Consider the following 123,094-nt stretch of genomic DNA (forward strand, 5'->3'; position numbering starts at 1 on the left):
GATCTGCCACTGCTGCCTCTGAAGCTGCTGCTGCTGCTGGGTCTGACGCTGTTGGCGCTACTGGATCTGTTGCTGTTGTGGCCACTGTTACTGGTGCCAGAGCAACTGATGTTGCTGCAGGACTCTGCTCCTGCTTGGGTCCCTCTGTCGGCCCAAATTGGCGTGGCCGGGTCCCAGGGCCATTGGTCTGTTCGCTGGACCTGGCCTCAGGTGGTGGGGGAGGGGAGGGAGCCGCAGCTGCTCTGGTTCTCTCACTGTTCCACGTGTTCTTCTACCTCATGGTCTGCTCCTCCGTTACTCACTGCCACTATCCCTTCATGTTTCCTTAGGTACGGAGAGCGCTGGTGTGAGTGGAAAATCCCCGCCCCTGGCCCTTCCTGCGGATCCCGCCGAGCCTGGCCACTTTCTGTTGCGCTGCCAACGCCATGGTTGCCAGAGCTGCTGGGGCTGCTTTGGCCAGCCTGTGGGGGCTCTGGATCTCTTCTACTTCCCGCTGCCGCTTCAATTTCCTATACAACTCACTTTTCAGTAAAAGTGTGTATTTGCTGAGTTTTTTTTGGGTCTTCCCCCCCCCCCCTGGCTGCTTTGGCGTGGTACCTATACTGCCATCTTAACGGGAAGTTCAGAATGTATATTTTTTTAAAGGGCATAAAAATGGGAGGAGGACTGTGGTTAGCTTGAATAGCTCATAATTTATAAAGTATTTTATTACTTTTATACTTTGGTTTCTCTTCAGATCATATAAATCTTTTGCCTTTTACTAAAGTATTTTATTAGTTTGTAGTTTGGATCTGTAGCCACATGGCTGGAGATGTCATTGGGCAGATCTTAGGGTCCAGCCCTAAAGTGTGGTGGTGGATTTGCAATTCCAGTCTAAAGACATCCAGAATGCCTGGAGTTTCTGAAGTGTGTTTGATTGTGGTGTAACTTTTTCTCTCTGCTTGGTCCTTTGAAAATGGGAGCAACTTCTTTTGCTAGTATAGAACTTGCCCTGGATCTGTAAGCTTCAATAAAAGTCCCTTCTTTCATAACTGTGTCTGGTTTAGGAGGTTCATCTCAGTGACCTGAAGCTGTGTAGTCCACTGTGTAGATGACAGTTACTGTCTCATGCCACCAAAATATGCTTCAGAAATAATAGGGTGAAGTCTATTTGTGGCTCAACCATATGGATTTCCACTTACCAAGGCTGGTACAGCTGATACTTTCATGTACCCAGATTGGTAAACGCAGACATCAAAATGTGAAAATGGCACCAACCTACTTGACTTGGGTAGGCATTTGTTACATTGGCCTCCTTCCATAATGATTCTTTATGGTCTACCACACTATTTTCTTAGTCATGCTTATTCTGGTACCTGTGCATTCAAACTGCTTTACCTGTTGGCTTCCAAAAGAGAATTGTTATTTTTTAGAGCTTATTTTCTAATGAGGAATACCTCCTCTAGAGGGTGTTATTGTGGTCTCATACATTAGAAAATGAAATGGCTCCTTAATATAATCTGGGACCTTATATATGACCAGGAAAACAAAGAAACAAAGGAAAGGGGCAAAGTTAATCTATCAGTATAGTGAGCCCAATTACCAAAGGGAAATGGAGAAAATACTACTATATAATACTCTCCACAACTCATTTGCCATATATATACAATGCATATATAGAAAAAGATGAAGGGGGGCCAGTTAAAGGCATTTGCTTATAAAGCTTACTGGGCTAGGTTCAAGACCCCAGTACCTACATGAAGCCAGATGCACAAAGTAGCACATGCATCTGCAGTTCTACAGTGGCAGGAGGCCCTTGTGTGCCCATTCTCTCTCTTTGCAAATAAATAAATCAATGTTTTAAATAAAGATGAGTGGGGAATTACTACTGAAATCGAGAGTATAGGCCCTTTAGGTTAGAGTGCCCATAAGATTTGTGACTAAAGGAAAGGAAAAGATGATCACTGAAGTAAACCATGGGCCTGGAATGTTAGTTAAGTAGTGTGCTTGCTTTGATGAGTGGTATAATCTACCAGTACTATAAACTTCAATCTAATTACAGAAGGAAGAGAGTTGTAAGGGTTAGGAAGATAACTCAGCTGATAAGATCGCTTGCCACACAGTGTAAGGGCCTTGGAGAGTCTTATTCATTCTGAGTTTGATTCCTCAGCACCAACATAAACAGCTGAGCATGGCCACATGCCCATAATCCCAGTCCAGAGATAGAAAAATTGCTAAAAGCTGACTGGTGTGCTAGTCTGACCAAAAATGCCAGCTCCAGGTTCAATGAGACTACATCTCAAGGAAACAAGCAGATAACTACTATAAAAATGAATACACAACACTTACCTGTGGTCTCACACATACATACATATATCATAAAAACTACACATACAAAGTTGTATTATTGCATGTTTGCTCTGTGCTTGTTTATGTGTGTGTGTTTGCCTATATAAACTGACCTTTAACTTGTCTTTATTTTCTTTTATTTATCTATTTATTTGATAAAGAGGCACAGAATGGGTGAGCCAGGGCCTCCAGCCACTGCAAATGAACTCCAGATGCAATTGCCACCTTGTGTAACTGGCTTTATGTGGGTACTGGGGAATTAAACCTGGGTCTCTTGGCTTTGTTGGCAAGTGCCTTAACCATTAAGCCATTTCTACAGCCCTAATGTATTATTATTTGGAAGCAGAGAGAGAGAAAAAAAACAGACAGGGAGGGAAATAATAGGTACACAAAGTTCTCTTGCCACTGCAAATGAACTCAACACATGTCACTTTGTGTATCTGGCTTTATGTGGGTACAGGGAAAATAAGCCCTGAATGTGAGGCTTTGCAAGCAAGTGCTTTTACCTGCTGAACCATCCTACAGCCACATCTTTTTGAGAGAGGCACATAGAAAATGGGCATGCCAGGGTCTATAGCCACTATAAACAAACTCCAGACACATGTGCTACCTTGTGTATCTAGCTTTATGTGGGTTCTGGGATATCAAACCCAGGTCCTTAGGCTTTGCAGGCAAGTGCCTTTAACTGCTGAGTCATTTCTCTAGGTGCCCCATACTGACATGGATTTTTCTAAGTAGTCTCAGGGTGACCTCAAACCCATGGTGATTTTCTAACTCTACCTCTACCTCCTGAGTGCTGGGATTAAAGATATGCAGTACCACACCAGGTTCATTTTCTTTTTTATACAATTTAAGTGTGGCTTAATAGATTTAATCTCTAGGTAAAGAATGTTCAGTGAGAATGTGACTTTTTATTCTTACTTGGTGTATGTATAAGTGTATGCAGATATATATAGGTGTATAATATGTTTGAGTACTGGCATGTACATGTGAAGGTCAGAGGACAACTTTGAGTGTCAAGTCCTCACCTTCTACTACTGGAGGAGTGGATTTCTGAAGCATTTCTTTTACACTGAACATGTTCAGCTTTCTCAGTATACTGGCTTATCTGTGGGACAACACACAGGAGGGGATCTTGTTGATGCATCCAAGAATTGCAGGGTGAATCACAGATACTCTTGTGTGCTTGGCACACCCATATTTTGGACAGAGCACATAACCCATAAGCAATTTTGAAGTCCCAGGTCTATTATTTACACATTTTTTTAATGCATGTTTACCCTGGGGTCTCTGACACTGTAGGCTGTACACACACTTCAAATTAATGCATCTGGCTTTACACAGGTGTTGGAAAATTGAACCTGAACCTTCAACTGCTGAGCCATCCCCACAACTCCCTTATACACCTTAACTTTCCTAATATGGACAATGAAAGTTCAACAGTCACATTTGTCAAAATGCATTCCAAATATTTTATAGTAATAGATTAGTGCTGCTGACTTCCATGATCAGAAGTTTCTTTTTACAGTGGGTAATGCAGACCCCTAACTGGCCAAAACTGCTGAAATAGTGACTTGTTAGAGTGCTAAGTCCTAAATAGGATATCTATATGACCCCGGCCAAAGCTCTGGGAACATCTCAGAAGAGGGGTTTGAATAATGTAGGAACCAGATGGGAGGAGGGCTGTGAAAACATTGTTTTCTGGACATGACATGGCTGTTGTACATGTTATCGCAGAAGCTCTTACCTGCACAAGATTGGGCCCTTCAATGTTCCATCATAAATTGATGAAATCCCTCCCAAAGGCGCTATTGCCAATTAATGGGTGCTTGGATAAAGGAACCCTTTATTTAATTTTAACATCTTATTGACCATATTCCCATTGGGTTATACTTATGTTCTGTCTCCTCCACCCCCAACCCACTGTGGACTCTCCTCATGGTGGTGTGTTTAAGGGGATGAGACAAAGCCTCAGAGTTCCTACCCTATGGCTCTTAAATTTTTTCCATCTCCTATTGCACAGCATCACTGAGTGGGTCCAATGTCCAATCAGGGGGAAGGTGATTACACCCATAATGTGACACTATTTCACTGCCATGTACATCCTGCCTAGCTGGTTGATAATTGTAGCTTGCGGGATAATCTGCTTGTTCACATGGTTGGTGCCCATTATCCACCAGCAGCTCACATAGCACTTTCCAGCACCGTAAGGGCTAGGCAGCAGGAAGGTGGCTTCCTTCTCAGATGCACCATGATCTTCTTGATCTGTGACTGCAGCCTATGGGGGAGCAATTTTTTTGAACCATGGTTTCACACACACAGATGCTGACCATGAACTTTCAGGGGTCCTCCTACCACAGCCTCTTAAATGCTGGGATTAAAGACATGAATCACTACACCCAGCTTAAAGTAGTTTTTGAAAAGATAACAAAAATTATTACCAAGAATGACATCACTGAGCTGGATGTAGTGATGCACGCCTTTAATCCCAGCACTTGGGAGGCAGAGGTAGGAGGATCGCCATGAGTTTGAGGCCATCCTAAGAATACTGAGTGAATTCCAGGTCAGCCTAGACTACAGTGAAACCTACCTCGAAAAAAAAACAATGACATCACTGAGATGCAAGGATGGTTTAATAAATGCAAATTAATAAAGGTGATGTCATGTTAACAAATGAAAGAAAAAAATGCCATTTCATTGTAAAAATGGACAAAAATCACATAATATATAACATCATATGATGGTAAAACGGTCAATAAATTAGCTATAAAAGAAATCTACTTAATAATGGTCATATGTGAATAACAAACTCAGTGTCAAGCTCAAGCCAAACTCCCCTTTTAAGATAAAAAATAATAGTACCTATTTTTCCCACTTCTATTCAACAGATACTGAAAATAACCTACCTAGAGCCAGCAAGCTTAAAAAAGAAAGAAAAAGAACATAAAGTAATTAAGTAAAGGGAAGTCACATAAGTCAGAAAGGTAAAACTGTTTGCAACTGGCAAGGCATTCAAGTAGAAAATTACTCCATTAAAAAAATCAGAAAGTTGCATAACATCAACACATAGAAATTAAGTGTAATCTTTACACCATGCCAGTGGAAATGGGGAAAAAATCCCATTTACAACTGCATCAGCATGATAAATAGAATAAATTTAAAATATGAACACAGACAACTAAGAAAAAAATCAAAACATACCTAAGTTAATGGGAAGTATCCAATGCATATGTATTGGGAAAATTAACCTTGAAAACGTCCACAATACTCAAAAGTTATCTGCAGTTACCACTATCCCTTTAAAAATTCCAAAGACATTTCATAGGACTAAGAAAGTATTCCTGGCCTGGGAAGATGACTTAGTGGTTAAAAGTGCTTGTTTGAAAATATTTCTAAAATTCCTAGGTAACCAAGAATTAAAAAAAAAAAAAAAAAAAAAGAGAGTGTAAAGGACTTGAGTAAAAACAAATATTTGAGAGTTAAATATACATATTGTTTTTTTGTTTGTTTTTGTTTCCCGAGGCAGGGTTTCACTCTAGCCCAGGCTGACCTGGAATTCACTATGGAGTCTCAGGGTGGCCTTGAACTCACGGCAATCCTCCTACCTCTGCCTCCCGAGTGCTGGGATTAAAGGCATGCACCACCACGCCCGGCTTAAATATATGTATTGGTAAAGGGACTGGAGAGATGACTTAGCAGTTAAGGCACTTGCCTGTGAAGCCAGATACATAAGGTGGCATATACATCTGGAGTTTGTTTGCAGTGGCTGGAGGCCCTGGCACACACATTCTCTTTCAAATAAATAAATATTTTTTAAAAATATATTGGAATAAAAAAATGTCAGACCAACAGAAGAAAATAGGTCAGAAATATACTTACACAATGAGTTAGATTACACCACAATTGCCATGGAAACACAATATAGAACACTTTTAAGTAAGTGAAGCTAACAAAAGTGGAGGTACACATGCAAAAGAACATAAGTGAACCACTGAGAATTACCACCACCCCCATACTTCTGTCAAAATTATGCTTTTCTTTTCTTTTTAAATAAGGCTGAGGAGATTGCTCAGTAGGTGAAGTGCTTGCCTTGAAGGTGTGAAGACCTGCATCTGGATCCCCAGAACCCAGGTAAAGCTGGATATGGGAACATTCGTGTAACCTAGCTCTTGCATATGGCAAGATGGCAAGTGGAGTCAGAATCCCTGGAAGATTTCAGACCAGGTAGCCAGGCATCTGTAACAGCAACACAAAAAAGATCCTGTCTTATACTAGGTGGAAGATGAGCACAGACAAAGTTGTTTTTACCTTCCACGTGTGCCTCACTCACAAGCATATACAAAAATCACACACATACAAAAATCTGAAAGAAGGTAGATCTGAGCTACAAGACTGCCCTACAAAAACAGGTGGGGTGACAGGTAACATAAATTAAAAAATAAATGAATTAACAAATATAACAGGCTGGACATGGGGGCCCAAGACTAATATCCTAGCAACTCAGACAGGCTGAGGCAGGAGGGCTGCTGCAAGTTCAAGGTCAGCTTAGTCTTCATAATAATCTCAGACCAGCCTGTGCTAGAGTGATATATCATCTCAAAAAATAGAACTAAAGCAAATATGATCCGTGACTGTGAAATCATAAAATTAAAAATATACAAGTTTTCTGACACTCTAGCAATATTTATGAGTTGACACGAAAAGCAAAGGTATTAAAATCAAAATGTAGGGCTGCACACCTTTAATCCCAGCGCTTGGGAAGCAAGGGTAGGAGGATCACTATGAGTTCAAGGAGACCTTGAGACTATATAGTGAATTCCAGGTCAGCTTGGGCTACAGCAAGACCCTACCTTGAACCCCACCCCCATAGTACAAAAAGAGAATAACTAGCACCATAATCAAACTAAGCTATTCACAAAATAAAGCAAAACTAACCAACTGAATGGAAAACATTGCACACAGATAGAAAAAGTCAGAAAACATTTATATAATAGGGTGTTGACACATGAGCAATACCTAGAACTTGAAAAAAAACACAATTTTAAAGCTAAGAAATAACTAAAACAGTATCTTCCCAAATATACAATGACTCATTTCTCCAGCCCGCCACTGTACTTTTTAAAGGGATGGCATTAACTGCACAGCCTGCTGTTGATGAGAATATGAATTGGTAGCCATTACCAAAAAATATTTTTTAAAAATCAAATTATAAGTAGAACTTCATTTACTGTAACAAATCTACTTCAGGGACTGCATCCAAGGATGTAAAATCACTCACTCAAGGAGACAGCTACACTTCACATTTTCCCATGTCATGGAAGAAATCTAAGTATTCATGGGCAAAACAATGGATAGGGACTGCTGAGTAAAACAACAGACCATACAAAAGGAAATTCTGTCAATTGAAGTAACAGTTTGATCTTGAGGGCATCAGAACTCAAGCCAGAAGAAGCAGGTCATGGCAGCACATGTCTGTAATTACAGCAGAGTCTGAGGGGGAAGGATCATGAGTTTGAGGTCAGTCTGAGTACCAATACTCTAGAACCCAAAACTTAGAAACAATAAAGGTAAATATTCTATGATCTTACAAGAACCTAAGAAAAGATTAATGTAAATCAAAGGAAAAACAATGGCTATGAACTGGGAAAGAGAATAAGAACTGGTAAATGATAAGAACTCACTTATGTAAAATATGGTGATTTTAATGATAACCAATGCAGTATAGGCCTTCTCTCCAGTGTTGAACTTTTGGAATAATCCTGTGAAAAATATCACTAGAATTTGTTTAAAAAATGGCAATCTGCTAGGCATGGTGCTTCATGAGAGGCAGAGGTAGGAGGATCACCAAGTGTGCAAGGCCACCTTGAGACTACATAGTGAATTTCAGGTGAGCCTAAGTTAGAGTCACACCCTACCTTTAATAAACAAAAACAATAAAAGATAGCAATTTGACTCTGCATATCCCATTGTTCGTGAGAATACAAACTGAAAATTTAAGATATTAGAAAAGGACAGGCATGGTGGGTGACACCTATAATCTCAGCCATCAAGAAGGCTAAGCAATAGAATTACCATGAGCTCAAGGCTAGCCTGGGGTAGAGTTACACTCCATTACTAATGACAAAAAAGGAGGGGTTCAAGACACTAGTAAACATGTGAAATATGGGGGCTGAGTTTGTGGTTGTTATTTCACAATCCAAGGATGTGTGACATTATGCAGTAGATCTTAGTACAAACAATACTTTTCACTTATATCAAACAGGAATATTTTTAAAAGGAATATAGTGGAAGTCGTAAAAATACACAAATATAGAAATACTCAAAATATTCAGTTTATCCACAGAAGCATCCAGGCATGCATCAGTTACCAACCAAGACTTGAAGACTCCACAAAGCAAATTCCTTGTAAGAAACATAGTTTCGGTGCAGTGTGTAAATACCATTTAGTCAAGATTAGATATAAAAGCTGACTTTCCAAATTACATTTTTTTTTCTCCATTTCTAGATCACAAGTGAACACCAAAACTACCAGATCCAAGATGCATCCCATGTCTTGCATCAAGGACATTCTTGCACCAGCTCACATATTTAGTAAGACTCAGGGAAATACTAGAGTTTGAAAATTTCTTATGTTGCATAGGTCCAGTGAGTTCTTACATGGTCTATTGTGAGTCGATGATCTCTCCTACAACCCTTAAATTCCTGGAGTATCCTTAGAATGAGCTTTCTTGTTTTTGAAGTACACAATAACTGAATGCTTTTATATAATGCTTATGTACTCATAAGATTTGCAATGAATTCAATCCTTATTACAAAGAAAAAATCAGAAGCCTCAAAAGCTTTTCTGAATTCATAGGGTTTCTCTCCAGTGGGAGTTTTCATGTTCATTAGTATCAGAAGAACTAGTGAAGGCTTCTGTATGTTCCTTATATTCATATGGTTTCTCTTCGGTGTGTTTCCGTAAATGCTTATTAAGGCCTGAGTGCTCCGTAAAGGCTTTTCCACAGTACTGACATACATAAGGTTTCTCTCCAGTGTGAATTCGCATGTGAACACGAAGGTAAGAAGACCACAAAAATGACTTTCCACATATTATACACTGAAAAGGCTTTTCACCAGTGTGAGTTCGCATGTGAACAGGAAGGTAAGAAGAACATGTAAATGTTTTCCCACACACTGTGCACTGAAAGGGCTTCTCTCCAGTGTGAATTTTCAAATGTACATTGAGATATGAGGAAGAAGCAAAGGCTTTCCCACAGTGGTCACATTCAAAGGGCTTCTCTCCTTTATGACTTCTTATATGTGCAATAAGGCCTGATGAAGTACTAAAGGCTTTCCCACATTCCTGACATGCATAAGACTTCTCCCCAGTGTGATTTCGTAAATGTATAGTAAGGCCTGAACGAGCAGTGAAGTCTTTCCCACAGTAATTGCATTTGTAAGGTTTTACTCCAGTGTGAATTCGAAAGTGGGTCTCTAAGGATGAGGAATTTCTAAAGGCTTTTGTGCATACCTTACACTGAAAAGGCTTTTCAGAACTGTGAGTTTTTGTGTGTACAGTAAGTTGAGCAAAACTAATAAAGCCTTTCCCACATTCCTTACATTCATAGGGCCTTTCACCAGTATGTGTTCTGATGTGTTTAGTAAGGCATGAGCGCTCAGGGAAGGTCTTCCCACACTCCTTACATTCATAGGGTTTCTCCCCTGTGTGAGTTCGCATGTGAATGCGAAGATAAGAAGAGCGTGTAAATGTTTTATCACACATGTTGCATTCAAAGGGTTTTTCTCCAGTGTGAGTTCTCAAGTGTCCAACAAGAGATGAAGAATGAGCCAAGGCTTTCCCACACTGGTAACATTCAAAGGGCTTCTCCCCTGTATGAATTCTTATATGTTCAACAAGGCCAGAGGATGTACTGAAGGCTTTCCCACATTCCTTACAATCATAGGGTTTCTCACCATTGTGAATGAGTACATGCTTAGTGAGACCTGACCGTGCTGTGAAATCTTTCCCACAGTAATTACATTTGTATGGTTTTATTCCAGTGTGAATTCGAAAGTGGGTTTTAAGGCATGAGGAATTTCTAAAGGTTCTTGCACACACCTTACACCGAAAGGGCTTTTCACCAGTGTGAGTTTTTATATGTTCAGTTAGTTGCGCAAAGCTGGTGAAGGCTTTCTCACATTCTGTACATGGGTAGGGCCTCTCTCCAGTATGCTTTCGTAAGTGTATAGTAAGCCAAGAACGCCCACTGAAGGCTTTCCCACATACTTTACATTCGTAGGGTTTCTCCCCAGTGTGAGTTCGTATGTGACCTAAAAGGTAGGAGGAGCGTGTAAATGCTTTCCCACATACATTACACTCAAAGGGCTTTTCTCCAGTGTGAGTTCTCAAATGTGTAGTAAGATAAGAGGATGATGCAAATGCATTCCCACACTGGTCACATTGATAGGGCTTCTCTCCTGTGTGACTTCTCATATGTTCAGTAAGGCGTGAAGGCTGAATGAAGGTTTTCCCACATTCCTTGCACTCATAGGACTTCTCCCGAGTGTGTTGTCGTAGATGTACAATTAAGCTTGAACGCTCAGTGAAAGCTTTACCACACTCCTTACAGTCAAATGGTTTCTCTACAGGGTGACTTTGCATATGAAGATTAAGGTATATAGGATGTGTGAAGAATTTTTCACATTTTTTACATTCATAATATTTTTTTGCAGTGGACATTTCGCCACACCCATCATGGCTTGTGGAGGGAGTAAAAACTTGCCCACATTGTTCTGACTTGTAGACATTTCCCTCAGTATGTGAACAATTATGAGTCTGGAGGTCTAACTGATTAACAAAGGTTTTCCCACATTTACTGCATTCACTGGACTTATCCTGAGTGCTCATTCTCTGGGGAGTATCTGGAGACAAGGTAATAGGCTTTACACACTGGTTCAACAGAAAGGTGTCCTCTTCAGTAAAAGTTTCCTTGAGTAGTGGAAGCACGTCTTTTCTACACAGACTACACTCTGGAGTATTCTCTGTACTTGGATTACTCGTGTGAGTCTGAAGGCATGAGTGTTCACTGAAAACATTCCCAACTTGCTTAGAGTTGCACAGCAGCCCTCCACTGTGTTTTCCGGTCTATTGATTTAAAAAAAAAAAATAGAGGGTTATATAATATTTCAAAATTATACAGGAATGTGTACTAATGAAAATTCTGATGCACCAACATCAGAATAGTTCATGGCATCACTTTATACTGGGCATGTTGGTGTAAGTATAGCACTCTTAACAGGCTGGGGAATGACTATAAATTCAAAGCCAGCCTAGCTGACATAGTAAGACCCTATCTGAACAAAAGGGACGAGGAAAGGGAAAGAGAAATGGGAACAGAAAAGGAAATAGAAATTGGAAAGAGAAAAGAAAAATAAGGCATGAGAGATTATTCTCATTTGTCAATGATAGACACTTCTCTCAAATCTTTCATTAGCACCGAAGGAAATCCATTATCTTCCCACTGTGTGGGCTAGAGAGATGGCTCAGTAGTTAAGGTGTTTGCCCACAAAGCCAAAGGACTCAGGTTTGATTCTCCAGGACCCACATTAGCCAGATGCACAAGGTGGCACATGTATCTAAAATTCATTTGCAGTGGCTAGAGGCCCTGGGCATATCCATTCTATTTTTTTTTCTCTGTCTCTCTTACAAATAAATGAATAACACACATATATACACACACACACAAATGGCATCTTACCAGGTGCATTCCACTTGATGCATCTGACCAAAGTGTATCCTGCTGAATTACTGTCCTTTTAGTCTTAAGGTGCATTTCCCATTCTGAAGTGAAACAGAAAAACATGTGACAGGATTTGCACAACAAACTGAAGGTCAATTTAAATTAAGTGATAAAACTCTTTTTTTTTTTTTTTTTGGAGGTAGGGTTTCACTTCAGCCCACCCTGACCTGGATTTCACTATGTACTCTCAGGATGGCCTCAAACTTGTAGCGATCCTCCTACATCTACCTCCCAAGGATTAAAGGCATGTGCTACTATGCCTAGGGATATTTGTTTTCATAAACAACTCAAAAGAATAAGACAGGACTTGTAGTTAGCAGATAAGGTGCTTGCCTGAAAAGCCCAAGGACCCAGTTTTAACTCCCAGAACTGACATAAGCTAGACACACAAGGTGATGCATGCAAAAGTCACACATGTACACAAGGTGGAACACACCGCTGGAATTAGACTGCAGTGGCTGGAGGCTCTAGAATGCCAATTTTCTCTCATTCTCATAAAAATAAAAATGAAAAAGAGTATGGCAAAGATTCATTTAATCACTTTGTGTCTATATCTTAAATTTGACAGTTGTAGGGATGTTTAGGGTCAAAGAGAAAACTACAAAATTTAATATGATGGTGAAGAGAAATTAAATAACCAGAGAAACCAACAGCTATACAAACAGGGCCATAAAGACAAAGTGGAAAAGAGAATGTCACTAAGACCACAAGAAAGTCTGGATAAACTAATGTAGTACACAAAGTTGAAGGAATCCCAGATTTTGCATTCCAAGGACCTCAATTGTCAGACTCAAGTTGAATTTCTTTCTAATTTTTTTTTCTGATTTATTTTTATTGATTTATTTGATACAGAGAGAGGGAAGGACAGAGAGAGAATGGGTGCACTAGGGCCTCCAGCCACTGCAAACAAACTCCAAATGCATGTGCTACCATGTGCATCTGGCTTATGTGGAACCTGGAGAATTGAACCTGGGTCCTTAGGCTTTGCAGGCAAGCACCTTAACCATTAAGCCATCTCTTCAGCCCTCAAGTTGAATTTCTAAAAGGTAATTATCTTTCAAAACATAATGAATTTGTCAAGGACATGAAAATGTTTTAGCAAGTAACTTACCTTGAAGAATTCCTTGTTCTGCTATTGTCAATTCAACTTTTTGCTCCAACCAAGAGATCAGGCTAGGTTTGAAAAGCTGACCTCCTTATACACAAGAAAGACACATTAATGTAAGAAGCTCCTTAAACATTATGAGAAAACCACATTTTTCATGAAAATCTTAAAATTACTACTTTATTTTTGAAGTATTTATCACCTACAAAATCCACATACAAGCCAAAATACACATTCAAAATCCACTAGTGAGGACCAAATAGATGGTGCATGTCTGTAAGTATAGCACTCAGGAAGTTGAGGAAAGAGGAACAAAATTTCCAGCCTATCCTGGAAGGGAGACTGTCTCAAGAAACCAAAAGAGAGCTGGATGTATATACCTCAGTGGGAGAGCACTTACATAGAATGTGCAAAGCTCTAGTAGGAATAAACTAATGTGGTATGCAAAGTTGGAAATCCCAGAACTTGCATTCCAAGGACCTCAGCTGTCAGATTCAAGTAAGGCCAAAATCCTAGTTTGGCAAAAAAAAAAACAACAAAAAAAAAAAAACCTATGACTAATGACATGTAATCCTGCCAAGTCTTCATCATTTTAAAATAATTCTGTATTAGCAAGAAAAACAACACAAAACATGAAATTAGGATGGGATTATTTGCAAAGAAGAAAGTGTTTAGCAGAAATAGGATGGGGCCAGGAGAGGAAAAGGGGTGCACTTGACCAAAATACATTCCATTCATATATGAAATTGTCAAATAGAAAACAAAATAAAATAACAGAGTTATAGTTAGAAGTGATAGCACATGCCTTTAATCTCAGCAAGCATTTAAATGGCAAAGGTAGGAGGATCTCTATGGGTTCGAGGCCAGCCTGGGCTACAGTGAGGCCCTACTCCCAGCCAAAAGAAAACAATCCTTACAAAAAGAGAGCAAAATTTAAAATAAATTTCTAAAACCATCAATGTTTCATCCATATACTAAAATGAAAGTGCTGTAAAGTCCTCATTCTTTTTTTAAGTTTTACTTATTTATTTATTTGAGAGAATCAGAGACAGAGAAAGAGAGACAGACAGAAAGAATGGGTGTACCAGGGCCTCCAGCCACTGTAAACAAATTCCAGATATGTGTGCCTCCTGTGCATCTGGTTTATATGGATCCCAGGGAATTGAACCTAGGTCCTGTGGCTTTGCAGGCAAGCACCTTAACTGCTAAGCCATCTCTCCAGCCCTTCATTCTTTTAAAAAAAGATTTTATTTTTATTTAGTTGTTTATTTGACAGACAGGGAGAGAGACAGTGAGGGAGAGAGATGGGGAGAGAGAGAGAGAGGGAGAATGGGCGTGTCAGGGCTTCCAGCCACTGCAAACGAACTCCAGACACTTGCGCCCCCTTGTGCATCTGACTAACCTGGGTCATGGGGAAACAAACCTGGGTCCTTTGGTTTGAAGGCAAACACCTTAACTGCTAAGCCATCCTTCCAGCCCACCTTCATTCCTTTTTTATGTGGTGCTAGGGAATCAAACCAAAAGCCCAACATGGGTCTTCAAACTACAGGTCTAGTGCAGGAAAGGATGGTTCAATCATTCAAGATATTTGCTTGCAAAACCTGATAGCACAGGTTCAATTACTCAATACCCACATGAAGCCAGATATATAAAGTAGCACATGCATCTGAAGTTTCCAGTGGCATGAGGCCCACTCATGCCTATTTTACCAAATAAATTAATTTAAAAAAATACAGGTCTACTAGAAAAAGTTCAGTGCCTGGGAGGGAATACCCTCCAACAAGTTGTTGGCCAGGGAGGGTCCTGCTTTCCCACCAGGAATAGGTGATAAGACCCTACTGGTGAAGATATGGGCTTGGGCTGCAAGATCACTGAGAAATCAAGCTAGAGCTGAGCTGAAAAACTCCTCCCTGTAGACCAGCTGACAGAAAGCTGGAAAAACCTATGCTACATGCAACTCTAAAGGAGAGGTAAGTCATCAGTGAAAATAAACAACAGTGGCAGTGTCTAGCCTTAAACTTCGGCCAGCAAGGCCAAATGAGCTAATAGGCACAAAAAAGGATACCAATCACTCTCTAATTGGGCTGGAGGTCTGCTCCACAGGAGGGAATACATGCCTGATAAAGAAAACCTATGATGGGGGAGGGCATGAGCCCTAGGGGTGTAATGCCTGCTGGTTTCTGGCTAAACCCATATATTATGCTCACCAAACTGCCAAGTAAGCACTTCTCTTAATATTAATGCTCATAAATTAATGCTACTCTCATTTTTGGCCAGACAAGCTCCTCTTTTCGGATGGTGGTGATCTTTGGAATAACTCAAAAAAGCACTATGGTGTTGAGAAGTGAACAGAAGAGTGTTCAGCAATGAAGCATCACTATCACACCTTTCAAGGGTCAGGGTCCATTGCGGAAGACGTGGCAGAAAGAATATAAAAGCCCAAGGAAGTGTAGGACTGCTTTACAATGCAGTCTTCCAGACACAAAATGGCCTGGCTATCCAAGACCTCACAATGCCTGGTACTATCTACACAAGATCTTCATAATAAGAGGAAAAGGCAATGACATCAAAATAAAAGAGAGACCATTGGAGATGGGGTGGGGATATGATGTAGTGGACTTGTGAAGGAAAAGTGTGGGAGGAAAGGATTGATTGTCTATAATTATGGAAGCTGTCAATAAAAAATAAAATAAATAAAAATACAGAGTGAATTCCAGGTCAGCCTGGGCTAGAGTGAGACCCTATCTTGAAAAACCAATATATATATTTATATATATTATATATATATATATATAATTTGTATATTATATATATAAAATAATAATAATAATAAATAAGGGCCTAGGTCTGGTGTGGTGGCTCACACCTTTAATCCCAACACTCGGGAGGCAGTGGTAGGAAGATCACCATGAGTTTTGAGGACAGCCTGAGACTACATATTGAATTCCAGGTCAGCCTGGGCTAGAGTGAAATCCTACCTTGAAAAACAACAACAACAACAAAAAATCCCAGGTCTAAAAGCCAGGGCAGGTGTTACATACCTTTAATCCCAGCACTTGGGAGGCAGAAGTAGGAGGCTCACTGTGTGTTCAAGGCCACTTTGAGACTACATAATAAATTCCAGGTCAGCCTGGCATAGTGACCCTACCTTGAAAAACCAAAAACCAAAAAAGAAAAATACAGGTGTTGAAGCCAGGCATGGTAATCCCAGCACTCAGGAGGAAGAGGTAGGGAAATTGCCATGAGTTCAAGGCCATCCTGAGACTTTGAATTCCAGGTAAGCCTGGGCTAGAGCAAGACCCTACACAGAAAAACAAAAACAATACAATACATGCCATCTTAATTCTTATAAGAAAAAACTAGCACCATTCATATTCATCATTATAGTGAAACACATTCATGAGGAAAGACTGTTCAAATAAGAACGATAAGGGGAATTATGATCATGGTATATTGTCTATATAAATGGAGTTTGCTAAATAAAAAAGAAAATTACAAGAATGATAGCCAAGAATGATGCCACACACCTGAAATCCCAAACTCAAGAGGCTGAAGTAGAAATCTTGGCAGTGAGTCCAAGGCCAACCTGAGCTATAGAGTAAGACTCTATCTCAAAAAAACAAAACAAGAACTGGGGAGATGGCTCAGTGGTTAAAGGTGCTTGCTTGCAAAGTCTGCAGGCCTTGGTTCAAATTCCCAGTACTCACATAAAGCCAGATGCACAAATTGCTGAATGTATTTGGAGTTCATTGGCAGTAGCAGGAAGCCCTGAAATGCCCAAATTTATTTACTTATTCTCTCTCTCTCTCTCAAATAAATAAAATACATTTTTAAAAAAGCAACAAGACAAATCAAACTTCCAAACACACACAACAAAGAAAAAATATTGAAATCAGTTAGAGAGAAAAATCAAGTTACCTACAAAAGCAAGCCCATCGGGATTACAGCAGATTATTCAACACAAACTTTAAAAGCCAGAAGGGCGTGGAGTGATATATTTCAAGTTCTGGAAGATAACAACTGTTAACCAAAGTTACTTTATCCTGCAAAGCTATCCATTCAAATAGACGGAGAAATAAAGACATTCCATGACAAAAGCAGGTTAAAGAAGTATTTGAAGACAAAACCATCACTACAGAAAATACTTGAAAGAATCCTCCATGCTGAAGAAAAGGAAAAGCACACATAAGGAACCTAGAAAAAACAAGTAATGCTCAAATACTAGTTAACACAAGAGAGCAAAGGTAGAACCGGAACCACAATAAATAAATAAATAAATGGCAAACATAAATACACACCTTTCAATAATATCTCTTAATATCAACGGCCTCAATGCTCCAATGAAAAGACATAGGTTTGCAGACTGGGTTAAAAAGCAGGATCCTATAATTTGTTGTCTCCAAGAAACTCACCTTTCTACAAAGGATAGACATTATCTTAGGGTGAAAGGTTGGAAAACGGTGTTTCAAGCAAATGGGCCTAGAAAGCAAGCAGGGGTTGCTATCCTAATATCTGACAAGGTAGACTTCAGTCCAACATTAGTCAAGAAAGATAAGGAAGGTCACTTTATATTGATTAAGGGCACACTCCAACAGGAGGACATTACAATCCTAAACATATATACACCTAACATGGGGGCTCCCAAATTTGTCAAACACACTATTAGAACTAAGGTCACAGATAACACCAAACACAGTGGTGATGGGTGACTTTAACACCCCACTCTCATCAATTGACAGGTCATCCCAGGGGGAAAAAAAAAGGAGGCATGTGTACTAAATGAGGTCATAGAAGGAATGGACCTAACAGATATATACAGGACATTTCATCCAAAGGCTGCAGAATGTACATTCTTTTCAGCAGCACATGGAACATTCTCTAAAATAGACCATATATTAGGACACAAAGCAAATACTAACAAATTCAGGAAAATTAAAATAATTCCTTGCATTCTATCTCACCACAATGGAATTAAACTACAAATCAGTAGCAAGAAAGGCTATAGAGCATAAACAAAATCATGGAAACTAAACAATACACTACTAAATGATGAATGGGTCAATGAAGAAATCAAAAAAGAAATCAAAAAATTTATAGAGTCAAATGATAATGAGAACACAACATACCAAAATATCTGGGACACAATGAAGGCAGTTCTAAGAGGTAAATTTATAGCCTTAAGTGCCTATATTAAGAAATCAGAAAGGTCGCAAGTAAACGACCGAATGCTTCGCCTTAAAGCCTTGGAAAAAGAAGAACAAGGCAAACCAAAAATCAGTAGACGGGAAGAAATAATAAAGATTAGGGCAGAAATTAATGAAATAGAAACAAAAAGAACAATCCAAATAATTAATGAAACAAAGAGTTGGTTCTTTGAAAGGATAAACAAGATTGACAAACCCTTAGCAAATCTGACCAAAAGAAAGAGAGAAGAGACACAAATTAATAAAATCAGAGATGAAAAAGTTAACATCACAACAGATTCCAGAGAAATTCAAAAAATCATAGGGACATATTATAAAAGCACATACTCCACAAAGTATGAAAATCTGAAAGAAATGAATGATTTCCTTGATTTATATGACCTACCTAAATTAAATCAAGATGAGGTTAATCACTTAAATAGATCTATAACACGCATGGAGATCCAAACAGTTATCAATAATCTCTCAAGGAAAAAACGCCCAGGCCCAGATGGATGCACTACTGAATTTTACCAGATCTTCAAGGAAGAGCTAACACCCTTGCTTCTTACGCTTTTCCAGGAAATAGAAAAAGAAGGAATTCTACCAAATTCCTTCTATGAAGCCAGCATCACCCTGATACCAAAACCAGGCAAAGACAGAACAAAAAAAGAAAACTACAGACCAATCTCCCTCATGAACATAGATGCAAAAATTCTCAACAAAATATTGGCAAACAGAATACAAGAATATATCAAAGAGATCATTCACCCTAACCAAGTAGGCTTTATCCCAGAGATGCAGGGATGGTTCCATATACGCAAATCTATAAATGTAATACATTATATAAATGGGTTGAAGGACAAAAATCACATGATCATCTCATTAGACGCAGAGAAAGCGTTCAACAAAATCCAACATTGCTTCATGATAAAAGTCCTACAGAGACTGGGAATAGAAGGAACATATCTCAATACAATAAAGGCTATTTATGACAAACCTACAGCCATCATAATACTAAATGGAAAACAACTTGAAGCTTTTCACAATTGCATCAAAAAAAAATAAAGTACCTTGGAATAAACCTAACCAAGGAAGTAAAGACTCTATACAATGAGAACTTTAAAACACTCAAGCGAGAAATTGCAGAAGACACTAGAAAGTGGAGAAACATCCCTTGTTCCTGGATTGGAAGAATCAATATTGTGAAAATGGCAATCTTACCTAAAGCAATCTACACATTTAATGCAATCCCTATCAAAATTCCAAAGGCTTTCTTCATGGAAATAGAAAAAACAATCCAAAAATTCATTTGGAATCACAAAAAACCTCGAATATCTAAAATAATACTGAGCAACAAATATAAGGCTGGTGGTATCACCATACCTGATTTTAACCTATACTACAGAGCCATAGTAACAAAAACAGCATGGTACTGGCACAAAAACAGACATGTAGATCAGTGGAACAGAATAGAGGACCCAGATGTAAGCCCAAGTAGCTATAGCCACCTGATATTTGATAAAAATTCCAAAAATACTCATTGGAGAAGACAGCCTCTTCAGCAAATGGTGTTTTGAAAACTGGACATATATCTGCAGAAAGATGAAAATAGATTCTTCTCTCTTGCCATTCAGAAGAATTAAGTCCAAATGGATTAAAGACCTTAACATCAGACCGGAAACTCTGAAACTGCTAAAGGAAAAAGTAGGCGAAACCCTTCAACATATTGGTCTTGGCAAAGACTTTCTCAATACAACCCCAATTGCTCAGGCAATAAAACCACAGATTAACCACTGGGACCTAATGAAATTACAAAGATTTTGCACCGCAAAGGACACAGTGAAAAAAGCAAAGAGGCAACCTACAGAATGGGAAAAAATCTTCGCCAGCTATATATCTGATAGAGGATTAATATCTAGGATATACAAAGAACTCAAAAAGTTAAATAATAAGGAATCAAACAAGCCAATCAAAAAATGGGCTATGGAGCTAAATAGAGAGTTCTCAAAGGAAGAAATACGAATGGCATATAAGCACCTAAAAAAATGTTCTACGTCACTAGTCATCAGGGAAATGCAGATTAAAACTACATTGAGATTCCATCTCACTCCTGTCAGATTGGCCACCATCATGAAAACAAATGATCATAAATGTTGGCAGGGATGTGGAAAAAAAGGAACCCTTCTGCACTGCTGGTGGGAATGCAATCTGGTCCAGCCATTGTGGAAATCAGTGTGGAGGTTCCTAAAACAGCTAGAGATTGATCTACCATATGACCCAGCTATAGCACTCCTAGGCATATATCCACAGGACTCATCTCATTTCCTTAGAAGTACGTGCTCAACCATGTTTATTGCTGCTCAATTTATAATAGCGGGGAAATGGAACCAGCCTAGATGTCCCTCAACAGATGAGTGGATAATGAAGATGTGGCACATTTATACAATGGCATTCTACTCAGCAGCACAGAAAAATGAAGTTATGAAATTTGCAGAAAAATGGATGGACCTGGAAAGTATTATACTAAGTGAGGTAACCCAGGCCCAGAAAGCCAAGCGCCACATGTTCTCTCTCATATGTGGATCCTAGCTACAGATGACTGGGCTTCTGCGTGAGAATGCAAATACTTAGTAGCAGAGGCCAGTAAGTTAAAAAGGAGACATAAAGGGTAGAGAAAGGAAGGGAGGAGGATACTTAATAGGTTGATATTGTATATATGTAATTACAATGATTGTAATGGGGAGGTAATATGATGGAGAATGGAATTTCAAATGGGAAAGTGTGGGGGTGGGGAGGGAGGGAATTACCATGGGATATATTTTATAATCATGGAAAATGTTAATAAAAATTTAAAAAAAAAAAGGAAAAAAAAAAAAAAGCAACAAGACAGGGCTGGAGACATGGCTTGGTGGTTAAGGCACTTGCTTGAGAAGCCTAAGGATCCAGGTTCAAACTCCCCAGAACTCAGGTAAGCCATCTCAAGCCCATTTGCAATGGCGCATACATCTTCTCTCCCTCTCTCTCATAAATAAAAATAATAATAATAAGTAAAAAAAGCAACAAGATAGAATCTCCAAATAATGCTACTGATCACCACTTAGTTGAGAACCATCATAAACATTTCAATTATATAAGGGATTATATTTTGGCCATTTCCCATTTTTCTGTGACCTAACATTACTAAATCTAAACACACTGAATACATAAAGATATTTTTGTTCTTTATACAGCTGCAAGGAATAATGGTAGTCTTACCTACTGTAGCCAGGTTCTGGTAGTTCTCCAGCATTACATCCCTGTATAGGTTTCTCTGACCCAGATCCAGTGAGGTCCACTCTTCCTGAGTAAAGTCTACAGCTACATCCTCAAAGGTCAGTGAGTCCTAAAAACACGCCATTCTGAGTAAAGCGATATATTTCCACTTACATTCACTGGAAGTAACACCAATGCCAATATAAAGGACTGTAAAATAGGACTCAATGGTTCTAGGACATCTATTTACCTATCCATGCTCAAACACTAAATCTTTTCCAATCATATTACTTTTGGCACCTGTTACACATGAATTTATGTCACCCAAATTACACAAGGAGCTCTATTTACCCACTTCCCTACACTGCAGCATATCCACTCATATAAGCAAGCACGCACACACACACATCATACATAACACAAATTAAAAAATAAAAAAGAGGGTTTGGAGAGAGAGCTCAGCAGTTTAGATGCTTGCATGCAAAGCCTAACGACCTGAGTCCTATTCCCCACTGCCCACATGAAGCCAGATGTACAAGATGGTGCAAAATACAGTGGCTGGAGGCCCCAGTGCACCCATTTTCTATCTCTCTCTGTCTCTCTCCCTCTGTCTCCATCTTTCTCTGCTTCCATGTGAATAAATAAATAATAGAAAAAAATGAAATCAGAAATATACTTTATTGAACTTGCCTGCTGTTTCTCAGTGAAGGTATGTCTTGTCAACAAATCCTGCTGAAATGCTGAATCTTTGGTGTGTAGTTGCAGTTCCAATTCTGAAATTAAATCCCAAAATAAGAAAATTTAGACTGTAACTGTATAGCAGATTAAAGGAGCTAAGAAATGTCTCCATTGTTTTCAAAATAAACATAGCAAATTACAGATTTATATTTTAAAGGCCATAATTTTGGACAATTTGTTAAATACTAATTCTGTCAAAACTAATACAAGGTGAATAAAAATATATTGTAGGCTGGAGAGATTGCTCAGTGGTTAAGGTGCTTGTGAGTAAAGACTAAGGACTTGGTTTCAAGGCCCCAGTACCTACGTAAAGAGGTGCATGGATCTGAAGTTCATTTGCAGAGCAGGATGTCCTGGCACACCCATATATTCACTTTCTCTCTCTCTCTTTCTGCTTGCAAATAAATATGCGTGTTTTTAATAGTTTTTAAATTGTTAAATTATTATATTTATTGGGAAAAGGAAAGATACCCAAATGGCTAGAGATCCCATGTGGAGGGCCTGGGAAAACCATGGAAAAAAAAGAGAGAACAGAAAGTTCAAAGGAGCTCCTGCCACGTGGGGAACTGGACAGGGTAAAGGAGTCCAAGTGGAAAGTAAGGGCTAGGGGTTCTCCAGGGAGACACTCACCTATAGCTGGAAGTTCCCAAGTAGTCAGAGAACTTCTGTTGCTAATTTTTTTTTTTTTTTTAAAGGGGGGCTGAGGAAATGGCTCCACAGTTAAAGGCACTTGCTGGCAAAGCCTGACATACGGGAACATTCCCCAGTACCCACATAGAGCCAGATACACAATGTGGCACATGCATCTGGAGTTCATTTATAGTAGCAGGAGGCCCTGGTGTGACCACTCTCATTTTCTCTCTCTCTCTCTCTCTACACACACACTATACACACACCATATGCACACACGCACATGTGTGTTTGTAAATAAATATGTAAAATATTTTTACAAAAAATAATAGATAGTAAGAAAACAAAAACATACAGCCAGGCATGGTGATGTATACCTTTAATCCTAGCACTGGAGAGGCTGAAGTAGGAGGATCAACATAGTTCGAAGTACGAGGCCAACCTGAGACTACATAGTGAATGCTAGGTCAGCCTGAGCTAGACCAAGACCCTCCCTCAAAAAACAAAAACGAAGAAAGAGAACACAACTGGGCTGGTTAAAGGCACTTGCTTGCAAAACATGTTGGCACAGGTTCAATTCTCCAGTACCCACATAAGATACACAAAGTAGTGCATGCATCTGGCACTCATTTGCAAGAGCAAGAGGCCCTGGTGTAACCCACTCATATTCTCACTTATTTATAAATGAATGAAGGAATGAATGAATGAAATGCTAACAAAAAGAAAAGAAAATGACCACAGTGGGCTAGGAATATAACCCAGAAATAGAGCATGTGCACAGTATATGAGGCTCTTAGGTTTGATTGATGGATGGAACTGGGGAGGAGGGGGATGAGAGAGAACAACATATTCAGTATATAAAGGAGAGACTGATATTATCATTTCTCATTTTCAACAGAGTTGACATCAAACATCCTAGAATATATAAAATAAGTAATATACACCTGTTTTATATAAAGCCTCATATGAGAATGACAGTTTTACCTCCAGTAGTCAAGTTCTTAGAGTTCTTCACTGTCACATCACTATTTTTGTCTGTCTGAGTTGAGTCCTTTGAAGTCCACTGCTCCTGGGTGAAGTCCACAGTCACATCCTCAAAGGTCACTGAATCCTAAGCCATCCCACACATACTAGATTGAGCCAATCTCTTCACAGAACAAGGACAAGCATTCCAATCTCTATATAGAATTGGGAGTTCTCCCATTATTTTCCCCAGAGTTCAACACACGTAGAGACTCTCCTCTATATCCACACTCACTGTTCTTGTACTCTCGTCACATGGTTTTAATGGTACAGGTCAAACATATTCACCTCACCACGAACAGTAACCTCTTTCTTATCTCCCTCTTTTAAATTATACTTTTGGGCATACGATGTATATGGGATAGTGAAAAACAAGTGTAATTTAATGACACTTTCATCGCCTTTGTTATTTTTTCAGAACTCTGTAAAAAACATGAAACATGCATTTTGCATTATGTGGCTCAAAATTAATTAGTAATTATCAAAATGCTGAAATAACACAGCACTTAACCACTGTAAAGGGCTCAACTCTCTGGAGAATTCAACTGGGGGTTCAGCCCTTGTCTGGAAGTGTATTTCCTTAAAGAAACATCTGGAGATAAATCTGCCTAAATGGTAAATGGGATGATGTCAATCTATAAAAGAAAACATGTTCTTCATACCTTGTAATAGTTTTTTAGGCAATCAACCCCTGTGCTTTCTAGCTTTGTCTCTTCTTCATTGCAGCCTGGGTCCCCAGAAAGCAGACATCCTGGATAAAAACAAGAAGACACAACAATCTAGAGCTGTCCAGGAACCTATATTCACAACATGGATGTGAATCCATCCCTGTTAAAAAATGACAGATAATTCAACTAACTCAGAATAACTCAAATATATTAACTCTAGAAACATACAAGGCCACAACAATCCTGTGTTGTGCACAACTTTAACCCCAGCACTCTGGAAGCAGAGGTAGGAGGATCGCAATGAGTTCAAGGCCAGCCTGGGACTACATAGTGAATTCTAGGTCAGCCTGGGCTAGAGTGAAACCCTACCTTGAGGGTAGGGAGGCCAAGCATGGTGATGGATTTCTTTAATACCAGCACTTTGGAGGCAGAGTAGCAGGATCACTGAGAGTTCAAGGCCAGCCTGGGACTAAAGAGTGAGTTCCAGGTCAGTCTGAGTTAGAATAAGACCCTACCTCAAAATAATATACAAACAAAAATAAAGACTCATGGGCTGGAGAGATTGCCCAATGGTTAAGGCACATGCCTGCAAAGCCAAAGGGCCTGGGTTTGATTCCCCTACACCCTCATTAGTCAGATGCACAAAGTGGCACATGCATCTGGAGTTTGTTTCCAGTGGCTGGAGGTCCTGGTTTTCTCTCTGTATCTCTTCTCTCTCTGCTTGCAAATAAGTAAATAAAACTTTAAAAAAAATATAGGCTCTTTTGCATATAGAAAGGCTATTGATTTTTATGCACTGATTTTGTATCCTACTTTAGTGAAGGAGTTAATCACTTCTAAAAGTTTTAAGATGGAGGTTCTTGGGTCACTTATGTATAAAATCATCTGCAAATAGGGCTAACTTAACTTCTTCCTTTCCACCTTGTATCCCTTTTATTTTATTTTATTTCTTTCTCCTGTCTTATTGCTTGAGCTAAGACTTCCAGTACTATGTTGAAGAGCAGAGGTGTGTGTGGACACCTCTGTCTTATTCCTGATCTCAATGGGAATTCCTTCAGTCTCCTCCCATTAAGTATTATTTGGGCTTCAGGGCTTTATATATAGCCTTTATTATGTTGAGACAGTCCATGCCTATTCTCTCCAATGTTTTGATCATGAAGTGATGTTGTATTTGTCAAAGGCCTTTTCTGCATCTATCGAGATGATCATGTGGTTTTTGTGTTTAAACTTATTTATGTGGTATATTACACTGACAGATTTCCATATGTTGAACCATCCCTGCATTGCTGGGATGAAGCCTACTTGATCCAGGTGGATAATGCTTTTGATGTGCTGTTGAATTCGAAGACACCATATGCTGTTGGGACGGAACATGGAGCAACCTGGTAGGAAACTGGTAGAGAGTCAATCCCCAGACAGTTAAGTTTGTTTAATGCCAGAAGGTGTTACATGAGCAACTGGGGGAAAATGACATCTCTCTAAGCAACTCATGGTCTAAGCTATTCAGCAGCAATCAACCTGACTTGATGCTCACACAAGTGCAACAATGGCACACAGCCATGGTGGGTTACCAACTGTTCTTGATTTGGTTAACAGATCTATTCAGTGGAACAGAACCCAAAGCTGGAATGGGGAAACAAGTCAGAACAATATCCAAAAACAAGCCCGCTCTCCAATATCAAGCTCCCACCAATAGTGGGCTACAAGAGGGCTTACACCTATTAAATTCTCTCTAAAATAATAATGGGTATCAATGTATCTTGCACTGACCTCGCTCTCTGTTGGAGAATTTGCTTCTCTTTTTCAGATGGACGCAGAACCTGAGGACAGAATCAGCTTATCGCACCCCATCAGGGCACCAGCTGAAGCCATAGAGTTAGTAGAGTAATGAACAAGAGATGCTTTCTCGGTGAATGTGGTATCAGCACAAGGGTGGAGATACACAGAGAACACTCAACTCCTGCCAAATCAGATATCCAGAGACACAGAGATTCCCAAGACCTCCTGTCACTGAAACAGACCTAAAATGAACCCAACATGGCTCAGGGAAATTCACGGAAGAGGGGGCAAAAAGACTATTAGAGTCATAAGTTGGGTCATTATGCACAGAGCCATTGCCTCTTCTCATAATCCATTGATGGCCACCCCACAATCCTCATGGGAGGACAACAAGGAGAAGGCTAATGATGGTACCATCATGACTATATATATACTATATACATAATTAATAAAAACAATGGGGAAAAATATATAGAGACTCGTGTACCCTCTTAAAAAAAGAAAGGAAGGAAGGAAGGAAGGGAGGGAGGGAGGGAGGGAGGGAGGGAGGAAGGAAGGGGGGGAGTGAGTCACTGTAAAGCCAAGGAAACTTCAGCTTTAAAGAATTAGGAGTCCTTATTTGCCTGTGGTGATTAAATTCAGGATGGGATTATACAATGCTTTCTCCTAAAGCACACACACCAGGAATGGGGAAAAGCAAACAGAAAACAGTCCTACCTGGCCCACTTCAACATCTGGATTTTACATTGTATAAAAGGAACTTAAAAGGGATTTTCCAAAACCAGGGCTGGAGAGATGGCTTAGTGATTAAGGCACTTACCTGTGAAGCCTAAGAACTCATGTTCAAATCTTCAGGTCCCATGCAAGCACACAATATTGCACATGTGCACAAGAGGGTACACACATCTGGAGTTTGTTCACAGTGGCTGAAAGCCCCGGTGTGCCCAGTTTTTCTCTCTCAAAATAAATAAATTAAAAACAAACAAGCAAACAACAACAACAACAAAGTAGCCACAGCACTTACCATGAGGCAAATCCATCCTTTAAGTCTGATGATGAAATAGGTGTGATCACACTCTTCTGTGATGCCAACGACACGTCAGGGCAGCTTAAGAATCTGAATGGACAGGGACAATACTCAATCCTCTTTAACCATGATTATTTAGATTCCTGTTGACATCAATCATTATTAATCAAAATACAATACTTAGCAGCAATCAAACATTAAATATCAATTTGCTAGTGATCCTGTAAGAAATCCACCAAATGGTATACTTTATGAGATCATTAACACCAGCTGCCATTTTCTGAATAATCTCATATACTAATTTACACTAGAAACTAAATACATATATGTACGTGCATGTATTTATGAATATATATTATCAATCATGTGTAATTATTATTGATTTACTTATTCCATCAGTAGTTACTGTGACATCCCTTTCATGACAGGCATCATAACCACTATATAACATAACAACCTAGATTCTAAAAACAAGTGATGAGTGAGAAAGTGATAAATTGAGATTTCAATTCAGGTTTGTCCCTAAAATATCATTTTATAGGGCTGGAGAGATAGCTTAATGGTTAAGGCGCTTGCCTGCAAAGCCAAAAGACCTAGGTTTGATTCTTAAGGACCCACATAAGCCAGATGCACAAGGTGGTGTATACATCTGGAGTAAGTATGCAGTGGCTGGAGGTCCTGGCGCACCCATTCTCCCTCTTTCTCTAGCTGCTTCTCTCTCTCTCTCTCAAATAAATAAATAAATAAAACAATTAAAAACATCATCTTATATACTTGTCATTACACTCCAAAATAACCACCATATACAGGAATCAGAAAATTAAGAGCATAATTACAAAGTGTAGCTTCTATTTTGGTCATTATGACCAAAATAGCAAAGCTTTATCAACATCTTAAAATACATTCAACAAGCTTCACATGATGGTATGAGCCTGGTATATGGGAGCATCCCTTCAAGTCCCAGCACATGGCTGAGTAGGACTGCTAGGAGTTTGAGGTCTGGGGCTACAGGGTAAGTTCCATATCAACCTGGGCTAGAGTGAGACATTGCCTTGAAAAAAAACAAATACTTATCAACAACTATTTAGCCTCATATCAATCTCAGAGTAGAAATAATGAGTGTTATCAGTTCAGCCTGGGGCTCATACAGAGAAAAGAAAACATCGACAAAAGCAACACAAAATCAGTGTGTGACAAACACTTAAATATTTGGTAGGTGTGGTGGTTTGATTCAGGTGTCCCCCATAAACTTAGGTGTTGTGAATGCTAGCTCCCCAGATGATGGAGTTTTGGGAATTAATGCCTACTGGAGGGAGTGTATTGTTGGGGGCGGGCTTATGGGCTTTATAGCCAGTTTCCCCTTGCCAGTGTTTGGCACACCCTCCTGTTGCTGCTCATGCCATCCCTTTCCCCCGCCATCGTGGAGCTTCCCCTTGAGCCTGTGAGCCAAAATAAATCTCTTTTTCCCAGAAGCTGCTCTTTGTTGGGTGATTTCTACAAGCAATGCGAACCGGACTTCAACAGTAGGTATTCATAAAGAACTATTTTACATCTCACCAATGAATTCTCTTATTCTACTGAGTTCTACCGCTTTTATTCATTCCATCCTTTAATTTTCACATAGGAAATAAAAAATGCAATCACAAGAGCCTTAACAGCAGAACTGAACAAGAAAGAATCTGTGATCTCTGAGACAAGACAAAGAGAAAGTCCTAAAACCAACTAGGGAGAAACAACGTATTACACATAAAGGTAACCCCATCAGAAGTACATCAGACTTCCAATGGAAACCCTGAAAATTCTAGAGAAGGGCTTGGAATGGAACACTGCAAAGTCTAAGAACCTTTGGCTTCCAACCAAAACTACTCTACCCAGCAAAAAAGTATCCCTCATAAAGATGGTGAAAGAAAAACTTTCCATAATAAAACTGAGCTTTACAACTACATGAACACAAAACCAAACCTGCAGAGAGTATTTCAGGGAATTCTCCATATAGAAGAGTCAAATAACCAACCTCAAGTGCCTACAAGAAGCAGATCACAATAACCAAACTCAGAGAAGGCACAAAAAAACAAGAAAACACCAAACCACATAAACCACCACAATATGGCAGGGATTAAATCAAACCTCACAGTCACTACCCTAAATATTAATGGCCTTAATTCAACCATCAAGAGACATAACAGGGTGGATAAAAAAATTATACCCCTCATTCTGCTCAGCACTAAAAACAAACACCTCCTCAAGGTAAAAGGGTGGAAAATAATATTCCAAGCAAATGCAAATAAGAAACAAGCAGGCATGGCTATACTAATATGAAATAAAATAGACTAAAAACCAAAAATAATCAAATACACAGATTACACATTCGTCCTAGCAGCCCATGGAACATTCTCTAAAATAGATTGCCTCCATATGTTAAGGAAGATGGACATAATTTCTTGCATGATATCAGATCACAATCCTGTATTTCTGGAAATTAGCAACAAAAGATGCACCAGAAATCCCATCAGATTCTGAAAACTGAACAACACAACCTTTTTTTTTTTTTTTTTGGTTTATTTTTTATTTATTTATTTTAGAGTGACAGAAAGAGAGAAAGAATGGGCGCGCCAGGGCATCCAGCCACTACAAAATCCAGATGCATGTGCCACCTTGTGAATCTGGCTTATGTGGGTCCTAGGGAATTGAGCCTTGAATCAGGTCCTTAGGCTTCACAGGCAAGAACAGCTAAGCCATCTCCCCAGCCCTGAACAACACACTTTTAAACAATAATGGGTAATGGATGAAATAATAAATGAAACTGTGAAATTTCTAGTAATAAATGACAAGGAGCACACAACATACAAAAACTTATGTGACACAATGAAGGCAGTCCTCTCAGGGGAAAATTTATAATGCTAAATGCCTTCATAACAAAGACAGAAAGATCACAAATTAATAACTTAACCATCTACCTAGAGGCATTGGAAAAACAAGAATCCAACCCCAAAACCTCCATATGGAAAGAAATAATTAAGATCAGAGCAGAAATTAATGAATTGGAAACTAAGAAAACAATTAACAAAATTCATGAAACAAAGAACTGGTTCTTAGAAAATTAAACAAGATTGATAAACCCCTGGCCAATTTGATCAAGTGACAAAAAGAGACATTTCAAACTAACATAATTGAAAATGAAAAAGGAGAGATCACAACAGACATAAGTGAAATTGGGAGAATCATCGGGACTTACTTCAAAACTTCTACTCCACAAAACTGGATAATATGGAGGAAATGGATGAATGCCTGGACATATACCAACTACTCAAGATAATTCAGAGCAAATTAATCTCCTAAACAAACCTATCATACCCATCAAGAGTGAAAGATAATCAAAAACCTCCCCCCAAAGATTGCTTCTTCTCAGCTGAATTCTATCAACCCTTCCTGGAAGAATGAAACCAATTTTTCTCATACTGTGCCACATAATCAGAGTCCAGGGAAAGCTCCCCAACTTATACTATGAAAATAGTATCACCTCAATACCAAAACAAGGCACAGATGGGCCTATTTCCCTGATGAACTTAGATGTAAAAATCCTGAACAAAATCCTCGCAAACCAAATTCAACAACACATCAAAAGCATTATCCACCTTGATGAAGTAGGCTTCATTCCAGGAACGCAGGGATGGTTCAACATATGGAAATCTGTCAATGTAATACATCACATAAATAAGCTTAAAAAACCACATGATCATTTCAATAGATGCAGAAAAGGCCTTTGACAAATACAACATCACTTCATGATCAAAACATTGGAGAGAATAGGCATGGATGGTTTATATCTCAACATAATAAGGCTATATATAAAGCTCTAAAGCCCAAATAATACTTAATGGGGAGAGACTGAAGGAATTCCCATTGAGATCAGGAACAAGACAGTGATGTCCACTCCTACCTCTGTTCTTCAACATAGTACTGGAAGTCCTGGCTCAAGCAATAACACAGGAGAAAAAATAAAGGGGATACATACTGGAAAGGAAGAAGTTAAGTTAGCCCTATTTGCAGACAACATGATTCTATACATAAGAGACCTTAGAACCTCCATATATCAAACTCTTAAAGGTGATTAGCTCCTTCAGCAAAGTAGCAGAAAACAAAATCAATGCAGTAAAATCAGTAGCCTTTCTATGTGCAAAAGACAGAGACAGAGAAAGAAATAAGCAACATTGCTCCATTTTCAATAGCATAATATAAATAAACAAATAAAATACCTTGGAATAACATTAACCAAGGATGTAAAAGCATCCTTGAGGACCCTTGAGGAGTACTTCAGAAGATGGAAAGACCTCCCATGCTCCTGGATAGGCAGAATTAACAGAGTGAAAATGGCACTATTACCAAAAGCAATATACAAACCTATTGCAATACCAATAAAAATTCCATTTTTCTTCACAGAGTGTGGTGGTTTGATTCAAAGTCCCCCATAAACTTATGTGTTCTGAAGCTGGGTTCCCAGCTGATGGAGATTTGGGAATTAATGCCTCCTAGAGGGAGTGTATTGTTGGGGGTGGGCTTATGTTTGTTATAGCCAGTTTCCTTGTGCCAGTGTTTGGCATACTGTCCTGTTGCTATTGTCCACTTTATGTGGGCCAGGGGGTGATGTCCACCCTCTGCTCATGCTGTTGTTTTCCCTGCCATTGTGGAGCTTCCCCTCAAGCCAACAAGCCAAAATAAACCCCTTTTTCCCAGAAGCTGCTCTTGGTTGGGTGAATTCTACCAGCAATGTGAACCTGACTGCAACAGAAAAGTGGTACCAAGAGTGGGGTTATTGTTAAGACACCTGACTGTGTGGCTTTGGCCTTTTGGAGCTGATTTTCAAAAAGAATGTGGATGGACCTGAAACCTTGGCCTAAGTAAGAGATGCCTTGCAGTAAGTATAGCTTGATGGACTATTCTGGTCAGAGTTAAAAGACCTGAATGCAGTAAGAACTTGGACTGTGAGGTTTGGCTTATGAGGGTGAGAAACAGCTTTGCCTGAACTGGGCTAGCAGTTTGTATGGGAAGCTTGCTATTATGCCTATGTCCTGAGAAATACAGGGTTGCTTTGTGTAGAAATGAACTGGTTGTGAGCAGAGGAATATGGCACGGAAAGAAAAAAAAAAAAAAAAAAAAACAACTTTGGGTGAACTGTTGCCCATTTAACTGCAATTGAGAGATTACAACCTTTAAGACTGGCCAGCTGACCTGCACTTGGGGCAACAGGAAGAATGTAGACTCTTTTGAAGGTATGTCTGAGTGCTCAAGGACTGTCCTATTCTTCAACATCTGCTATATTCCCCCCTGGATTAACAAATTGGCACCCTATCTGGTACTGTGGAGTACAAATAAATGCAGGAAAGAGAGGGTCATTGAGTTTGCAACATTGTCTTGTATTTTGGAAATGGCCATGGACAGTGTGAAGCAGGTTTGCTGGATGCCTGCATGGAGACCCTATGGGGCCATGAGGATGAATTGTGGATTGCAGTGGAGATGCCAGGACCATGAGATGGCTGCTAAGGAAAGTTGCTGGCCCTGGTGACATTTTCCAAGACTGTGAATAGTCTTGCTGGAAGGGCAGAATTGGAATGCCAGAGACTTGATGTTGGTTAGAATTATCGAACTTGGAGATTTTCACTGGCTAGAGTTTTGGACGTGAAGCTACAGAATTTGATGTTTGCCTTGTTTTAAATTTTCTATTGGCTGAATGTTTCTTTGTTATGCTGAATGCCATCTTTTACAGTGTGACTGTTTATTCTGCACCATTATGGTTTTTTTAAGGTTACCTTTTGGTATTATGGCTCAGTTAAAAGATCTTGGATTATGGGGATGCATGAACATCATTGTAATTAGTAAAAACTATGGAGACTTTTGAAGTAGACTGAATACATTGCATTTTACATCATAGATGGTTATCAGTTTATGGGGGCCAGGGATGGAATGTGGTGGTTTGATTCAGGTGTCCCCCATAAACTTAGGTGTTCTGAAGCTAGGTTCCCAGCTGATGGAGATTTGGGAATTAATGCCTCCTAAAGGGAATGTACTGTTGGGAGCAGGTTTATGGGTGCTATAGCCTTGCTGGAGGAAATGTGTCACTGGGATTAAGCCCTGAGGTGTTATAATCCAGCCCAGCTTGCTGTTCTCTTTGTCACGATCTCCTCCATGCTGATGTGAAGATGTGATGCTGGTTTCCTACTCCTATGATGCTTTTGCTCACCATGATGAACTAACTCTACTCCAAGAAATTATAAATTGAAATAAATGCCTTTCCTAAGCTGCTTCTGGTTCAGGATTCTGTCCCAGCAATGATAAAGTAAGTCATATGTACCCCTTCACCAAGGAGGTAAAGGCACCTTTGGGTCTGTTATCCCTATATTGCTACTTTCACTTACATATATTGCTGTTTATGTTCATCCCAATGAGTTCAACCACTGGGCTATGGTAGACTGGGAGATGAGAACTTACAAATGAGGTAACAGACACCAATAGAGGCAACCTGGGGGTGAAATGGGACAGCATTTTTCAAGGACATTCTTCATGGCACTGGAGATGTAACCTGGAACTTTGTATAGGTTAGGCTCAACCAGTGAATTACAAGCCAAGCCCCTAAAAGAGCCATGTAAACCAAACAAAAAGGAAAGGATACCTTAGTCACTCAATGATTCAAGACATTTAAAAAATTTTGTCAAAAGAAAAGAAAAAAATTTAAGAGGAGTAAAAGAACTAATTTTTCTTGAGATCAGGTGTCCCAGAAAGGAACAATGACCTAAAAGCACTCTCCCTTTTCTTGACTCCTCCCTCTTTTCCTCTTGTTAGCAAAAGTAGGAACCAATACCACCATTTCTGGCAGCTCAAAATAAAAGAGTAAACTCAGCAACAACAACAACAAAAAGTGGGCTGGAGAGATGGCTTAGCAGTTAAGCACTTGCCTGTGAAGCCTAAGGACCACAGTTTGAGGCTCGATTCTCCAGGACCCACATTAGCCAGATGCAAAAGGGGGCGCACATGTCTGGAGTTCGTTTGCAGTGGCTAGAAGCCCTGGCGCGCCCATCCTCTCTCTCTATCTGTCTCCTTCTCTCTCAAATAAATAAATAAAAATGAGCAAAAAAAAATTTTTTTAAAGCCTTACACAAAAATAAATAAAAGAGAAACTTTAAAAATTAAGTATTAATCACATGGCAGGCTTCAATAACAAAATCAGCTAGCTTCAGATTAGTTAGTGATGTAAACTGAAACCACAAGACACCATAAAAAAAGTAAATAAAACTAGTTAACTTGCTTGGCAGAGAGCTCTACGGAGGGCCTCACTCACAGCTGCAAGAATTCTGACCAGAAAGTTCATCACCAATGTCTCCAAGATGTCTCAGTTCTAAGCACAGGGTGAAAAACTATAGACATAAGACACTGAAGCTGGAATGCTGTGTTGATAGTATTTCAACTAATGCATACCAATCCTTATTCTACAGTTTCACTAAGAAAAGGTCTATACTGAAGCAAAATATTCTTACAAAGTAGTAGCCATGTGCTTATGATCTGTCACAGAAATTAGAGCAGTTAAGATGTTGGTATAGGGCAATGTGTCATATTAATCCTCGACATTAAATTCTCACAATCTGAGGTACTATTCTATTTTACAAATAAAGAGACAGGTGAGCTAAGAACGTTAAGTTCTCACCACATAAGCAACTGTGATCAACAGTTCTCACAGATGCAATCTATGTAACAAATGGATTCCTTGAGATTTGGTGTCCTAGTAAAATAATTTAAAGAAAACAAACAGAATAGGCTACTTTGGGGGAAGAAGGACCACACACAGTACAGCTATTAAGAAAACAGGCTCTTGGGCTGGAGAGATGGCTTAGTGGTTAAGGTGCCAGCCTGAGAAGCCTAAGGATCCAGGTTCCATTCCCCAGGACCCACATAAGCCGCATGCACAATGTGGCACATGTGTCTGGAGTTTATTTTCAGTGGCTGGAGGCCCTGGTGCACCCATTCATTCTCATTCTCTCTCTCTCTCTGCCTTTCTAGCTCTCTCCCAAATAAACAAAAATAAACACATGTGAGTTGGAATAAAAGATTGGTAGCAGAGGCCAGTAAACTAGAAAATGGATGTAAAGGAGGGAGGAAAGGGGAGAACTTAGAGAATGGTATTGTATATACGTAAACAGAAGATCAGATTACTAGAGATGGAATGGCCTAAGTGAGGTCAAAGGAAGGGACTGAGTAAAATGATGGGGGGAGTGTTAATCAAAATTCAAGATACTGTGAATAAGCCACATGGAAACTTACTTTTGGAGAATGGCTCATCCAGAAGCCATAGACTTACTAGAAAAATTTCAGTGTGAGGGTTGGGATACCTTACAATGAGTTACTGGCCAGGGTGGTCCTTGATGCTCCAAAAACATTATAGACCATTGCCAAGGCTATTGGATTCCCACCAGGAATAGATGGTAAGACCGTACTGCTGAAGACTCCACTTGCCTGGGCTGCAAGGTCACTGAGAAATCAAGCTGGGGCTGAGCTAAAAACCTCCTACCTATAGACCAGCTGACAGAAAGCCAGAAAAAGCTGCACTACATTGCAGTCCTATGGGAGAAAGAAAATACTTTACCTAATGTTCACACCCATATATTAACACTACTCTCACCTTTGGTTAAAGAAGCTTCTCTTTTCAGTTGGCAGTGACCACTGTGACCCAAAAGGGCACTAGAGTGCTAAGAAACAAGAGAGGAGTGTACAGCACTGAAATATCTCTATCACACCCTCCAAGGTTCAGGGTACATTGTAAAATAGGTGACAGAAAGAATGTAAGAGCCAAAGGAAGGGTAAGACTGCTTACAATGCAAATGTCCAGACAGTAACTGGCCTCGACATTCATGACCTCACAGTGCCTAGTACTACCTTCACAAGACAATCATAATAGGAGAAAAAGATGATGACATCAAAATAAAAGAGAAGCTAATGGAGAGAAAGGGGGGGATATGACGCAGAGTGGATTTGTGAAGAGGAAAGTTGGGGAGGAGAAGGGGTATTCATGGTTTATTGCCTGTAAGTATGGAAGTTGTCAATAAAAAATGCCAAAAATATAAATAAATGAAAATGAAAATAATATAGGCTCTTCAGCTGTAGAGATGTCTCAGCATTTAAGACACTTGCCTGCAAAGCCTAATGGACTGGGTTCAATTTCCCAGTATCCACCTAAAGCCAGATGGAGTTTGGTTTGCAGTAGTTGGAGGCCCTAGCTCATTCTCATTCTTGCTCTATCCTTGCAAACAAATACATACTCTTTGTAGTATTAAATTGCATTGTCCCCATATTTGAGACAAAAGGAGCACTTGTCAGCTTGCTAGGATTAAAGATGAGTGGCATATGAGCCGGGCATGGTGGCACACACCTTTAATCCCAGTACTTGGGAGACAGAGGTAGGAGGATCTCCATGAGTTTGAGGCCACCCTGAGAAACTCCAGGTCAGTCTGGGCTAGACTGAAATCTTACCTTGAAAAGCCAAAAAAAAAAAAAAAAAAAAAGTTGAGTGACATAATGAGGGGCATTGCAAGCATTTAAAGAACAGTGAGGGGCTGGAGAAATGGCTTAGTAGTTAAGGCACTTGCCTGCAAAGCCTGGTGACCCAGGTTTGGATCCCTAGTACCCACCTAAAGCTAGATACACAAAATGGCATGTGCATCTAATGTTTGTTTGCAGCAGGTAGAGGCCCTGGTACATACATTCTTTTTTTCTCTCTCTCTCTGTTCTCTCTCATTTGCAAATAAATACTAAGAACTCTTTAAAATAAACAAATAAAGGAGATAGTGAGGTCAGCTGACTAAAATATGTATGTTTCAGAGGTGCTGGGGAAAGTCTTCACTCAGGAAGAAATATGACATCCTGGCAATATGCAGAGTCCACTTTATGCCAGAATATGGTCATTCTAGTACCAAGTTAGTATGTACAGCAATAAATAGCAACACTTATTAGCTTGTATGCCCATTACAAATAACTTTTCAAAAAAAATCAAATAAAAGCACTTCATATTAAAAAAATAAAAATCTTTAAGATAAACTTAATATGTGCAAAATTAACATTAACTCATTATTTAAGATAACTACATGGGCATATTCAAAGTATATCCGTACCTAAGAAATCCACTAAATTTAAACACTATCTCTTAAACTCTTTTTTCAATTTATTTATTTATTTACTTGAAAGAGAGAGGCAGAGAGAGGAAGGAGGAGAGAATGGGCGCTCCAGCTGCTGCAAACAAACTCCGGATGCATGTGCTACCTTCTACATCTGGCTTACATGGGTCCTAAGGAATCAGACCAAAGTCCTTTGGTTTTGCAGGCAAATGCCTTAACTGTTAAGCCATCTCTCCAGCCCTATCCCCTAAATTCTTAAGACAAAGTAAATTCAGAAGAAATTATAGGCATGTCTTGCTTTAAATGAATCCCTGCTTAAATTTCCCAGTCACTGTGGAAAATATTCCATAAAGAGGCTAACATTTTGACATGATAAATAAAATACAAACTCAGTAGCAGAGGCCAATAAGCTAGAAAGGGGCTGTAAGGGAGGGAGGAGAGGGGAGGACTTAAGGAGATGATATTGCATGCATGTAAGTAGAAGAACAGATTACTAGGGGTGGAAAGGCCTAAGTGAGGTCAAGGAAAGTGATTGTATAAAGGAAAGGTGGGGGAGAGGGTTAATAAAAATCTAAGCGGGTATGAATAAATCACATAGAAGCCTACTTTTTTGAACTATAGCACACTCAGGAGCCATAGGTTGCTAGTAGAAAATTTCCAGTGCCAGGAATGGGATACCTTCCATTGAGTTGTTGACCAGGGAGGTTCCCAATGCCCCCAAAACATTCAGGCCATTGCCAAGGCTCTTGGTTTCCTACCAGGAACAGATAGTAAGATCCTATTGCTGAAGAATCTACCTGTTTGGGCTGCAAGATCACTGAGATATCCTGCTAGAGCTGAGCTGAAAACCTCCTCTGTGTAGACCAGCTGACAGAAAAGTAGAAAAGTTACACTGAATGCAGTTCAATGGGAGAGAGAGAAATCAACAGTGAGCACTGTAAGCCTGAATATGGGCCAGCCAGGCCAAATGAGCCAATGGGTACAATAGTGGCATCTGTTCTGGGGGAAACCAACAACTGTCTAACTGATTTGCAGGCCCACTCCTCAGGAAGGAATACATGCCTGATACTGAAAATCCATTACAGGGGAAGTCATGAGCCCTAGGGGTGTAACACCTGCTGGTATCTGGCTAAATGCATTTTTTATGCTCATCAAAGTGCCCATAAGCACTTCTCTTAACATTCATACCCATATATTAATACTATCTCACTTTTGGTTAGGAAAGCTTTTCTTTTCAGATGGTGGTGACCTTGAGATGACTCAGAAAGCACCATAGTGCTGAGAAGTGACAGAGGAGTGCTCAGCACTAAAACATCTCTATCACACCTTCCAAGGCTCAGGGTCCATTGTGGAAGAGGTGGCAGAAAGAATGTAAGAGCCAAAGGAAGGATAGGGCTCCTTACAATACATTCTTCCAAACACAAAATGGCCTAGATATCCATGGCCTCACAGTGACTGGCACTACCTACACAAGACCATTGTAACAGGAGGAAAAGATCATGACATCAAAATAGAGACTGACTGAGAGAGGGAGGAGATACTATGGAGAGTGGAGTTGTAAAGGGGAAAGTGAGGCGGGAGGAAATTATTATGGTTTATTATCTATAATTATGAAAGTTGTCAATAATAAAAAAAGAAAAAGCTGGTCATGGTGGCATACACTTTTAATCCCAGCACTCGGGAAGCAGAGGTAGGACGATCGCTGTGAGTTCGAGGCCACCCTGAGACTACATAGTGAATTCCAGGTCAGCCTGGGCCAGAGTGAGACCCTGCCTCAAAAAACAAACAAACAAACAAAAAAATATATAAATAAAGACCGATTTAAATACTAGTTTAATAAAATGGAACCTATGAGTCTTGGAGTACAGCTCAGTGCTAATATGCTTCCTTAGCACAACCATGAAGTACCAAATAATTTAAAATAAAATGAGGAAAAATAGATAAATTTGGGGCTGGAGAGATGGCTTAGCAGTTAAGGCACTCACCTGCAAAGCCAAAGGACCCAGGTTCAACTCCCCAGGACCTACGTAAGCCAGATACACTAGGTGGCGCAAGCATCTGGAGTTAATTTGCAGAAGCTGGAGGCCCTGGTGTGTCCATTCTCTCTTTCTGACTCCTTCTCTTTCCCTCTCTCTCTTCAAATAAATAAATAGAAATAAAATATTTTTTAAAAATTCTGCCTGGGAATATAGTTCAGTGATAGAGCACTTACCTAGCTTCTGTGAGGCCCTGAATTCATTCCCCAACATTATAAAAGTAATATTAACAGGCAGAAGAGATGGCTCAGTGGTTAAGAGCACTTCCTGTGTAAGCATGAGGGCCTGAGGAGTCCTAAAAAACCTCAAGTTCAGTCTCTAGGACCCACAAAGACAGCTAAGCATGGCAACATAAATCTGTAACTCCACTCCCATAGGTAAGCAGAGACCCACAAATCACAAGGATCAGGAGCTTGTGAAAAAATAGCAAGCTCAGTGGGATCAGTAAGAGACGCCAGCTCAAATAAGAACAGGACCAGAGCAGAACAGTTAAAAGCACTTGCTTGCAAAGCCTGATAGCCTGGTTTCAATTCCTAGTACTCACATAAAGCCAGATGCACACAGTGATGCATGTGTCTGGAGTTCATTTGTAGTGGCAACAGGCCCTAGCTTGCCCACCCCCCCTTTTCTCTGCTTGCAAATAAATACATAAAATATTTTCAAAAGAAAATATTTGTTAAGAAAAAAAGAAAGAACAGGCCAGAATGCAGAGTGATGAAGTAGAACACCAACATGGAGCACTACATACACATGCATATACCACACATACACAAAAACTAAATTTATATATATATATATGCATACATATATATATTTATGTGTGTATACACACAGAGATATGTAGGCAAAAGAGTTAATATGGCTCAATATAAGTTAAAATAAAGCCTCAACTGAATATGGTAGCACAAGACATTAATCCCAGTAAAAGGGAGGAGGCAAGAAGATTCAAAGTCTAAGGCCAACCTGGGCTACATAGCAAAACCCTATCAAAAAACAAAATAGGAGCTGGGTGTGGTGGTATTAATTCCAGCGCTTGGGAAGTAGTGGGTGCCAGGTCAGCCTGGGCTGGGGAAATGGCTTAGTGGATAAAGGCCCTTTCTTGCAAAATCTGCCCACCCAGCCACACACATAAAGCAAGACAGACAAGCATTCACTTGCAACAGCAAGAAACCTTGGTGTACCCATGCCCATACACAAACACACAAATAAATAAATCTTTAAGAATAAATAAGTAATAGCTGGGCATGGTGGCACATGCCTTTAATCCCACCACTCAGGGAGGTAGAGGTGGGAGGATCTCTGTGAGTTCCAGGTCAGTCTGGAATGAAACCCTACCTTGAAAAAAAACCAACAAACATAGTAACAGTAACAAAATGACCAAAAAAAAAAAAAAAAGCCTCAGCATTAAAAGCAGTGGCAGGAGCAAGAGGCCCTAGTGTGCCCATTCTTTTTTTTCTCTCTCCCCGTCTCTCTTCTCTGTTAGCAAATAAATAAATTAAAAACATTTATAAGGCCAAGTGTGGTGGCACACACCTTCAATCCCACTTGGGCAGCAGAGGTAACAGGATCACCATGAGTTGGGAGGCCAGCCCGGAGCTGCAGAATGAGCTCCAGGTCAGCCTAGGCTACATTGAGACTCTGCCTCAAAAAAAAGAAACAAACAAACAAACAAACAAACAAACAGGATTAAAGCACTTATCAAGCCCAGTTCCTGGGTGACAACCACCTATAACTCCAGCACTGGGGAGGGTGAAGCAGGAAGACCATTACAAGTTTTAGGTCAGCCTGGTCTACATAATTTCAAGGTTATACTAGGCCACCTTGCAAGACCCTATCTCAAAAAGCCACAAAATAAATTTCTGAAGGGGAAGATTATCATCTGTCTGTCCAATTTATTTTTACATTCTTATCTATCTATGTGTATGTGTGTGCAAGTGTGTGGAGGACAGAAGACAACCTTGGGTATCATCCAACTATTTTGAGACAGGGTCTGTCATTAGTCTGGAGCTCACCAATTAGGCTAGACTGGCTAGCCAGTGAACCCCAGGTATCTTCCTGTCTCTGCCTCAACAGCAGTGGGATTACAGGCACATTACCATGCCTGACACTTTTACATGGCTACTGGGGAATCAAACTTGGGTCCTTATACAAGCACTTTTATCAACTGAGCTATTTTCTTCCTAGCCCTGTCTGCTCAATCATGTATTTAAAATTTTAAAGGGCATGATTACTACAACCTTAATGTGGTGGTCTTATCCATCAAGAATTCCATAATCAACAATGAAACTACTAACTTTAAGGTATTCAAGAAGCCCATGGCCCTCTATCAGAGGCATCCTCTGCACATATATAAACAGTTTTCCACATGACATGTACCATGCATTCCAGAATGTGTGCTCTCAATCCAATTCATCTTGTAAAGCCACCCACACTAAGCCTATGCACCAGTCTTGTACCCCACAGCCCTCCAGACACCACGTGCTGTGAACTAAGTAGCACCCAACTGCATAATTGAAGTCCCCAGGAAATATGTTTGCACAGACTCTCAAGAACACAGAATGCATTTCAAACCTTATTCTCTCAACTCCTTCTACACACTAGCCAATCTCAACAGCCAATTCTGGCCCAGAGTAGCCCAACAAACTTCCCCACCATTCAGTAACCTACAATTACAATATGGCTAATATACCCTAATATTACCTCAATAATCTCCATCTGTTAGTATGTGTAGGCCTTCCCTGAGGTGATTAATCTCATTAGCTGGTTTAATTGAATGGTAATATGGCATGAACCACAGGGAGCCCCTAGGAGCTAATGTCAGCCTCCAACTGATAGCATAACAACAACTCCTATAATTCTAAGGAAATGAATTTTGCCCATTACCTAGGTACAGAAGTACTCTTCCCTACTTAAGCTTCCCCAGTTAAAGCCACAAGACTGCAATCCAAACAATACTTCCGATAGCAAGCAGCCGGAGACTACATGCTAAATTCCAGATCAGTCTGGGCTAGAGTGAGACCCTACCTCAGAAAAATCCAAATATTAAAAAAAAAAATTGTAGTTACCCAGGCTTTCCAAAACATACGTATCCTGGGAGAAAAAGCAAGTTCAAATGCTATAGTCTGTTTATTTTTTTACACACACACACACACACACAGAGAGAGAGAGAGAGAGAGAGAGAGAGAGAGAGAGAGAGAGAGCGCCAGCCAGCCAGCCAGAGACAGGCAGGCAGGCAGGCAAGAGAATGGGCGCACCAAGGCTTTCAGCCACTGCAAATGAACTCCAGACCCATCCGTGTATCTGGCTAACGTGGGTCCTGGGGGATGGAACCTTGATCCTTTGGTTTTGTGTAAAATGTCAAAACAAATTCGCAAAGACAAAGCTAAATTCAAACTGCTGCATGTTTCCAAAAAGAAGCAGGACGCCGGGACTAGTGGCCGAAATAGGACGATTGCCTTGATTTCGATGCTAGCCTGGGCTACAGGGTCAGCCACTGCCTCAAAATAAGACGGGAGAAAGCTTAGCCCCCTAGACCATTTCACCCACCGCTGAGCGCCGGGGTCGTGGGTCCATAGGGCGGAGGTCGACGGGCCGGATTCGATCGGCGGAAGGTCTTACCCTTCTGGAAAAAGTTGAAAAGGATTCGTGTCCGGTCCCGGGGAGGGCCGCGCAGGAGGCCGAGGGGAGCATCCCGAGTCCCGCCCCAGCGGCCGGGACGACTCGGCCCCCGCCCCGGAAGGACGCGCGGCCGTGGGCGCGAGCAGCCACCGGGCGCTCCACAGGGCGCCTCCGCCGCCCAGACGCCCTCGTGGCCCACCGCCCGCCGCCGCCGCCGCCGCCGCCCGCACCCCAGCCTCACCAGAGCCCCACAGGTCACACGGCCACCAAGGAGAAAGGGAACTCGATGCTCGCAGCCGGCCGGAAAAGACGGAGACGAGCTGCGGCGTCACTTCCGCTTCCCAGCTGGGCCGGAAGTTCCTCAGTTGGTGTCAAACGTAGGCACATTTGATCCCGCTTGAGAAATTTCACTTTTCTCCGAGTGGACGCCGACTAGGCCCGGAATTAGAGGCAGAACCGGACCCACAGGATAAGGTAGACGTCACAACAGAACCTGAGGGCGAGGTACACCTTGTCCTGGGCTGCGCTGCAGGTGGCACGGGACCAGGGCGCAACGTGAACCGCACAGTGAACTTACAATTCCCAGGATGCTCTTTTAAGTGTTTTCCCCAGCTGTGCCTGGTTCTTAGCACCTCAGCTGTGTTTCTGCGCCATCGATAAAATGTTAATCTGTGTCTTATTTTGAAAGTCTTATATTTGATTTCCTTTTATACCCAGGTTACCTTAAATTCATCATATAGCCGAGGGTAACCATGAACCTCCTACCTCCACCTCTCTGAGGCAGAATAGAATGGTAGGGGAAATTGTGGAGACCCAACAAGAGAAAGAAGTCTCTCACCAGTGGAGAAGAACCATTCCAGCACAATTAACACCTGCTTAAGTTCTCCTTCCCATTTGTAAATCCTAGTGGCTTCTTTACCTATCAAATGATACAGTTTCAAAGCTAGCCAATAATCTACTTATCAAAAAGAGAGGGACTGGAGAGATGGCTCACATGCACAAAGGGGCATATGCATCTGGACTTTGCAGTGGTAGAAGGCCTTCCTTGGTATGCCCATACTCTCTCTCCCCCTCTCTCTCACACAAGTTAAAACTATTTTTTATATTTTATTTACTTATTTATGAGAGAGAGAAAGAGGCAGAGAGAAAGAGAGCAAGAAAGACAGAGAGAGAATGGGCACCTCAGGGCCTGTACACACTGTAAATGAACTCCAAATGCTTGAGCTGACTTACATGGATGGGTCCAGGGGAATTGAACCTGGGTCCTTTCAGAGATTAGAAAACCGTCGAGAACGTCTGAGTCCACTTCCGTGGACTGCTCACTTACCCTTGTCACTGGTGATGATGAGGTGTCACCTCTTCGGAAACGTGCAGGGATGCTGGTGCAGGTTTCTTGAGAGAGAGCCTGGCAACTCTGGGACTTGTAAGGAGCGCTGTTTTCTTTCCATCCAATGACAGAGGCGCTAGGACTCTTGCTTGTGTGTTGAATGCCACTCCCGTAAGTTCTTGAATTCCTTCTTGACTTGTCTTGAATAGGAATTGATTTGCTTACCTTCCACCAGAATAAAATTGCCAAGTACACATGACAGGTGCTGGCCAAGGAAGCCCTGTCTCTTCAGAAACCAGTGTTGAGCATGTTTTCAGCACCCTCCCCACCCCCACACAAGGGGGGGGTGGCAAAGTATTTAACTTATTTAACTAGGAGAGAACAAGGGAGAGATCGAGAAGAGTTAAAAGGACACATGCTGGATATGGGCACACCAGGTGCCCTAGCACACACAAGTGCCCAATTGTGTCTCAGGCCTGCTTACGGCCCAGCGGTTCGAACCAGTGTCCTGTGGCTTGAGAGTCACAGGACTAACCTCTGTACCACTTCCTGCTTCCCACGCAACCCACGGCTGGTTCCCTTTCCCCTTTCTATCTCCAGCTGGCCTTGAATTCCACCACTGGGTGTCCTGCAATTCATCATGGAGCCTCAGGGTGGCTGCAATGTCATGCTCATCTTCTTTTTTTTTTTTTTTGTATGTTCATCCTCTTATCTCTGCTGGCACTATAGGGGCCTGCCATGACTTCCAGCTCCCTGTGTTTATGATACTCAACTGCTCTGATCTTTGAAAATCAGAGATTAAATGAAAACTATGCAAGACGTGCCAATGTGTCCAAATGGGCCTAATTGTTTGTCCTTCAACGGGGATATCTTAGAAAGAACTATGAACGTGGCTTCCATTTCACACAAAGACATTGCTATCATTTTCTGGCAAGTGAAGATATCATTCCAGTGCAATACCCAAGAACCTGTTTGGAGCACTGGAGACACTGGTGTGCAGTGTCGTCTACAATGTCACCTTACAGTAGAGTCCTGCCTGCTCTTTTCCTTCCATGTCACCTGGGAATTTCTCATGATGTGAGGAGCATGCAAGGCCACAACAACTCCTAACTGTGTTCACAGAGGACCATGTGTCATGTACTCACCATATTTCCCTTGATATCTGTGGGCGTGAATCAATGAAGGAGCGGCATGTCCTGTGATGATCCAATACGTAGCCTTCTGGTCCTTCATTCCACCTGCATGCATTGTCGGGTCAGGATGGTTGTGCAGAGCCTGATCGTGGGGGTACACAAACCCTCAGAACATGTTTGGACTGCAACCCACCTAATTCTTTCTGGCCTGGCCTCAGCAATTTTGTCCTGGGCCTCTAAGGCATAAAGGATGTCGATTCTTGCGGATAGGTTTGACGTGATTCACATTTTAGGGAGACTCCTGTGTGCCTGATGCCTCAAACAGACGTCGGAGCTCCTGCTAGAAAGTATCCCTTAACTGGTGAGAAGAGGAGGGCGTCCCGAGCGCCAAGCTAGCTCATGGAGCATGAGAGCCTGCCTCACATATCAAACATTCAGAGATTAGGAAACAGTCGAGAACGTCTGAATCCACTTCCGTGGACTGCTCACTTACCCTTGTCACTGGTGATGATGAGGTGTCACCTCTTCTGAAACATGCAGGGATGCTGGTGCAGGTTTCTTGAAAGAGAGCCTGGCAACGCTGGGACTTGTCAGGAGCGCTGTTTTCTTTCCACCCAATGACAGAGGAGCTAGGACTCTTGCTTGTGTGTTGAATGCCCCTCCCATAGGTTCTTGAATTCCTTCTTGACTTGTCTTGAATAGGAATTGATTTCCTTACCTTCTATCAGAATCAAATTGCCAATTACACATGACAAGTGCTGGCCAAGGAGGCGCTGTCTCTTCAAAACCAGTGTTGAGCACGTTTTCATTGCCCCCCCACCACCACACAAGGGGGGTGACAAAGTATTTTACTTATTTAACTAGGAGAGAGAAAGGGAGAGATCGTGAAGACTTCAAAGGACACATGCAGGATATGGGCACACCAGGTGCTTTAGCAAACATGAGCGCCCCCTTGTGTCTCAGGCCTGCTTATGTCCCAAGGGTTCAAACCACTATCCTGTGGCTTGAGAGTCAAAAGAACTAAAGTCTGCACCAACTCCCGCTTGTCACACCGCCCGTAGCTTGTTCCCTTTGCCATTTCTACGTCCAGGTGGGCTTAAATTCCACCACCAGGTGTCCTGTGATTCAGCACATAGCATCAGGGTGGCTGCAATATCACGTTCATCCTCTTTTTTTTGTTTTGTTTTGTATGTTCATCCTCTTATCTCTGCTGGCACTATAGGTGACGGCCATGACTTCCAGCTCCCTGTGTTTATGATACTCAACTGCTCTGACCTTTGAAATTCAGAGATTATATGAAAACTATGCAAGATGTGTCAATGGTGACACACGGGACTAAAGGTTTGTCCTTCAACGGGGATATCTTAGAAAGAACTATGAACGTGATGTCCATTTGACACAAAGACATTGCTACCATTTTCTGGCAAGTAAAGATATTCCAGTGCCAAACCCAAGAACCTGTTTGGAGCATTGGAGACACTGGTGTGCAGTGTCGTGTACAATGTCACCAAACAGTAGAGTCCTGCCCGCTCTTTTCCTTCCATGTCACCTGGGAATTTCTCATGATGTGAGGAGCATGCAGGGCCACAACAAATCCTAACTGTGTTCACAGAGGACCGTGTGTCATGTGCACACCGTATTTCCCTTGATATCAGTGGACGTGACTCAGTGAAAGGGGCACGTCCCTGATGATCCAATCCTTAGCCTTCTGGTACTCATTCCACCTACATGCATTGTCGGGTCTGGATGGTTCTCCAGAGCATGTGCTTGGGGGTACCCAAACCCTCACAATACACGTTTGGACCGTGAAGCTCCTAATTCTTTCTGGCCTGGCTTCAGCAATTTTGCCCTGGGCCTCTAAGGCATAAAGGATATGGATTCTTCCGGATGGGGTTGATGTGACTCACATTTTCGGGAGACTCCTCTGTGCCTGGTGCCTCAAACAGACGTCGGTGCTGCTGCTAGACAGGGACTCATCTCACTGGTAGGTCTCTCTTCACCTGGAAGGTCTACGTGTCCCATGGGGATGTGAGCACTTGAGTCCCATGGGTGTCAGGGGTCCCCTTTCCCTACCACGCAGAGAGTCCCTGCATCTTCGAGGCCTTCCCTTTGACCTAAAAGCTACTGATTCTCTAACCTAGGGTGAGAGCAGCTCTCACCCTAGGTTAGAGAATGGGCTCTCTTCAGAAAAAGGGTCAGATTGACATCATTCACAAAGATGGCTGACGCAATGCCATGGGCCAGCCAGAGTCGCTCTAGTTCAAATTGAGCAATTTCTGTGGGTTCAGCCCCTCACTTACAAGTGGTGAGCCTATTGTCATTGGGCGGTCTGAAATGCAAGGGAGTAGAGCGGGGAGGCTGTGTTTCTCTGGCAATGAGACAGCTCCAGAAAGACTCCGTTACTTGGCTGGAGAAGGAGGGCATCCCCGAGCGCCAAGCAGGCTGATGGAGCATGAGAGCCTGCCTCACATATCACAAATACAGAGATTAGAAAACCGTCGAGAACGTCTGAGTCCACTTCCGTGGACTGCTCACTTACCCTTGTCACTGGTGATGATGAGGTGTCACCTCTTCTGAAACATGCAGGGATGCTGGTGCAGGTTTCTTGAGAGAGAGCCTGGCAACTCAGGGACTTGTCAGGAGTGCTGTTTTCTTTCCACCCAATGACAGAGGCGCTAGGACTCTTGCTTGTGTGTTGAATGCCACTCCCATAGGTTCTTGAATTCCTTCTTGACTTGTCTTGAATAGGAATTGATTTGCTTACCTTCTATCAGAATCAAATTGCCAAGTACACATGACAGGTGCTGGCCAAGGAGGCGCTGTCTCTTCAAAACCAGTGTTGAGCATGTTTTTATCGCCCCCGCACCACAACACAAGGGGGTTGACAAAGTATTTAACTTATTTAACTAGGAGAGAGCAAGGGAGAGATCGAGAAGAGTTAAAAGGACACATGCAGGATATGGACACACCAGGTGCCCTAGCACACACGAGCGCCCCCTTGTGTCTCAGGCCTGCTTACGGCCCAGCACTTCGAACCGGGGTCCTGTGGCTTGAGAGTCAAAAGAACTAACCTCTGCGCCACCTCCCGCTTGTCATGCCGCCTGTGGCTTGTTCCCTTTGCCCTTTCTACCTCCAGGTGGGCTCCAGTTCTACCACCGGGTGTCCTGTGATTCAGCACGTAGCCTCAGGGTGGCTGAAATGTCACGTTCATCCTCTTTTTTTTTATTTTTTGGATGTTCATCCTCTTATCTCTGCTGGCACTATAGGTGACGGCCATGACTTCCAGCTCCCTGTGTTTATGATACTCAACTGCTCTGACCTTTGAAAATCAGAGATTAAATGAAAACTATACAAGATGTGTCAATGGTGAAACACGGGCCTAAAGGTTTGTCCTTCAACGGGCATATCTTAGAAAGAACTATGAACGTGACTTCCATTTGACCCAAAGACATTGCTATCATTTTCTGGCAAGTAAAGATATCATTCCAGTGCCATACCCAAGAACCTGGTTGGAGCACTAGAGACACTGGTGTGCAGTGTCATGTACAATGTCACCATACAGTAGAGTCCTGCCTGCTCCTTTCCTTCCATGTCACCTGGGAATTTCTCATGAGGTGAGGAGCATGCAAGGCCACAGCAAATCCTAACTGTGTTCACAGTGGACCGTGTGTCATGTACTCACCGTATTTCCCTTGATATCTGTGGGCGTGATTCAATGAAGGAGTGGCACGTCCGTGATGATGCAATACTTAGCCTTCCTTCATTCCACCTGCATGCATTGTTGGGTCAGGATGGTTCTCCAGAGCCTGTGTGTGGGGGTACCCAAACCCTCAGAATACACGTTTGGACTGCGACGCTCCTAATTCTTTCTGGGCTGGCTTCAGCAATTTTGCCCTGGGCCTCTAAGGCATAAAGGATATGGATTCTTGCGGATGGGGTTGACGTGACTCACATTTTCGGGAGACTCCTGTGTGCCAGCTGCCTCAAACAGACGTCGGTGCTCCTGCTAGGCAGGGGCTCAGGACTCACTGGAAGGTTCTCTCTTCACCTGGAAGCTCTGCGTGTCCCCTGCGCATGTGACCACTTGAGTCCCATGGGTGTCTGGGGCCCCCTTTCCCTAGCACGCAGAGAGTCCCTGCATCTTCGAGGCCTTCTCTTTGACCAAAAAGCTCCCGATTCTCTAACCTAGGGTGAGAGCATTCGACTCTCTTCAGAAAAAGGGTCAGATTGACATCATTCACAAAGATGGCCGACACAGTGCCATGGGCCATCCCGAGTCGCTCTTGTTCAAATTGAGCAATTTCTGCGGGTTCAGCCCCTCACTTACAAGTGGTGAGCCTACTGTCATGGGGCTGTCTGAAATGCTAAGGAGCAGGGCGGGGAGGCTGTGTTTCTCTGGCAATGAGACTGCTCCAGAAAGGCTACATTAATTGGCTGGAGAAGGAGGGCCTCCCCGAGCGCCAAGCCAGCTGATGGAGCAGGAGAGCCTGCCTCACATATCAAACATACAGAGATTAGAAAACCATCGAGAATGTCTGAGTCCACTTCCGTGGACTGCTCACTTACCCTTGTCACTGGTGATGATGAGGTGTCACCTCTTCTGAAACGTGCAGGGATGCTGGTGCAGGTTTCTTGAGAGAGAGCCTGGCAACTCCGGGACTTGTCAGGAGCGCTGTTTCCTTTCCACCCAATGACAGAGGCGCTGGGACTCTTGCTTGTGTGTTGAATGCCACTCCCATAGGTTCTTGAATTCCTTCATGACCTGTCTTGAATAGGAAGTGATTTGCTTACCTTCTATCAGAATCAAATTGCCAAGTACACATGACAGGTGCTGGCCTAGGAGGCGCTATCTCTTCAGAAACCGGTGTTGAGCACGTTTTCATTGCCCCCCCCCCCACACACAAGGGGGGTGGCAAAGTAGTTTACTTATTTAACTAGGAGAGAGCAAGGGAGAGATCAAGAAGAGTTAAGAGGACACATGCAGGATATGGGCATACCAGGTGCCCTAGCACACACGAGTGCCCTCTTGTGTCTCAGGCCTGCTTATGGCCCAGTGCTTCGAACCTGTGTCCTGTGGCTTGAGAGTCAAAAGGACTAACTTCTGTGCCAATTCCCGCCTGCAGCATCAGTGTGGCTGGTTTCCTTTGCCCTTTGTATCTGCAGCTGGGTTTAAATTCTAGCATAGGGTGACCTGCCATTCAGCATGTAGCCACAGGGTGGCGGCAATGTCACGTTCATCCTTTTTTTTTTTTTTTTAATTTCATCCTCTTATCTCTGGTGGCACTCTCAGTGCCTCCTATGACCTCCATCTCCCTGTGTTTATCATACTCAAATGCTCTGATTATTGAAAATCTGAGATTCAATTAAAACTATGCAGATTTTCAAAGTTTACAAACAGCTCCAAATATTTGTTCTTCAATGGGTATATCCTAGAAAAAAATATGTACGTGACTTATATTTGACCCAAAGACATTGCTATTATTTTCTGGCAAGTAAAGATAGCATTGCAGTGCAATAGCCAAAAAACTGTTCGGAGCACTGGAGATTATGTTGTGCAGTGTCTTATACACTGTCACCATAAAGCATAGTCATGCCTGCTTTTTTTTCTCCCATGTTACATGGGATTCCTCATGATTTCAAGGAGCATGTGAGGTTGCAACAAATTCTAACTGTGTTTACAGTGGACCCTTTGTTATGTACTTACCGTATTTCCCTAGATATATGTGAAGGCTAGTCAATGAACCAGAAGCACGTCCGTGATTATCCAATACTTACCCTTCTTGTGTTACAATCCACCTGCATCCGTTGTCAGGTAGGATTGTTCTAGGGAGCCTGTGAGTTTGTACCCTGCTGGAGCCTGCTAGCTGAAAGATTTTGAGCCTGTTTTAGAGTGAGGATTAAGGAAAGACAGAAGAAAGACTGAAAGGATTCACCCCAGTTCAGGGCTGAAGCAAGGCCTCAAGCGAGTACTGGAAACAGGGTTCATTTCACAGCATTCCATTTTATATCTTTTTACAAACTGTTTTTCCATGGACTATATGAGCTTCACAAGTTTCTATCAAAAAACCCTTCCTGTTACAGAATTTTTGCACTTCAATCACTTCTCAGTACAAAAGACCAGCCAAATGACTGAATATGCATAATCTTGCTTACAAGTAGGTGCTGAAGTCTTGCTGCCTAAGGGCTTCTCCACACTGAATTTACATAATATTGCTTACCTGTAGGCTGCTATAGTTTTGCTAATGTCTTGCTGCCAGAAGCCCAGAGCTATGGATACAAGTCCAGCCGAAATGGCTCTGGACAATTCCCCCTTTTTTATTTATTATTTTTATGAACAGGGCCACACTGGGCCTCGGTGCAGAAAGAATGTGTCTGTCTTCCATTGTTCTCTACAACATTTAGGCCTTATCTGTCATTGGTACATGAATTTCATCATTCATGCCCTGTCTTAGGTTGACCTAACTCGAGAGAATCTTACCCATCTTTGAGTACCAGCCTCTGCAGGGGCTTTAAGATAATATCTCAGGAAACTGAGGTCGGGTCTGTTGCTGTATTCCATGTATTTCTGCACAGATATCCATAGTGGATCTCAAAAGGCATTTAACGAGTATGGGCAGCAGACACAGAATGAGGAGACAGGAAACATCATCAGGAGACAAAAGACAAAACACCTGAAGCAGCAAAGCTTCCTATCCAAGAAGTGAGAGAATTCCATCCAGGCCAGCCGACTTAAAAGCAGATATTAAGTCATCAGCAGCTTTAGCTGCATCAAAAGTAAGATGATTATTTTGCAAAGACAGAATCTCTGAATGTAACTGAATCAGATCCAAGGAAATATTATCATTATGCCAAATACCTCTTGGAGGCATTTTTATGTTTTCCCAACACTGTTGACTATCATTATAATTTTTAGAAGTAACACAGATCCATTGAAAATCTACATGACACTCCAAACGAGTTCTAACTTTCAACCCTAGTATCTCCTCACCCAAATATGTAACCTCATCATACAGAGGATCTATTTTTTCTTCCAGTTTTGTATCTATATCTACTTGAGTTCCTAGAGAAATAGAAACATTTTTGGATAAATCATTAACAAAATGTGCAGTTTGAACTTCTTGTGACAAAGCAACAGCTGCAGTAGTAGCAGTAGCTAACAATGTAACAAAAGCTAGGATGCCTGCAATTACTAATCCTATCATTCTTTTTGGTCTACTTAAAGTATTCTTTACTTCCTGTAACACCTCTATTCCCTTGTCAGAATACCAAGGCCTCGTTACATTAACAGGAATCATGACAAATGCTGGTTGCTTAAAAATCATAACTCTATCAGAGGACAATTCTGAAAACACAATTAGACAAAGTACAATTGTTACATGTAACATTGAACATTTCCTCAGCCCATGTAATATTTATGTCTCCCATTAACATAGCATAGGGTGGAGTAACACAAGCCATGACCCTTCCCTTTGGGAGGAAAGAACTGTCATTCCTGGGGGAGGTGATGCTCACCCCTCCCATGGCTGAAGCAACTTTCCATAAGTCTGTTGGAAGCCCTCATCAGACCTCCAAAGTCCAGCAGAGAGTTCACCAGGCCAGTCATTGTTCCATTTACCACTCCCTTCTGCTCCAGGATTTCCTGACCAGTCCTTCACATGCCTTTTAGTTCCAGAGATGTTACACATGATGTAAGCAGTCCGAAAACACCTTTTCCAATGCAAAGACCTATTATGCCAAGGTGATTGTCCCTCACAGGGGGCAAAAGCATCTGGTGACTTGGCTCCTCTCACTTGATTCCCTGAGGGGAGCCAAATAGAGAATTGTGAAATAGACCCTTGACTTGCCTTTTTCCCTTTATCTGCTGACTGCTTTACAATCACATTCCTTGGTTGAATTTTTAAACATCCAGTTACTTCTGTTTTAGTTAGGCATATAGGAATACCAGTGCCATGACCAGTATAATTGACTCCAAATTTCTGATGAGACTGCATATTCCTACTGGATGGCATGCCTAGTAAACGAGTATTGTTTACCAAGACTATAATTTCTCTATGTTCCCAAGTTACTGGGTGTAAGATGGGTGGGTCAGGAACATAAGCTCACTGTGGATCATTGGGAGTTGAATCCACATCATCAGGAGCAGAGACATCATTCTTCTGATGTTCAGTCCCTGTGAACTGGACCAACCTCTCTGGCAGCCACCTGGCATTGTCAGCCTCCTGTGGGAAAACACAAACATACCCTCTTCCCCATATTAATACTGGGCCGGGGCCATGGCATTGTCCATCAATGGGGTCCTTCCATCTAACCTGAGCATAAGTGTCCAATATTCTAGGATGCCATAATCTGTCTGCAGCAGAATGACCAGATGCATCCACATTTTAAAAATTTTAAATAAAGAGTACATGATTTAAAGCATTGTGGTGACCAAGGATATAACTCCCCCTTTTTTATTTTTTATAATTGATTTTTTAAAGCTCCATGAGCACCTTTAACAATTCCTTGTCCCTGAGGGTTATAAGGTATGCCTGTTTTGTGAACAATTGATCATTGAGCACAAAGCGCTGAAAAGATTGACTAGTGTAACCTGTACCATTATCTGTCTTTATAATTAATGACATACCTGCTACAGCAAAACATTTGATGCAATGTGCTATGACATGTTTAGTAGCTTCCCCAGTCTGTGCTGTAGCCATCAGAAATCCTGAGTAAGTATCAATGGACACATGAACATATTGTAATTTTCCAAATTCAGGAATATAAGTTACATCCATCTGCCACAGATGATTTGGTTTTAATCCTCTAGGGTTTATTCCATACTGAGGAATTGAGTGATATTCAGGACAGGTATTACATTGTCGCACAATTTGCCTAGCAGCTTCTCTAGTAATTTGAAACTGTTTTCTTAAACTTTGACTATTTTGATGATGTAAATTATGAGATCTTTGAGCTAATTCCAATTGAGATATATCTATGATCTGTGTGGCTTTATCTGCCATATCATTTCCCAATGCTAAATGACGTGGTGTTGTGCCACGACCCCTGACCAGGAGCCAAGACCCCCGGTCACCCAGGAGTCACCTAAAGGACCACCACAGAAGCCAAGACACTCGAATGTAAAAGCAACAGGTTTCTTTTAATGTCAAGCTTAAGCAGGGACTCAATCCACACAGACCGACGCAGCGGGAGTGGGAGAGAGCCTCGACCTTCTAAAAGTAGGGGTTTATAAAGGAAAAGAGTGGGAAGGGGGCAAAAGGGTTACATCACATAGCATCTTTTAAAATGATTGGTTCCAAGAAGGCGCACGCGGGAACATTTCTAGTTGCTCATCTCTGGTCAGCAGACTGCTTGCAGATCCTATCTTTTGCAAGGGGCCAGAGGCCCCCAGAGCTAAGTATTTCTGGTGAGAGACCAGAAAGAAATAACACGTAACTAATTAAGCAATGACACTGCCATTATAGGACAAACCATTGTGAACAAAGGAGGATCCCGGGCTCGGCTCAGATAAGGAACTAACTGATTAAAGTGCCGACCTTTGCTTCTGAAACTCATGCTCGCCTGCTCAACAGGACATTCCAGAAATACTTAGCTGTGGGGGCCTCCGGCCCCTTGCAAAAGATAGGATCTGCAAGCAGTCTGCTGACCAGAGATGAGCAACTAGAAATGTTCCCGCGCGCGCCTTCTTGGAACCAATCATTTTAAAAGATGCTATGTGATGTAACCCCTTTTCCCCCTTCCCACTCTTTTCCTTTATAAACCCCTACTTTTAGAAGGTCGAGGCTCTCTCCCACTCCCGCTGCGTCGGTCTGTGTGGATTGAGTCCCTGCTTAAGCTTGACATTAAAAGAAACCTGTTGCTTTTACATTCGAGTGTCTCGGCTTCTGTGGCGGTCCTCTAGGTGATTCCTGGGTGACCGGGGGTCTTGGCTCCTGGTCAGGGGTCGTGGCACAACATCTTGGGGGCTCGTCCGGGATCCCTAGAGACCCCCCAACGAACCCAAGACCCCGAAGGTTTCTTCTCTGACTGGCCGGGTGAGTAACTGAGCGCTCCTTTTCCTTTTCTTTTTTTTCCCTTTTACTTTCAGTTTGCTGGCAAGCCGCATTCATGGCATTTGTAGTCCTGTAATTTTGGACAGGTCTTATGTCCCTGGTGGACGCACCGTAAGGGCAGACCTGGAGGAGGCTTGAGACGTCTTGCCCCCTCATTTGAGTAGGGACCCTGTCCTGGAGGACAGAGCCAACCTACTGAGGAGACCACCTCCCATTTGTACCGTGTTTGGTATTGTTGAGCCGTCCCTTAAGGACACAGACTCATTTGGCCATCACGGATTTGGGGAGACCAGCTCCCATTTGTATCGTGTTTGGTATTGTTGAGCTGTCTCTTAAGGACACAGACTCATTTGGCCATCACGGATTTGAATTTAGCTCTGAAGTGCACATAACTCTCTATTGGGCCCTCTGTGTTTGTGTTGTACTTGTATGTCTGTGTGTTACGTTCACCCTGATCCTACGGACGCTTTTCCCTGGACGTTTATAACATGGGACAGACACCTTCTTCTCCTCTAGGACTCTGTCTGGCACACTGGAAGGATGTCAAAAGTGGCGCCCGAAAGGTGGAATAGCTGTTAAGAAAGGCAAATGGATCACGCTCTGTACCTCTGAGTGGCCCACCTTTAATGTAGGATGGCCACCAGAGGGAACTTTTCACCTGAATACCATATTAGAAGTTGAAAAAATTGTTTTTCGTCCTAGGAGTAGACACCCTGACCAAATTCCTTATATTGCAACCTGGAGAAATTTGATAGAAGAACCTCTTCCTTGGATAAAGCCCTTCCTTCCTCCCCTACCCCTTTCTTCACAGGTGCTGGCCGCCTCCCCTAAAAGAGATACCAAACCCACTGCAAAGGTGACGGCCCCCATCCTCACAGGAGGAAACGAGGAAATCGACATCTTCCCTCCCCCCTATGTACCTCCTCCCAACCCTAATCCTCCCCAACCTCCATTAGAGGCCCCAGCCCCAGCCAGCCTGCCTCCAAATCCACAGGGACCAGCTCAGGCTACACGGAGCCGGAGGGCAGCTACCCCACAAGTCCCTGACCAGACAGTGGCTCTACCGCTCCACCCTGCTGGACCCATTGATGCGGATGGGAATCAGCCCTTTCACTATTGGCCTTTTGCCACCAGTGACCTGTACAACTGGCATTCTCAGAATGCTCCCTTCTCTGAGAATCCTAGGGGACTGACTAATCTGTTAGAAACTGTGCTCTTCACCCACCAGCCCACCTGGGATGATTGTCAGCAGCTCCTACAGGTTTTGTTCACCACTGAGGAGCGAGGCAGGATCATTGAAAGTGCCTGCAAACTCGTTCCAGGGCCTACAGGAGATCCCACCACCGACCCTGCCATAATAAATGGCAGTTTCCCGACTACCCGCCCCACCTGGGACTACAATACGGCACAAGGTAGGGAGAGACTCCTGATCTATCGCCGGACTCTGTTAGCGGGTCTCAGGGCAGCAGCAAGAAAGCCTGCCAATATGTCCAAGGTATATGATGTCAGACAGGGACCAGATGAGAGTCCAGCCGCTTACCTAGAAAGACTCCAAGAAGCCTTCCTCAGATACACTCCATATGAGCCTGAGTCAGGGGAAGCGGCTACTACTGTCATGTTTGCTTTTATTAATCAGGCCGCCCCTGATATTAAGAAAAAGTTACAGTCATTAGAAAGGTTAGGAGAGAAAAATATTAGGGACTTAGTAGCAGTGGCGGAAAAGGTCTTTGATAAAAGAGAAAGCATAGAGGAAAAAGAAATTAAACGAGAAAGGAGACAGGAAAGAAATTTAACTAAGATCTTAGAACTACAACAGACCAAGCATCGTCAAGATCTTAAGGAAATTCTGGCTGCCACTGGAAATCTCACCACCCAGGACACCACTTGCATGAGGAGACCCCATTGGAAGGGAGACAATAAAGGAACAAAATCTAAGGTAAGAAAGAATCAATGTGCATACTGTAAGGAGGAAGGACATTGGGTCCGAGATTGTCCCAAAAATAAACAACGGACTAATATCCTGGCAGCCAGTAAAGAAGACAGTGACTGAGGGGGACAGGGCTCAGTTCCCCTCCCTGAGCCCAGGCTAACCCTTGATGTGGAGGGGAAGAAAATAACTTTTATGGTGGATACTGGGGCAGAAAATTCGGTACTATTACAAGCAGAGGGGCCCATGACAAAGAAAACTACCTGGGTCCAGGGAGCCACAGGCACCAAACCTTACCAATGGACAACTAGGAGGACTGTTAATTTAGGCACCAACCAGGTGACCCACTCCTTCCTGGTCATACCTGAATGTCCATATCCATTGTTGGGACGTGACTTGTTATCTAAAATGAAAGCCCAGATATCCTTTTCAGAACAGGGGGCACAAGTTTCTGCCATGGGTGGATCTTCACCCAAATTAAAGGCTACAATAGCCCAAATTCTTGTAACTACCAATCTAACAGAAGAATACAGGCTTTTCCAAAAACATGCAAAGGAGGGGGAACTTTTAGATTCTTCCTGGTTGATGGCATATCTGCAAGCTTGGGCAGAAACTGGTGGGATGGGATATGCACAACACAGGCCCCCCATACTGGTGGAACTAAAACCCGGAGCCACACCAGTTAGGGTACGACAATACCCAATGCCAATGGAGGCCAAACAGGGGATCACCCCCCACATCAGACGGCTCCTCCAGTTGGGGGTCCTAAAGCCAGTCCAGTCAGCTTGGAACACTCCCCTCCTACCAGTGAAAAAGCCTAACTCAAACGACTACCGCCCAGTCCAGGATCTGAGGGAAGTAAATAAAAGAACAATGGATATCCACCCAACAGTTCCTAATCCTTATACTTTGTTGGGAAGCCTAACACCTCAGCTCATTTGGTATACTGTCCTGGACTTAAAAGATGCGTTCTTTAGCCTACCCTTAGCCCCACAGAGCCAACCATACTTTGATTTTGAATGGCATGATCCGGACATTGGAATCAACGGCCAACTCACCTGGACTCGGCTGCCTCAAGGATTGAAAAACTCTCCTACAATCTTCGATGAGGCTTTACATGAAGATCTCTCAAACTTCCGGGTACGTAACCCAGGACTTACTCTGTTACAATATGTGGATGATCTTTTAATAGGAGCAGTCAGCCAAGAGATATGCCTGGCGGGAACCAGAGACCTCCTACAGACGTTGGGCAATCTGGGATACCGGGCCTCTGCTAAAAAGGCCCAGATCTGCAAGCAGCGGGTGACATACCTAGGATACATCCTCCGGGATGGGCAACGCTGGCTGTCAGATGCCCGGAAAGAGACTGTTCTCCGGATCCCAACACCAACCTCACCCAGGCAAGTTAGAGAATTCCTTGGCACAGCAGGCTTCTGCCGTCTGTGGATCCCTGGATTCGCGGAATTGGCAAAACCTCTATATGAAGCCACCAAGGAAAACCAGCCTTTCCAATGGACAGATCATCACCAACAAGCTTTTGATGACTTAAAGGTATGCCTTCTAGAAGCCCCGGCCCTAAGCCTCCCTGATGTGACTAAGCCATTTATGCTCTTCATAGATGAACATAATGGGATAGCAAAGGGAGTCCTCGCCCAAAGCTTAGGACCCTGGCGGCGCCCTGTTGCCTACTTGTCAAAGAAACTGGACACTGTAGCAGCAGGGTGGCCCCCATGTCTGAGGATTATAGCTGCCACAGCCCTTCTAGTCAAGGATGCAGACAAGCTGACTTTGGGGCAAAACCTTACGGTTGCCACCCCTCACGCCATTGAGGGAGTGCTAAAGCAACCGCTGGACCGCTGGCTCAGCAACGCCCGCATGGTCCACTATCAGACTCTGCTCCTGAATCCAGCCAGAATAACTTTCCAGACCCCCATTACTCTGAACCCCGCCACTCTGTTGCCTGTTCCGGACTTGGAGATGCCTCTCCATGACTGTGTGGAGATACTGGCTCACGTGTACAGCGTAAGGCCAGATCTCAAGGACACCCCCCTCAAAGACGCTGAAGTAACCTGGTTTACAGATGGCAGCAGCTTCATCCAGGATGGACACAGGTACGCGGGGGCCGCAGTCACATCGGGGACAGATGTCATTTGGGCAGAGTCTCTTCCAGCAGGCACATCAGCCCAAAAGGCAGAACTTATAGCCCTCACCAAAGCCTTACAACTAGGGGCTAATAAAAAACTAAACATATATACGGACAGCCGTTACGCATTTGCTACGGCACATGTCCATGGAGCAATATACAGAGAGAGGGGGCTCTTGACAGCTGAAGGAAAAACCATTAAAAACAAGCAAGAGATCCTAGATCTGCTCCAAGCCCTCTGGGGCCCTACACAGGTGGCTATCATTCACTGTTCAGGACACCAAAAAGGGGACGGACTAATTCCCCAAGGAAACAACTTAGCTGACCAGACAGCCAAACGTGTGGCCCTGGCAACTAGGATAGCCCCTGTCCTGGTAGACCCCGGAGGCAGAAAACTTCCAGACGTTCCAAAATACACCTCAGAAGACTTAACATGGATTAAACAATTAAAAGGAGCCCAACAGTCTGATGACTGGTGGAAAACAGAGGATGGCCGCCTGATTCTACCTCAAAGATTGGGACAGAGAATTCTAAAAAAGATCCACCATTCTTCCCATCTAGGAATCAAGCGGATGCAGGAGTTACTGCGTAACTCCCACCTCAAAATAAAAAATGCCAGTCAGATCATTGAGCAAATTGTATCTAATTGCCAGCCTTGCTGTATGACTAATGCTACAGCTCTTCCCTCCAATCCAGGAACCAGACTGAGAGGAACCAGACCAGGAACCTATTGGGAATTAGACTTTACTGAAATTAGGACTGGAAAAACAGCATATAAGTATCTCCTAGTGTTTATAGATACATTTTCAGGCTGGGTAGAAGCCTTCCCTACAAAAACAGAGACTGTGCAGGTGGTTGCTAAGAAGATACTAGAAGAGATATTGCCCAGGTATGGATTCCCAATCTCTCTAGGTTCAGACAACGGACCAGCTTTCATATCTCAGGTAAGTCAGGGAATAGCCACTGCACTGGGGGCCAATTGGAAGTTGCACTGTGCTTATCGCCCTCAGAGTTCAGGACAGGTAGAAAGAATAAATAGAACTCTAAAAGAGACCTTGACTAAATTAGCTTTAGAGACCGGCGCTGACTGGGTGTCTCTCCTTCCCTTTGCTTTGTTCCGAGTTCGGAACTCCCCATATCATATGTGTCTGACCCCTTTTGAGATAATGTTTGGAGTGCCTCCTCCTATTATCCCAAGCCTCCAAATTGACCTTCTAGAACAAATGGATGACCAGGACCTAATTCGCTCTTTAAAGCGTTTACAGCTCACTCACAAAGAGATCTGGCCACATTTAAGGGCTGTATATGAGACTGTTGCTCCCCCAAAACCCCACAGGTTCCAACCAGGAGACAAAGTACTCGTCAGAAGATACCAACGGAGGTCCTTAGAACCCAGATGGAAAGGCCCCTACATCGTGCTGATGACCACTCCCACAGCCATAAAGGTAGATGGCATCACTTCATGGATCCATTGGACCCACGTAAAGCCGCTTCCCTGGCAAGCTGGAGACACATGGATGAGCCATCCCGACCCAGAGGACCCACTGAAGCTCCGCCTCCACCAGAAAGACCCAAATTAAAACAAGTACTGATACTGTTACTTACTGTTTGCTTAATTAATAGCCAGGTTTGCTGGGCTGCTAGAAACCCTCATCTCCCACATAACATTTTCTGGCAGATCATCACCCCTAGTTCCAAACAGGTGGTAATGCAAACTTGGGAAACACATCCCCCTGGAACTTGGTGGCCCAATCTGACTCTAGACTTATGTGCCCTTTTTAAACAGGACCCCCATCACCAAGGCAGGATAGGAATCCCAGGATGTGGAACTTATACTGCCATGCAAACCTTACAGGGCACCTGCTTTTATGTATGTCCAGTCCCCACAGATAGGAGGAAAATCTCAAAATGTGGGGGAGAAGCAGATTTTTATTGTAAAGCATGGGGATGTGAACAGACTGGGACTTGTTCTTGGGTAAAGCCATCCCCCTCGAGCCTCATTAAGATCCGAAGGAGCAAGGCCACTCAATGTACCCCGAGGCAACCTACATGTAATCCCATTGTCGTTTCCTTTACTGAAGCAGGAAAAAAGGAGACAAAATGGGATGCAGAGATTACTTGGGGATTGCGACTCTACCAGTCAGGATATAACAATGGAGTCCTGTTCACCATTCTCTTAAAAATTACACCCCTACAGCCACCCCAGGCTATAGGGCCCAATAAGGCTTTAACTCAAGCCGCACCAGTCAAACCCCTTGCCCCACATAATAACACCAGGACCCTACCTCCTTCAAAGCCCCATCCCCCCCCCATCACAAGCCTATAAAATGACAACACAAAAACCTCCAGGGAGGCCTTCAGAAGACACAGAAAGAAACCCTAGCAGGGATTTAATGCAAGAAGAAGAACACAACCCTCTTTTCTCACTCTTAGACTCTACCTATCATTTCCTTAACTCCTCTAGACCTGATCTCACCGAATCCTGTTGGTTATGCTATAATGCGAGGCCCCCATTTTATGAAGGGGTCGCAGTCTCTGATTCATATAATGTATCATCAGATATAAACAAATGCAGATGGCAACAGCCAAGAAATATAAAACTTACCCTCCAACAGGTATCCGGACAAGGACTATGTGTCACTGGTGCCCAATCTAACTCAATTCCCTCTCCTTTATGTGATCAGACCATTTTTCTCAATGCCTCTTCCTCCTATCTTATTCCCTCTGAAGACTCTTGGTGGGTTTGCAATACAGGGCTCACACCCTGCATTAATGCAGCTGTGCTAACCACTGCTGAGGATTCCTGTGTTCAGGTACGATTAACCCCTAAAATAACCTACTACTCAGCTGAAGAGATGAACCGCTATCTGGGTGTAGACTTAATCAGAACAAAGAGAGAGCCGATTACCGCCCTAACTGTTAGTTTACTACTAGGTTTGGGACTTGCAGGAGCAGGAACGGGAATAGCTTCCATAGTGACTCAGAACCAACAGTACACTGACCTCAGAATAGCAATAGACTCAGACATCCAAGAATTAGAAAAGTCAATCTCCCATTTACAAGAGTCACTTACTTCCCTAGCGGAGGTAGTTCTTCAAAATAGAAGGGGTTTAGATTTACTCCTTCTACAACAAGGGGGACTATGTCAAGCTTTAGGAGAAGAATGTTGCTTCTATGTTGATCATTCTGGAGTAATTAAAAAATCAATGACTAAAATAAGGGAGGGATTAGAGAAGCGGCAACGTGAACGCATACTTCAAGAAGGATGGTTTGAATCATGGTTCAATCGCTCCCCCTGGTTCACTACCTTGATATCCACCCTCCTAGGACCCCTACTCATCCTACTTCTATTGCTTACTTTTGGCCCCTGTATTTTAAATAAGCTGGTACAGTTTATGAAACAACGGCTAGGCACCATCCAATTGATGGTACAAAGAAATTACTCCTACCAACCAGTGACAACCAACATAGATACAGGAAATATTTAAACACTCAAATAGGGACCCTAGATAGGCTCCCCAAGACATATAGAGAGGGGGAAATGAGAGACCAGAAAGAAATAACACGTAACTAATTAAACAATGACACTGCCATTGTAGGACAAACCATTGTGAACAAAGGAGGATCCTGGGCTCGGCTCAGATAAGGAACTAACTGATTAAAGTGTCGACCTTTGCTTCTGAAACTCATGCTCGCTTGCTCAACAGGACATTCCAGAAATACTTAGCTGTGGGGGCCTCCGGCCCCTTGCAAAAGATAGGATCTGCAAGCAGTCTGCTGACCAGAGATGAGCAACTAGAAATGTTCCCGCGCGCGCCTTCTTGGAACCAATCATTTTAAAAGATGCTATGTGATGTAACCCCTTTTCCCCCTTCCCACTCTTTTCCTTTATAAACCCCTACTTTTAGAAGGTCGAGGCTCTCTCCCACTCCCGCTGCATCGGTCTGTGTGGATTGAGTCCCTGCTTAAGCTTGACATTAAAAGAAACCTGTTGCTTTTACATTCAAGTGTCTCGGCTTCTGTGGCGGTCCTCTAGGTGATTCCTGGGTGACCGGGGGTCTTGGCTCCTGGTCAGGGGTCGTGGCACAACACTGGAATGTCCTGTTGAGCAAGCGAGCATGAGTTACAGAAGCAAAGGTTGGCACTTTAATCAGTTAGTTCCTTATCTGAGCCGAGCCCGGGATCCTCCTTGTTCACAATGGTTTGTCCTACAATGGCAGTGTCATTGTTTAATTAGTTACGTGTTATTTCTTTCTGGTCTCTCAGTGGAAGGCCTGAATGAGCTCCTATGTGACCCAGAAAACAAGGATGAAAGCAAGCATGTATGCATCTCTGTATTTGACTAAACAAATCTTGCCCTTGAGTATTTGCAGTTTTAATACAAGACACAGTTTCAAGTACCTGTAAAGCTCTAGCAATATATTGACTATCAGTATACAAATTAAATGGATTTGCAGTTAAACATTAAATACTGTAGCTACAGCTCTAAGTTCCACTATTTGAGCTGATGCTGGGGGAGTAAAAAGTGAGTAAGACTGTTCTTGAATGACATATGCTGCTTTGCCATTAGAGGATCCATCTGTAAACACAACTAAAGCATCTTCAATAGGCACTGCCCTGACTGTGCGGGGGAAAATGAAGGAATGAGAATTTGCACATTGCAACAACTTGTCTTTAGGGAAATGATTATCTATAATACCAGGATAATTTGCAAAAGCAATAGCCCAAGAGTCCACATTTTGAAACAGCCAGTCTACTTGTTGCTTTGTAAAAGGAACCCCTATAATAGCTGGTTCCTTACCAAAATATTTTCTAGAGTTTACTTGAGCCATTTGAATTAAACAAGCCACTGCTTCATAATAAAGGAGTTAACAATCTAGCAGGAGAAACAGGTAAATGTAGCCACAATAGAGGTCCTTCTTGCCATAAAACTGTAGTTGGAGTGTGTTCAGTGGCCAGAACATATGCAGCCCATCCCCGAGAATAATCTATATATTGAATTTGTTGTTTTTCAATAGCTTGTTCTACTAAGGCTAATGCCTTACGTCCCTCATCTGTTAACTGACGTACAGACTTTGGATTTGGATCTCCTTTTAAAATGTCAAAGAGAGGCTTTAATTCTCCAGTACTAATTCTTAAATGAGGTCTAAACCAATTAATATCTCCCAAAAGCTTTTGAAAATCATTTAAGGTTCGTAACCCATCTTTCCTGAGTTGATTTTTTTGTGGGAATATGGTTTTTGGATATAATCTGTGTCCTAAATATGAATATGGTGGCTCAGTTTGAACCTTATTTGGAGCTATAATTAATCCTTGCTCTTTTAAGGCTCCCTGTAAATGCAAGTAAGCTGTTAATAATAATCCCTCTTGTTTGAACGCCAGGAGAATATCATCCATATAATGAATAATATATACCTGAGGATAGGCCTGTGTAGTCTTTGTTACAGCTTGAGCCACAAACTTTTGACACAAGGTGGGGCTGTTAGCCATACCCTGGGGCAATACTTTCCAATGCTATCTTTTCATGGGCTCCTTAAAATTGATAGATGGCACACTAAAGGCAAATCTTTTACAATCTTGAGGAGCAAGAGGAATAGTAGAAAAACAATCTTTTAAATCTAATATAATTTTATAAGTATCTTTAGGAATAGCAGAAGGCATAGGCAATCCCGGTTGCAAAGTTCCCATCAATTCCATTGTTTCATTTACCTTTCTAAGATCCTGTAATAACCTCCATTTTCCAGACTTCTTTTTTATAACAAAAATTGGAGAATCCCAAGGTGAATTTGAAGGGGCAATATGACCGCTTTCAAGCTGTTCATGTACTAACTGCTCTGCCGCCTGAATTTTCTCAGCAGTAAGAGACCATTGATCCACCCACACAGGGTCCCCACTCTTCCAAGTTATGGGATCTGCATGAGGTACAGGTTGTCCAATGACCCCCTCTAAAAATACCCCAAGCCTGCCCCTGGAGGCCTAGGTACTGGTGATACAGGCTCTAGCCACCCTTGTCCATTTTTGCCCAAACCTTGAGTCGGCAAGAGCCCCTGATTTAACATTTGATTGGAAACTGTATCATTAGGACTATAAAGATAAATTCCTATACAACTCATGACATCCCCTCCCCACAGGTTTACAGGTAAACCTGGAACAATATATGGCTGAATAGTTCCTCTAGGCACTTTTTCATCTCTCCATTGTAACAAATCACTGCTTTGTTCTGGGCTTTGAGTCTGTCCTGTTCCCTGCAACTGAGTCACAGAGAATTGTTTAGGCCAATTAGGAGGCCACTGATCAACTCCTGTATCTAATAAACCCTGGAACTTTCTACCATTAATATACAAAGTTAATTCTGGTCTCTGTGATCCAATGGCCTGGATCCAGTAAGCATCTGAAGAACCAAAACCTACATCACCTCTTTTTTCCCTTTTACTAGCATTCTTAGTTTGCAATTGGGGGAGCAATATTAATTTTGCTAATCATTGTCCCTTATTAATTACTGATCTTCCTCTAGGTGAATGGGTCATAACTTTAATTTCCCCTTCATAATCAGAATCAATCACTCCAGGTGTTACTAAAATTTCTTTCATGGTAGAGCTACTTCTCCCTAACAGTAGCCCAACAGATCCTTTAGGCAATGGCCCATAAACACCTATTGGTAAGGAATACATTCCCATCTTTGGTGCTAATACTGTAGAGGTGGCAGAACTGAGGTCCAGTCCTGCGCTGCCTGGGGTTGCTCTGCAGAGGTCCTGAATGGATTGTTTTGCTGGGGATAAAGTTCTGTAGTGCTCCATAACATTGTTGCAGGGCCTGGAGCTGGCCCCTTCTCCTGTTTCCCTGCAGGAGAAGATTCCCCATATAATCATATTTAGATTTACATTCATTGGCCCAGTGTTTGCCCCTTTTACACTTTGGGCACAACTCTGGTTCCTTTCTGGGTGAATCATTCTTTTGCTTCTGAGGACATTGTCTCACCTGATGTCCCATTTTACCACATCCAAAACAACTCCCTGGGGGAGCATTAACTTTTCTCTTATTATCCTTTTGTTGATGAAAAAGAACCTCCTTTACTGACTTCCCTTGAAGGGCAGCAGCCAAAGCTAGCCCTTGTGTATAGGATGGACCTATGTCAGAACATAGACTAATGTAATCAGTTATGTTCCCCTTTCTCCTAAATGGCCTCAAGGCCGCTTGACAAGCAGAGTTAGCATTCTCATAGGCTAATAATTTTACAAGTGCAAGTCCTGCTTCAGAATCTCCAACCAGTCTGTTAGCAGCCTGTAATAATCTATCCACAAAGTTTTGATATAACTCATCAGGTCCTTGTCTAATTTTTGACAAGTCTTCAGTCCCCCTCCCAATAGATGGAAGTTTACGTCAAGCCTTTTTAGCTTGTGCATTAACCTGAGCATAAACGCCTACATCAAACTTCAATGGATTCTCAAATTCCCAATCTGGTCCCTCTCCTGCCAGCACATTAAAAGTAATAGGTACTCCCTGAGCCTTATTCACCTCAGCAATAGCCTGACAGTTCTCCATATATCCTGTTTTCCACAATAAATAGTCTCCTCCTGACAAACATGCCTTTGCTACTTGTTTCCAGTCCCCTGGAGGGAGCGCCTCAAATGCCATCGAGTCTGTAATAGCAAGCGTGAAAGGAGCTGTAGGGCCATATTGCACGCAAGCTGCTTTTAATTCTCTCAACCGCTCAAAAGGTATAGGGTTATGAGATCTTACTTTATTCCCTTGACTATCTTTTTGTTCAAAAATAAAGTATACATCAAATCCCTGCATATCCTCTCCTCTTTGTGCCGCTCCTGCAAGAGTTGCTTGCAGAGGTGAGCCATTTCGGCTCTCTATGTTAGATCCCCAGACCCCACGAACCAAAAAAAAAAAAAAAATAGCCAGGCATTGTGACTCATGTTTATAATCCCAGTGCTGGGGAGGTGGAGACAAGAGGACCCCCAGGACTCTCCCACCAAACAGTTTAAGCCTAATTGTCTAGGCCACAGAAAGAGCTGGCCTCAAAAAAAGGTAGACAGAAGCCAAAGCCAGGTGTGGTGGCGCTCATCTTTAATCCCATCACTTGGGAGGCAGAGGTAGGATGATGCTGTGAGTTCAAGGCCAGCCTGAGAAAACAGAGTGAACTCTGGGTCAGCCTGGGATAGTGTGAGATGCTACCTTGGGGGCTTGGAGGGGATAATAACGCTCTGGCCAGAAGACCCACTGGTTAAGGATGCTTGCCCTGCAAGCCTTCTGATCAGAGTGCAGATCCCCATTACCCACATATAAACCAGCCATGTGGAGGTGTCTTCATCTGCAATCCCAGTGTGCCTGCAGCAATGGGAGGCAAGTCAGGAGAACTCTGATGCTCAGGAGCCAGCTAGTCTGGCCTTCCCAACAGAAAAAAAAAAAAAAAAGATAAAATATACCCTGTCTCAAAACAAGATAGAAGGGAGACCAGCACCCCAAGGTTGTTCCCTGACCTCTCTATGCACACTAGAGCATGTGTGTGTTCATACACACGGTGATAATAATCACAATACAATAATAGAGTTAGGGGCATGCTGGGCTCTGTAGCCATGTGGTACTGAATGAGACAGGGCTCCTGGCTCCCTGGAGTTTTCCCCAGCTCATGGCCCCATGAGCCGAGGTGGCCCTGTGAGACTCCGCCCTCCCTTGTGCATTCGCCCAACAAAACTGGCGTATTCACAGTTGGAATGTTCTCCCCTCATGTGAGCTGAAAAGGGCATCCTGTCCACACTCTTGAAGGTGTAGAAGCTGGGAAGAAAGGAGTGCAGATCCAGGGTTCTCTAGCCCAGGGAGTGCTTAAGGGGCCAGTGAGGACCAGGCACGGAGGACCTGGGGTTCAGGAAGTGATGAGGTTGTTTCCCCGGGGAATGGAAGGGTATCCACTTGCAGTCTGACTTTAAGAACGCAGTAGGTCAGGGAGACCCTGGGAAACTAACCCACTTTGGGAGGATAGTTCAGAGTGTCCCACTGGCCCTGGTATACAGCACAGCTCTGCTGGTGAGGAGACTGGCCAGGCAGCATTGACAGGAAAAGGCTCTGTAGACGGTAGGGGTGTTGGGAGAAACAGTGGCCATTTAATCACAAGTGGGTGTGTACACATGCCGTGTCTGGAGAAACACAAGTTCACTTACACACAACTGGCCATTGCCTGGTGGTCCCAGACACATGCCATTTTGTGTGTCTGGCTTTAGGTGGGTACTGGGGACTTGAACCAGGGATTTTGGGCTTTGCAAGCAAGTGCATTTAGCCACTGAGCAATTTCCCCAGCCTTTCACCTACTCTTGATGGATGGGTTCAAGCCCCTCCAAACAGACAACCTGATCTGTGATGCAACCAGATTCCAAATCAGAAAAGATTTATTGATCTGGGAGCAGTGGCATATGCCTGTAATCACAGCAGTTGGGAGGCTGAGGCAGGAGGACTGCCGACTTGAGGCCGGCCTAGGCTACATAGTGAGATTGTTTCAAAAGAGAAAAAAACAAAAGTTGGGCATGGTGGCGCACACCCTTAATCCCAGCACTTGGGAGGCAGAGGTGAGAGAATTGGCATGAGTTTGAGGCCACCCTGGGACTACACAGTGAATTCGGAAAAACCAAAAAAAAAAAAAAGGTTCTGGAAAGCCAATAACTCCCCATAGGTTTTTCTCACCCACTTCACCCACTGATTTGTCCTGAGGGCACCCAGCCAAGGGTGGGCACCCTCCCATCTCCACCTGACCTTCCTCAATTGGGGCTGGTGTGTCCTGCCCTCCTCTGGCTTAGCCACTGACCCCTGTCTCCCCCCCCACACCTTCCCGCTAGCTGTCCACGGTGGCCCAGAAGTCACGGGTCCTGCAGCTGGAAGAGGAGCTCACCCTGAAACGCCGCGAGATGGAAGAACTTCAGCAGTGCCTGCGGCACCCGGGCCCCCCGCCCCCCGACCACCCCGAGGCCGCCGAGACCCTGCGGCTCCGAGAGCGTCTTCTGTCGGCCAGCAGGGAGCACCAGCGCGACTGCAGCCTGCTCCGGGAGAAGTACGAGGTGGCCCTGAAGTCCTACCAGGCCGAGGCAGACAAGCTCCGCGCCGCCAACGACAGGTACGCGCGAGAGGTGGCCGACCTCAAAGCCAAGGTCCAGCAGGCCACCAGCGAGAAAATGGGGCTGTTGGACAACTGGAAAATGAAACTTGACTCTTTGGCTTCTGACCACCAGAAGTCCCTGGGGGGCGTCAAGGCCACGCTGAACTCGGGCCCTGGGGCCCAGCAGAAGGAGATCGGGGAGCTTAAGGCACTCCTGGATGGCATCAAGATGGAGCACCAGCTGGAGCTGGGCAACCTGCAAGCCAAGCACGACCTGGAGACGGCCATGCGTGGGAAGGAGAAGAAGGGCCTGTGGCAGAAGCTGCAGGAGTCCCAGGACGAACTGGCCGGCCTGCAGCAGCACTGGCGGGTCCGCTGGAGGCGCAGGCCAGCCAGCACCGGCTCGATCTGCAGGAAGCCCAGGACCAGTGCCTCGATGCCCAGCTGCGCGTGCAGGAGCTGGGGGGACTCGACGGCAGATCTCGCTGGCTGAGAAGATGCTGGACTATGAGCTCTTACACCTGGCCGAGGCCCAGAGCAGGCAGGAGGCTGAGCTACTCCGGGAGAAGCTTCTGGTTGCCGAGAACAGACTCCAGGTGGTTGAATCCTTGTGTTCTGCCCAGCATAGCCATGTAGGCACCACTCGTCATCATGTGACCCCAGATGGGGAGGGTCTGGGTGGGCGTGTACTGCTGTGTGCCTGGTAAGGGGAAGTTTACGTATTTATTTATTTGAGAGAGAGAGGGAAAAAAAGAAAGGCAGATAAGAGAGACAGTGGGCATGCCGGCGCTTCCAGCCACTGCAGATGAACTCCAGACGCGTGCACCACCTTGCGCATCTGGCTTACGTGGGTCCTGTGAAATCAAACCTGTGTCCTTTGGCTTTGCAGGCAAACACATTAACTGCTAAGCCATCTCTCCAGCCCCCCCCCCCCTTTTTTTGTTTTGTTTGGTTTTACCTCAAGAGGTGGATACCCAAGGGGCCACAGAGAAGGGGCTGCCAACTTCCTTCCTTCATCAGCAGGGTGACAAGCCACAGTGATAGTAGGGACCGGTGTGGTCTGAGCAGGCCAGTGTGGTCCTGCTGGGTGCTCAACTGAACAGACATACCCTTGGGATTATAAGCATCTTTCTAGCCTCTTCAAACCCTTCTCACATTGGCCCAGGCATGAAGTATTGCATTACTTGGGAGACTGGCAGGAAAAAGAAATGCAAGTTCGAGGATAACCTGTACAACTTGGTGAAACCTTGTCTCGAAATTTTTACATAAAGGATGAGGATGGGCCTCAGCAATAGAGCTCCTGCCTAGAATCCCCCAGTGACGGGTTGGTGTGTGGTTCAGTGGTAGAGCTCCTGCCCGGAATCCCCCAGTGAGGGGCTGGGGTGTGGCTCAGTGGTAGAGCTCCTGCTTAGAATCCCCCAGTGAGGGGCTGGGGGTGTGGCTCAATGGCAGTGTTTGTCTAGCTGGTTCCTGGGTTCCATGCTGAGTACTGGCAGCACCCCCCCCACACACACACACACAGAGTAGATCAAGGCATCCTGCTGGAGCTGCCCAGGCATCCTCAGGGAGTGGGGAGGAGAGCTACTTCTAGCAAAGATCCTGCACTCCCTGCTGGCACACCAGACCCCTGCATCCCTGACCCTCCTTTCTCATGAGCACAGGTTTATTTCCTTACAGGACTGTCCTTTTAGGTGATCGACTCCAATTATATTTCTGAGGAAACAATCCAGATGAAGGAGACCATAGAGGGTGGGTGGCCCCTGTGTTGGGTGGGATCTAATTTTTATTTTACTTTTGGGAATTTAATACATTTTATATATATATATATATATATATATATATATATATATATATATATATATATATATACATACACACACACACACACATACACATACACATACACACACATATAAAATAAGTTTTATCATTTTCACTCTTTATTACCCTTTTTTTTTTTTTAAGATTTTTAAAATTAATTCTTTACTTAAGATGTACTCTATCAGATAATCTAATTATCACATTTTAAAATCACTTGTAATAGCTCCTCTTTAAGTTTTTTTTTTTTTTTTTTTTTTAAATTTTTATTAACATTTTCCATGATTATAAAATATATCCCATGGTAATTCCCTCCCTCCCCACCCCCACACTTTCCCGTTTGAAATTCCATTCTCAATCATATTACCTCCCCATTACAATCATTGTAATTACATATATACAATATCAACCTATTAAGTATCCTCTTCCCTTCCTTTCTCCACCCTTTATGTCTCCTTTTCAACTTACTGGCCTCTGCTACTAAGTATTTTCATTCTCACACAGAAGCCCAGTCATCTGTAGCTAGGATCCCCATATGAGGGAGAACATGTGGCGCTTGGCTTTCTGGGCCTGGGTTACCTGACTTAGTATAATACTTTCCAGGTCCATCCATTTTTCTGCAAATTTCATAACTTCATTTTTCTTTACCGCTGAGTAGAACTCCATTGTATAAATGTACCACATCTTCATTATCCACTCATCTGTTGAGGGACATCTAGGCTGGTTCCATTTCCCAGCTATTATAAATTGAGCAGCAATAAACATGGTTGAGCATGTACTTCTAAGGAAATGAGATGAGTCCTTTGGATATATGCCTAGGAGTGCTATAGCTGGGTCATATGGTAGATCAATCTCTAGCTGCTTTAGGAACCTCCACAATGTTTTCCACAGTGGCTGGACCAGATTGCATTCCCACCAGCAGTGCAGAAGGGTTCCTTTTTTTCCACATCCCCGCCAACATTTATGATCATTTGTTTTCATGATGGTGGCCAATCTGACAGGAGTGAGATGGAATCTCAATGTAGTTTTAATCTGCATTTCTCTGATGACTAGTGACGTAGAACATTTTTTTAGGTGCTTATATGCCATTCGTATTTCTTCCTTTGAGAACTCTCTATTTAGCTCCTTAGCCCATTTTTTGATTGGCCTGTTTGATTCCTTATTAGTTAACTTTTTGAGTTCTTTGTATATCCTAGATATTAATCCTTTATCAGATATATAGCTGGCGAAGATTTTTTCCCATTCTGTAGGTTGCCTCTTTGCTTTTTTCACTGTGTCCTTTGCGGTGCAAAATCTTTGTAATTTCATTAGGTCCCAGTGGTTAATCTGTGGTTTTATTGTCTGAGCCATTGGGGTTATATTTAGAAAGTCTTTGCCAAGACCAATATGTTGGAGGGTTTCCCCTACTTTTTCCTCTAGCAGTTTCAAAGTTTCCGGTCTGATGTTAAGGTCTTTAATTCATTTGGACTTAATTCTTGTGCATGGCGAGAGAGAAGAATCTATTTTCATCCTTCTGCAGATATTTATCCAGTTTTCAAAACACCATTTGCTGAAGAGGCTGTCTCTTCTCCAATGAGTATTTTTGGCATTTTTATCGAATATCAGGTGGCTATAGCTACTTGGGCTTACATCTGGGTCCTCTATTCTGTTCCACTGATCTACATGTCTGTTTTTGTGCCAGTACCATGCTGTTTTTGTTACTATGGCTCTGTAGTATAGGTTAAAATCAGGTATGGTGATACCACCAGCCTCTTTTTTGTTGCTCAGTATTATTTTAGATATTCGAGGTTTTTTATGATTCCAAATGAATTTTTGGATTGTTTTTTCTATTTCCATGAAGAAAGCCTTTGGAATTTTGATAGGGATTGCATTAAATGTGTAGATTGCTTTAGGTAAGATTGCCATTTTCACGATATTGATTCTTCCAAGCCAGGAACAAGGGATGTTTCTCCACTTTCTAGTGTCTTCTGCAATTTCTCGCTTGAGTGTCTTAAAGTTCTCATTGTATAGATTCTTTACTTCCTTAGTTAGGTTTATTCCAAGGTATTTTATTTTTTTTGATGCAATTGTGAATGGGAGTGATTCTCTGATTTCATCCTCTGTGTGTTTGTTGTTAGCATATATGAAGGCTACTGATTTCTGTGTATTTATTTTGTATCCTGCTACATTGCTGTAGGTTTTGATTAGCTCTAACAGCTTGCTAGTAGAGTCTTTAGGGTCCTTTATGTATAGAATCATGTCATCTGCAAATAGTGATTACGTGATTTCTTCCTTTCCAATTTGTATCCCTTTTATGTGTGTCTCTTGCCTTATTGCTATGGCTAAGACTTCCAAAACTATATTAAATAGAAGTGGAGACAGTGGACACCCTTGTCTTGTTCCTGATTTTAGTGGAAAAGCTTCCAGTTTTTCCCCATTTAGTAATATGTTGGCTGTAGGCTTGTCATAAATAGCCTTTATTATATTGAGATATGTTCCTTCTATTCCCAGTCTCTGTAGGACTTTTATCATGAAGGGATGTTGGATTTTGTCAAATGCTTTCTCTGCATCTAATGAGATGATCATGTGGTTTTTGTCCTTCAACCCATTTATGTAATGTATTACATTTATAGATTTGCGTATGTTGAACCATCCCTGCATCTCTGGGATAAAGCCTACTTGGTCAGGGTGAATGATCTTTTTGATATACTCTTGTATTCTGTTTGCCAATATTTTGTTGAGAATTTTTGCATCTATGTTCATGAGGGAGATTGGTCTGTAATTTTCTTTTTTTGTTCTATCTTTGCCTGGTTTTGGTATCAGGGTGATGCTGGCCTCATAGAAGGAGTTTGGTAGGATTCCTTCTTTTTCTATTTCCTGGAAAAGCTTAAGAAGCAATGGTGTTAGCTCTTCCTTAAAAGTCTGGTAAAATTCAGCAGTGAATCCATCCGGGCCTGGGCTTTTTTTAGTTGGGAGATTATTGATAACTGCTCGGATCTCCATGTTTGTTATAGGTCTATTTAAGTGATTAATCTCATTTTGATTTAATTTAGGTAGGTCATATAGATTAAGGAAATCATCCATTTCTTTCAGATTTTCATACTTTGTGGAGTATATGCTTTTATAGTATGTCCCTATAATTTTTTGAATTTCTCTGGAATCTGTTGTGATGTTACCTTGTTCATCTCTGATTTTATTAATTTGTGTCTCTTCTCTCTTTCTTTTGGTCAGATTTGCTAAGGGTTTATCAATCTTGTTTATCCTTTCAAAGAACCAACTCTTTGTTTCATTAATTCTTTGGATTGTTCTTTTTGTTTCTATTTCATTAATTTCTGCCCTAATCTTTATTATTTCTTCCCGTCTACTACTTTTTGGTTTGCCTTGTTCTTCTTTTTCCAAGGCTTTAAGGCGAAGCATTAGGTCGTTTACTTGCGACCTTTCTAATTTCTTAATATAGGCACTTAAGGCTATAAATTTACCTCTTAGAACTGCCTTCATTGTGTCCCAGAGATTTTGGTATGTTGTGTTCTCATTATCATTTGACTCTATAAATTTTTTGATTTCCTTTTTGATTTCTTCATTGACCCACTCATCATTTAGTAGTGTATTGTTTAGCTTCCATGATTTTGTGTATGCTCTGTAGCCTTTCTTGCTACTGATTTGTAGTTTAATTCCATTGTGGTCAGATAGCATGCAAGGAATTATTTCAATTTTCCTGAATTTGTTAAGATTTGCTTTGTGTCCTAATATATGGTCTATTTTAGAGAATGTTCCATGTGCTGCTGAAAAGAATGTATATTCTGCAGCCTTTGGATGAAATGTCCTGTATATATCTGTTAGGTCCATATCTTCTATGACCTCATTTAGTCCAGATGCCTCTCTGTTTATTCTTTCCCTGGATGACCTGTCAATTGATGAGAGTGGGGTGTTAAAGTCACCCACCACCACCGTGTTTGGTGTTATCTGTGACCTTAGTTCTAATAGTGTTTGTTTGACGAATTTGGGAGCCCCCATGTTAGGTGCATATATGTTTAGGATTGTAATGTCCTCCTGTTGGAGTGTGCCCTTAATCAATATAAAGTGACCTTCCTTATCTTTTTTGACTAACTTCGGACTAAAGTCCACCCTGTCTGATATTAGGATAGCAACCCCTGCTTGTTTTCTAGGCCCATTTGCTTGAAACACCGTCTTCCAACCTTTCACCCTAAGATAATGTCTATCCTTTGTAGAAAGGTGAGTTTCTTGAAGACAACAAATTGTAGGATCCTGCTTTTTAACCCAGTCTGCAAATCTATGTCTTTTCGTTGGGGCATTGAGACCGTTGATATTAAGAGATATTATTGAAAGGTGTGTATTTATGTTTGCCATTTGTGTGTGTGTGTGTGTGTTACTTGTTCTACCTGTGCTCTCTTCTGTTAACTGGTATTTGAGTATGGCTGGTTTTTTCTAGGTTCCTTATATGTGTGCTTTTCCTTTTGTTCAGCATGGAGGATTCTATCAAGTATTTTCTGTAGAGCTGGTTTTGTCTTCAGATATTCCTTTAACCTGCTTTTGTCATGGAATGTCTTTATTTCTCCATCTATTTGGATGGATAACTTTGCAGGATAAAGTAACCTTGGTTGACAGTTGTTATCTTTCAGAACTTGGAATATATCACTCCAGGCCCTTCTGCCTTTAAAAGTTTGTGTTGAATAATCTGCTGTAATCCTGATGGGCTTGCTTTTGTAGGTAACTTGATTTTTCTCTCTAACTGCTTTCAATATTTTTTCTTTGGTTTGTGTGTTTGGAAGTTTGAGTATAATGTGGCGAGGAGAGTTTCTTTCTGGGTTTTGTCTGGCTGGGGTTCTAAAGGCTTCCTGTATCTGTATTGGCACCTCTTTCCCAATTTGGGGAAAATTTTCCTCTATGATTTTGTTGAAGATACCTACTATGCCTCTGGAGTGGAATTCTTCTCCTTCTACTATGCCCTGAATTCTTATATTGGATCTTTTCATAGTGTCCCGAATATCTTGAAATTCCCACTCATACTTTTCTATAAGTTTGTTTTTCTCTTTGTTGGACTGCATTAGGTCTGCCACCTGATCTTCTAGCTTAGATATTCTGTCTTCTCCCTCATCCATCCTACTGGTGAGATTTTCTACAGAGTTTTTTATTTCATTAACTGTGTTCTTCATTGCTAGTAATTCTGACTGGTTTTTCTTTATTATTTCTATTTCTCTATTTATGTCTTGTATTGCCTTCTTTATTTCATTAAATTGGTGTCCTGCCTCTTCTTTGATTCCTTTGATTTCCTCTTTGATTTCCTCTTTGATTTCTTCTTTGATTGTTTTCATGTGTTCTTTGACCTCTTTGAACATATTTATAATTATTCTTTTGAACTCTTTCTCAGGCATTTCCTCTAACTCTTTCTCACTGGAGGACATTTCTGATGCATTAATACTTTTAGGTGGATTTATATCGTCTTGCTTTTTAGTGTTTCTTGTGTTATAATGTATATATTTTTGCATCTTGGATTAAGTTAATGCTTGGATTTTCTAGCTAGCTGTGTATTCTTAGCTGTATCAATTGATTTGGTGTAATATATTTTCAGGGTAGGACCTTAAGGTATTAGGTGTGGTTCTTAAGACTTTCAGAGTATCTACAAAGATGTTCTTAGGGGTTGAGTTTCCCTGCTATAGGAGTATTCAAGCAGGCTGAGTGGAATAATATACTGGTAGATTCTAAAATTTAGCTAAACACTGTACCCATTCCATCAAAAACAGCCCCGAGTATGTATGCAAGAGTAGTTATTATAATGACCAGATCCTCTATCAACACAGAGGTTTAGATTTCTGGTCTGTTGAGGTATCCAAGTCAGCTTGTGACCAAGTGAGACCCTTCCCTGGTGCAATCCCAGTTACCTTGGGTGATTGTGGTCTCAGTCAAGTTGCTGCCTGGGTCGTCGGGCTGCTGTTCTGATTTCTGGAGCTGGGCACTTGCTTTTCCTACGGGGCAAACTGAGCCGCTGCCGCCGCCTCTGCAGCTGTTGTAGGCGCCACCCCCGGAGCCCCCACCGCTGCTGAAGCTGCCGTTGCCGTGTCCACCGCTGCTGCTCACCCCGAAGCCACTGCTGCGGGATCTGTCACCGCTGCCGCTCCTGGGTCCGCTGCTGCTGGGGCCACTGGTACCGGTGCTGGAGCCGCTGAAGTTGCTGCCGAATTCTGCTCCTGCTTGGGTCCCGCCGTCAGCCCAAGTTGGCGTGGCCGGGTCCCGGGCCGCTGCTGTGTTCGCTGGAGCTGGGTTCAGGCGGCAGGGGAGGGGAGGGAGCCGCGCTGTTCTGGTTGTATCGTTTCTCCACGTGTGCTTTTACTTCGCGGTCTGCTCCTCCCTCCGTTGCTCGCTGCCGCTCTCCCCTCACGTTTCCCGAGTTGCGGAGAGCGCGGTGTGAGGGGAAAATCCCGCACCTGGCTTGTCCTGCGGCTCGAGCCGAGAGTCCGGCGGTTTTCTGCCGCTCCGCAGTTGCGGCGGGTAGCCGAGCGGCCCGGAGCTGCTGTTCCCGCCTGTGCAGGCTCTGGATGCTCTGGAACTCTTCTACTTCTCCGCTGCCGCCTCAACTTCCTATACACCTCACTTTTTAGTAAAAGTGTGTATTTTGCTGAGTTTTTTTTGGTCTTCCCCCCCCCAGGCTGTTTTGGCGTGGTACCTACGCCGCCATCTTAACCGGAAGTCTATTACCCTTTTTTAAGTTTTTGTTTGTTTTTTGAGGTAGGGTCTAGCTCTGGTCCAGGCTGCCCGAGAATTCACTGTGTAGTCTCAGGGTGGCCTCGAACTCACTGTGATCTTCCTACCTCTGCCTCCCGAGGGCTGGGAAGAAACGCGTGCGCCATCATGCCCGGCTTCTTTAACCCCTCTTACTCCACACCTGCTAAATTCCTTCTCAGCTAGTGTTCTTTCTACTTTCATTCTCTCTCTCTCTCTCTCTCTCTCTCTGTGTGTGTGTGTGTGTGTGTGTCCCACTGAGTTTAACTAGGGTTGCTTGTATGAGCATGGGTGGGGGTTATTTCTTGGAGTGGACAACTTCCTAGTGGTTCCACTGGTGAAGAAAATGCTTCCATTTCCCCCAGCAACCAATAACTCCTCTGGGACAAGTGGAGGAGGTCTCGTGAGCCCCTCCCCTTCCCGGACAGAACGGTGACTGGGCCATCTCTGTGCGGGTCCATGCTCGCAGCCACGGCTGCTGTGGGCGCGCGCAGTTAGCTAGTGGCCACGCTGTGTTCAGAAGACAGGGTCCACCGCACTCATACTTGCCCTCTGCTTCTCATGCCACCACCACTTCTTCGATGTGTCCTGAGCCCTGGTGGTGGTGAGGGGCCATGCAGACGACCCCTTGCGTAGGTCTGAGCACACACTAGTCCTGTATACTCAGTGTTTTGACCAATTACGTGTGCGTGCGCGAACCACCACCCACTGCAATAAAGAAGCTTTTCTGACCAACTCAGAGCAGCTCTAACCTATGCATATAACCATAAATAGTTATTTTAGGCATTTTTATTTAATAAATAATTAAATTGCGTTGTAAGGGCTGGAGACGTGGCTCATCTGTTAAGGTGCATGCCTGTGAAACCTAAGGACCCAGGTTCGATTCCCCAGTATCCACATAAGCCAGATGCACAAGGTGGCACATGTGTCTGGGGTTCCTTTGCAGTGATTGGAGACCCTGGCACAGTCCATTTTCTCTCTTTATTTGCCTCTTCCCCTGTCTCTCACTCTCTCAAATAATTTTTTTTTGGTGGGGGGCAGTAGTCTCACTCTAGCTCAGGATGACTTGGAATTCACTATGTAGTCTCAGGGTGGCCTAGAACTTAATGGCAGTCTTCCTACCTCTGCCTCTGGATTGCTGGGATTAAAGGCGTGCACCAACAGACTCGGCTCTAAGTAAAGTATTTTTTAAAAGTAGCATTGTAGGAGAGCTGGGCATTGTGGCACACACCTTTAATTCCAGCATTTGGGAGGCGAGGTAAGAGGATCGCTGTGAGTTTGAGGCCACCCTGAGACTACATAGTGAATTCCATGTCAGCCTAGACTAGAGTGAGACCCTACCTTAAAAAAAAACCAAACAAATAATAATAATAATAATAGCATTGTAGGGCTGGAGAGATGGCTTAGCGGTTAAGGCACTTGCCTAGGAAGCCTAAGGACCTAGGTTTGACTCCCCAGAACCTACATAAGCCAGATGCACATGCATCTGGAATTCGTTTGCAGTGGTGTACCCATTCTCGCTTTCTCTCTCTGTCTCTCTCCCTCAACTAAATAAAAATAAAATTCTTTTAAAAAATAATTTAAGCAGGGTGTGGTGCCACACGTGAGTTTGAGGCGGCCCTGAGACGACATAGTGAATTCCAGATCAGCTTGGCTCAGAGTAAGACCCTACCTCAAAAAAAAAAAAAATAAATAAATAAATAAAGTTTAAAAAATACCATCGTAGCTGGCCATGGTGGCTGACACCTTTAATCTTAGCTCTTGGGAGGCAGAGATAGGATAATTGCCATGATTTTGAGGCCACCTGAGACTACATAGTGAATTGCTGCCTGACCCTACCTTAAAAAAAAAAAAAAGCATTGTGAAGAATGAACTGTCAAAAATAAAAGGCACTTTAAGACAAAAAGTCAAGCGGTGGGAAAGAGAGTGCAGTGCAGTGGTCTGCACAGCTGGCTGGAAGGAAGCCTGGCCCAGGTGATGCTGTCGTGTGAATCATGGGACAGCGCCCCCTGTCTATGAGCAAGGCAAATGTAGAGACAGCAAAAGACTTCAAAGAAACCCTACAGATAAAAGTTTTTTTTAAAGACCTGTCTTTTGTTTGTTTGTTTAAATTTTTTTATGTATTTTTATTAATTTATTTGAAAGCAACAGACAGAGAGAGAAAGAGAGGGGGAGAGAGAGAGAGAGAGAGAGAGAGAGAATGGGCGCGCCAGGGCATCCAGCCTCTGCAAACGAACTCCAGACGCGTGCGCCCCCTTGTGCATCTGGCTAACATGGGTCATGAGGAAGCGAGCCTTGAACGGGGATCCTTAGGCTTCACAGGCAAGCACTTAACCACTAAGTCATCTCTCCAGCCCTAAAAATAAAGTTGTACATGCAAATAGCAAACAAATAAATTAAAAGATCAGAAGAAGCCAGGCATGGTGGCACATGCCTTTAATCCCAACACTCAGGAGGCAGAAGTAGGACAATAGCTGTGAGTTTGAGGCCACCCATAGTGTATTTCAGGTCAGCCTGGGCTGGAGGGAGGCCCTACCTCAAATAAATAAGTAAATGGTGATAAAAGTACCAGAAATTCAGCAGAAATAAAGTAAAATAGCTGGGCACAGTGGTTCACATCTTCAATACCAGCACTCAGGAGGCAGAGGTAGGAGGATCACCGTGAGTTCGAAGCCACCTTGAGATATACATAGTGATTTCCAGGTCAGCCTGGACTAGAGTGAGACCCTACCTTAAAAAGTAAAAAATAAAAAATAAAGTAGCTGGGTGTGGTGGCACATGCCTTTTAAAAAATATTTTATTTTTATTTATTTATTATACAGAGAAAGGGAGAGAGAGAATGCATGCCAGGGTCTCCAACCACTGCAAACAAACTCCAGATGTGTGTGCCCCCTTGTGCATCTGGCTAACGTGGGTTCTGGAGAATCGAACCTGGGTCTTTTGGCTTTGCTGGCAAATGCCTTAACCGCTAAGTAATTCCTCCAGCCTGGCACATGCCTTTAATCTCAGCACTCGGGAGGCTGAGGTAGGAGGATCGCCGAATTTGAGGCCACCCTGAGACTACATAGTGAATTCCTGGTCAGCCTGGGCCAGAGTGAGACCCTACCTCAAAAAATCAAAATAATAATAATAATAAATAAAACAAAATGGGGGCTAGAGAGTTGGTTTAGCAGTTAAAGTGCATACCTAAGAAACCTAAGGACCCAGGTTCGACTCCCCAGGTCCCACGTAAGCCGGATGCACATGATGGTGCATGTACCTGGTGTTCATCTGCAGTGGTTAGAGACCCTGGTGAGCCCATTCTCCCTCTGTGTCTTTTCCAAGTAAATAAATAAATAAATGAAAGCAAAACAAAAATAAGTAACTAAAGTAAAATAAATAAAGCCCAACTCAAAAAGGTTCCCATTCTGCAGATTCTACAAAAGGGGTAGCCTTTATGTAAATAGTGCCCAATCAAGGGCTGTTTAGCAGAAAAGTTACCAAGATTAAGTAACGCTTGAAACGGCACACTGGCACCAGTGGTAGGTCCTCCCTGCCCCACCAGGACCTATGACCTCCCCGGGCACGGGCCCTTGCCATGACGCCCCATTGGTCCTGGAACTTTCCCTGGCATCTCTCCCTTCTCTCCGAGGCCTGCAGGACAAGCTCAACAAGAGGGACAAAGAGGTGGCAGCCTTGGTGTCCCAGATCGAGATGCTCAGGGCCAAGTAAGTGGTAAGTTTCTCTCCTGTGCAGTAGATGGGACAGTGGGGGAGCGGCGGGTGTGACTTTAGTGACACAATCCAGCCCATGTGTCTGGAGCATGTACCTGGACTACAGCAATGGGTGCACTCAACAATGGGGCTGAGGTCCTGAGTTCTCCCCAGAATTAGTCTCTAGTTCACATCCCACCTACCTTGGGTTTTCCCTGTGGCTTTGAAGACTCAAAGTTTTGTTTTTTTTTTATCCCAAGGTAGGATCTCACTCTAGCTCAGACTGACCTGGAATTCACTATGTAGTCTCAGGGTGGCCTCGAACTCATGGCAATCCATCTACCTCTGCCACCCTGTGCTGGGATTAAAGGCATGTGCTACCACTCCCGGCTCAGGTGGTTTTTTTATTTGAGAGAGACAGACACAGGTTGAAAGAATGGGCTTGCCAGGGCCTCCAGCCTCTGCAAACAAACTCCAGACACATGTGCCACCTTGTGCACCTGGCTCACGTGGGTCTTGGGGAATCAAACCTGGGTCCTGTGGCTTTGCAGGCAGGTGTCTTAACTGCTAAGCCATCTCTCTAGTGCATCCACCTCTTTTTGTGACAGGGTCTCTCATTGGCTTGGAGGTCACTAATTAAGCTAGACTAACTGGAGAGTGAGCTAGGATCCTCCTATCTCTGCCTCCCCAGTACTGGGATTACAAGTATGCACCACCACACTGAGGTGGTGGTGGTGATTCATTCATCCATTCATTTATTTATTTATTTGAGAAAGACAAAGACTGAGAGGCACAGAGAGGCATATACAGAGAGAGAATGGGCTTCCCAGGGCCTCTAGCCACTGCAAACAAGTTCCAGATGGCATGCGCCACCTAGTGCATCTGGCTTACAAGGGTACTGAAATGTCAAACTTGGGTCTTTAGACTTTGTAGGTAAGTGCCTTAACTGATAACCCATCTGTCCTGCCCTTGTTTTTGGTTTGGTTTTGTTGTGGTAAAGTCTCACCCTAGTCCAGGCCAACCTGGTACTCTGTAGTCCTAGGCTGGCCTTGAACCCATCATGTTCCTTCTACCTCTGCCTCCCGAGTGCTGGGATTAAAGTTGTGTGCCACTATGCCCAATTTGAGGTTTGGGGTTTCTTTTGCTTGTTTTTTGTTTTGTTTTTATGTGTCTTGTGGGGATTGAACTCTGGTTCTCTTGCTTTCAAGGCAAGCACTTTACCCTCTGAGCTGTCCCCCCAGCCCTAGGGTCCTCTCTCTGTTTAATACAGGGTCTCACTATGTAGCTCTTGCTGGCCTAGAAATATCAGTGCTCCTCCTGCCTCAGCCTCTCCAGTTCTGGGATGATAGGTGGCGCAGTTGGCACTGCCAGCCTCTTAAGGGTGATGCTACTGTCATCCCCTTGGGCATCCTGATCAAGGTGGGGCCCCTGGGTGGAGTTTCATTCATGTTCGAACCCACCCTCTCCCTCCCCCATGGCTCCCCTCAGCCCTGGAGAACAAGTGTAAGTAGGGAGAGAAGAAGGTGGACTCCCTTCTGAAGGAAAAGAGGTCTGGAGGCGGAGCTGGAGACTGAGTCACCGAAGACCCATGATGCCTCAGGCCAGCTCGTCCACATCAGCCAAGAACTGCTGAGGAAGGAACAGTGAGTGCATCGTGGGCTTGGCATACAGAAGCCCTCACATCCTTTTTTTTAAAAAAAAAAAATATGTTAATTTTGGAGCTGGGTGTGGTGGCACACGCCTTTAATCCCAGCACTTAGGAGGTAGGAGGATCGCCGTGAGTTCGGGGCCAACCTGAGACTATATAGTGAATTCCAGGTCAACATGAGCTAGAATGACACCCTACCTTGAAAAAAAAAAAGTTATTATTTTTTTATTTATTTGAGAGAGAGAAAGAGAAAGGAAGGGAAAGAATGGGTATGCCAGGGCCTCCAGCCACTGCTAACAGACTCCAGATGCATGCACCCCCCTGTGTATCTGGCTTAATTTGGGTCCTAGGAAATCGAACGTAGTTCCTTTGGCTTTGCAGGCAAGGGCCTTAACCGCTAAGCCATCTCTCTAGCCCACACTCTTCTATTTATTATTTATTTATTTGAGAGGCAGATAGCCAGTGGGCACACCAGGACCTCCAGGCACTGCAAACCAACTCCAATACCGACATAAAACCAGAGGCATAAGTTAGCTCATGAGTCTGGCAGTGACTAGAAACCCTGGTGTGTCCATTCTTTTCTTTCTGTCTGCCTCTCTCTCAAATAAATTAGAAATAATAATAATAAAATAGCCGGGCATGGTGGTGCATGCCTTTAGTCCCAGCATTTGGGAGGCAGAGGTAAGAGAGTCATTGTGAGTTCAAAGCCACCCTGAAACTACATAGTGAATTCCAGGTCGGCTTGGGCTAGAGGGAGACACTACCTTGAAAACACCAAGCAAGAAAGTAAAGTAAATAAAATGAAAAGAACATTCCAGAAACAGCCACGCCCTTTTGGTGGTCCTGTGTCCTAATCTTGCTGCTTTGGTTGTGACTGAAGCTTCAAGTCCCCACCCTTCCACCGGGTCCCTGGTGGCACTGAAGTTGTGTGGACGGCGCCCCCTGGTGGTGGATGGTGTCCAGGCAAGTTGCACGACGTGGTGGGGGCCAGGAGGGTTCCTATGACTGCTGCCCTGTGACCTTGTCCCCCAGGAGTCTGAACGAGCCACGGGTGCTGCTGTTAGAGGCCAATCGCCACTCCCCAGGCCTGAGAGGGACCTGAGCCGCGAGGTACACAAGGCCGAATGGCGGATGAAAGAGCAGAAACTCAAGGACGACATCCCGGGCCTGCGTGAAAAGCTGACGGGGCTGGTAGGTGGAAGACAAGAGTGGGAAGTTCACCACGTCACAGTGGGGATTGAAAATCGTGCCAGCATTGGTGGTGCACACCTTTAATCCATCACTCTGGAGGCAGAGGGAGGAGGATCGCGGTGAGTTTGAGGCCACCCTGAGACTACAGAGTGAATTCCAGGTCAGCCTGGGCTAGAGCGAGACCCTACCTCGAAAAACCAAGCCAGTCTTGCCTGTCTGGAAGCCAGAAAGGCCAATTCAGTAGTGAGCTCTCTGTGCAGAAGAAACCAGGGGTTCTCACGAAGAGGACGTTCAAGCCTCCTCCAGCCCCAGGTTTCCAGATGCCGAGGGAGGGTCCTTCTCTACTGGAAATGGGAACCTGGCCTTCAGCTAGGTCTGCACGCGTGGGATGGAGACAGGTGGTCACATTGGTAGCACAAGACAAAGCCATCTGTCTCCTCCGTCTTCCTCCATGGCCAGCCGCAACGTTTGGGTGAGGTGGGACCTGGGACCATTAGGCCTCCTGTCCTCTACCCTGTGGGGGAGATTGAAAGAAATGGGGCTCAGCCTTGGGGATGTCCACAGGCTGGAAAGGAGGGAGTGACCATCAAGAACTCTTAGGGGACCAAGGATGTGGCTCAGTCAGTAAAGTGCTTGCCTAGTGTGGTTGCCAGCTACACGTTGCTGGGATGAACTTCCAAACAAGGCATAATTTACAGGAGGAACAGACTATTTGAAGCTTACATATCCAGGGGAAGTTCCCTAACGGAGGAAGAAGCTGGCCCCCTTTCACAGGTCCGTGCGGAGAGAAATACCACGGCCAGCACCGCAAGCCAGCCCACTCCAGGAAGCCCAGGCAGAGCTCAAGCACTCTGCACACCTTAGATGATAGAATTCCAGACCACCCCAAACATACCTTAGGACTGGACCTTAGGATCTGCCCACAGTGACACCGCCTGCAGCCAAGTTTCAAGCTTTAATAACTCCTCAATCTGTTGGGGGGGGGACATCCATTCAAACTACCACATCTAGCATACATGAATCCCTGGGTCCGATCCCCAGTGCCTCATCAGCTAGGCACAGTGATGACCTCCTGTAATCACAGCACCATGGGGCGCTGCCGTCTGCAGTTCATTGGCAGTGGCTAGGGGCCCTGGCGTGCCCATTCTCTCCCTCTCTCTTTCTCTACCTGCTTATTTCTGTTTCTCTCTCTCTCTCTTTCTCTCTCTCTCTCTCTGTCAAATAAGTAAATAAAAATAAATCTTAAAAAAAAAAATAAAATAGGGCTGGGAGAGATGGCCTTGCAGTTAAGCACTTGCCTGTGAAGCCCAAGGAACCTGGTTCGAGGCTCGATTCCCCAGGACCCACTAAGTCAGATGCACAAGGTGGCGCATGCATCAGGAGTTTGTTTGCAGTGGCTGGAGGCCCTGGCGTACCCATTCTTTCTCTCTCTTCTCTCCCAAATAAATAATAAAAATAAACAAAAATAAATAAATAAATAAAATAGAATAAATAAATAAAATAGATCACTGTAAGTTCAAGGCCACATAGTTAATTCCAGGTCAGCCTGGACCAGAGTAAGACCCTACCTTGAAAAAAAGTATTATTTATTTAAGAGAGAGAGAGAGAAAGAGGCAAATAGAAAGAAAGAGAGAAAGAATGGGCACTCTAGGGCCTCTAGGCATTGTAAACGAACTCCACGCACCACCTTGTGCATCTGGCTTTATGTGGGTACTAGGAAATCAAACCTGGGTCCTCTGGCTTTGCAGGCAAGTGTCTTAAACTGCTGTGCCATCTCTCCTCCCCAGAAGTTTTATTCTAGACAAGTGAGGTGTTGGGTTCATAGCCATAACCCTGGAGCCCAGACTGGTCTAGTTAACTTCTCAGCACTCTAATTTGTTGGTGGGGAGGGGACTAGAAGTCACGTGAAGGTAGGAGGATGTGGGGTGATGGGAAGGTTTGGATGGAGGGCTTGAGCCCCAGCCTGGGGTAGAAGCAAGGAGGCCAGCCCAGCAGGTGCATCTCAGGGTGCCTGGATGGGAGGAGAGGTGTTCTCCATTCGGGGACTTGAAAATGAAGACTGAGCTGGGTGTGGTGGTGTATGCCTTTAATCCCAACACTAGGGAGGCAGAGGTAGGAGGATCGCTGTGAGTTCGAGGCCACCCTGAGACTACATAGTGAATTCCAGGTCAGCCTGGGCTAGAGTGAAACCTCAAAAATAAATAAATAAGGGTTGGAGAGATGGCTTAGCGGTTAAGGCGTCTGCCTGCAAAGCCAAAGGACCCAGGTTCCATTCCCAAGGACCCACGTAAGCCAGATGCACAAGGGGATGTATGCATCTGTAGTTCATTTGCAGTGGCTGGAGGCCCTGGCACACCCATTCTCTCTCTCAAGTAAAAATAAATAAACAAATTTTTTAAAACTTGAAATAATTTTTAAAAAACGAAGAGGGTGAAAATGAGGCCATGTTGGGAAGGCAAGGCCAGGTGCCTTAGCGGGGAGGGAAGCTTAAGGGACACCAGGGGAATCTCCAGGTTTGACCCAGAGGTGAGGTGGGGCCACCCACGCGTGTTCCTGTGTGTGCATGTCCCTCTCACCCGCCCCCTTGCCCCCAGGATAAGGACAAGTCGCTATCGGAGCGGCGGCGGCACTCCCTCATCGACCCGGTCTCTGCCCCGGAGCTGCTCCGGCTGCAGCATCAGCTGGCCAGCACCGAAGACGCGCTACAGGACGCCCTGGACCAGGGTCAGCAGGTGGAGAGACTCGTGGAGGCCCTAAGGGGATGCTCGGACCGGGCCCAGGTAAGCGCCATGGGGAGCCCCCACGTGGAGGAGGAGGAGGAGAAAACCGTGACCTGGGAACCCGGGGGTGCAGAACGAGGCAGCACCCCTCTTGTAAGGGGTTGGGAATTCGGAGCTTGGCTGGTGCTGTTGGGAAGACATCGCCATCTCGTGGGTAGATGCGGAATTGCACCCTGGCCACCTACTTAGGGGCTCCTCCCCTTCCCGCACCCCCATCCCTCACAGACCTCGGTAGTTCCGGTTCTGCCAACGGTATCCACCAGCCGGATAAAGCCCACAAACTGGAGGTAAGAACTGCAGGCCTTTGAGGAAGCTCGAGAAGTCACTGAAAGACAAAAGGACAAGGAGTGTGTGTGTGTGTGTGTGTGTGTGTGTGTGTGTGTGTGTGTGTGTGTGTTTTGAGTCCCCTACCGGCAAGGTTGCTTAGGAAGGGCTCTAGCCATGGTATTGCTTTCCTGTCTCCCCACCCACCCTCCCCTGTGGTAATACATTGGAACCGAGCAACTTAATACTTGCTAAGCAAGCAAGCATCATACCATTGAGCCACGCCCCCCGCCCCTTATTGGGGAATTCTAGACAGGAGCTCTACCACTGAGCCACGCCCTCAGCCCATGGTTTCTTGGAGGAAGTGTCTAGCATGATCGCCTCCTCCCTGTCCTCAGTCCCAGGCATCCACCTTGTGTTACCCCTGCTGCACAGCCCCTGGTCTGGGAACAGCTGTGCCCATGGCTTGCAGTGTGATCCAGGTAGTTGTCGCTGGAGCACAGAGAGAGTCAGCGTGCCTTCTGTCTTTCTACCTGTGACACATTCAGCTGAGAACCAGGCTTGGGGACAAAGGCAAGGAAGCCAGTCCTTGTCCAGATATTTGAGGGCAGGACAGGCACCCCGGGCTGGAGATAGGGCAGGCCATGGGGCTGGGGCGGGTGCTGGAGACACCAAGACAGAACTTGCTGGCTAGGTAATCTAACCGGGTCAGTGAACTCCAGGTTCAGTCGGACCATCTCAAAAAGCAACGTGAGGGGGCTGGAGAGATGGCTCAGCGGTTAAGGCACTTGCCTGCAAAGCCTAACGACCTAGGTTTGATTCTCCAGTACCCATGTAAAGCCAGATGCGCAAAGTAGCATATGTGTCTGGAGTTCATTTGCTGTGGTTGGAGGCCCTGGCACACTCAGTCAGTGTCTCTCTTCTATCTTTCTCTGCTTGCAAATAAATAGGTGGATGATAATAAAAAAAAAAAGTGAAAGGACTAGAGAGATGGCTCAGTGGGTAAGAGCCCTTGTCATGCAAGCATGAGGGCCCAAGACGGTCTGCTTCACCCTGAGTTCCATTCTCCCTCACCCATGGAAACGAGTAGATGCAGCCACGCATGCATGCCTGTAGCCACAGTCCCATAGGAAGCAGAGACAGAATCACTGGGACTCGCTGATCAGCCAGTCTGACCGAAAACTACCGCTCCAGGTTCAACGAGAGACTCTGTTTGGAGGAAACCTATGGGAAAACAATGGAGGAAGACATCCGAGTTCTCCTCTGCCCTCCAGACACATACACACATACCATACACACACAAACACACACATGCACACACATGTGCTGTTCACATGCACCTGCACATGCATATATGGAAACACACACAAAAACCTTGCTGATCAAACTCTTGTTCTCTCCTAGGACAAACACTGACCCTGAGGGACACCATCGAGTGGCCAGTTCCCACCAGAGCCCTGCCAGGCTGCCCTGGCAGCGAGCCAGGAGTGTCCCTTCAGAGACAAGACTGTGTTTGTAACCATAATGTCCTCACACGTGGACAATCTTCACCCAAACCCCCTGCCGGACCAGGAGGCTCCCACAGAAAGCGGTACAGCGAGGCTTGGCCCAAGGAACCTCTCTTGGGCCTTCCCAGAATCTTCTGGAATTGATTTATGGAGGCTGAGGCATCCCCTTGGGCCTTTCTTCCTCCAACGGGCTGCCCTGCCTGAGGTCTGTCTGGGTGTCCTGGGTACTTCCCTTCCCCCTTGTCCTTCTGAAGTCTCCAGGACCCCCACAGGCCTCTGAGGGGCAGAGCAGGGCTCAGCCTCTCTATGGGCACACTGTCCAAGGACAGGTGCGGTTGGTTTTCAAGAGCCCAGTGGAAACTCATCTGCGGTGTAATCCAAGTGAAGGCAGTCCTGGGGGCATCTCACCCCACATGCCAACTTTCCTTCGCACAGTAGTATGAGGTCCCAGGGGCCTCTCTAACCAGGGAGGGGCCAGGCCCAAGGACTCAGGGGACAGGGTCTCTCTTCCCCGACACCAGGCTAACATGCTTACACACCTCCCAGCTGAGGTGCAGCCAGCCTTGGCAGACAACGCTACAGTATTAGTCGAGCTCACAAAGCCTCTCTCTCCGTCCCACCACGACCTTGAGCCAGTCCTGACTTAGAGCCTGGAGCCAATGTTTTCAACAAACACGTGCTGTTCCTGGGAGGGGGGAGGAGAAGGGGGAGAATCAAACTGGCTCTCTGTGTTTGTTGCAAGCCCAGAGTGCCCTGCCCCCACGAAGCCACTGGCAGCTCCTAGCTCCCAGCTCCGCCTGTGACCAGAGAGGGTGGCCTCGAGCCCCCCTTGAGCTGGATTGCTTTATACAAGTCCTGGAACCCTCCATGTGGCCTCTCTGTAAGCACGATGAGCGACCAGTAGGGGGCACTCGTGCTCTTACCAATCCGGAGGGAGTGAGTTATCCCACTGGGCCTCCTTCCAACTCCCTGTTGGTATTAGGTAGTCCTCGCAACGTGGTTTTTATTAACAGCCTAGAATTGATGCTTTAGCAGTCTAACCCAGAGATGAGTACTGCTCTTGTTCCAGCAAAGTTGGGCAGCCTCGTGCCACGCACAGACAGGAGGTACTTGTCAAATCTTAACAGCCAAAGGCCCCACAAGGAACCAGGAGGGCCTGAGCACCCACTAGCCCTGAGGGTTGGGGAGGGTGGCCTTGCCTGTGGCAGGTGTGTGTGCAAGAAGCCATTTCCCTAGAAAAGCGTTGGCGTTCGTAGGCCTCTCGGCCTGCCGGGTGTGGCTGCCAAGGTGTGGCTCAGTGACGTCCCTTTTCCAAGCCCCTACCCTCTCTCCCTCCCTCTCAATGGAATTGTGGAAGTGTGGCTAGTCCCTCATATGGACAATAAAGCTTGTGACAGGTGCAGGAGCCCTGCAGTCAGCTGCTTCTCTCTGTGGGGTACCCTTTTCAGCTCCCCAAATACAACCCCTAGCTCAGGAGTGCACTCAAGGTCTTAACTTGGTTCTTTGACACCAACTATCTCCTATCCAAGCGTTAGGGGCTCATGGGAGGGCTTCCACCGGGCTGGAGGCACAGGGAATGGAATGCCTTGTCCTCAGTGAGGAACCTCAACAGGAACAGGCAGGGAAAATCATTAACGGGACAGACTCCCAGGAAACCTGGCTTTGCACTTGAACATATTGGGGGGGGGGAGGAAGAAGGGGGGTGTGTGAAAGTGACCTGGACATGCAAAGTGGTATATTTGCCCACCCACATCAATGAGCTGGATAAGAGCATTCACAAGTTTAGTGAGTTAGTAAGACTATATATAGCTCAGTAGGAGAGCTGCCTCGAATCTCCAGTGAGGGGCTGGGGGTGTGGCTCAGTGGTAGAGCTCCCGCCTAGAAATCCCAGGGAGGGGCTGGGGGCTGCATGGCTCAGCTGCAAAAGACCCTGTCTCAAGGTAGAGCACAGAAGCTCATAGTTGCCCTCTGACTTCCATGCGTGTATGCATTTGCACACACACCAATAAACGCTTTTCAGAAGATGGGCTGGAAGCCGGGCATTGTGGCACACACCTTTAATCCTAGCACTTGGGAGGCAGAGATGGATCACTGTGAGTTCATGGCCTCCATGAGACTACATCATGAATTCCAAGTCAGCCTGGGCTACCTCAGAAAGCAAAAAAAAAAAAACCCCTAAAAACAAAAAACCCACAAGCCAAGCTTGGTGGCGCACTCCTTTAATTCCAGCACTTGGGAGGCAGAGGTACAGCATGTGTATTCAAGGTCAGCCTGAGACTACAGAGTGAATTCTAGGTCAGCCTGGGCTAGAGTGAGACCCTATCTTGGGGTGGGGGGAGCTACAATCCAGAAGTTACCAGCAGTGCCTGAAGAGGCCACAAGCCTTCTGTTTCTAATAATACAATGGACTCGATTTCATTTATTTTTGGTTGTTTTTCTTTTGTTTTTTTGCAGGTGTGTGTGTGAACATGAGTGTTTGTGGGTGTACATGGTGTGCATGTGGAAACTAGCAGATGACTTTGGATGCCATCGTCAGGAACACGATCCACCTCTATTTGAGACAGGGTCTCCCCTGGAACCTAGAAGCTCATCGATTAGACTGGACTGACCGACCAGCGAGCCCCTTCCTGTCTCTGCATCTCCAGTGCCGAGACATGGGCACCACCATGCCCAGTGTTACATGGGTTCTGGGGATTGAGCTTAGCTCCTCAAGTTTGCAGGGCACTTAGTAAAGTCAGTAGACTGAACAGTCTCTGTTGGCATGGTTTTGGGGTTTTGGGGAGGATGGGAAGGGGGCCTCACTGTGTGGCCCTGGCTGGTCTCGAACCTGTGATCTTCCTGCTTCTGCCTCCTGAGTGCAGGGATTAGGGTGCTAGTCACCATGCCCATCTCACTCTGGGAAGCACCTTGGAGCATCAGGATTGCATGGTGGAGGACAAGCCACTGGACTGCAGTAAGTGGAGTATGTAAGAGTCAGGGTGCGCCTCCAGGCATGGTGGTGCACGCCTTTAATCCCACACTCAGGGGGCAGAGGTAAGAGGATCGCTGTGAGTTCATGGGCCAGCCTGGGGCTACAGAGCAAGTTCTAGGTCAGCCTGGGCTAGAGTGAAACCCTACCTCAGAAAACAAAACAAACAAATAAAAAAACCACACAGAGTGTGCTTATGACACTGCCCTGCTGGATGGCTTCTTTTTAAAAAAAAAATATTTTTTTTTTATTTATTAGAGAGAGAGGCAGATAGAGAGAAAGAGAATGGGCATGCCAGAGCCCCCCAGCCACTGCAAATGAACTCCGGATGCATGTGCCCCTTTGTGCACTGGGTGGCTTCTCGGATGTGTGTGAGCAGATTTAAGAGTGGAGAAGCCAGGTGCCCATCATGGTGGCACAGCCGTAATCCCACCATTTGGTGGAAACAGGAGGACCAGAAGTTCTGAGTCATTCACAGAGTTGAAGATCAGTATGGACTCCATGAGACCTTGTCTAAAAGGAGGAGGATGAGGGCTGGAGAGATGGCTTACTAGTTAAGGTGCTTGCCTGCAAAGCCAAAGGATCCAGGTTCTATTCCCCAGGACCCATGTAAGTCAGATGCACGAGGAGTCACGTGTGTAAAAGGAGGAGGATGAGACTGGAGAGACGGCCCAGTGGTTCAAGGTGCTTGTTTGCAGAACCTGATGGCCTGAGTTCAATTCCCAAGCACTCACATAAAGCCAGATGCACACAGTGGCACATACATCTGGAGTTCATTTACACTGGCAAGAGTACCCATTCTTTATCTCCCCTCCCAACCCCCTTCCACCCTTCCTTACAAGTAAGTAAAAATAAAAACATCAAAAATAAATATCAGGTGTTGTGGCACATGCCTTTAATCCCAGCACTTGGGAGGCAGAGGTAGGAGGTTCGTCGTGAGGTCAAGGCCACCCTGAGACTACATAGTGAATTCTAGGTCAGCCTGAGCTAGAGTGAAAAAAAAAAAAAAAGGAAGAGGAGGGATGAGTAGAATGAGAAGGATGGAGAAGGAAGAAAAGTGAGAAAGAGGAAAGGAAAGAAAGGAGGGGGAGGAGGAAAAGAAGCAAGGCTGGATGGTGGGTGACAAGGTGTCTCCAGGGAAACCCTCCAAGTCCTACATGTAATACCTACAAATGACCACCAGGTGCCGCCATCAACCCTCACCATCTGCTCCAGACTCTTTTTTGGTCTTTTTTCTGTTTTTTTCCCTTCCTCTCGCCCAGGCTAACCTCGAATTCTCTGTGTAGTTCCAGGGGAACCTCCAACTCATGGCAGCGATCCACCCACCTCTGCCTCCCAAGTGCTGGAATTAAAGGTGTGCACCGCCACACCTGACTTTTTTTTTTTTTCTTTTAAGAGGATAGACCTCCAGCTGCTGTAATTGAACTCCAGCCGTTTGCGCCCTCTTGTTCACGTGTGTGAGCCTGCACACTTGTGTCACTTTGTGCATCTGGCTATGTGGGACCTGAAAGAGTCGAACATGAGTCCTTAGGGTTCGCAGGCAAGCACCTTAACCGCTAAGCCATCTCTTCCATCCTGATGCCTCTTTATGGGACGCAGAAGGGCATCAAGCACATGACATATACATGAGAATGCAATACATGTGCATTTAAAGACTACATGTACACAAGTGCACATGCATGGCACGCACGCATCAACACCATATGTACATATAAACCCAATATGCATACACACGCATGGGCACAAGTCCACATGGGTATGCACGCCACATCCCCACACCCATCATATGTGTACATAAACAGGCACTGTATGGACACATCAAACCGTGTACAGAGCTAGACATGATGGTGCACGCCTTTAATCCCAGCACTTGGGAGGCAGAGGTAGGAGGATTGTTGTGAGCTCAAGGCCAGCCTGGGACTACAGAGTGAGTTCCAGGTCAGCTTGGGCTAGACTGAGACTCTCCCTTGAACAAACAAACAAAAACCCTGTATACTGGACTGGAGGGATGGTTTGAAGGTTAAGGCGCTTTGCCTGCAAAACCAAAGGTCCACCCCCCAGGTTTGACTCCCCAGGACCCACATAAGCCAGATGCACAAGGTGGCGCATACATCTGGAGTTTGTTTGCAGCGGCTGGAGGCCATGGTGCACCAATTCTCTCTGTCTCTTTCTCTTAAATGAATAAATAAAAATTAAAAAAAAAACATATTGGTAGGAGTGATGGTGGATGCCTTTAATCCCAGCACTGTAGAAGGATCGTAATGAGTTCAAAGCCACCCTGAGACTACATAGTGAATTCCAGGTCAGCTTGGGCTCGAGTGAGATCCCACCTTGAAAAAAAAAAAAATCACTTGTGATGGTGTATGCCTTTAATCCCAGCACTTGGGAGGCAGAAATAGGATTGACATGAGTTCGAGGTCACCCTGAGGCTACAAGTGAAACCCTATCTCAAAAAACAAAACAACAAAAAAACACATATGCATATGAACATACACATGCATATATACTCATAAACATGACATTCACATGCACACATAAACACTACACATACTCATAAACTATGCATTCACATGCAGATATACACATACCCACCCCAGCATGCGTGTACAAGTGTAGACATAAAGGACACATATAGGGGTGGAGAGATGGCTTAGTGGTTAAGGCGCTTGCCTGCAATGCCAAAGAACCTTGGTTCGACTCCCCAGGACCCATGTAAGCCAGATGCACAAGGTGGCGCACACATCTCGAGTTCGTTTGCAGTGGCTGGAGGCCCTGGCGCGCCCATTCTCTCTCTGAAATAAATAAATAAAAATAAAATATGTTTTAAGTAAAGCAAACATACTCACATCTCTAGATGCACATACATATATGTAGGGGGTCATACACACCCCTGCACGTAAGCACATGAACATACATATACTCACACTCACACGAAGGCATACATGTGGACACACATATATGTACATCCACATGCACGTATATGCAAACAGGTGTAGTCATGTGCACACAGACAAGCTCATGTGTGTGCACAAACACGCACGTGCACACATGCACACAAGCATACACGCACATATAAATTCATTCGTGCACATATATAAACACAGAGGCGCACTCCCTCAAACACTCTTTCTCTCAAATATAAGTAAAATATTTATTTTTAAAAAGAGGTTTTAGCTGGGCATGGTGATGCATGCCTTTAATCCCAGCACTCGGCAGGCTGAGATAGGAGGACTGCCATTAATTCAAGGCCACCCTGAGACCTCATAGTGAATTCTAGGTGAGCCAGGGCTACAGAAAGAACCTACATAAAAAAAAAAAAAAAAAAAAAAAAAAAAAAAAAAAAAAAAAGAGGTTTATTTACTTTCAGGGTGGCCTCGAACTCACAGTGATCCTCTTACCTCTGCCTCCAGAGTGCTGGGTTTTAGGCGTGCGCCGCCACACCCGGTTAAAACAGGTTTTTCTAAGTGCTTTTGACTTTCAAGTTTCTATCTTGTTTAGAAAACAAACATGGCTGTCTTCCCTCCCCGGGCCAGCTCTCCAGCATGTCTTCATCTCCTGGGTGGCCATCTGCCTCCAATTACAGCCCGCCGCATCTTTAATGTAGATATTTTTTCTCCTTTCAATCCCAGACTGGAGGCTTTGATCTCCTATCTTCTAAAAATCACATTCATCTTGTCACTTTATTTTATGTTACTTTAAACCTCTCCACTTTTATCTCCCAAGAATGACTTTCAAGTCCCTCTTCCTGACTTCCAATTTTAATTTCATACTGGCACACTTGAACTTGGCATTGGACATCAGCCCTCTCCTTGGTGGTTTCCACTTTTCATCTCCCTGGTCTTTTCTTTCTTTTTCTGTCTCTCTCTCTCTCTTTTTTTTCCGGGGGGGGGGGGCACATATGTGTGTAGATAAGCATGTGTTGCACATGTATGTGAAAGGCAGAGGTTGGGGTAGGGTGTCTTCCTCAGTCACTCCCCACTTTATTTACAGAGGGCTGGGCGTGGTGGTGCACGCCTTTGATCCCAGCACTCAGGAGGCTGAGGCAGGAGGATCATTATGAGTTCAAGGCCAGCCTGAGACTACAAAATGAATTCCAGGTTAGCCTGGGCTGTAGTGAGACCCTACTTCAAAATACCAAAAGACAAAGAAGAAGGAGGAGGAGGAAGTGATAAGGACTGGAAAGGCAGACCAGTGGTTAGACTCATTTGCTTGCAAAGCCTGCTGGCCAGAGTTCAATTCCTAAGTTCCCATGTAAAGCCAGACACAAGAAGTGGTGCATATATCTTGTAGCAGCAAGAGGCCTTGGTATACACATTTGCATGTACACACACACACACACAAACACAAGTTACAAAACAACTTGGTGGGGCGTGGTGGCACATGCCTTTAATCCCAGTACTAGAGAGGCAGAGGAGGTAGGAGAATCACCATGAGTTTGAGGCCACCCTGAGACTACAGAGTGAATTCCAGGTCAGTCTGGGCTAGAGTGAGACCCTACCTTGAAAAACTGAAAAAATAAACAAATAAAAAATAAACAAATTTTGCCAGGTGAGGTGGTGCACGCTTTTAGTACCAGCAGTTGGGAGGCAGAGGTAGGAGGATCGCTGTGAGTTCTAGGCCACCCTGAGACTACAGAGTGAATTCTAGGTCAGCCTGGGCTAGAGCAAAACCCTACCTGGAAAAACCAAAATAAATAAACAAACAAAAATTTCAAAGCCATTTAAGGGACTAAGGGTTTCTGTTTACTGTCCCAGGTCACAGTCTGTTGTGGCAGGGAAGGCGCTGTAGCAGGAGCTTGCGGCGGCTGCTCACATTCATCACAGTGAGGAAGCAGAGTGATGCATGCTGCTGCTCAGCCAGCTCTGCTCTATTCATTTGTACAGCCCAGGACCCCAGCCCGTGGGATGGTGCCACCCACACTTGAGGTGGGTCTTCCCATTTCAGTTAACCTAATCAAGAGAACCCCTGACAGGCATGCCCAGAGACTAGTTTCCTAGGTGATTCTAGGTCCTGTCAAGTTGACTATGGTTGCAGTCAGGTTCTCATTGCTAGCAGAAAACACCTGACCAAGAGGTTTATTTTGGCTTACAGACTCTAGGGGAAACTCCATGATGAGGAGAAATGATGGCATGAGCAGAGGGTGGACATCACCTCCTGGCCACCATCAGATGGACAATAGCAACAGGAGAGTGTGCAAAAACACTGGCCAGGGGAAACTGGCTATAACACCCACAAGCCCACCTCCAACAATACATTGCCTCCAGGAAGTGTTAATTCCCAAATCTCCATCAGCTGGGAACCTAGCATTCAGAACACCTGAGTTTATGGGGGACACCTGAATCAAACCACCACATTCTGCCCCTGGCCCCCATAAAATGATAACCATCCATGATGTAAAATGCAATGCATTCAGTCCAACCTTAAAAGTCCCCATAGTTTTTATCAATCATAATAATGTTCAAAAATCACCATAATCCAAGGTCTTTTAACTGAGTCATAATATCAAAAAATCCCCCCCAAACCCATAATGGCACAGAATAAACATTCACACTGCAAAAGATGGCATTGGGCATAGCAAAGAAATATTCAACCAATACAAGATTTAAAATGACCAGGGCAAACATCAAACTCTGTAGCTTCAAGACCAACAACTCTAGCCAGTAACAAGTCTCCAAGTCCAATAATTCTAACCAGCAACAAGTCTCTGGAATTCCAATTCCGCCCCTCCAGCTAGGCTACTCACAGTCCTGTGAAACTTCATCTGGTGCCAGCAGTTTTCCTTAGCAGCCATCCTGTGGTCCCAGCATCTCCACTGGGTCTCCACTGCAACCCATGGTCCATCTTCATGGTACCATCGGGTCTCCATGCAGACATCCAGCAAACCTGCTCCACACTGCCCATGGCCATTTCCAAAACACAAGACTGTGTTGCAAATTGAATGACCGGCTCTTTCTTGCATTTCTTATACCCCATAATACCAGGTGGGGTGCCAATTTGTTAGTCCAGGGGGGAATAAAGCAGACTTTGAAGAACAGGACACTCATCAGCATTCAGGCCTCTTCAAAAGACTGCATTCTTTCTGTTGTTCCAATGCAGGTCAGCTGGCCCAGTCTCAATGGATGTAATCTTTCATATAATTGCAGCTGAATAGGCAGCAGCTTTGGTCCAAAAATTTCATTTCTGTGCTATATTCCTCTGCTCACACCAGTCCATTTCTACCCAATGCAACCCTGCACAAATTCTCAGGACAAGGGTATAATAGCAAGCTCTCACACAAACTGCTTCTAGCCCAGTCCAGGCAAAGTTCTTTCTCACCCTCATAAGCAAACCTCACAGTCCATAGTTCTTACTGTATTCAGGTCTTTCAACTCTGACCAGAATAGTCCATCAAGCTGTACTTACAGCACTGCAAGGAGTCTCTTAAACCAAGTGTTGCAGGCAGGTTCACATTGCTAGCAGAAATCACCGGATCAAGAGCAGCTTGTGGGGGGGAAAAAAAGGTTTATTTTGGTTCACAGACTCAGGGGGAAGCTCCACCATGGCAGGGGAAATGATGGCATGAGCAAAGGGTGGACATCACCCCTGGCCAACATCAGGTGGACAACAGCAACAGGACAGTGTGCCAAACACTGGTATGGGGCACTGGCTATAATACCCATAAGTCTACCCCCATCAACACACTGCCTCCAGGAGGCATTATTTCCCAAATCTGCATCAGCCGGTAACCTAGCATTCAGAACACCTAAATTTATGGGGGATACTTGAATCAAACCACCACACCAAGATTTCAAATTCATCCACATTCCTTTTGAAAATCATCTCCAAAAGGCCAAAGCCACATAGTCAGGTTTCAAACAGCAGTGACTCCACTTCTGATACCAACTTTACTGTTGCAGTCAGGTTCACATTGCTGGCAGAAAACACCCCACCAAAAGCAGCTTGTGGGGCAAAAAAAGAGGTTTATTTTGGCTTACAGACTCAAGGGGAAGCTCCATGATGGCAGAGAAAATGATGGTACAAGCAGAGGCTGGACATTACCCGCTGGCCAACATCAGATGGACAATAACAACAGGACAGTGTGCCAAACACTGGCATGGGGAAGCTGGCTATAACACCCATAAACCCTCCCCCAACAAATTCCCCAATGTCCATCAGCTGGGAATCTAGTATCCAGAACACCTAAGTTTATGGGGGACACCTGAATCAAACCCCCGACACCACCCCAAACTAACCATCACATTAGCCTCACTGAGCCAATGTCACCCTTACTTCCTAAAGTGTGGGTGAGGATGGAGTCTAATGTCTCCTAGGCTTTCTCTGAGATCCTGCACCTTTGACACACATGGCCTTCAGGCAATGATGCGGGAGGCCGAGGGGATGTCAGCAGAAAGTCCCACCGCTTCCTTGTCTCTCCTAATGCTGGGGTCCTGGAGGTCAGCGAATGCAGGACAGGACAGAAGCCACGCCAGCTGCAGGCCTACGGAAGGCTATGTTACACCATGTCCTGCATGGCCCAGCCCTGTATGGAACAAGATGCTGTGACCTTGGGTCCCCCCATGGGGTGTAGTCCAGTGACATTAGGCATAAGGCAGAGGCTTCGGAGTGCCAGGCCCCCTGGAGTGGCCTGGCGGGCCTTGGCCTTGGAATCACCTATGTTCGGATTCCAGAAGGGCTCTCAGCTGGAGGCAGCCAGAGTCCCGCACATCACTTCTCCCAGAGCCTGCACCAGGCAACAGAAGTGCTGGAATGTTCCTTGCTCTGAGTCCACTCTTTTGCACCCCTCCTACCAGCAATAAAGAGCCGGAAAGGGGCTGGGGGAGATGGCTAAGCCAAAGTACTTGAGTTCAATCCCTATGCCCCATGTGAAAAACTGGAAGCCCCGATGGACTTCTGTAATCCCACCATGAAGAGCCCAATTTGGGAGACAGATATGACAGTATTTCCCCCAAAAGATCCAGCAGGCACAGGAAAATAAATAAATAAATAAATAAATAAATAAATAAATAAAGAAAGAAAGAAAGAAAGAAAGAAAGAAAGAAAGAAAGAAAGAAAGAAAGAAAGAAAGCAAGCAAGCAAGCAAGCAAGCAGGCAAGCAAGCAAGCAAGCAGACAAGCAAGCAAGCAAGCACCAGGGGCTTGATGGTCCAGTGAAGGGATTTCACCACTCACATCAGCCTCCTTGCAAAGTCAAGAGACCTGAAGGGGAAGACAGCAGGGTCCAGCCGAGCAGCTGCTGCAGGAGATCACAGAGGGAACCAGCCGAGCAGATCAGGTTTATTGGTTTATTTGAGAGTGACAGAAAGAGGCAGATAGAGAGAGAGAGAGAGAGAAGAATGGGTATGCCAGGTCCTCCAGCCACTGCAAATGAACTCCAGACATGTGTGCCACCTTGTGCATCTGGCTAACGTGGGTCCTGGGGAAATCGAGCCTTGAACCAGGGTCCTTAGGCTTCACAGGCAAGTGCTTAACCGCTAAGCCATCTCTCCAGCCCCCAAGTTCAAGGTTTTTCAAATCTTTTTATTAACAACTTCCATGATTACAAACAATATCCCATGGTAATACCCTCCCTCCCCCCACTTTCCCCATTGAAACTTCATTCTCCATCATATCCCCTCCCCCCTCAGTCTCTCTTTCATTTTGATGTCATGATCTTTTCCTCCTACTATGATGGGCTTGTGTAGGTAGTGTCAGGCCCTGTGAGGTCATGGATATCCAGGCCATTTTGTGTCTGGAGGAGCATGTTGTAAGGAGTCCTACCCTTCCTTTGGTTCTTGCATTCTTTCTGCCATCTCTTCCGCAATAGACCTCGGTTTGATTCCCCAGGACCCACATAAGCCAGATGCACAAGGTAGTGCATGCATCTGGAGTTCGTTTGCAGTGGCTGGAAGCCCTGGTGTGCCCATTCTCTCTCTGTCTCCATCTCTGTCTCTTTGCCTCTTTTCCTCTCTCAAATATTTAAATAAAAATAAAAAATTAAATGCCTTGTAAAAAAAAAAATGAGGAGCTGGAGGGATGGCTTAGCGGTTAAGGTGTTTGCCTACAAAGCCAAAGGACCCAGGTTTGATTCCACAGGACCCACGTAAGCCACATGCACAAGGGGGCGCACACATTTGGAGCTCATTTGCAGTGGCTGGAGGCCCTGGCGCACCCATTCTCTCTGTCTGTCTGCCTCTCTGTGTCTCTGAGTCTCTCAAATAAATGAATAAAACTTTAAAAAAGAAAGAAATGGAGTTAATATATTGTAAAAAATGAGGTAGGAAGATGAACACTGACCTAAAATTTGTGCTCTGTCCTCCACATGCATGCCTACACTCTTCCAAACAGATACCTGCACTCATATGGACACACACACACACACACCAGAAAAGCGCCTGGGGACATGGCTCAGTGGGCAAAGTGCTTGCCACAAGGACCTGAGGTTGATTCTCAGAAACCGTATAAAATGCCTGGCACGGTGGCAGGTGCCTATAATCCAGTGCCGGAGGGGCGGAGACAGGAGGATACCTGGGACTTAGTTCTGGGTTCAGTTAGAGAACCTGTCTCAATAAGTAAATAAATAAATAAGGTCAAATGCTACTCTCACTTAAAAAATTTTTTTTTAATGTTTTTCAAGGTAGGGTTTGGCTCTGGCTCAGGCTGACCTGGAATTAACTATGTAGTCTCAGGGTGGCCTCGAACTCATGGCGATCCTCCTACCTCTGCCTTCCGAGTGCTGGGATTAAAGGCGTGCACCACCACATCCGGCTACTCTCACTTTTGGTAGAGAATCTTCTTTTCAGATGGCAGTGACCTTGGGATAACTCAGAAGGCATCATGGTGCTGGAAAGAAGTGACCACAGTGCTCAGTACTGCAATATCACTATCAAACCCTCCAAGGCTCAGGGTCTATTGCGGAAGAGGTGGCAGAAAGAATGCAAGAGCCAAAGGAAGGGTAGGACTCCTTACAACGTGCTCCTCCAGACACAAAATGGCCTGAATATCCATGACCTCACAGGGCCTGACACTACCTACACAAGACCATCATAGTAGGAGGAAAAGATCATGACATCAAAATAAAAGAAAGACTGATTGAGATGGGGAGGGGATATGATGGAGAATGGAGTTTCAAAGCAGAAAATGGGGGGAGAGAGGGTATTACCATGGGATATTTTTTATAATCATGGAAGTTGTTAATAAAAAAATTGAAGAAGAAAAAAAGGTTGAAGTCAAGCGTGGTGGTGCATGCATTTGATCCCAGCACTTGGGAGGCAGAGGTAGGAGGATCATCTTGAGTTCGAGGCCAGCCTGATACCACATAGTGAATTTGAGGTCAGCCTGGGCTAGAGAAAAACACTCCCTTGAAAAACCAAAATAAATAAGTAATAAAAATGAAAAATAAAACAACAAAGCCAGGCGTGGTGGCGCACGCCTTTAATCCCAGCACTCAGGAGGCAAAGGCAGGAGGATCGCCATGAGTTCAAGGCCACCCTGAGACTACATAGTGAATTCCAGGTCAGCCTGGGTTAGAGGGAGACCCTACCTCAAAAAAACAAAAAAAAATTAAAAATTAAAAACTAAAAACTAAAAATAAAACAATATTGTGGCCTACTTCTGGTAATGATTTTAGTTTTCTGACATTGTACCTAATTTCCTAACTTGTTTTCTCGCTCTCTCTTTTATTTATTTTTTATTCTTCAGGGTAGGGTCTCCCTCTAGCCCAGGCTGAGCTGGAATTCACTATCTATTCTCAGTGTAGCCTCAAACTCATAGTAATCCTACCTCTGTCTCCCAAATGCTGGGATTAAAGATGTGTGCCACCACACCTGGCCTGGCCTGGCCTGGTAGTTGTTTTTCTTGAGACAGGGCCTTACTCTATAGCCTAAGCTGACCTCAAACTTTTGGCAATCCTCCTGACTCATCCACCCTAGGGCCGTGACTACAGGCATGAGCCACCATGCCAAGGCTGTGGAAGGATTTTTTTGTGTGTGGTTTTTTGAGGTAGGGTTTTACTCTAGCCCAAGGTGACCTGGAATTCTCTACGTAGTCTCAAGGTGGCCTCAAACTCACGTGCTGATCCTCCTACCTCTGCCCCCCAAGTGTTGGGATTAAAGGCATGTGCCACCTCGCTAGGCTGTGGAAGTGTTTTTAAGTTTCATGTTCCTAAATTAATTTTTTTTTAATTTTTTTGGTTTATTTCTATTTATTTATTTATTTGTTTGTTTATTTTTGGTTTTTCGAGGTAGGGTCTCACTCTGGTCCAGGCTGACCTGGAATTAACTCTGTAGTCTCAGGGTGGCCTTGAACTCATGGCAATCCTCCTACCTCTGCCTCCCGAGTGCTGGGATTAAAGGCATGCGCCACCATGCCCGGCTATTTTCATTTATTTATTTGAAAGCGACAGACAGAGAAAGAGGCAGAGAGAGAGAGAGAATGGGCACGCCAGGGCTTCCAGCCACTGCAGACGAATTCCAGATGCATGCACCCTCTTGTGCATCTGGCTAAACGTGGGTCCTGGGGAATCCAGCCTCGAACCAGGGTCCTTAGGCTTCACAGGCAAATGCTTAACTGCTAAGCCATCTCTCCAGCCCTGTTCCTAAATTAATTTTATGATCTTAACTATCAAGATTTTAAGCAACCGTAAGTTTATTCCAAAATGCTTTGTATTTTGTTTTGGGTTATTCAAGTAGTGGCGTCAGGACAATCAGCTGCCCATATGGAGAAAGAATCAAAATAGAGTCCCACCTCCCACAGAAGCAAAAATCAACTCCACATGAATTAAATAACCATGTGTGAAAAGTAAAGTTGTAAAACTTTCAAAACAAAATACAGGGAAATATAACTAACTTCAGGATAAAACAACAGCAGCTTAAATACTTTTATTTACTTATTTATTTGTGAGAGAGAGTGTATGGGTGCACCAGAGCCTTCTGCCACTGCACACAGCCTCCGAAAAAAAAGCTATCACTTTGTCTGGCTCTATGTGCATACTGGGGAATTGAACCTGGATCTATAGGCGTTGCAGGCATCTTTAAATCACTGAGCCATCTCCCCTAGCCCATCAACAGTGGTTTAAATAAACTTCCACTGTGATTATTTCTCTTGGATAAAATTAGCCCACAAGTAGGAAAACTATCAAACCAAAACCAAGAAACTTAAAACTGATGAACATGGACATCAAGAATGAGGTCTTGAGCCCAGCGCAGTGGCAAATGCCTTTAATCCCAGCACTCAGGAAGCAGAGACAGGAGGATTACCTTGAGTTCAAAGCTAAAATGAGACCACATAGTGAATCCCAAGTCAGCCTGGGTTAGAATGACACCCTACCTCCAAAAAATAAAAAATAAAATGAGGTCTCAAGAAAAAAAAAAAAAACAAAAAAACAAAAAACAAAAAAACAGTCCAGGAATGGTGGTGCACGCTTTTAATCCCAACAATCTGGAGGCAGAGGTAGGAAGATCACCATGAGTTCTAAGCCACCCTGAGACTACATAGTTAATTCCAGGTTAGCCTGGGCTAGTGCAAGACCGTACCTCGAAAAAACAAAACAAAAACAAAAACAGAACAGAGGTGTTGGGAACATGGTTTGGCAGTGAAAGGCTCTTGCTTTTTATTTTTAAAATATTTTTATTTATTTATTTATATGCTGGAGAGACAGGGAGATACCAAGAGAGAATAGGCATGACAGGGCCTTCAGCCACTGCAAATGAACCTCAGATGCAAGTGCCACCTTGTGCATCTGGCTTATGTGGGTCCTGGCGAATCGAACCTGGATCCTTAGGCTTCATAGGCAAGCACCTTAACAGCTAAGCCATCTCTGCAGCCCAGGCTCTTGCTTTTGAGCCTGCCATCTCAGGTTCAGTTCCCTAGTAGGAACAAAAAGCCAGATGCACAAAGTGTTGCATGTGTCTAGAGTTTGTTTGCAGCAGCAAGAGCCCCTGGTATGCCATAAAAATAAAACAACTGTTTTTTTGTTGTTGTTGTTTATTTTTCTGAGGTATGGTCTCACTATACCCCAGGTTGACCTGGAACTCTTTCTATAGTCCTACGCTGGCCTGAACTCACAGCAATCCTCTAAAGGGCTGGGTTTAAAGGCATGTCCCACCACACCAGCTTTACTTTTTTTTTTTTAGGTAGGGTCTCACTCTAGCCCAGGCTGACCTAGAATTCACTATGCAGTCTCAGGGTGGCCTTGAACTCATGGCAATACTTCTACCTCTGCCTCCCAAATGCTGGGATTAAAGGTGTGAGATACCCCCACCCAGTTGACTTGACTTGACTTTATTTTATTTATTTGAGAGAGAGAGAGAGAGAATGGGTGCACCAGGACCTCTAGCCACTACAAATGAACTCCAGGCACCTGCGCCACCACGTGCATCTGGTTTACATGGAACCTGGAGAAAGAATTGAACCAGGGTCCTTAGGCTTCTCAGGCATGCACCTTAATTGCTAAGCCATCTCTCTAGCCCATGCCTCTTTTTTTTTTTTAAATAAAGAACAGAGAAATAACTTCATAGGAAATGTTTCTTTGTTTTTTTCTAGGTAGGTTCTTACTCTAGCCCAGGCTGACCTGGAATTCACTCTGTATTCTCAGGATGGCCTTGAACTCACAGTGATCATCTCACCTCTACTTCCCGAGTGCAGGCAAGTATCTTAACCCCTGACCCATGTCTCCAGCCCTGGAATTCACTATGTAGTCTCAGGGTGGCCTTGAACTCATGGCAATCCTCTACCTCTGCCTCCCCAGTGCTGGGATTAAAGGTGTGCGGCACCACGCCCAGCAAATGTTGCTTTTTGTTTTACGTTTTTTTTTTTTTAACTTTTATTTTATTTGTTGAGAGAGAGAGAGAAAGAGGTAGACAGAGAGAGAATAGGCACGCCAGAACCTTCAGCTGCTGCAAATGAACTCCAAATGCATGCGCCAGCTTGTGTAGCTGGTTTACATGGGTCTTGGGGAATTGAACCTGGGTCCTTTAGCTTCATAGGCAAGCGCCTTAACTGCTAAGCCATCTCTCCAGCCCAAATGTTTTAAATAAGACATAACAAAAAATAAGCAAATAAATAAATAAATAACGCATAACAGACAAAAGTGAGGGGCTAGAGAGATGACTCAGCAGTAAAGGTGCTTGCTTATAAAGTGCAGCCTGGATTCAATTCTCCAGTACCTATGGAAAGCCAGATGCATAAAAGGGCACATCTGGAGATATATCCAGTGGCTAGAGTCCCTGGTGCATCCATTCTCTCCCTTCCTCCCTCATTCTCTCTCTCTCTCTTTTGTTTGTGTGTTTGTAATAAATTAACACTTCTTTTTTTTTTTTGTTTTTCAAGGTAGCATCTCACTCTAGCCCAGGCTGACCTGGAATTCACTATGTATTCTCAGGGTAGCCTTGTACTAACGGCGATCCTCCTACCTCTGTCTCCCAAGTGCTGAAATTAAAGACTCGTGCCACCACACCTGGCTAAATTAACACTTTAAAAAAAAAAAGGCATAAAAGGCATGGTGATGCACACTTTCATGCCAGCACTGGGGAGGCTGAGGGAGGAGGATCACTATGGGTTTGAGGCCAGCCTAGAGCTGCAGAGTGAGTTCCAGATCAGCCTGAGAACCTGCCTCGAAGAAGCAAACAAAAAAAACACAAACGAAGGCTGGAGAGATGGCTCAGTGGTTAAGGCATTTACCTGCAAAGCCAAAGGACCCAGGTTCGATTCCCCAGGAACCAGGTAAAGGCAGATGCACAAGGGGGCATACGTCTGTGATTCCAGGATGGGAGGCTGACTCAGGAGATTCTGAATCTCTCAGGCCACTGGCTGGCATTCTTTGAGATTTGTCTCAAAGATGAAAGCTAGACACCTCAAAATTGTTCTCTGACCTTGTGCCTGTTCCTACCCCACACACAATTAAATAAATACATAGTGGGCTGGAGAGATGGCTTAGCAGTTAAGGGGCTTGCCTGTGAAGCCTAAGGACCCCGGTTCAACTCCCCAGGACCCACCTAAGCCAGATGCACCAGGTGGCACATGCATCTGGAGTTCGTTTGTAGTGGCTGGAGACCCTGGCAGGCCTATTCTCTCTTTCTCTCTCTACCTGCTTATTACTGTATCTCTCTCTCTCAAATAAGTAAATACAAATAAATCTTTAAAATTAAAATAAAATAGGGCTGGAGAGATGGCTTAGTGGTTAAGCACTTGCCTGTGAAGCCTAAGGACCCCTGTTCAAGACTTGATTCCCCAGGACCCACGTAAGCCAGATGTACAAGGTGGCGCGTGCATCTGGAGTTCGTTTGCAGTGGCTAGAGGCCCTGGCACGCCCATTTTTTTTTCTCTCTCTCTCTCTCAAATAAATAAATAATAATAAACAAAAATAAATAAAATAGAGCTGGGTGTGCTGTGTACACCTTTAATCCCAGCAGTGGGGAGGCAGTGGTAGGAGGATCTTCGTGAGTTGGAGGCCACCCTGAGACTACATAGTGAATCCCAGGTCAGCCTGGCCCAGAGACCCTACCTCAAAAAACTAAAAATAAATAAATAGTTAATTTGTTAATTAAATTAAGTTAAAAATAAATACTTAGTGTTGCTCGCATGAGTATAAGTAGGGGACAGTATTTACCTGAGCACAGGCAATTCACCAGTGGCCACACCACTGAAGCAAATGTCGCCCACCCCCAGCAAGCATTAAGAGGCAATAGCTACTCTGGGAGAGGTGGGGTGGGGGAGGCTTCACGAGTACCTGCCCCATCCAGGATAGAAATTTTTTTTTAATTTATTTGACATAGAAAAGCCTGGCGTGGTGGCGCACGCCTTTAATCCCAGCACTTGGGAGGCAGAGGTAGGAGGATCACTGTGAGTTTGAGGCCACCCTGAGACTCCTTAGTGAATTCCAGGTCAGCCTGGATGACAGTGAGACCCTACCTCAAAAAAAAGATTTTTATTTGACAGAGAGAGAGAGAGAGAGAGAGAGAGAGAGAGTGGGGGGGGGGAATGGGCATGCCAGGGCCCCCTGCAATTACAAACCCCAGATGCATGAACCATTTGGTACATCTGACTTTACGTGGGTGCCAGAGACTAGAACCTGGGATGCCAGGCTTTGCAAGCAAGCAAGTGTCTTTACCTGCTGAGCCATCTTTCCAGCTCCATGATGGGCTATGGACAGCCCTATCTTACATGGGTGTTGCGCAGATAACCGCGGCTGCTGCAAGGTCATGAATACAAAGGCCATGTCATGTCCCAAGAGGGCATTCCACAGCCCTCCCCCCATCCCCCAGTCCTTACATTCCTTCTGATCCCCTGTTCCACATCACGTGAGATGGGTCTGGTGTAATTCCACCACAGAAGCCTTGAACTACCAGGGGGTAAATCCCTCCCGCTGTGGGCCTCAGTCTCTTCCTCTGTCAAATGGGTGCTTCCATACCTTCATGCCCTTACAAAGCAGTTGGAGCAGACCTTGTGCAATCTCTGGCTCCCAGAACTGGGCAAAACTTCTTAGCAATCCATGACACAGACATCCTCCTCTGCCCTGTTCATTCACAACGGGAAACAGAGGCCCAGAGAGGCAAAGGGACCACACAAGAGCCCTCAGTCATTTCAACAAGTGCCTGCCTGTGGCAGACCCACAAAACAAAGGGGTCGTGTTCCTCTCTTGTGGAGCCGGTTCCACCTGGGAGTGAGGGGCCCCACTGGAGTAAGGGGTGGGGGGCTGTCTTCTTTGGCACCTTGGAGATGTTAATTGGGGGAAATTATGCAAAGGAGCCCAGACTGGAGACACTCATTTGCATGATAACAAGGTGGCTATATTAAAAATAGCAGGAGGAAGGAGTTAAATTTGGGATTGAAGGGAGTGAGTATGCTAGACGTTTCCCTAGAAGACCTGGGCTCCTGGAACCTGAGATACGGGAATGACCTGGCCCAAGATATGAGAAGGACCCTGACTATCATAGCCGGGGCCCCTCACCCTCCATCTCTGTGGCAATTCTGCCCTCTCTAGCCCCTGGAGTGCAACCCGATCACATACTGGAGAAAGTGATGATCTTAAAAATTCAGATTCATGGGCTGGAGAGATGGCTTAGTGGCTAAGGCACTTACCTACAAAGCCAAAGGACCTAGGTTCAATTCCCTAGGACTGATGCCAGATGTACAAGGTGACACATGCATCTGGAGTTTGCAGTGGCTAGAGGCCCTGGCATGCCCATTCTTTATATCCACCTCCCTCTGTCTCTCAAATAAGTAAATAATTTAAAAAAATAAGATTTGAGGGCTGGAGAGATGGGTTAGTGGTTAAGCGCTTGCCTATGAAGCCTAAGGACCCCGGTTGGAGGCTCGATTCCCCAGGACCCACGTTAGCCAGATGCACAAGGGGCGCACACGTTTGGAGTTCGTATGCAGTGGCTGGAGGCTCTGTCGTGCCCATTCTCTCTCTCTCTCATTTTGCCTCTTTCTCTCTCTGTCACTCTCCAAACAAAAAAATTAAAAAAAAAAAAAGATTTGGGGCTATAGAGAGGGCTCAGTGGTTAAAGGTGCTTGCTTGCAAAGCCTGATGGCCTGGGTTTGATTCCCCATCACCCCTGTAAAGCCAGACACACAAAGTGACCCATGCATTTGGAGTTCATTTGCAGTGGTAGGAGGACCTGATACACACATTCTCTCTCACCTTTCTCCTCTCTCTCTCTCTCAAATAAATAAATAAATAAATAAATAAATAAATATTTTTTTTAACTAGCTGAGAAGTCAGGGGTGGTGGCGTATGCTTTTAGTCCCAGCACTTGGGAGGCAGAGGTAGGAGGATTGCCATCAGTTCAAGGTTCCTCTTTTTCCACATCCCTGCCAACATTTATGATCATTTGTTTTCATGATGGTGGCCAATCTGACAGGAGTGAGATGGAATCTCAATGTAGTTTTAATCTGCATTTCCCTGATGACTAGTGACGTGGAACATTTTTTAGATGCTTATATGCCATTCGTATTTCTTCCTTTGAGAATGCTCTATTTAGCTCCATAGCCCATTTTTTGATTGGCTTGTTTGATTCCTTATTATTTAACTTTTTGAGTTCTTTGTATATCCTAGATATTAATCCTCTATCAGATATATAGCTGGCAAAGATATTTTTCCCACTCTGTAAGTTGCCTCTTTGCTTTTTGCACTGTGTCCTTTGCAAAATCTTTGTAATTTCATGAGGTCCCAGTGATTAATCTGTGGTTTTATTGCCTGAGCAATTGGGGTTGTATTCAGAAAGTCTTTGCCAAGACTAATGTGTTGAAGGGTTTCCCCTACTTTTTCCTCTAGCAGTTTCAGAGTTTCAGGTCTGAGGTTAAGGTCTTTAATCCATTTGGACTTAATTCTTGTGCATGGAGAGAGAGAAGAATTTATTTTAATCCTTCAACAGATATATATCCAGTTTTCCCGACACCATTGGCTGAAGAGGCTGTCTTTTCTCCAATGAGTATTTTTGGCATTTTTTATCGAATATCAGTTGGCTATAGTTACCTGGACTTACATCTGGGACCTCTATTCTGTTCCACTGATCTACATGTCTGTTTTTGTGCCAGTACCATGCTGTTTTTGTTACTATGGCTCTGTAGTACAGGTTAAAATCAGGTATGGTGATACCACCAGCCTTATTTTGTTCAGTATTATTTTAGATATTCTAGGCTTTTTGGATTGTTTTTTCTATTTCCGTGAAGAATGACTTTGGAATTTTGATAGGGATTGCATTAAATGTGTAGATTGCTTTTGGTAAGATTGCCATTTTCACAATATTGATTCTTCCTATACAGGAACAAGGGATGTTTCTCCACTTTCTAGTGTATTCTGCAATTTCTCCCTTGAGTGTTTTAAAGTTCTCATTGTAGAGATTCTTTACTTCCTTGGTTAGGTTTATTCCAAGGTACTTTATTTATTTATTTATTTTTTTGATGCAATTGTGAATGGGAGTGATTCTCTGATTTCATCCTCTGTGTGTTTGTTGTTAGCTTTTATGAAGGCTACTGACTTCTGTGTATTTATTTTGTATCCTGCTACATGGCTGTAGGTTTTTATCAGGTGAAAGTTTGCTAGTAGAGTCTTTAGGGTACTTTATGTATAGAATCATGTCATCTGCAAATAATAATAACTTGACCTCTTCCTTTCCAATTTGTATCCCTTTTATGTGTGTCTCTTGCCTTATTGCTATGGCTAAGACTTCCAGTACTATATTAAATAAAAGTGGGAACAGTGGACACCCTTGTCTTGTTCCTGATTTTAGTGGAAAAGCTTCAAGTTGTTTTCCATTTAGTATTATGTTGGCTGTAGGTTTGTCATAAATAGCCTTTATTGTATTGAGATATGTTCCTTCTATTCCCAGTCTCTGTAGGACTTTTTATCATGAAGCGATGTTGGATTTTGTTGAACTCTTTCTCTGCGTCTAATGAGATGATCATGTGATTTTTGTCCTTCAACCCATTTATATAATGTATTACATTTATAGATTTGCGTATATGGAACCATCTCTGCATCTCTGGGATAAAGCCTACTTGGTCAGGGTGAATGATCTTTTTGATATATTCTTGTATTCTGTTTGCCAATATTTTGTTGAGAATTTTTGCATCTATGTTCATGAGGGAGATTGGTCTATAATTTTATTTTTTTTGTTCTATCTTTGCCTGGTTTTGGTATCAGGGTGATGCTGGCTTCATAGAAGGAATTTGGTAGAATTCCTTCTTTTTCTATTTCCTGGAAAAGCTTAAGAAGCAATGGTGTTAGCTCTTCCTTAAAAGTCTGGTAAAATTCAGCAGTGCATCCATCCGGGCCTGGGCTTTTTTTAGTTGGGAGATTATTGATAACTGTTCGGATCTCCATGTTTGTTATAGGTCTATTTAAGTGATTAACCTCATCTTGATTTAATTTAGGTAGGTCATATAAATCAAGGAAATCATTCATTTCTTTCAGATTTTCATACTTTGTGGAGTATGTGCTTTTATAATATGTCCCTATGATTTTTTGAATTTCTCTGGAATCTGTTGTGATGTTAACTTTTTCATCTCTGATTTTATTAATTTGTGTCTCTTCTCTCTTTCTTTTGGTCAGATTTGCTAAGGGTTTGTCAATCTTGTTTATCCTTTCAAAGAACCAACTCTTTGTTTTATTAATTCTTTGGATTGTCTTTTTTGTTTCTATTTCATTATTTCTGCCCTAATCTTTATTATTTCTTCCCATCTACTGATTTTTGGTTTGCCTTGTTCTTCTTTTTCCAAGGCTTTAAGGTGAAGCATTAGGTCATTTACTTGCGACCTTTCTAATTTCTTAATATAGGTACTTAAAGCTATAAATTTACCTCTTTTAACTGCCTTCATTGTGTCCCAGAGATTTTGTTATGTTGTGTTCTCATATCATTTGACTCTATAAATTTTTTTATTTCCTTCTTGATTTCTTCATTGACCCATTCATCATTTAATCATCTATTGTTTAGTTTCCATGATTTTGTGTATGCTCCATAGCTTTTCTTGCTGTTGATTTGTAGTTTGAGCCCATTGTAATCAGATAGAGTGCAAGGAATTATTTCAGTTTTCCTGTATTTGTTAAGATTTGCTTTGTGTCCTAATATATGGTGTATTTTAGAGCATGTTCCATGTGCTGCTGAAAAGAATGTGTATTCTGCAGCATTTGGATGAAATGTCCTGTATATTTCTGTTAGGTATATTTTTTCTATGACCTTTAATCCAGATGCATCTCTGTTTATTTTTTGCTAGGATGATCTGTCAATTGATGAGAGTGGAGTGTTGAAGTCACCCACTGTAATTGTATTTGGCATTATCTGTGACCTTAGTTCTAATAGTGTTTGTTTGATGAAATTGGGAAGCCCCATGTTGGGTGCATATATTTTTAGGTTTGTAATGTCCTCCTGTTGGAGTGTACCTTTAATCAATCTAAAGTGACCTTCTTTATCTTTTCTAACTAATGTTGGTTTGTAGTCTACCCTGTCAGATATTAGCATAACAACCCCTGCTTGTGTTCTAGGCCCATTTCCTTTACTATCACTTTCCCTCCTTTCACTCTAAGACAGTGTCCATCTTTTATGAAAAGGTGTTTCTTGGAGGTAACAAATAAAAGGATCCTGCTCTTTAACCCAGTCTGCAAACCTGTCTTTTGGTTGGGGCATTGAGGCCATTGATATTAAGAGTTATTATTGAAAGGTGTGTATTTATTTTTTGCCATTTTTCTTGTTTTGTAGTTCTTCCAATTTTTCCTTTACTCTCTTGTATTAACTAGTATTTGAGTATGGTTTACTTTTTCCTGTTTCTTATGTGTTTGCTTTTCTTTCTCTTCAGCATGGAGGATCCTTTCAAGTATTATCTGTAGATGGTTTTGTCTTCAAGTTATCCTTTAGCCTTTTTTTTTTTTTTTGTCATGGAATGTCCTTATTTCTCCCCCTATTTGGATGGATAGCTTTGCAGGATAAAGTAACCTTGGTTGGCAGTTGTTATCTTTCAGAACTTGGAACACATCATTCCAAGCCCTTCTGACTAAATTTTAAAGTTTGTGTTGAGTAATCTGCTGTTATCTTGATCAGTTTGCCTTCTTATATGACTTGATTTTTCTCTCTAACTGCTTTTAATATGTTTCCTTTGGATTATGTGTTTTGTAGTTTAATTATAATATGATGGTGAGAAGTCCTTACTAATTTTGTCTGTTTGGCATTTTGAAGACTTGCTGTATCTGTACTGACATCACTTTCCACATTTTGGGGAAATTTTCTATAATTTTGTTGCAAATACCTGCTATGCCATTGGAATGAAATTCTCCTTTTACTATGCTCTGAATTCTTAGGTTTGATTTCTTCATAGTGTCCCAAATGTCTTGAAACTCCCATTCATGCCTGCCTGCTAGCTTGTCTTTCATTTTATTTGGCTATATTAGATCTGCCACCTGGTCTTCTAGTTTAGACATTCTGTCCTCTCCTTGATCCATTCTACTGGTAAGACTTTTCTACAGATTTTTTCCTTAAAAATAATATTTTGTGGGCTGGGCATGGTGGCACATGCCTTTAATCCCAGCACTTGGGAGGCAGAGATAGGAGGATCACCATGAGTTCTAGGCCACCATGAAATGATACAGTGAATTCCAGGTCAGCCAGGGCTAGAGTGAGACCCTAGCTCAAAAAAAAAAAATTATTTCTATTTATTTATTTGAGAGAGATATATATACAGAAATAGGCAGGTAGAGAGAAAGAGAGAGAGAATGGGTGTCTCAGGGCCTCTAGCCACTGCAAACGAACTGCAGGTGCATGTGTCCCCTTGTGCATCTGGCTTAGGTGGGTCCTGGGGAGTCAAACCTGGGTCCTTTGGCTTTTCAAGCAAGCACAATAACTGCTAAGCCATCTCTCCAGCCACTCTACAGATTTTCCTATTTGACTTACTCTTTTTTTCATTTGTAGTGTTTCTGATTGGTATTTTTCCATTATTTCTATTTCTTACTCATATCTTGTATTGCCCTCCTTTAAAAAAATTTATTTATTTTTGACAAATTCCATAATTGTAGACAATAACCTATGGTAATTCCCTCTCCTCCCCCATTTTCCCCTTTGAAACTCCACTCTCCATTATATGCCCTGCCCTTCTCAATCAGTCTCCTTTTTGTTTTGATGTCATGATTTCTTCCTCCTATTATGGTGGTCTTGTGTAGGTAGTATCAGGCACTGTAAGGTCATGGATATCCAGGCCATTTTGTGTCTGGAGGAGCACATTGTAAGGAGTCCTATCCTTCCTTTGGCTCTTAAATTCTTTCTGCCACCTCTTCTGCAATGGACCCTGAGCCTTGGAAGGTGTGATAGAGATATTTCACTGATGAGCACTTTTCTGTCACTTCTTCTCAGCACCATGGTGCCTTCGGAGTCATCCCAAGGTGACTGCCATTTGAAAAGAGAAGGTTCTGTAACCAAGAGTGAGAGTAGCATTAATATATGGGTATGAACATTAAGAGAAGTGCTTACTGGGCAGTTTGATAAGGATAGCATAAACATTTAGCCAGACAGCAGCATACATTACACCCCTAGGGCTCATGACTTCCCCTGTTGTAGGTTTTCCAGTATCAGGGATGTATTACCTTCCATTGAGTGGGCCTTCAATCCAATTAGATGATGGTTGGTTTCCCCATAACAGAAATGCCACTATTGTACCTGTTGGCTCATTTGACCTGTCTGGAAAAACTTAAGGCTTGTAGTGCTCACTGTTGAGTATCTCCATTGGTGATTTCTCTCTCTCTCCCATGAAACTGCATGCAGCATAGCTTTTTCCAGCATTCTGTCAGATAGTCTACATGGAGTAGGTTTTCAGCTGAGCTCCAGAGGGGTGTCTCAAATATCTTGCAGCCCAAGTATGTGCAGTTTTCAGCAATAGGGTCTTACCATCTATTCTTGGTGGGAAACTAAGTCTTGGCAATGTCCTGTATTGTTTTGGGAGCATCGGGGAACTCCCTGGCCAACAACTCACTGAATGGTATCCCATTCATGGCACTGAAAATTTTCTAGTAACAATCTACGTTTTAAAAAATATTTTCTTTCTTTATTTATTTGAGAGAGAGAGAGAAAGGGAGAGGCAGAGAGAATGAGAGAATGGGCACACCAGGGCCTTGAGCCACTGCAGATGAACTCCAGACTCATGTGCATCTGGCTTATGTGGGTCCTGGGGAATTGAACCAGGTTAAAGCAGGCAAATGCTTTAACCACTAAGCCATTTCCCTAGCCCCTCCTCTTAGATTTTGATTAGTCCTCCCTCCACCTTTCTTTTATTCAATCTCTTCCCCTGACCTCACTTAGGCCTTTACGCCCCCCATTATTCTGTTCTTCTATTTACATATATACAATACCATTCAATTAAGTCCCCCTCCTTCCCTTTCTATTCTCTTTATATCCCCTTTCTGGCTTACTGGCCTCTGCTACTGAATTTTATTCCTACTCATATAGAATTCCAATCATTTGCAGCTAGGATCCACATATGAGAGAGAACATGTGAAATTTGGCTTTCTGGGCCTGGGTTACCTCACTAAGTGTAATCCTTTCCAGATCCATCCATTTTCCTGCAAATGCCATAATTTCATTTTTCTTTACTGCTGAGTAGCACTCCATTATATAAATGTGCCACATCTTCATTATCCACTCATCAGTTGAGGGACAGCTAGGCTGGTTCCATTTCCCAGCTATTGTTAATAGAGCGACAAGAAACGTGGTTGAGCAAGTATCTCTAAGGTCTTGAGATGAGTCCTTAGGATATATGCCTAGGAGTGCTATAGCTGGGTCATACGGTAGATCTATTTTTAGCTGTCTCAGGAACCTCCACACTGATTTCCACAATGGCTGGAGTGGATTGCATTCCCACCAACAGTGTAGAAGGGTTCCTCTTTTTCCACATCCTCACCAGCATTTATGGTTGTTTGTCTTCATGACCGTAGCCAATCTGACAGGAGTAAGATGGAATCTCACCTGCATTTCCATGATGGCTAGGGACCTAGAACATTTTAAAGATGTTTATATGCCATCTGTGTTTCTTCTTTTGAAAACTCTCTATTTCATTTCATAGCCCAAATTTTAGGAACATTGTGGTCAAGGACCTTCTTTTTATAATATTTTTATTTTTATTTATTTATTTAAGAGCTAGAGAAGAAATGGGCATTCCAGGGCCTCCAGCCCTACTGCACATGAACTCCAGACACATACACCACCTTGTGTATCTAGATTACAGAGGACCTGGGGAATCAAACTTGGGTCCTTTGGCTTTGCAGGCAAGCACCTTACACTAAGCCATCTCTCCAGCCCCATAGCCCTCTCTCTTTTTGAGGTAGGATCTCACTCTAGTCCAGGCTGACCTGGAACTCACTATGTAGTCTCAGGGTGGCCTCAAACTCAACAGTGATCCTCCTACCTCTGCCTCCCAAGTGCTGGGATTAAAAGGCGTGTGCCACCATACCCAGCCCATAGCCCATTTTTTAACTGGGTTGTTTGATTTCTTATTATTTCATTTTTTGAGTTCTTTGTATATTTTGGATATTAATCCCCTGTCAGATGTACAGCTAGGAAAGATTTTATCCCATTCTGTAGGTTGCCTCTTTGCTCTGTTCAGTGTCCTTTGCCATACAAAAGCTTTGTAATTTCATGAGGTCCCAGTGGTTAGTCCATAGTTTTATTTCCTGAGCAATTGGGGTTATATTCAGAAAGCCTTTGCCAAGACCAATATGTAGAAGGGTTTCCCTTACTTTTTCCTCTAGCAGTTTCAGAGTTTCAGGTCTGATATTAAAGTTTTTGATCCATTTTGACTTAATTCTTATGCATGGAGAGAGATAAGGATCTATTTTCATCCTTCTACAGATGCATATCCAGTTTTCCCAACACCATTTGCTGAAGAGGCTGTCTTCTCTACAATAAGATTTTGTCAAAGACCAGGCAGACATAGCTACCTGTATTTATATCTGGGTCCTCTATTCTGTTCCATTGATCTACATGTCTGTTTTTGTGCCAGCTGGTTTTGTTACTATGGCCCTGTAATACAGGTTAAATTCAGGTATGGTGATACCACCAGCCTTATTTTGTTGCTCAAAACTGTTTTAGATATTTGAGGCTTTTTTTGCTGCCAAATGAATTTAGGATTGTTTTTCTATTTCCATGAAGAATGCAGTTAGAATTTTGATGGGGACTGCATTAAACATGTAGATTGCTTTTGGTGAGATTGCCATTTTCACAATATTGATTCTTCCAATCCAAGAACAAGGGATGTCTTTCCATTTCCTAGTGTCTTCTGTAATTTCTCACGTGAGTATTTTCTTTGTAGAGATCCTTCACTTCCTTGGTTAGGTTTATTCCAAGGTATTTTATTTTATTTTTCTTTGGTACAATTGTGAATGGGAGTGATTCTCTGATTTCATCCTCTGTGTGTTGGTTGTTAGCATATAGGAAGGCTATTGATTTCTGTGTGTTTATTTTGTATTCTGTATCCTGGCTATAAGTGTTTATCAGCTCTAACAGTTTGCTGGTAGAGTCTTTAGGGTCCTTTATGTTTAGAATCATATCATCTGCAAATAATAATAACTTGATCTCTTCCTTTCCAATTTATATACCTTTTATGTGTGCCTCTCATCTTACTGCTATGGCTACGGCTTCCAGAACTATATTAAATAATAGTGAGGGCAGGGTGTTGTGGTGCACACCTTTAATCCCAGCACTCGGGAGCAGATGTAGGAGGATCACTGTGAGTTCGAGGCCACCCTGAGACTATATAGTTAATTCCAGATTTGAGCTAGAGTGAGACCTTACCTCCAAAAATAAATAAATAAGTAAATGTGGGGACAGTGGACACCCTTGTCTTGTTCCTTATTTTAGTGGAAAAGCTTCACATTTTTCTCTATTTAGTATTATATTGGCTGTAGGCTTGCATAAATAGCCTTTATTATTTTGAGATATGTTTCTTCTATTCCCAGTCTCTGTAGGACTTTTACCATGAAGTGATCTTGGATTTTGTCAAATGCCTTTTCTGCATCTAATGAGATGGTCATGTGATTTTTGTCCATCAGTCCATTTATATATTGTATTACATTTATGGATTTGTGTAATTTGAACCATCTCTTCCTCTCTAGGATAAAGCCTACTTGGTCAGGATGAATGATCTTTCTGATATATTCTTGTATTGTTTGCCAATATTTTGTTGAGAATTTTTGCATCTATGCTCATGAGGGGGATTTATCTGTAGTTTCCTTTCTTTCTTTCTTTTTTTCTTTCTTTCATCTGTCTTTCTTTCTTTTCTTTTCTTTCTTTCTTTCTTTCTTTCCTTCCTTCTTTCTCTCTTTCTTTCTTTCTTTCTTTCTCTCTCTCTCTCTCTCTCTCTCTCTCTCTCTCTCTCTTTCTTTCTTTCTTTCTTTCTTTCTTTCTTTCTTTCTTTCTTTCTTTCTTTTGGTTCTATCTTTGTCTAGTTTGGGTATCAGGATGATGCTGGCTTTGTAGAAGGAGTTTGGTAGGATTCCTTCTTTTCTGTTTTATGGAAAAATTTAAGAAGCATTGGTGTTAGTTCTTTCATGAAGGTCTGGTAAAATTCAGCAATGAATCCATCTGGGCCTGGACTTTTTTTAGTTGGGAGATTTTTGATAACCACTTGGATCTCCAAACTTGTTATAGGTCTATTTAAGTGGTTAATGTCATCTTGGTTTAGTTATGGTAGGTCATATAAATCAAGGAAATCATCCATTTCTTTTATATTTTCAAACTTGGTGGGGCATATGTTCTTATAGTATGTCTCTATGAATTTTTAAATTTCTCTGGTATCTGTTGTGATGGTGCCTTTTTCCATTTCTAATTATATTAACTTGTGTCTCTTTCTTTTTTTCAGGTTTGCTAATGGTTTATCAATCTTGTATATTCTTTCAAAGAACCAACTCTGTTTCATTGATTCTTTGGATTGTTTTTTGGTTTCAATTTCATTATTTTTTGCCCTAATCTTTATTGTACCTTCTCTTCCACTGTTTTTGGGTTTGCCTTGTTCTTCTTTTGCAAAGGCCTTATGGTGAAGCATTAAGTTGTGTACTTGCAATCTTTCTAATATCCTGACATAGATGCTTAAAGATATAAATTTCCCTCTTAGGACTGCCTTCATCGTGTCCCAAAGGTTTCGGTATGTTGTGTTCTCATTATCATTTGACTCTATGAATTTTTTGATTTCCTTCTTGATTTCTTCATTGACCCATTCATCATTTAGTAGTGTATTGCTTATTTCCATGATTTTGTATATGCTCTATAGCTTTTCTTGCTATTGATTTGTAATTTGATTCCATTGAGATCAGATAGAATGCAAGGAATTATTTCAATTTTCCTGTATTTGTTAAGATTTGGTTTGTGACCTAATATATGGTGTATTTTAGAGACTGTTCCATGTGCTGCTGAAAAGAATGTGTATTCAGCAGCATTTGGATGAAATGTCCTGTATATATCTGTTAGGTCCCTTTGTTCTATGACCTCATTTTTTTTTTTTTTTTTTTTTTTTTGCTGGGATGACCTGTCAATTGAGAGTGGGGTGTTGGAGTCACCCACCACAACTATGTTTGGTGTTATCTGTGACCCTAGTTCTAATAGTGTTTTTTTGGATGAAATTGGGAGCCCCCATGTTAGGTGCATATATGTTTAGAATTCTAATGTCCTCCTGTTGGAGTGTGCCTTTAATCAACATAAAGTGACCTTTCTTATCTTTCCTAACTAATGTTGTTGGTCTGAAGCCTACCCTGTCAGATATCAGGGTAGTGACCCCTGGTTGTTTTCTAGGCCCATTTATTTGAAACACCATTTTCCAATCTTTTACCCTAAGATTGTATCTCTCTTTTGTAGAAAGGTGAGTTTCTTGGAGGCAATGAATTGAAGGATCTTGTTTTTTGTTGGTTTGTTTGTTTATGCTTTTCAAGGTAGGGTCTCACTCTAGTCTAGGCTGACCTGGAATTCACTATGCATTCTTAGGGTGAACTTGAACTCATGGTGATCCACCTACGTCTTCCTCCCAAATGCTGGGATTAAGGGCATACACCACCACACCCAGTTTGAATCCTGCTTTTTAACCCAGTCTGCAAATCTGTGTCTTTTGGTTGGGGCATTGAGGCTATTGATATTAAGAGTTATTATTGAAAGGTGTGTATTTATTTTTGCCATTTTTCTTGTTCTGTAGTTCTTCCAGTTTTACCTTTGCTCTGTTGTATTAACTAGTCATGGTGGTTTGATTCAGGTGTCCCTCATAAACTTAGGGGTGCTGAGTGCTAGGTTCCCAGCTGATGGAGATTTGGGAATTAATGTCTCCTGGAGGGAGTATATTGTTGGGGGTGGGCTTATAGGTGTCATAGCCAGTTTCCCCTTGCCAGTGTTTGGTACACTCTCCTGTTGCTATTATTCATCTTATGTTGGCCAGGGGGTGATGTCCACCCTCTGCTCATGCCATCATTTGCCCCTGCCATTGTGGAGCTTCCCCTCGAGCCTGTAACCCAAAATAAACCTCTTTCCCCCACAAGCTGCTCTTAGTTGGGTGATTTCTACCAGCAATGTGAACCTGACTGCAACACTAGTATTTGAGTATGGTCTGTTGTGTCCAGGTTCCCTGTATGTGCTTTTCTTTCTCTTCAGCATGGAGGATCCTGTCAAGTATTTTGTATAGACTTGGTTTTGTCTTCAAATATTCCTTTAACCTGCTTTTGTTGTGGAATGTCCTTATTTCTCCATCTATTTGAATGGATAGCTTTGCAGGATAAAGTAACCTTATTTGACAGTTGTTATCTTTCAGCACTTGGAATACATCACTCCAAGCTCTTCTGGCTTCTAAAGTTTTGTTGAGTAATCTGCTGTTATCCTGATACGTGTGCCTTTGTCTGTGGCTTGATTTGTTCTAACTGCTGTCAATATATTTTCTTGTGTGTTTTGAAGTTTAATTATAATATGACGGTGAGAGATTCTTTCCTGATTTTTTCTGTTTGGCATCTATAGCCTTCCTGTATCTGTATTGATATTGCTTTCCTTACATGGAGAAGTTTTTTGTTTTTTTTTTTTTCTATGATTTTGTTGAAAATACTTGTTATGCCTTTGGAGTGAATTGCTTCTCTTTCTACTATGCCCCAAATTCTTAGGTTTGATGTCTTCATAGTGTCCCAAATGTCTTGAAATTCCCATTCATACCTTCCTATTACTTTCTCTTTGTCTTTGTTGGCCTGTATTAGATCTGCCTCCTGGTCTTCTAGTTTATATATTCTGTTCTCTCCTTGATCCATTCTACTGGTGAGAATTTCTAGTTTCTATTTGACTTACTCTATTTTTCATCTCTAGTATTTCTGATTGGCATTTCCCATTATTTCTATTTCCTTACTCATGTTTTGTATTGACCTACTGATTTCATTAAGTTGGTTTCCTGTGTTTTATTAGGATTCCTTCAGGAGTTTGTTTTCTTCTTTGATTCCTTTGATTTCCTCTTTTATTTCTTTGAACATAGATAAAATCTTTTTTTTTTTTTTTGAAATTTCTTCAGGCATTTCATCTAAAGCAGTCTCACTGGAGGTCATTTCGGATAGATTTATAATTATTGGTGGAATGTATTGTTTTGATTTTTTGTGTTTCTTGTATTATAATGTAGAGATTTTTTCATCTTGAGTTAATCTGATGGTTGGGTTTTCTAATTATCTGCATTGTTGTTAGTGGTGTAAATGCAACTTTATATATCTTCAGTATATGAGTGCCAGGTATAGGTCTTATACTCCAAGATAAATAGCAGAAGTGACCCAAGGTGTCAAGTTTGCCAGCTATTCAAGTTACTGTAGAAGACCAGGTGAAGAAAATTACTGGCAAATTCTAAAATTCAACTGAGCTATATAGTCATTAAATCAAAACCAGCACAGAGTAGTTATACAAGTATGGTGATTAAACTAAACAATATCTAGTAAAGCCAAAGTCCCTGAGGGTGTGTGTTGCCCCACACTCTTAATCCTGTCAACCAGGAGGTTGAGACTTCTAGTCTGAAATGGCTTCCAAGTCAGCCTGGGGCCAGTCACCCCCTGCCCCCAGTA

General features: G+C 43.5%; 1 protein-coding gene and 1 pseudogene across 5 annotated transcripts; one reads left to right on the plus strand and one right to left on the minus strand.

The window, feature by feature from the left end:
* Nucleotides 1–6,185: 6,185 nt before the first annotated feature.
* LOC101609374 (zinc finger protein 26) lies at nucleotides 6,186–43,643 on the minus strand. Of its 5 annotated transcripts, none has more exons than XM_045143198.1 (10): nucleotides 43,571–43,643; nucleotides 43,258–43,333; nucleotides 27,516–27,608; nucleotides 24,707–24,795; nucleotides 24,006–24,084; nucleotides 22,344–22,426; nucleotides 21,657–21,783; nucleotides 13,222–13,305; nucleotides 12,069–12,151; nucleotides 6,186–11,455 (listed from the first exon to the last, which is right to left on the minus strand). In XM_045143198.1, the coding sequence occupies exons 3-10, from the start codon at nucleotides 27,529–27,531 to the stop codon at nucleotides 9,179–9,181; spliced, it is 2,838 nt and encodes a 945-aa protein (XP_044999133.1). In that variant the 5' UTR covers nucleotides 27,532–27,608; nucleotides 43,258–43,333; nucleotides 43,571–43,643; the 3' UTR covers nucleotides 6,186–9,178. The 5 variants fall into 5 exon arrangements, with proteins under 5 accessions (XP_044999133.1, XP_044999132.1, XP_044999130.1 ...); XM_045143197.1 differs by having other exon boundaries at nucleotides 24,006–24,090; XM_045143195.1 differs by having other exon boundaries at nucleotides 24,006–24,132.
* Nucleotides 43,644–61,309: 17,666 nt separating this feature from the next.
* On the plus strand, nucleotides 61,310–91,024 carry LOC123458752 (annotated as a pseudogene).
* The last annotated feature ends 32,070 nt before the right edge of the window (nucleotides 91,025–123,094 follow it).

Source organism: Jaculus jaculus, chromosome 2, assembly GCF_020740685.1.
Source record: "Jaculus jaculus isolate mJacJac1 chromosome 2, mJacJac1.mat.Y.cur, whole genome shotgun sequence".
In the NCBI taxonomy this organism is placed as follows: domain Eukaryota; kingdom Metazoa; phylum Chordata; class Mammalia; order Rodentia; family Dipodidae; genus Jaculus; species Jaculus jaculus.

Bases quoted from the DNA above. Each gene is read 5' to 3' on its own strand.
- LOC101609374 (XM_045143195.1), bottom strand. The intron at 24,133-24,706 runs GTATGAAGAACA...GGGATGGCTTAG, and splicing joins GCCTAAAAAACTATTACAAG to GATTCAGTGACCTTTGAGGA. The intron at 21,784-22,343 runs GCAAGTTCAATA...GCGTGTTTTTAG, and splicing joins CCTTCACTGAGAAACAGCAG to GACTCACTGACCTTTGAGGA.